Source organism: Dreissena polymorpha, chromosome 14 (assembly GCF_020536995.1).
Source record: "Dreissena polymorpha isolate Duluth1 chromosome 14, UMN_Dpol_1.0, whole genome shotgun sequence".
Lineage (NCBI taxonomy): Eukaryota > Metazoa > Mollusca > Bivalvia > Myida > Dreissenidae > Dreissena > Dreissena polymorpha.
The window spans coordinates 30,917,508-31,061,686 of record NC_068368.1 but is presented as its reverse complement, the minus strand read 5'-3'; the positions used below and the strand labels follow the sequence as shown (position 1 = coordinate 31,061,686).

Genomic DNA, 144,179 nt, shown 5'->3' with positions numbered 1-144,179 from the left:
TCGGAAAAAAACACCGTGCTAAAAACCTTTGCACTACCTAAACTAATTTATACACTAACAGTTCTCCAAAACCCATCATACGAAATTATAAATGATATAAAATCAGAAATATTGAATTTCATATGGGATGGTAAACCTGATAAAATTCAGCGAGCTCAATTAATTTAATCAGTAGAATATGGGGGTATCCGACTAACAGACATAGACTCATTCCTGAATGCAATCAAATGCAGTTGGGTAAAAAGATATTTGGATAATACCAATACAAGTAAATGGAAATTATTCTACCAAAAAATTCTAAACAAATTTGGTGATTCCTTACTTTTTTGATTGTAATATTAGCAATAATATTCTAGATGAAATTTCAAAGAAAAACTTATTTCTATATAGTGTCCTATCGGCATGGTGTAAAGTTACTCATAATTTAGAAACCAAAATAAACAGTAAAACCATTTTGTGGAACAATAAAGGCATATCTACCAACAATAAGACTTTTTTCTGTAAACATTGGTTTGAACGAAACATAAAATATGTAAACAATTGTATGACTACAGGATAAACGACTTCTACTCATTTGATAATATATGCTACATCTACGGAATACCTATAAACGATTTCCTGATGTACTACACATTGATCAAAAGTATACCCATACATATTAAAACAATAACCAATCCAAATAACACACCATGTACTCAAACAACATTTGTAGAAAACATAATAATTGCGAAAAATTGCAAAACGAACAAAATATTCAACACACTTCAACCCTACAGAAACCTCCAACACTCAGATCAAATGACAAAACATTCTTGGATATAATTAATTTAATTGGTACCACATATTTACAATGCCATATAAAGCAATTACTGATAGCACACTGAGAAACTTTCAATATAAATACATCCAGAGAATCATAGCCACAAATAAATATCTTTTTAAATGCAACCTATCCAACACAAATCTATGTGATAAATGTAGTGAACATATTTAAACAATAGAACACCTTTTCTGGGAGTGTATACATATTCAATTCTATGAAACCAATTGACAACCTTTCTATAGAAACATCAATTAAACATTAAACTGTCTCTCATAGGCATCAGTCTAGGGGTAAATACCTTCAAAATACCAGAAGTTAATAACGCTGTGAATTACATTATTATATTAAATATGAAATACAGAAAACAAACTCCAACTATGAACTGTTTTATCAATTATTTAAAACTTAAATAACGACACACTTCATATATTTGAACATAAATGGAAACACATCACACTTTCATAATTCAGTCCAGTAGTTTTCTACCCACCTTTTTCAATTGACAAAACTTATTTATTTATTTATTTAAGCGCCTATCACAAACAACCAAAGAAAAACAAATACACATGGATAATTTGTAAATATTAAAAAAAATCACAAGGTCAACAACATGTATATATTAGCATATTTTGTACAACATGTTTGAACAGCGTTGCTGCCGAATGTTAATAACCTTGTTTTTGTGATCATATACATTGTATGTTTTATATTTAATTAAAAAAAATGTTAAAAAACAAACACACAAAAAAACACATCAATAAATAAATACAGTTTCAACAGTTCCCAAGTAAATTACTCGTGAATAAAATCACATTTTAACTATATATTGCCTAGGCTTTTTTAAGCCTAACATTGATACTTGACCAATGGCCGAGTAAACATACAATAAGTTATTTGAGTCATAAAAATATTGCATTTGCAATATAAACATAGCCTATAATTATTCATTTTACAACTACTAAGTAAAAATACAAGATGAGATATATATTAGAAATTATTATATGTTTAGAGTTATGGCTAGAGTTATGTTACAACTAACTTGTTACAGTACATGTCACATACATTGTATCAATACTTACACATCTCAACGACATAAGCGATGTACAAAAAGCGTTAACGACTTGTTTTTAATTAAGAGAAAAATTGTACTCCTTTTTATAAAGCACTGCCAACTTTCTAACCACAAGTAAAGCTCTCATCGTTCTCTGTGCTACGCAGCACAGACTATCGACATTAGATGCTACCCCCTCCCCCCTGCTGCCCCTCTCCCCCCCCCCAGCTGCTAAACCCTCCGAAAACCCTTTAAATTGCCCATATGTTATACAATATATCAAAGCAAAAAATGTAAGATTTTTTTCTGATATATATTTTGATATACATATATTAAAAATAGAAAGGTAGAAAGGTAGAAATATATTGTTATTAATTTTCATCAATTTACAATAAAAAGAAGCGATACACTGATTGTTTTTTTTTCTTCAAAGATTGAGCAATATTCTAGCATAATATTACAGCGCCAATTATTAAATGACACTAATGATACGGAAATTAAATATCAATGTTTAATTTATTTATAATTGCATGAAGGCAACATTTATGCTGGTAATGACACCTTTTAATGTATATTGTCTTTCATTAACATACAAAGATTAAAATATATCAAAATATACTTATATTTCAGATCCAAACTTGGAAATGTATGTGATTTTTATTAATAAAATTGTATTTTAGAAAAATAACAAATATATTTAATGACTATACTGTCTCATTACCGTTTGTCTGGAAAATAATGTAACCATTAACGTTACAATATAATTTTATTTTAATTGGAACAAGGAAGAGCACCATTGCAGCGGCCATTGGTGGTTTGAGTGAACCATCTGAACAAAATACATAAACATCCGTCTTTGAATTGATTCACAAAACTCTTTAATGTCATTCGACGTATGATATAATACAATCAAATTATAATTATGTCTTTAAAAGTAGACCATGTAACGAAATCCTTAATAAAACAAAACCTTCGTCACAGACAAATATAAGTCGATTTCCGGGTTTAAACAGACTCTGCATACATTTCATGCGTTTTCATAAGTTTTACTTGTCCATTAATTACGTAACCGTTGTAAAAACAATTTTATCTAAAGAAAAAACTGAAATACGTGCATATTAACCATATGGTAATCTTTCTTTATATAACGAGTTTCATACTTCTACCTTACGTACTTTTTTACGTTTCGCAGATTGAAGAGTTAAGTTGTATCTTATCTTTAAAACGTTTCGAGATATCGCAGAATCGATATTTTTCGAGAAGACAAAACTGAAATAACGTGCATATTTCACATGTGGACCTTTGTCTTAATACCAAGTTTTATCAACTGATCAGTTATATCTTATCTTAAAAACAATACGAGATATCACAGAATCGATATTGTTCGAGAAAACAAACAGACGGACGTGAAGACAGAACTGAAATAACGTGCAAATTCCACATGCGGACCTCAGTCTTAATACCGATTTTCAGTAAATGATCAGCCGGGTTTTCCCTTATTTATGCAACCGCAGCTACTAGGATTTTAAACTGACACAAATAACACCATAAACAACATGCATATTTTCCATATGACCCTCTGTCCATGTACTGAGTTTCGTTAACGTAGCTTAAGCACTTTTTGTTGTTTTTTTAAGTATGTAAACAATCGAAATGACACACGGGCGGCCGGACAGACGGTAAAAACTGAAAAGGTGCAAATTCCCCATATGGTCCTATATGCAGAAACAAAGGCTCTACAAAAAAAATTTGTCTGACGAAAGAATCGGAAATAATGTGCATATTTCTCATATGGCCCTTTGTCCACAAACCAAGTTCAATCATACTATATACAATACGTTTTGAGTAAGCACAGGATTGAGTTTTGGAATGACAGACAGACCAACGGACGAGCCCGGGAAAAAACTGTAGTTCCTTTCGGTGAGGGACTAAAATGGGTCATAAACTAAACACATTTCAATGCGGTGCAAAGTAAGATGTATCATTCCTTTCTCCACGCAAAGTTGTCGTTCCATGCTCTCACATACAATCTCTGCCAACACAAGACAATCCTATCAGATTTGGGAGGATTTGTTTATAAGTATTATATTATGAAAAGTAGTATCATTTTACTTTGTATTTTGAAAAAAATTTATACGTTAAGCTTCATAATTAAAAAAATGACCAAAAAAGGGTAAAAATAACAACGGGGAAAAACCGCGAATATTAAAAGTTGAGCATCATCCTAAACTGTATTTAAATTTATGTCCTGGGATCAATCCTGGACTTGCCCCCATGCACCTCTGAACTTAAACGAGTATATTTATGCGTCATTTCAGGAAAAAAATATGACAGCTTGGTTAGCTATTAATGTATAAATGTAATCACACACACACTTAAATAATGATCGATGTCTTCAGATGTGCTTATAACAACGTTTCCTGTTCAATATAAAGACTATATGAGCACGTTTTTTGTCCTCCTCACTTTTGGATACATCACCAATAATTATCTGAATGTTAAAATATCTTTTCTAGAGTGAAGTATGTAATACAAAATGTGACAAAGAAAGAATATTACTTGCCCTACTTATAAAACATCAAAGCCTGTGTTTATTGCAAACCTAAAGCAAGAAAAAAAACATATTGAAGTTGAGGTTTTGGACATTTTGGATGGCTTTAGAGAAAGAGGGATAAAATTCATGTTCATAAAAATTAAATTTGAAATCCTAAGAAATGCGTCAATCTTTAAATGTTTGTCCAGAGGCTCACTCTTTAAGACTGAGACATACAATTCGTCATTTTCACATATTATTTCAAATAAAATACATTTTAGGCTCTCATATGCCTATGGAAGCAAGATTTTCTGACTAACAGATATGGCGTCGATCTGTGTATGGGTGCTGCAAAAGATGGAGGAAAATAATTAATCTGTAATAAAGAAAAAGTTGATTTAATTTTTTAATTTACTAGACATTAAGCACAATGGTAACACTTGGTACAAAGCAACTTTTGATTGCCATTTCAAATATAAATATGTAAATTCGTAATCAATATTGAATATTTCCGACACAAGTAATCTCAATTGGAAAGTGCTTTATATTCTACGTTAAAGTGTTGCTCAATATGTTTAACAGTATCGTGTAATCTATTAATTATTAAATCAGAAAATTATCGACAGATTAATCATATGAACGTAAATAAGACAAACACAATATACCTGCTTGGTAGTTAACCTTTGTTAAATGTATATCTGACTAGTTTTATGCCATGCAAACAAATATATTGGCATCGCTCTTTGCAAATGGGTTTAATGGATGTGCGTAAAGTGTCGCCCCAGACTAGCCTGTGCAGTACGCACAGACTAATCAGGATAGACTATTCCGGGTAAACTGGATTTTATGCTAAAAAAATACTTTCTTTAAACGAAAAATATCACACAAGCCGAAGTGTCTTCCCTGATTAGCCTGTGCAAACTGCACATGCTGATCTGGGACGACACTTTACGCACATGTATTAAATCCTTTTTTCACAGAGCACGGTCCACACGGTTACAAAGCGATAGAAATATATCTGAGTAATGAAACTCCCCAAAACGTTACCAGATGAATTCATGATTCCATCCGATGGATTTTAATAAAGGTGCCCATGCGACAATTCAGGAAAAAGACACAACACCGCACAACACATAGCACTGATTCTAGCTGTTATTGATAATAGTCTTTACCCAGCATTTGGGGTTTTACTCATTTGTAAAGCATGTACTTACACCCATCAACATTTATAGACACATTATTAAACAAATATGTCAATATATAACATCACTTCGGATACAATGATCGAAAAGCAAATAAAATCAACCCATTTTGAAGACGAGGAAGAATTTCGAAGCCTAAAATACGAATCTATACAGACCGTATAGACCCTTGATGCATTAATTTGCAAATCCGACGGAGGACAGTTATCATGTATGTTTCTAAAGTGCGATATGTTAAGCATGTTCGGATCATTTGATTTCAAACCAATACAGCCGCTAAACGTAAGTTGATTCATTTTGGCGTTTGAAATTCCGGCGTTTTTCATGTCTGTAAACGACAGCTGAACACTCGGACATTCGTGAATAGGTATTGCCAAACCGGCCGCAAAATATACCTTATCACAACCCTTAACAATCGGCTTGCCTTGAGGTTCGTACATGGCTACGTTGGCAAACACAGGCAGGGTTATCAGACGTCCGCTGATGGTCACATTAAGATATGTCAGCATCGTCGACATCTCCCTCGCAATGTGTTTTAGAGTTTCCATGGGGCACGTGGAACTTACCGCTAAAAGCATCGGTAGGGAGCGCAAATCTTTTCGAGTTTCGCGACAGATTTCGCAGGAAATTCCGTATGTCGTTTGGACGTACTCTTCAAGAATCAACGCACACTTATTTAAGTCACTTGACTTCAGCATGCCTAATTCGACGTACGTAAATTCTTGTGGAAATGTAAACACAATTGCCATACCAGTCATTCTAACTGAGTTTACACATTGACCATCGATCGCCATTGATCCTCGTGGACAAATTAGCGTTCGGCATTTTTTCTGAAAATACAAGAAATTTATCATTTTATGCTACTTAAATTTGAATTTTAAATCACCATATAAAACCATGAAATAAAAGCAAAAGTGCACCCTGCTTATGGTGAAATTATTATGGTATGTGCTGTCACATAAAATTAAACTTATATTTGTCTGATATATTTCCTTTTATAAGTTATACAGGCAAACAAAACAAAACAAACATATTTGCAATGTATATCTGTGCAACAAAATCAATATGCCCTTTAATTGTTTTTGTTAAAATAAAAGCTTTTTATATTGTTGCTGGTGTGAATTTTAAGACAGTTCGTAATAGGCAAATATATCGTTAGTAATGCAATTTTTTCTCTGGCGTGTGATTATCTACAACCGCCACGATTGGCCAGACGTAACTGACAAAGACATTTCTCTACACTTATAGACTTTTCCAACGCAACACTTTTCAAACTTGAAAATCTAAGTTGTAAGTCGAGATTTCGATTAAAAATTTTACATGTGATCATTTAACTACATTCTGAGCAAGATAACGATACAATCATTAATCAATGACGATCGGAGGCTTTAGCACTTAGGGCATGTATGGTTTCATATTTTTGCACGTGAATTGGTGAAACGCAATATTATTCCAGCTATGCTGGTTCCAGTCAAATCTCTGGTTCAACCGGTCAAAATGTGTCAACGATTAATACTGAATGCAAGATATTACAATACGTGTACAATTGTGGCGCCTATCGCGTTAGTAGGAACGTAGCATACTTGTAACTAAAGTGACCATTCTAAAAAAAAAAATGGCGATGCACAAATCCACTGGATAAATTTCATGCAAAAATTACCATACAAAATGTGTTTAGTTTTTATAAAGACCATACAAACCGTAATGGAGTCATAGACGTCTGTCACATTACACATCATACCATCCATCTTCACGTGTGTGTTCATTGATTTCTGGTAACCAATAAGTGTGTATAATACAAAGTTGTTTAAAAATCCCATATTCTTGAGTTCATTTTTTTTGCATAATTTATCTTCATAGCCATTTCCATACATGGGATTATTACAAAGGAAACAATCCGCGTTTGCATATGCACGCAGGCTTCTATACGACTGTCTATATATTATTATGTTATTTTTGGTATCATGACAAGCGCCTATTTGGGCAGAATCTGATTCAATTGTTTTTGCGCATGTCCGGGTTGGGCTAAGCACGCATTGATTTATTTGCTCTTGTGGTGGAATAGCCAGTGCCAAACATTGGTTAAGTACATACTCGTCGCGGTCCTCCAAAGTGTCGAATGTTTGGAAAAACAGACCATCACACTTAAGTACACGTATATCCCACCTTGTAAACGCGGTTACTCCATGACACAGCGCGCATTCCTCGTTACGGTACACTCGCCCTTTGGAATCGGAAACAACATTGTCAAGGGATCGCGATGTCTTTTGGCACAGCTCAGTGCTTTTGTGAAAGACATTTCGAGGTGGGCATGAAGATATGACTCTGAAGCCGTACGGAGAAGGGTTGTCGAGGTTTGAATTTATGCCGTAAATATTGTACCAGGGTAAACATCGGATAACTAACGATTTGTCTGTGGCGTTAAAAGTGACCGCATCGGGGCAACAATTTTGAAACGAGTAACAGTCAGCTTCACAGGAACACTCCTCGCAACACGAGGTCAGATGCGGGTTTGTATTCACCTGAAAGTGATACAACTATAAGGTCATTACATATGAAAACATTTAACTGGTTAAACGAAAAATTGTATTCTAATGATTTTTGAATCACATATTTAAAAGTATGTTTAAATCGTTCTAACAAGAATATGCAAAAACGAAGTTCACAATATATACAAAACGAAACTTTACGGAGAGCAATCTTCTAAGAGAGATCCTTTATGTATGTTAAGGAACCATCAATGGAGCAAACACAGCCAAACATACCTCGTATAATTATTCTGCAAACTGTACCAGAGGAACCAATATAACATTTGAACAAAAACTGTACACCCGTTTAGAAGGTGCTAATTGCAAACAAACATAAAGTGCACATTGCTTGTAATCTAATACCTTTCAATAATACCCGAAAGGGTAGTAAGACAGTATATATATAGAGAGAGAAAGATAGATCTAGTATGTCTTATCATTACATGGATGTGTTAACATTGCTAGTCATCAGTTATAGAACGTTGCTAGTCATCAGTTATAGAACGTGGCGTCAAAAAATGTAGTGCTTAAGTGCAAGGGGTATAGTAAAAAACGTATTCAAAAATATATAACACCGATGGAATTTTGATTTCTTTGAACTCCATCAACAATCATGATTAAACTGGAGATAAACGCCCCAAAACAAGTTCTGTTTTCCCGTCTCTAAAAAAAATTAACTCGTGAAAACAGACTTATTTTGTGTTTCCCCGGATTAATTTTTGTTGGAGACGGGAAAACAGAACTTGTGTTTTCCCCGACTTCTTTTTTTTGAGCGGTGATGTCACCTTATTGCCACCGTGCAATTGGGTATTGAAGTCGTTTTTTCGAAATGAGGTGCCGAAACTGTTTGCAGACCGTGCCTCAATTTACAATACTTAACTCACTATAAAGTTTCTTAGCATGATAATTTGAACTTAATTTACCGTGACGAATTGATTGCTTAAGTCTCCGGATGATTGGATAAAGTATTTGGGGAATCCTAAAACGTCGTCTAAAGAAGCGGAACGTTTATTCTGTGAATGTTGTATGCTTAGTTACGTATATAATTGAGCTCATATTGATTATTTACTTTAATACCTCTCGTATCAAAGACAAACCAAAGAAAGACTCACCTTTGATGCATTTTCATGGCAGAGATTGTTGTATGGGCACACTTCTTGAAATGTTTGGATATATTTTTCCGACTGTATCCCGCACACACACAACAGAACGCTCTGTACAATGAGAACTGTCAAAATCCCTTTCATTCTGTAGCTTGTTCTTCCATTAGTTGACATAAATATTTACTATATAACGTATTTGGCGAAATGATTAAAGACGAATCGCATATAATATACATCGAGTTAGATCAAGCTAGTAAAGTCTATCCAACGTAATTCACTAATCTGCCGCTTAACCCTTTGAATGCTGGGAAATTTGTCGTCTGCTAAAATGTCGTCTGCTGAATTTTTAAAATTAGCATTTTCTTCATTTTTTTCAAAGAATACTATCATAATAGCAAACAGTTTGGATCCTGATGAGACGCCACGTTCTGTGGCGTCTCATCTGGATCCAAACTGTTTGCAAAGGCCTTCAAAATTCGGTTCCAGCACTGAAAGAGTTAATACTTTATGGTTTTTCTAAAATAAACTGTTTTAATGTGCAAGTAAACAGAGCATGAAAACACGTCCATTAAATAAGAATGACAATTAGAAAAACTTCAAGCATGCCTCAATAGTGAAAAATAATCAGCACTTTAAGCGTTTATAACACCACTTAACATATAAAATAGCATTCCAATGAAAATAAAACGTCTTAAACAGGTGCACGCTTGGAAGTGAAATTTTTCCATTAAAGAGATAGAGTATATACGAGTTCCCCATTTGTCCAATACTGGTTTATATATGCTACATTTACAACAAATTGGAAACTAATTGGGCACAACCACGTCTGTATCAACACCTCTCTTCTACTTCAAACCAATAGCATTCTTATATAAGACACATTTTGTTAATTAATATTTCAAGGTATGGTTTCATCATGTTTGCACATGGAAGTATTGCACATCTTCACTTGCACTGACTGGTCTGCAACTTGCCAACGCGGTTGCGGTTCTGAATAGTCATACGAACCATTGTTTTTAATGTTATGTTTTTCTTGTGTAAGAACACTTTCAAAATGATAACATTGAAATTACATCATTAAATTACATTATAATTATATCGCATGACACCATTTCCACGTGCAAAAATATGATACCATACCTACACCACGTCAAAGCGTCTCATCTTCACGGGTATTAGGTATGTCATTTAGTGACAAAAATGAAATTAATTAATTTTGTATATGGTCGAATCAAACACAAAACAATAAGTTCGGTCACAAGGACAAGTAATCTATAATGGACTTTCCATACTAATATGATGGCATGTAAATGATAACAATTGGATATGATGTATGCATTTAAGTGGTAGAAACATACTGTTAATAGAGTCGTGACTTTCCATAAATGAAAATGGATAGGACACAACCCACTGATGTGTTCATACTTAGTGCAGTAAACTACCACTATGGTACAGCGCCAATCATTCCGTGACACCGGTGTTGGTTATGAAACCTGTGTATTTTATTTCATTCACATACAAACATTTTAAAAGCATTTTACAATTTGTTTTCTAGAAAGGTCATTGTAGGAGTCATATATTGGATCCAAATTGTGCAACTGTCATTTTAATGAGCAGATATCGTATTATTAAGGAATAATTAAGCATGTTGGCATTACTTTGTCTGTTTGTCGTTGTTTATCTGTCATATAAAGCAGCAATGTTCATTAAAATATACAATCATTTTAACTTACACGAGTAATTCGTCGTTGATGTTTTAATGATGCATTAAAAAACAAAACAAATAATTATCCGTCTTTGCATCGTTCCAGGAAACTCACTTATGTCATAAAACAATCATATTATACAAATGTCGTTAAAAATTGTTTTCCAAACAATGTAACGAACAATATAACAAGAGCTTTGTAATAGAAAAAACGATAGGTCCCACCGAATAAAAAAAACGTCCACAAAAGAATCGGTTTTCCGAAAGTTTCATTAGCTTTATGTAACCGTAGTGCTCGTAACCACAATTTTTGCCTAACGAAACAACTGAAATAAAGTGCATGTTACATAGATCTATTGAGATTCCGATAATATTTCGAGAATGGAAGCAAATATTGTATTTTCACGCGCTGGGTATTTTATTTAATTATAGTTATATAATATTTGATTGGTTGTCGACCATTGTTCTCAGTGTCAATTATTATTTAATATGTACAGTTTTATTTAGCAAATACATTGAAGTTAATTTATATAAGGCACATTTTATATTAAAATATTATTGGGTAATTTTACAAACCGGCACTCATCCCGTCTTTTTGGTATGTCATTCGTTGTATCGCGTTTCTATTACATGCTATATGCAAATAATTTAAAAAAAGAAAACTCTGAGCCAGGATCGAGCAAAAGGTCATTAAAAAAGAACTCCTAAGATTCCGACCTTAAGCCGACAACTTTAGAAAAGGTAGACGTCATGTAGGAATACGGGCATGGTCACCATGAGAACGCCATAAACATAGACGAAACGTAGAGCAAAAACCAAGGTCGCAGGAGAGTTGTAAAAAAACGCTAAAAGTATTAAGGTCCCCTTGACGTCGCAAAGTATCGATTTATCTATTATATTTTATTTGAAAATCACCAATGCATAAACGTTAATGTATCAACGTTCTTGTCAAGTGCTCGCCCAAGAAGTCATCTTTACTGTTATACTTTTACAAACCTTCGTTGTTCTGTTCTGTCCGGTCTGATTGCTCCTGACAAGCTCTGCTTTATGCATCGATTTCGGATATTGGGATGTCTTATACTGCCAGTAGAGTGTGTCTTCGACAATTTGCATTTCTCAGAAAATGGCGCCGATGTCCTGACTACTCCATTCCGACCAAGACCAATATTCTTGAGCAGCGACATAGATGCAGTGAATCGAAACATTTATAAAATACATGAAGTGCGGACGCTGTAAGGTCGTAGTACATTTTCAGTGCACACTTCAAGATTGCAGTAGAGATGTTGAAGGCCGAGGAATTGCAGCGTAAGTGCAGTACTAACGCTTTATAGTACAATCCCTGGGGATATGTGTGTGACTTTTTTGTCCAGAGCATTTTTTGGTCTCATTGGGTAGGGGAATGACTGAAGTTCAATTTTAGTCAGGGTGGACGGTTCAAGTCATGGTCGTTTCCATGGAAACCAAGATGGCGGCCATGAGAATGTAATTTTCAGTGATTCATTTTGAAATCTACATCAATGAGTCCCTGGGACTCGCATATTTTGAATCAATGGGTCCAAACTGAAAACAATGGGTCCCAGATTGTGTCTTTGTAAATTCGTTACAAATAATCTACTTAACATGATACACCTTAGCCAGGGTCTCTTTTATGCAAGTTTACAGCTAAAAACAAAAATAGGTTTATAGCAAGTAAAATCTTTATTTGTTTTACTTTTAATAACAAACAGTGAAACATATAACATCTTAAACAGAGAACTTTTTACATCTTTAACAGTTTTGACTGACTAGACTTTTAATAAATTGGATGACTAGAGTTATAATTTTTTGGTCAAAATTAGCCCTTCCAAACAGTGTGACAAAATACAATTTCTCCTTTGGTCAAAAGGTTTACAACCTCAATACAGATTTAGTGTAACAACACTCATACTGTATTTAAGGTGTATAGCCTTCTTGCCTTGTTTTTTCTCCAGACAGGGAGAGCTTTTTCCACAAATTCATTCTGGGCAAAATTGCACAACTGCACTCTCATGAGTTTGTCTTGTTTCCCTACAGTAAACCTGTTCATGAATTTGGTCAAGACCTTAGTCTGTAAAGAAAACCCCCCTATCACATCCTGCAGTATAAACAGCAGATGTTTGTGTTGTTATATGTACTTACATTCTACGTAACATCGGACGGCATACTGTACGATCTGTATCACTATTATGTATGTACCGTATAAAAATAATGCTATTTATTTAAGAAATTGCAAGTTTTAAATGTCACTTTAGAAAAAACAACACTGCTCAATTAATCCAGAAAAGTATAATAACATCGCTTTACTATATAAATAATAACTGTCTGCGCTCACAACAGACGAACGCAAACTGTGTTTTCCGCCGTTTATTCTTCATATTTAAACCACATGGTTTACATCGAGGATGTGTTATCGATAAATATCTACACAGCGAGTTTAAAATGTTGAGGATCAATTTCGAAAACCTTTTTCGGTCGCATTTTCTTTGTTTACCATCCGGGACAGCCAATTAATCGTCCAACAAACTTTTAATAAAACGCCGTAACTGATTGGATAATTGATATATTTCAACCAATCAAAATACGCGTACTACATTCCCAATGTAGTAATGTGACTTCCGTTCTACTTTTTCAAAACGGTGGTGAAATGTTTTTTGCTTATATCCACGAATCGTATTCGGTATCATGTACAACTTTGACGATGTTGAAAATCGGAGTTTTTAAACAATTCGTCTCGAAAACGCACATGTTTGAGAATGATGCGTCCCCAGAAAAAAACGTGCGTCTGGCACGCGGGACGCACGGAAAATGAATCACTGAATTTTTAAGGAACCGTTGTGGTCCAAATCTTTAGTTTTACTAGTTTTATATGCCTGCATATTTTAAATTAAATTCCTCTGACGTTTCAATCATTCATATTTGGCTTTCAGATTTACTGTTTATTGAGGTCAAGAAAGGTCATGGTCAAGGTCGTTTAAAGGTCAAACTGTAGAAAATGCTACAAAATTATGGTTTCTATCCCATACCAATATTTATTATATAAACAATTTAATCGATATATGCTCAAATAGTGTTTTTAAATATAGTGCCGTCAGTGTAAAGAAGAACAAAATTCATTTCAAGGCCATAACTTAAATGCTCATTAAATACAAAGGCATTGTGTAACACCACCAACTACGTAATTTTCTTAGAAACTTGAATGTAGGAATAGTTGTTTGTTTAACTAAATGATGTACTTATGCTTGTTCAACTAATTACATATTGAGTTCAAAGACTGAATAAAATACTGACGTTAATTATGATATAGGGCCTTGCCAGTTGATTTTTCAAAAGTGTAATCGATATATGAAAGTGTAATGGTCTTCAGATAAAAATATTCGGATAATTGTATCATTTGTTCTGGCTCATTATAGAACATCGTGATATTTTTAAACTAAAGAAAAAACAATTTGTAGGTCACCGCATTCACATTTTTGAAAGTGTTATATATTTCGGATACAACAATTCGGATATAATTATAATTGTACTTTATTTTCTTTTAAAGTTTCTTTGTTTAATGTTCTTGAGTATGTTCAAAGGGTAAATGCTGTATAAGTATATTTTACTGTATTTTTTTCAAATATACAGTTTTATTAATACATTTTGAAACAGAACGGTTTAATCAGGTGGAATTTATTCTAAGTGCCACTTAAAGTTTTAGTTCAATACATAGTTTACTACTTTGGTACATGCAGCCATCTTCTTCGGTTCCTATACAAAGATCAGAGTTAGTTAAGGTCAATAGCAAGTGTATGCTTTGAAGAAAATACAACACGTTTTTTTTTTAATATTTCCAATTTATTTATTGAATTGTGTTATGTTTCAAACATATTCTGTCAATATACCAACATACACAATTTTCAAAATTAACTTTCAATAATCATGTTTATTTCATTATATATGTTAAAAGATTTCAGTACTAGATATAGCATTGTTAAAATTATAATCCGCTCCATAACAATAGCACAACATGATAAACGGTAAACATGAAGATTGATATAACTCTAAAAATGACATGCATGTTATGCATGTGTTTATACAAACAAAATATGTGTATATATGAAATTGTGGATAAAAAAACCTGCCAATAAAAAAACAATATAGATCTAGGGATAAATCATACTTATAACAGAGTATTTTTATTTCGACTTATTCATGTATAAAATAGTGCATTGTAGTTTCATCAATACTGACACAATTAAAAACATCATAAGAATATTACAACATGTTAATCTAGTCAAAATGTGATTTGATAGTCATCAGCACTAAATGTTACACTTTCAGCTGTGTGTAAACAAACGTAGAATTAACATTTATCACATAAATACAAAACATGAAATAAACATGTTTTAAACTGTATACAAATCACGTAGCTTAATAAACACAAATATGACATCGTAAATGTGAAACTTGTTATTTTTACCGACAATTTACACTAGAATTAAATTGCAGAAACAAAATGTATATTGATCTGAGTCTGCATTATACGCGACTCATAAAATGTTCTCGTCTATATTCCTCAAAGATAGACACAGAACTTGTTAGACATGCTAATGCTTACATTAAAGAATACCTCTGTTAATTAATTTCTATGACATGTTCTATAACATTTTTTCCCTTTTTATTTATCAACCTGTACAGGGACAGAAAGTTGAAGATTTTGGGTTTTTACAAACATTGCCTTGGCCATTGCTACTGCATTTACAATACTTGCAGCATGAAACTCCACCCTTTCTACACAGAACTCTCAATGTGGAACATTCTTTTCACGCGCAAGTCACGGCAATTGTGTCTGGAACACTCTTATACGCACGTGTTGGTACAATATGCCCATTTTCACCAGTTGTAATTCCGTACATTTGAGGATCAATGTTACTTGTTTGTTTTTCGTGCGTACAATGTACTTGAAGGAGTGTAAGATACAGACATCTTAAGATATGGTCCTTAATTGAATGACTTGTTGGTGGAAGACTTTGTATATCCGCTGCATTTCCTGTATGGTGCAGATCATATCGGAGACTATCAATTGTTTTACATTTACTGTTTGGCTTAATTACTTGAACCAGGTATTCCTATGCTTTCATTAGTACATCTTCGGGAGTGTCGCTTAAATTCTGACCAAAGTTCATCCGAAATTCCTCTGGATGCGCCTTTAGTGCAGAAAGTTTGGTCCCTATTTTGCTAATATTGTCACAGCCAGTTAGAATGTGTGCAGCGGGTAGTACATGACAAAGATTATTGTTCTTCTCAGTTATCAGATGAAGAGGAATATAACGAAGTGTATTTCCTATTCCAGCCCTCATCCACAGCTCTTCTAAGCCATTTGTAGACAATATGCTCCAAAAATGAAGTCCTAAAACCGTCACGTCTGTGTCATTGGAAAGCAGTACAATTCTTTTATAGTCATGTTTTGCGGTATTGATTGCATGGGGCACAATGCGTACGTCAGCTTCTTCTACAAGCAGCTTCAATGACTCGATACAGTTTTCATTGCCATTATAAACAGCAATACAGTCAGTTGCTATTCCGTCTTTTACAGTGCTGCTTAATACTTGTGAGCCAGATGCCCAGAAAGTATCCATATTTACCGGCAACGGTGTGTCTTCATTGAACATAATGACTTCAATAGGCCTGTATCTTGACCGCCGGAATCTCTCGTTGTCTTTTATAGAACCTTCAATGTATGAATCAAATACAAAGTCTAGACTCTTGGCTGTCATGCTCAAAGCATATATATATATATATATATATATATATATATATATATATATATATATATATGGCAAATGCGGCACATATGTCATTGAATGTTCTCAACCCTGAAATCCTTACTTTCCTGATGTTGGCCATTACATCCACTATGTATGCAGTTTGTGTTTCTTTCCATGATGCGGGCGATGCTTCACTTTCAACAGGCTCCAGCGTCTTTTCCATTTCATGCACCAACATATATTTGGCAGGTTTTGTCATCAAACCTCTGTCATCAAAAAGATATTTTGTGGTGACTAGGTCATATTGAAACAAGTTGTTTAGAGTCATACCCTCTTGCTTGACAAATGTCTAATAATCTATAGCCTGCAGCAGAATCGTTCAACTTTCGTTTGGACTTCATACTTTGCTTTATCTGAGAGTCATTGATTGACTGGAAGGTTTTAATATTGTGCCTGTGTATCGTGTCGAACAAGCTCTTGTTCTTCTGGATAAGTCTTTCCATTAGAAACTCTAGATATAATTCCCGTCCTTTGATTTCAACTTGAAGGATACTCTTTTGTATTTCTTTCGTCAATTTGTTGATTGATGATATTGTGCAGCGTTACTTCTTCGGATTGTGTTTCAAACGGATTCTCGTATGATTGAATATATTTTACCATATCTGTGATATTTGCCTCCCTGGCACTTGTTTCAGAGTTTTTAAATTCATGGTTTACAGTCAGTTCGTGGCAGAATGGCTTTGATCCACTTTTCTCTCTGTGAAGTGTGTCGACTGCCATCGTTTCATTGTACATTATTTCCCATTTGGCCACGTAGTTCTTCTTTCTTGTACTGCCTATTATCCATCCACTGCTTTTTGGGGAACGGTTTATAGTTTGTTCCTGACAAAGATCTGCAGCAACGGCTTTAAATTAACCTGGCGTTCTTTTGACAACAAACTTCCCTTTCAAAAACGACTCGTGTATCTCCGGAGCAGTATCTGGTAGTTGCTTCATATCTTCTAAATATACAAATCACCATCGGAAATAATTCACACAGTCAAAGGCTGCAAAGTATGGCATGATTTCTATAACCGTTGGTAGATGCAGATTCCAATTTCCTTCTCTGTCCGCTCTCATAATATTCCTTAACAGGTGTACAAGCTTGATAAAACCATACCAGTACTTGAATGTTTCATTTTGGCTTCATTTCTGGGATACGAACGCTTGAAAATCTGGAAGTAGCTCTGTTGCCTTTCTTTTGAAGTCCACAAGCAGCATCTTACTTTTGTCCCTTTGCTTGAGTGCAACGGCATCTTGAAGTTTCAGCAAAACTTTCAAATCTTGATCGTACTTCATACAGTCCGAAATTTTCAAGAATTCTACCCACAGTAGTCTCTCTAGTGCTTCTCCCAAGAGCATGAAACCTTTGACGGATCGGACGTAATTTCCACCTGTCAGGACAGAATGAACAACATTCGGTCCGAATACAGCATTTTCCACAAATATGGTTTCTGCGCCGCTATTGCGGATAAACTTCCCAATACACCCAAGGAAGATTTTCGTAAAATGGAAAGTTCCAAGCATAATCACCACATCTTTTAATTCATCTGGTCTGGACATGGTAATTTCCCTAAAAATGTGGTAGACACTTTCATCGCATGCAATAGCTAGTTTTGTCTGTTTGAGATTTACCAGAATTGTTTGGAAGTTCTTGAAAGCAGTATATACCGTTCTGTGTTCTGTAACAGGATATGCAAGAATCGGCAGAAAACCTACAATAATTTATCCAATGGTTTCATCCGTTGTAAGAGAACTTAAGGCACTCCGATATGGAATCTTCTGTGAGTCCTCAGCTGGGATATCCCTCCAGAGTCGATATTGGATATATCTAGCCTTGCCAGGGACCATGCAGTATCTTTAAGTAAAATATCTTGTTTTAAGCATCTTGGTATTCCATGCAGTTACTATAAGTTGTTTGGAGAAGTGGTCTCTTAAGAGGTTGTGTATACTCTAGAATTTCTTGACATTCAAAATTATCTTGTAAAACAGTAGTTTCAGAAATGTTTGGCTTCTTCTTGGTTATTGATGGCTTTTCTTGGAATAATACGGTGTCATGACTACCTCCTATACCACTAAGTACTGCTTCCTCGTGATCGAAGTTGTCAAAGGCTGCCATTCTCGGTATCAAACATACTAGGAATTGGTGCTTTCCCATTACAACTGTCAACAATCAAGCCTGCCATGTCATCATGGTATCTTTGCATTTCATTGTACGAGACGGACAAACCATAATGATTCATACTAGTTTTCAATTCGCAACCCTGGCATTTGTCATGTTTAACTTGGGAGTTCATTAAATGAAGTGGTGTTCGTCTGGATCCGTTGTGAATATTGTAATAAAGGATTTGGAAAAAAGCCGCCATCTTCATTTTTTTAAACTTGTATACTGTTACCTTTTCTGTTTGGATAATCATTATCTCCATCTGTTTCCTCACCTTGTTCTTCGTAATAGAATTTTGAGTCAAAATTAAAAACCTTACCAAGAAACCTTAGCAATAATTCCGGTATTTTTGTATTCTCCCAAGACTCTTTTAAATCAACTGCATCACAGAACTTTTCATTTAGTTCAAAATCACAATTCTTCAACTCCGTCTGTATTATCTCGGCACATCGGTCAATACAAACTTTATCCTTTTGAGAACTTGTACAGTCAGAGATCTGTTTTTTACCTTCCATGTAAAATACTGTTGATGCAGATCCTTTCGACTCTAAGAAAATAAGACATAGGCCATAATGATTGATCAGCCGCAGTCTGATTTCTTTGTTAGTGAATGGTGAATCAGATGTCGCTATGTACCCATTTGCTTTGACTCTCAGATCACTTATAACCAATGTCTCACCTGACAACACTTTAACATCAATGTCTTTGATAATCTCAGCGAAAGCCTCTCTTTTCCTAGATTTACACGGTATTTCCATCTTACATTTTTCAAATTCATACTGTCGCAAATATCTACGCTATCAGTTAGTGTGATAAAACAATTCTGCCCCAAACACTGAATATTCGTCTTGCAAGTCACACACCCTAGTTCATACTTCATCTTGAAGAAACATTGCTGATTCTAGAAATGTTCTTGCCCTGTCACATTCAGATATTCTGTATTTCTTAGTATCACCTTTGATTTTTACCTAAACACATACAATACATAGTTTTGTACTGGGATTTTCATCAGGAGTATTTATGGTAATCCTTGGCTTTAAAACAGATCTACGTTGTTGAACAGATAAAGAGACATTTTTGTTTTGATCTACTGCTATCTGGAGTTGATCAGCATTATATTTACAAGAGCTACTGGCTATTTTACCTAAATAGTTCTTATGGGTATATGATTTATTACACGTTTTTGACATATGGCTACACAAAGAAATCAGATTCAAGTCTAAGTAAACGTTCATTGACACAGTCATTTCTGATACTTGCGGTTTCTTTCACTTTCGATCTTCCATTTTCTGTACTCGTTGTAAACTGGTCTGTATCTTGTTGACAGATGATACACTTCAAAATGTCTGGTCCGGATAGAAATAGCCTTGATCTCTTGCTAGGAATGGGAGCATCCTCCTCCATGCCTGAATGACTGAGCCTGTATTAAATTGAAGCACAACAAATAGACTTAACAGTGTTAATATTATTACCTACTATTTATTGAATTTGATATTGATTTTTGCTTTGTTTGAATATCGAAAGTTTTCAACTTTGTTTCTAAGAGTAACATGACAACTTGGAAATGTGGAAGAGGTAGTGGGTTTTACCAATATTGTTCTTTAAATAACTGTTTAAAATAAGTAGACAAGAACAAACTGAGCCTGCAATTCAAGTAGGGTTTTCAGCGCTTTTGAAATTTGATCTTGCATTAAAACTATTAAAATATGCAATTTATCGAAACTACCAGTCGTACCTTGTGTTAAGTGAAATCTGCACAAATCCAACCACAACAATGAATAGTTTCCAGTAATGTGCTGTACGCAATACCATCACAATCAAGTGGCCAATACAACACCAGAATCTAGAAAAAGAATGATAAATTATAACACCAAAGCTATATAATTACGCCGAATGAATTAGATTATAAAATGTACTTTGGTAGTTTAGGTTTTAAAATAAATATAATGATTATCACTACATTGGCATTTATTTGGTGAGTAATATTTAGAAAGGTGTCATGAACATCATTAGTACATGTAGATTTACCACTGTAGTCAACATCTTCACAGAAATAGACAGGAATATAATGTTGTCAATAAATGGCATCTGAAATTATATGAAATGCAGGGTTGTTAAATACGTGAGCAGTGGATATATACGGAAGCAAATACTGTAAGTTTGAATTGGTTGAAATAAGTTTGAAGTTTTAACACAACCTCCACCGCTACAATACTCCAGAAGTCTTCTGAATGGATATATGAAAGAAACCAAAAATTAATTTATCTAAAATATACTTATCTGAAATAAACAACACTTTAAAAATGTGATAACCAAGCCTTTCCCTGGCATATTCATTTTTTTTCTTTTCACTTCAAACTTAATCAAAATGTGCTGTAATAGGCAAATAAAAATAATATCCGAAAATATGTTTATCCGAAGACTATAACACTTAGAAAAAAAATGAACAGGACTCTCCCTCTTAGTAACTTTTTATTTTAATTTATAAACAAATAAAAGCAAAAATTAATAATACGGGCAAAAGCCCGCGAAGCGGGCGTTGACCGTTCATACATATGGAAATTTAGACATAAAATTACATAAGAATACCACATATGGAAGCGTCTCAAAAAAATTACCACGCGACATATATTTTCGCGATGCTATTTATGACCTTGAACAAATAAAAAACACTTTGACATATGCTAAATTACATATAAATACATAACTCAGGAAAAATTATATCAATGACATCATAATTGTGTAGCGAATCGCACTAAATATTCTCGCATTATTTGTTTTTCTTCGCAACCGTTCCAGAATTAAGACATTACTCAATTATCTCCCCTGAATACTCTTCTTCAGTGGGTATAAGCCGAAGACTGGTTCACAACATATAGTGACAGTCTTTACCAAACACAATTTACGTGAACATAACCCGTCTTAAATATATTGCCGAATATCAGATTTCTCTCGAATTTATTTGCTTTGATCTTTTCGATATCTTATTGTTATTATTATCCTGACAAAGCACAAACGCTTGTTAAAAAATATTTGTTTTAAACGTTATAGTTGGCATCTCTATTCTTCCAGTATAATCGCGGTATTTCAATAACGACACCCTACTGTTTATTTGTCAGAATTTGTGACGCATTTTCCATTCGCTCTCAGAAAGAAGTTGCACGTGTGATCATGAGCAATATTCTGGTAAGTTGTCGTTGTTATCCATTAGAAACACATTTATTAACAAAATTTAAAGATATTCCGATCTAACGTTTAAGTCTTTAAGCTTTAATTTTTAATGTATTTACACCTCGTCTGCTCGCACTTTACCGATATCCCGAAAGGTTACATATCACTATAATAAGTTTAGGACTAAAACCAAAAAATCCGATACCTTTGGATTTCTTATCACAATTTTACGTAAAAAATCTTCCAGAATCGAAGTCAACAAAAAACAAGACATTTATAAATTGTCTGCATTATTGATCAGATTTTAAGATATTTGTTGGTTTTCCGTCTTTAGAAGCTGTTTTGCCAAGGCAAAAGCTGGGCTTCACACAAGCCATTCTATCCAGCAAAACTGACAGTGTTGGTTTACAGAAATCAACAAAGGAGGGATTCCTGAACTATCAAAGTTTCCAAGCTATACACACAGTTATTATCTGTGGTGATCTTTATTGGTTCTGTTGGTTTACTTGGATGGAACATGTGTGAACTTTTATAGAACTTTGAAAAGTCTATATCTCTCTATCTATAAACAAAAATCAGCTATGGTATAATAAGATCAGATGTGCAAACAATGTCAAAGGGTTGTTAAATTAACAATTTGAAGGCAATTATGCTGAAAAAATATGAAAGTTCCTATGCAAATTTAGTCTGTATATCGACAAGTGTCTGCCAATAAATGTCAAACTAGTAATACAAAACTTACCACAAGTATGTAAAAGCACTTAGTACCTGCTGTGATCATTTTTAGTAAGATAGTGTAATTCTATACAGTAGCAAATAGCTTGTTTAGTAAATGCATAATGCAATTAATATGATTTCCTTCATATTGTGTTATTAATAAATTGGTTGTTACTTGTTAATCCATGATAAATGTTTTATGGCTAGTACAAAACCAGCATTGTTAATTTTGTAAAAGGTAATAAAATAACAACACTTTGTAATTTCATATACGTAAATATTCGTGTACAGTAGGTTGATGACAGTGTTTTAGTAATACTTATTTTGTAACTATTATTTTATGTGCAAATAAATGATGTGAAGTGTTTTGTATCTCCACACAATACCACATACCTTTTTATATATGTACAGTGTTATGTGTTATTTGAATGTTTAAATTAAAAATTATGGATGATATAACATGATGCAGTCTAACATTTGCATTCAAATTGTAACTATAGAGCTAAGTGTATGCAGTTTAGACTGTGATTTAAGAATTGCTACAAAATGGCTAGTTTTTTAGTGGCGACAAAATTTAAACTATTCAACAATAGTTTGCGAAAGAAAATTAGAATCCTTCCAGATACCTGTATTTATTAAATATTTTAATTGCGAAACAAGTATGCTGTTATGCTGTTACACATAATTATACATTGATAATAAATAAGAAGACAATTAGCGGTGTTAACGTTTCCCAACAGTAGAAATCATTCTTCTGATGAAGTCAGTGGTATACAGACGAAAGCTCCAGGTATGGCTTTCAATACGTATTGTGTGTTTTTTGACAGTCTAAAACTAATTGGATTAAAAAAATCCTGTCAAATTTGTCAATCGAAATTGATTTGACACATCACATGATTTTGATTATGTCAAATCAGTGTACTGTATGCTAAATGCAACTGCTTTAGCAAGCTGTCAAGTTGATTTAGACATTTGATGAAACAAACTGTTGCCGGGGTAGGACCAGTACTTAGTGTCTGTACATGTATGGCGTATCATGACGTCGAAAGTCTACAAGACCTACTAGGTAGAACGAGAAATGTACTTTGACGTACAATTTTCACCGACCCTTGAGTGTTAGCAAATCAGAAGATACCTTACATCTAATGCTTTTAGAGATATTTGACATTGAACATTATTATTATTATTATTTATACCAAATTATGCGACTATCGACCGCTTACTCATAGATATTGTGCGTATTTATTGACCTGGCGTGGCGGAAGTAACCTCTGACTTATGCAAGTTATGGTTATTACAAAATACGACCAACGGGGAGGTTATTATACATTATTTATCCCGTTAATGTTTGGTAACTGTTTGGTTACCGTTGGGAATTTCCTTCACAGTAATGCGCTGGACGGTCATGATACTCTGCACCGCATGAATAAATACTCACAATATGCTGAATAATTTTAATTTTAAAAAGGCAACAATTGAATTTACTTCAAATTTGTATTTAATCTTTTTCAATGGCTTAAATACTTGAAACTTTTATGCGTTGTTTTTTCAATTCTGATATTTTTATTAATTTTGTCCTTAATTAAAAAAAAGATTTTAAACATTTATTAGGAATAAATCAGAAGAAAAAGCGGCTCAATAGACAAGTGTTTTGATTGGCTGTTAAGAAAATGTATACGTCAAAGTACAAACATGTATGTCGAAGTACAAATTGTACTTTGACGTACAAACATATACTTTGAAGTATATTTTATATTTGTATTCGACGTACAATTATTGTACTTCGACGTACATTTCTCTTTTTACCTAGTAGGTCTTCTTGACTTTCAACCCAAATGGTACGCCATAGTATGTCTTTAGGGTTATCTAAAGAATGCTCCTACTTAAGGGATCAATACAGAGACCTCCCAGTGACTAAGCCAGTTAGCAGACACCCCATCCATTATACCACAGCCATCGAACCAGCTTTAAATTCCTGTTGCTTGAAAACAAAAAAATTATAAGATGCTAGATCTTTAAGCTAGGAACATGTAACTCGTTTTATTTTTCGTTTTAAGATTGATCTTTTAAGATGCATTACTTAATTATTGCAACAATTAAATTTTTTTGAACACAATCATGTCCATATATTTATTAAAAATACATGGTTATCAAAAAACTTAAAAAGCGTTTACCCGTAAATTAGGTAGCACCTATAATCATATTATAAATAACACTTATATACAATAAGGCGCTGAACGGTTGAAAAATCTTCATTTTGCTGTTTGAACAAAGCATCTGTTGCAGACGACACAAGTTTGCCGCAAATGGCGTGTCTCTATCAAAGGGAGGTAATTTTCTGTGTACAGAATATATTAATTGTGCATTACAGTATACAATCTCTTGCACGACGGTTACATTACATTCACCTTTGTGTTGGGCTCAGAACGGACTATTATTATGAAAGCGTCTCATTCATGTCATGATCATTCCAAACGTTCATCATTGAGGTTACAGTATACTAAACAATCTCTTGCACGACGGTTACATTGCATTCACTGGATTAAAGAAAACGATCTCATACCATGATATCTTAAATCAGTCTTAATTCATTATTATAAAATTGATATGGTTTTTTTATTTTAAGAAACCAATATACATACACACGTCGAAGCAATTCCTAACTTCACTCAATAAAAATTATGTCCATTTTGTATACATTTGTGAAGTGTGCGAAATTATTCCGCCTGCGTAAATGGGCAAAATATAGTTCCAAGGATGCATTAATACTACCAAGTTTTTGCCGGATTTATCGTAACTTTTAAAGTCATATTTCTTAATTTATTGCATGCGACCATAAATATTCAATCAAATGTACATTGAATGCGTTTGTTCGGTTTTACCCAAATAACAGGCAAAATGGCAAGCTGAGCCTTTCGCAGAGTTGTATGTGAGAGCAAGGAACGACAACTCTGCGTGGAGATTGTAAAGTATAATGGCTAATTCTAGTGTGCATATAAAACTAGTGCTTTACAGATTGGATGTTTGATTTTATTGTCTATAGGGCAAACAATATATGCATGAGGACTTCAAATGACCTTGACCTTTAAACCACGTGACCTTTACCTTAAATGACCTTTAAATAATATGATATTATCAAAAGAAAAGGTACTGACATTAAAATATATTATATATCATTTGCAGGTAATTTCCCTGTTATGAATGTGTGTATATTATGCACACATTTGTAGCATATGACAATGTGTTAAGCAAAACCAGTTTAACTATAATATCAGTTTCTGAACAAAATTACGTATTTTAATTGTGCCACGTAATGACTTATAATTCGAAAACTATTTAAGTTATGACCTTAAAATAAATTGTGTCTTTCTCAGTACATACTTCACTTTGTTTAAAAGCACTATTTGAGCATATATCGATTAAATTGTTCATATAATAAACATTGGTTTTGGGTAGAAACCATAATTGTGTAGCATTTTTTACAGTTTGACCTTTAGATGACCGTGACCTTTCTTGACCTCAATGAACAGTAAATCTGAAAGCTTAATATAAATACTTAAAACATCAGAGGAATTTAATTCAAAATATGTAGGCATATAAATCTAATAAAACTAAAGATTTGGACAGGTATGATCCCTTTGCAAATAACATTATAATGGCCACCATCTTGGTTTCCATGTAAACGACCATGATTTGAACCGTCCACCCTGACTAAAATTGAACTTCGATCATTCCCCTATACAATGAGACCAAGAAATGCTCTGGACAAAAAATTCACGCAAATATTCCCAGGGACTAGACTATTAGGACGTGATTGGACGTGCACGCGAAAGAATAAAAAGACAGCGGGATCAATGTGCGATGGTTGACGGTATGTGTTTTTGTTAGAAATAGATATTGGCGTTTTTATTGTTACTTTTTTTTCCAAAACTGAATATTAATGTCGTTTGGAAGACGCAAGTGCGATGTGACGGAATTTTAACCGAAAACGCCGTTCTGGAATGAGAAAATACCAGCGCGTTATTTGCCTTGTATATCCAAAACAATATGCGGTGCTATTGAAAGACTTGCTCAATTCACGTAAAATTATTTGTGATATCAAGGTTTCTTTTTTAACAATATTTTTTTTACTGAGTAAATGTTAGTTTTTTGCACTTGATTTGAGTTACCCGTACCACAAGGTTGTGTCAAATACTTCATTGATTTGAAAGTTCGTCACCGGTTATTTTGAAGTATGCATTGGATGAATGCTACATGTGAAGTTAATGATTGCTTTATAAAATTGCTCGGACCATAAACGGTTTTGCGTAAGCCGTTTCATTTATATAACACAATGAAATTATGGCATTCTTGTTGTATGATTGTTAAAAGCTTATACAGCGAACGCTATTTTAACGAAAACAAAAATAAATATAATTTACTTGTGCATTAATTAAACTTTATTTTCGGCTTTATGGAAATATTTTCTCCAGCCGATTACATTTTTCCAAAGACGCGTATTGATTTTGAGATCAATTTTTTCAAAACCATTTATGCCTAGTGGACTCTCCCATCCTTCTTAATTAGACCAATTTATTTCCAAAATTAGAGATGTTTAGTAAATTTATTTCTATATTTAGAATATTTTTTACAAAAATTCCTTTAAGCAAACAGCGCAGACCCTGATGAGACGCCGCATCATGCAGCGTCTCATCTGGGTCTACGCAGATTGCCAAGGCCTTTTTCTAGACGCTAGGCATCAATGGGAAGTCAGCAACCAAACATAATGCGCACAGTGAGTCTGTTATTGTAAAAAGCGGACGGTTGAACATATTTAGTGAAAGTATGGTCGAGTGCAAGTTTCGGCTACCCCTGACGACTGACGATTATTGGACTCCTACTCGTCGCTTTATGAACACATTAATACGCCATGACTAAAACAGGTAGGCAAACATTTTGATCTTGATTCAAATACTATATATTTTATTTTTGGTTTAATATTAAAGGGATCTTTTCACGCTTTGGTAAATTGACAAAATTGAAAAAAGTTGTTTCAGATTCGCAAATTTTCGTTTTAGTTATGATATTTGTGAGGAAACAGTAATACTGAACATTTACCATGGCCTAATAGAGCCATTATATGCATCTTTTGACGATTTTAAAACCTAAAAATTATAAAGCGTTGCAACGCGAAACGATTGAATAATTTGGAGAGTTCTGTTTTTGTCGTTAAATTTTGTGAAACTACGAAGATTGCTTATATAAGGTATAAAATACGTTCAGTTTGTGTACTCGGCGGATTAGCTCAGTAGGCTAGAGCGTTTTTACTTCAGGACTCTGGCAGGACTCCAGGGGTCACAGGTTCGAAACCTGGTCCGGGCAATGCTCTTTTCCTTTTTTAAATTTTATTCTTGATTTTTTACTGGAGCTTTTACGATCCAATGTTTACATGTATCGATATAAAGCATTTAATGAATAAGTTAAAAAAATGCCAAAATCTGTGAAAAGGCCCCTTTAATGTGCAAAGGTATATGCCTTCATGATACAGAAAAAAAGTTTAAAGATATAATGTATTTGTCCGGCGCTTTTGACTGATTTGTATCCGTTATTCCGTCATATTCCCATTCGAATACAGTTTTTTTCCCAAATCCAGCATCAGAGTTCTATTACTTTTGATGATGGGACACTAAGATGTTTGGAAATTCCCAAATTTACAGTATAATTCATATTCCCAAATTGCTTGGAAAAAGCCCTGTTTCTTTAGATAATTATTTTTTATGACCAGATGATATGTAGTATACAATTCATATTGTTCCTCAGTGAAAGGTCATGGTCATATTCTAAGGTTAAATGTCCTTAAATTTCTATTGTGAAACGTGTAATGCCAAATATTTTGAATGTAGGATTTAAAAATTATGTTCAATTAGTATTGCCAAAATGACCGTAAAATATAAGTCAATGCATGGTCATTGGTTGAAGGATCAAGTCACAGGTCAAGGTCAAAGTTAAAAATTTATCAATACCACTCTCTTATTTTGACATACCTGTAAGAGTTGTAAAAAATTGTGGTGAAATCATTACCCACGGCCAGATAATTGGACCGTGTGTAACTCCCCTGTTTCTCTATTGAACGCTTGAGGTCACAATCAAAGGTCAAAATTAAGATGAATAGTTTCTGCTCTTTAACTTTTTAATGTACATGAGGATTTTAATATTACTTAAAATTATAAGTCTTCATTACAAAATAGGGGATGTTCTTCGAAAACCGCGTATGTCAAGATTAGCTTTGAAAATGCGTTATGCTTTATCGGAACAGTGGTTGCACTACACATTTTCTGCAGCATTCTGCAACTCAAGACAAATAGTCATTAACTTTCTTTCTTTTTTTAATGCCTATCAGGAATTTAATATTATTTTGAACGACCTGTCCCATCATTCCAAAAAGATTTCTCATGTAGAGTTCTTTTGCTGATAAGTGAATGGTCAAGTTTACAATTCAAGGTTAAAGTGAGATTATGGGCATTTTTCACTGTTGAATTGAGCTTAAAAGAATTAACAGGTATAAAGAGTTATAGCGGGATCATATGGTGCTTGTATTCAGTGGAATTGTTCACTTTTTGATAAAAGCAACAAACTTGGCACATTTGTAGATAAAAGTATTTTATTCAATTTTAGCTATGGACCCATCTCCAATTTTCAAGATGGCCGCCATTTTCAAGATGGCCGCCAAGATGGCCGCCAAATTTTAGGAAATTACATGTTACTGCCATATTTGATTAAAATATTCTGTTTTTGGCATTGAAATTAGCTGTTTTATGTTATCAGTTTATTAAAATATGTTTCTACGTGAAAAACAATGAATTAAATATTGCATATAATTCAAAATGGCTTCCAAAATGGCCGCCTAAAGTACAAACAAATAGGATTTTCCTACTCAAATCTATAATTTCAATACTCATTGAAAGTATTTATATAAGCAAGTGTTTTTCTCTTTTTTGAATTTACAGATACATTCATTTGTATAATATTCTCAACATATTGTGTCAGTCCTTAAATAAAGAAATAACTGCATTCAACGAGTTCACACTTCCAGACCTTAAAGCTGTCTTAAAATCTAACCGCGGTCACATCCTCCACAACATATGGTGCTTGTATTCAGTGGAATTGTTCACTTTTTGATAAAAGCAACACACTTTGCTCATTGGTAGTTTAAAGTATTTAAGACAAAATAGGCTATGGACCCAATTCATATTTTTCAAAATGGCCGCCATTTTCAAAATGGCGATCTTTTACAAATCAAATGAAATATTACAATACTTTATTATTAATTATGCTGATAATCAAAAATCTTTGCAAGAAAAACATGTATTATAAGTATTTTGTTAATTTTGTACTTTTTGTAAGGTCAAAAGGTCATTTTTTGGGGAAAAAATATGCTTTTTTGGCAAATATTCATTTACTTTTATAATAAATAAATCCATAAAACAGATTATCATGGTCCGAGAGCCAACTGGTGTTTATTGCAAGTTTTGAGGCCAAGCATTTATGTGTATATTTGAAAAGAGATCTTTATATCCTTCCAGAAAAACCATTTCTTAAGTGTCACAGCCGTGCATATCTATGTTTTTTTTTTGTGGGTAAAATCACTCAAAATCGAAAGTTTTCCCTTTGATTTCTGGAATAATTAAATAAATGACATTTTCAGTCATGGGAATTCAACCAGGGTTTCAGTTTTGGGGTATTAAAAAAGTATCAGAAACTTTCTTATAATTCAGAAAGAAAAAAATTTCCATGTATGTTTTTCAAGGGAAAAACCACCAAATTTCGCATTTATTATTGCAAATTTGTCTATTTTTCACATTTTAATTCCGCGAATTCTTTTACCAAGTTAACAATTTCCAAAATATTTGTCTAATTAGTGTTTTAAAACACACATGGCCACCTTGTTTCATTCCAACAACGTCTTTTTTATCAACATCTATATGTGATGTTGGGTGGAAATGAATAAATGCACACACAAAACTGCTGATTCCTGGAATACTTTGATTTAATTAGATTTATAAGACATGGGATCATTATAATAAACAAATATTGTTCGCATATATACAATTACATATAAGATCACTCTAAACAAACCATGCATATAAGATCACTCTAAACAAAAAATTAAATGACCGCAGTGTTATTATCGGTCAAAACCACTATTTGTTACAGTTTATGTAGGTTCAAAACCACTAACCTTTAACTATTTTAGCTATTTAGTCCATTTTTCAGATTTTAGTTCCTCGAATTTTTACTCAACTGAAATAATTTTCAAAATAGTAGACTAAATATTGTATTAAAACACACAAAAGGGTCTCCTGATTTAATTGAAACATGAAAATTTTTGAATGACGACTTTTAGTGAGATTTCAGGAACAATGTACGAAATCAAACACAAAACTGCTGATTTCTGGAATAATTTGATATAGTTAGATTTATAAAACATGTTATCACGATAATAATAAAATCTGTTCGTCTTAGTACATATGAGGATAACATAGCTAAAAAACAAAACATTCCAATGAGTACAGTGTACTTGTAGGTTTAAAACCACTAACTTTTTTACATTTTCTTGCTTGTTGAGTCATTTCACCTGATTTATTTGTGCGGTTTTCATACAACATTTGCAAATGTCGATATCTATCTGCTAACATTTAAAATGATCCAACATAAAAAAGGGCCACAGACTAAAAATTGACAGACTGACTGACAGATAGAGCGCAAACCATAAGTTCCATTTAGTTTCACCGGTAGGGACAATAATTGTTTGATTTTCATGTGAAATGTTGTTTAAAAAATTAATATTTATTGAAAGTATACGTAGTTTAATTATTGTTTCATGTTGATAAGAATTGTGCGTGATAAATGCTAGTAGATGTGTGTACATATAAAACAGTACATGTATCAACTATAATAATTTATCATGTATATAAAGTATGTTTAATGTCTAGATGAAATTAAATAACTGTTTGAATTTCATGCCAAATGTTGTAACATGTAACAGCTGTGTGACATAAAATGTTGTTTTGTTTATAATGATACTGTAAAAGTGTAAAATATAGTACAGATTTTTGCGTTCCGTTACAAAGAATTGTAATAAATCAAGAAAGTTGTTAAAATGACCAAGTTGCCCTTTTTCAACCTATATTTTAACACTAATATCAATACATTAATTTATTTTTAAATTAAAAATGTTATAGGGCAAAATTTAGCAATGTTGGACCATTTTTAATGTTAGCAGATAGATATCGACATTTGCAATTGTTGTATGAAAACCGCACAAATAAATGAGGTGAAATGACTCAAAAAGCAAGAAAATGTAAAAAAAAGTAAGTGGATTTAAACCTACAAGTACACTGTTCTCATTGGAATGTTTTGTTTTGAGCTGTGTTATACGCATATGTACAAAGACGAACCGTTTTTATTATTATCGTGATCACATGTGTTATAAATCTAACTATATCAAATTATTCCAGAAATCAGCAGTTTTGTGTTTGATTTCGTATTTTGTTCCTGAAATCTCACTAAAAGTCGTCATTCAAAAATGTTCATGTTTCAATTAAATCAGGAGACCCTTTTGTGTGTTTTAATACAAAAGTTAGTCTACTATTTTGAAAATTATTTCAGTTGAGTAAAAATTCGAGGAACTAAAACCTGAAAATGGACTAAAACAGCTAAAATAGTTAAAATTTAGTGGTTTTTAACCTACATAAACTGTAACAAATAGTGGTTTTGAGTCTTTTGACTTATAATAACACTGCGGTCATTTCATTGTTTGTTTAGAGTGATCTTATTTGCATTGTTTGTTTAGAGTGATCTTATATGCAATTGTATATATGCGAACAATATTTGATTATTATAATGATCACATGTCTTATAAATCTTATTAAATCAAAGTATTCCAGAAATCAGCAGTTTTGCGTGTGATTTTATTCATTTCCACCCAAAATCACTAATAGATGTTGATAAAAAAGTAGTTGTTGGAATGAAACAAGGAGGCCATATGTGTGTTTTTAAAACACTGATTATACAAATATGTTGGAAATTGTTAACTTGGTAAAAGAATTCGCAGAATTAAAATGTGAAAAATGGGCAAATTTGCAAAAATAAAATGCGAAATTTGGTGGGTTTTCCCTTAAAAAAAATATATGGAATTTTTTTTTACTGAATTATCAGAAAGGTTTCTGATACCTATTTAATACCCCAAAACTGAAACCATGGTTGAATTCCCATGACTGAAAATGTCTATTTATTTAATATTTCAGAAATCAGAGGGAAAACTTTCGATTTTGAGTGATTTTACCCAAACAAATCATAGATTATGCACGGCTGTGACACTTAAGAAATGGGTTTTCTGGAAGGATATAAAATTCTCTTTGCAAATATACACAAGCATTCTTGGCCTCAAAACTTGCAATAAACACCAGTTAGCTCTCGGACCATGATAATCTGCTTTATGGATTCATTTATTATTAAAGTAAATGAATATTTGCCAAAAAAGCATAATTCCCCCCCCCCAAAAAAAAAAATAATTACCTTTTGACCTTACAAAAAGTACAAAATTAACAAAATACTTATAATACATGTTTTTCTTGCAAAGACTTGTTATTATCAGCATAATTAGTAATAAAGTATTGTCATATTTCATTTGATTTGTAAAAGATCGCAACAAAAAATCAGCACCTCGATATTTTCTCCGTTTTTGAGGTTTTAGGTTGGCGGCCATTTTGAAAAATATGAATTGGGTCCATAGCCTATTTTGACTTAAATACTTTAAACTATCAATGAGCAAAGTGTGTTGCTTTTATCAAAAAGTGAACAATTTCACTGAATACAAGCACCATATGTGGTGGAGGATGTGACCGCGGTTAGATTTTAAGGCAGCTTTAAGGTCTGGAAGTGTGAACTCGTTGAATGCAGTTATTTCTTTATTTAAGGACTGACACAATATGTTGATAATATTATACAAATGAGATATCTGTAAATACAAAAATAAGAAAAACACTTGCTTACATAGCATACGTTCAATGAGTTTTGAAATTATAGATTTGAGTAGGAAAATCCTATTTTTTTGTACTTTAGTGGGCCATTTTGGAAGCCATTTTGACTTTTATGCAATATTTGATTCATTTTTTTTTTCATGTAGTAACATACGTTAATTAATTAATAACATAAAACACCTAATTTCAATGCCAAAAACAGAATATTTTAATCAAATATGGCAGTAACATGTAATTTTCTAAATTTTGGCGGCCATCGTGGCGGCCATCTTGAAAATGGCGGCCATCTTGAAAATTGGAGATGGGTCCATAGCTTAAATTGAATAAAATACTTAAATCTACAAATGTGCCAAGTTTGTTGCTTTTATCAAAAAGTGAACAATCATTTCACCATATGACCCACTATTAGTGAAAATGTGGTTACTGACTAATTATGTATAACTTATCGTGCAACCAGTTGTTTATAAAAAATATATATTATATTCGATATGTTACATGACTGTCCCAATCCTCTAAGCCGAAATGATCCGTAAAACAAAATTGTGTCTTGGTGTCGTATGAACGAATCTGCACTAAAACTAAATTTAGATTCACATCGTACATTGAATAATTTCTGTTGTCAGTTGTCAAAACGAAAGTACGGTTGATATGCAAATGCATTATGTTTCTCTTTCCGGAATATTGTTTTAGTTTGTTGATGCTGCATTATCAAATATAAGTGTATATGAAGTGAAAACACAAAAAAATAAACAGCGGTTGCGATAGACACCTATAAACATAGCATATACTGTTAGATGCGCATAATATCACTTTAAAGTGATATTATGGCAATTTTTCACTGTTGAATTAAGCTAAAAAGAATTAACAGGTCAAAATAGTTAGTTAAAATAAGGTAACTGACCAATTATCTACAGCACATCTTGCTACCAGTTGTTTATAAAAACAATATATTATATTGGATATTTTACATGACTCACCCAGTCCTCTAAGCCGAAATGATCCGTAAAACAAAATTGTGTCTTGGTGTCGTATGAACGAATCTGCATGAAAACTACATTTAGACTCACATCGTACATCGAATAATTTCTGCCGTCAGTTGTCAAAACGAAAGTACGGTTGATATTCAAATGCATTCTTTTTCTATTTCCGGAATATTAATTTAGTATGTTGATGCTGCATCAACAAATATAAGTGTATATGAAGTGAAAACACCAAAAATAAACAAGGGTTGCGATAGACACCTATAAACATAGCATATACTGTTAGATGCCCAGAATATCACTTTAATGGCAGTGATTTTGTTTATGCCACCAGTATTGTAGCTAATAGCAGTCGCACAGTCCGACAGTCTGTCTTTTCGTCTTACTGTCCGTCTGTCCTGCAGGCTTTTTCCCGGAAGTTTGTAACCAACATTTTCAGATGTTTAGCTTATAGTTGGTGAGTCTACCTACTTGACTTATAAATTTTTGATTTTTGGCGATAGAATGGGCCTTGGACATTTGTTCTATAAGAACGGTCTTCCGGACGTTTTTATTTACAAAACGCTTTCATTTATTGGGCTGCCTTTTGGTATGTGAGTCAACATACATGACCTACAGATGAAGTGTGAACTTCGTTCCGGTTCATCGATTTTGGGCGAAGTTATAGGCCTTTGACTTAGAAATGTTCTCTATAAGAACAGTTTTCCGGACGTTTCTACGAAACGCTTACAAATATTAAGCTTATTTTTGGTGAGGCTACCTACATGACCTACAGATAGTGTGAGTTTCGTTTTGGTTAATTGGTTTTTGACGAAGAAATGTGCCATGGAATTAAAAAAATTCTATAAAATAACCGTTTTCCAGAGGTTTTCTACGAAACGCTTTCAGATATTTAGCTTCTTTTTATGCCCCCAGTAGAGTGGCATATAGCAGTCGCACGGTCTGTCCTTCTATCAGTCTGTCTGCCTGTCTGTCCGTCCGTCCGGCATTCCATTTAGTATATTAGTCTATCTAAATGACTTACAGATGAAGTGTGTGTTTCAATCCGGTCCATTGGTTTTCGGAGGATTAATGGGTCTTGGACTAAAATAATTATTTCCCGCAGTTTTTTCACAAAACGCTTTAAAATATTTAGCTGCTTTTTATGCACCCGGTAGGGTGGCATATAGCAGTCGCACTGTCCGTCCGTCTATCAATCCGTCCGTCTGTCTGTTTGTCCGTCCGGCATTCCGTTTACCGGGATTTTTTACGTAACACATTAAGATATTGAGATGATTTTTGGTGTGAGTCTTCCTTCATGACTTACAGATGTAGTGTACAATTCTGTCCGGTCCATCGATTTTTGACGTAGTTTTGGTTTAGACTTCCACATTTTCTCTATCATAACAGTTTTCAGAAAATAAAATGCAAAACGATTTCAGATATTTAGCTATTTGTTAGTATGTGAGTCTTCCTGCATGAATTACAGATGAAGTGTGAGTTTCGTTCCGGTCCATGTTTTTTGTTGTGAATTTGTGCACCTTGGACTTAGAAATTCTCTCTATATCCATTATTCCCATAGAAATTCTCTCTATATCCATTATTCCCATAGAAATTCTCTCTATATCCATTATTCCCATAGAAATTCTCTCTATATCCATTATTCCCATAGTATCGACCCTCCTCATCGTATCGTGCCTTTGACGAAAACACCTCAAAAAGTTCTAAACAGTACATGTTTTTTCCATTTTTAGAAGTTTTAATTTATTTGCTATTTTAATGACTATTGCGACGATCTTTCTCATGATTTCCGGTTTTCATTTGAAAGTAGGTCATGTGTATTCCAGGCCGATATTATGATTACACATAATAGTGTTAGTTTGTTTTTAATTTATTAGTAGGTTAATCAAATTTTGTATAAGCCGTTCATTTGTGAAAAAATATCAAATAATTTAAGAGAAACATGAAGCAGGGTTTCATTTTTTACAATAAGTAACTATTAATAGACAAACAACATGCGCATGGTAACAAAACTTAGCAACCAAGTAGAAGGGCCGATACTATGGGAAACGGTATACATGATACTGGTTACTACGTTCATGGGGCTTAGTCTCGCCAGTATTTTGTAAACATATAACCGATTTTAATGCAGTTTTTGTTGTTATATCCAAGAATACGCAATAACATAGATTGGCGTATTAAACATACATTTTAGGTATGTTAAGTTACCCACGTGACAGGTGAACTGTGCGCATTTCGGTTCATTGATTTTTGGCGACGTTATGGGCCTTGGATATATTTATTTTTTTCTAAATTAGACTCTACTCAGTTTGCCCCATTTATGCTAATGCACTTAAAAGTAACCCCAAACCAAGGGTCTCGAGTAGTATACCTCTAAGCTGCATTTTATCAAGTGAGTGTTCAAGGATCTCAAGCGACCTATTGTCTTTATGTACAAGAATTTCATCTTAAAATGTCTTCTGACTATGGCTGCATTTTTTATACCACAAATGTACAAAACTGTCTGTAGAATGATTCTGTCGCACTTGGATACATAAGAGAAAGATGTATTTTAGTTTATTATGCGTGATACCTTTTGTAACGTATAGGTACTTTGAATAATACTGTACGAATTCGGGAACAAATACAAAGGACTATTTGGTTTCCGGCAAGTAGGACACGTGCATGTACTTTTTAAGCATTTCATAAAGTCGCAGGCTTGAAAATAACCGAGCTGTTCACAGATAACGAACTGTCAATGATGTGTAATTCAATCACAAACTAAACGTGGTTTTGATAGAGCGCAATAACACTAAATATACTGCATTTAAATATAAATATATTTTGTCATTGGCGACATATTGAAAATTTTTGATAAGCCCATTCGAAAAAGCTGCTGTATTATGTAAACATCCGAGCAGACGGTTAGACATCGGGATGTGTTCGTCTGGAGCCTTTATTTGAGCCTTGTTCTGAGAAAACTGGGCATAATGCACGTGCGTTAAGTGTCATCCCAGATTAGGCTAGTATTCCATCTATCCGCATCTGTATCCGCAAAATCATTATACGGACGCTATACTAGTATTCCATTTATCAGCATACGTCGAACGTATCTTTCTTTTTTGGAAAAAATATAACTGAAAATTATAATTGAGATACTTATTATGAAGGACAAGCGTGAAATAAAGTAGATATAAGGTACAAATCATCATTCTATCTGTAAAAGAAAACATAACTGAAACATCTTCTTTTATTGCCTTGGCTATGCTTATCCAAACATTTGAAGTGAAATCAGAGTCCCGATATGCAGAACTGCGTTGGTTGTGTAATTCCGGGTAACTTTCCACGAATATGATTAGTTGTTCAGTTGATTTTTTAGATGACAGCTTCCCTCATGGTGCTAAATGCCGTCCGTATCTTGCCCGCATCCGCATTAGAATGCTCACTTGAGCGTTATTTTGCGGACGCCTATTGCGCGTGCCGATATGCGGATGCGGATGAATGGAATAAGCGCAGTGCATTTCAATTGGTTCAATTTTTTTTCGGATTCGCATATGCGGATGCGGATACGGACAGATGGAATAGTTGCCTAAGCCTGTGCAATCCGATAATCAGGGACGGCACTTTCTGCCTTAACTTGATTTTTGGTAAGGAGGAACTTCCTTGAAACTAAAAATACAATAAAGCGGAAAGTTTCGTCCCTGATAAACCTGTGCAGACTGCACAGGCTACTCTAGGACAACACTTTACGCACATGCACTATGCCCCGTTTTCTCAGAACGCAACTCATTTGTTTCATCCTGGATGGGTTTTCATATAATTTAAAATTAGTGATCAGCATGAAGGAATTGGATATTGTGCGAAATAACCAGGCATATGGTTGCAAGTGAAATGTCAAGTCGATGCGAGTACTCAAATTTAAGAAAAAAATATATGCATTTTGCTCTGAGAATAATATGTCATATAGCATTGGTGTAATTTTCAATTAACTTGACAACAATCATGAGCATGATACATGGTATGGAATGTCCTGCATAAGACCCAGACACTATACTATGTAAAAAAGATGATAGTTAGGAATTTGTTTATTGACACTGCCCAGAGTAACTTGACTTAGCATTTTTATATTTCTCAGCATGCTGTGCTCATGGTGAGCTACTGTGGTTATCCTCATCGTCGGATACCCACGACTAATTCATTCCGTTACTCTCCAGCATTAGCGATAAATGGAGAGTAACGGAATGGGTCTTACGTGGGTATCCGACGATGGGTTATCCTATGTCCCTAGTCGTCTATTGTGTTTTGTACTTCGTCAACATTTAGCTTTTTAAAATTATCGAGGCCACATTTTGGATTCTATCTTGATGAAACTTCATAAGACTAAAAGTCTTCTACACCGGAAGCAGCGACCCAAGTGCCTCTAGGAGATTGCACAGTTCCACAATGCAGAGGATCTAAATTTGTAGAAAAAACAACAATTATTTGAAAACTATGCCATTAAACTTCAGAAAAAATGATGACTGTAAGTTATTCACAGGCTGTTCTGGTTTTATGATGTTTGCACACAGCCATTTTCACTTTGCTTCTGAGTGGGACAGGGTTAATCATACAGAAACACTGTCTGGTCTAGTAATCAATCATCATAGTAATTAAAACATTTTATAAACATTAGTGAATTAGAGTACTATCAGATATGAGAAATTGGAGCATCCGAAACTTGTAGTAGTGCAGTTCTCCAACGATGCACTCTGTTTGAAAAGCAGAAACTATCATTTTATTCAATAAATGTGCTTTATTCATAAATAAAAAAACGTCCAACAGATCACATACCAGAAAAAAAGAAAATAATTTTAAAAATTATAATAATAGACATGTACCACATATATTTACATAATAGTGTAAAACAAGGTGAAAATTACTGAAATATTAATTAGCAAATTGTATAATTTTTAGTTATAACAACCATCAACAGCATAGTACAATAATGGCATGCATGAAATTGCATGTTTTAAACATGTTAAATACATGTCACCTACAGCGAAAATGTTGAAATGTACAAAACATGTATTGCACAAATTATGCTCCTCATGATGGTTAAATAATGACCATTTGTCTAACGTATAAACACTGACTATACAGATTTTATCATTTCTATATTATTTAATGCAAAAAGCAAAACATTATTTTCACTTCAAAATTACACTATAATAATGATAACATTATAATATTATTATAAATAATATTTTTTCAATAAAACACACTCTACAACAATTGTATAGACATTTAATAAATAGAAGTAAATTAATAAGAAATAAATAACAAACATTAACAAAAAATGTGTCAACGAAAAATAAAACACAATAAGTGTCAAAGCTAAAAATAATTGTATATTGCAGATGTAAAATGCACCCTGTTAAAAAACTCTTACTGATTACCGGTCAAAAAATTTGCTCGAAATCCACTTAGTCTAAAATTGAACACACAGCAATAAGCTCATGAGTGAACATAACTTCTTGGTAGATACATGTATAAAGGTATACAGTTTTAAAAATCACTTTAAGAGTGTGTCATGGCTAAAACCCTAGAAAGCAATTGTGGTTTGATTGAGATGGAATATATTGTTGTTTAACCCTTTACGACTTAGATACGTACTTTTACGCATTAATAGTCCCATAAAAAGTAAAATTTAATTAAAGACCTTTCTAACTAGATTCAAGTTTTAAAGGCTTCAATTCCAACCGTTAGATACTGATGAGCAGTAAACAGCATAAAACCTGAACAGTCTGCGAGTTACTTGCAGGCTGTTCTGTTTTTATGCTGTTTGCACATAGCCATTTTCGTTTCTGAGAGGGAAAGGGTAAATACAGTCATTAATAAGATTATAAATGATGGATTCAGTTGGCTGATCAGTAATTGCAGTTTAAAAAATGGGGCTGTCTGCACCCTGCAGCTCTGTCACGCCTCCTCATCTCAATGTGTTTTGTTGTGGATATAAAAAATAAACACACTTTTAATTATGTTGACTACTGGTAGTTAGCTGAAAAAAGTATTTCTTAATGTGTTTTGTTGTGGAATTAAAAAATGAACACACTTTAAATATGTTGACTACTGGTAGTTAGCTGAAAAAAGTATTTCTCAGTGTGTTTTGTTGTGGATTTAAAAAATGAACACACTTATTGTTATGTTGACTAGTTAGCTGAAAAAAGAAGCTCAATGTGTTTTGTTGTGTATTTAATAAATAAACACACTTATTGTTATGTTGACTAGTTAGCTGAAAAAAGTATCTCAATGTGTTTTGTTGTGGATTTAAAAAATAAACACACTCATTGTTATGTTGACTAGTTAGCTGAAAAAAGTATCTCAATGTGTTTTGTTGTGGATTTAAAAAATAAACACACTTATTGGTTATGTTAACCAGTTAGCTGAAAAAAGTAATAAAAGTATATTCAGGTAACCCGACAAATGTATCTTTCCTGAGATGATATATTCTATGGCTTCAAGTATTTTCATTAGTGCCTGCTGAAATTGTCTCCCTTTCTAGTGAGGAAATGGTATAATCACACATAAAACCCACACATGCTTTTTTTATTCATTGCTTACCACTGTGTATTGTATATTTTAACAAGATATGTGTTTGTCAGAAACACTATGTCCCTTTTGCGCCACTTAGAAGCTATATAATTGACCTTTGACCTTGAAGGATGACCTTGACCTTTTACCACTCAAAATGTGCAGCTTTATGAGATACACACGCATGCCAAATATCAAATTGCTATCTTCAATATTGCAAAAGTTATTGCAAAATGTTAAATTTTGACCAAACCAACCAACCAACCAACAAACCAACAGACAGGGCAAAAACAATATGTCCCCCACTATAGTGGTGGGGGAAAGACATTTCAGCACGGTAACTTGTGCAATTATTTTCGTCACTGGAATGTGTCAATATTTCATAATTGAACATCAATTTAAATGTTATATTTTAATAACTGTTCACCAGCAATTATTCTAATGAACAAGATTTGTAAAGGGGCTTTTACACATTTTGGTAAATTGACAAAATTTAAAAAGTTGTTTCAGATTCGCAAATTTTTGTTTAAGCTATGATATTTGCGAGGAAACAGTTATGCTGAACATTTACCATGCTCTGAAGTACCATGCTCTGAAGTATCCAATATATGCATCTTTTGACGATTTAAAAACCTGAAAATTATAAAGCGTTGCAACACGAAACGATTGAATAATTAAGAGAGTTCTGTTGTTGTTGTTATATTTTGTGATACTATGAGAGTATGAGGATTGCTTAAATAAAGTATAAAATACATTCCTCAATGTATGGGCACAGATGGCCCATTGGTCTAAGCGGAAGATTTTTTCTCCAGGACCCCTGGGGTCAGTGGTTCAAGCCCAGTTGAGGGTTTCTTTTTTTTCTTTTTTTTTTAAATTGTATTACTGTGTTTTTTACAGGAGCTTTTTATACCCAATGTTTACATTTATAATATAAAGCATTTAGGTGCAATGAGTCATCCCTGGTTAGCCTGTGCAGACTGCACAGTCTATTAAGTGACAACACTATACAAATATTATACATTAAGCCCTGTTTTCAAAAAGGGCAGCTCACACTTATAACTTGAACTTACAACAATAATGCATAAGTTTACAAATACAATTAATTGCCTTGCAGAATGCACTATGTTAGTCCTGCATACTGTATACTCTCTAATAATTACTATTGGGAGTTATATTTGTATTATAAAAGAGCATACATTCAATTTACCCTTTGCATGCTGGGAAAATGTTGTCTGCTGAATTTCTAAAATTTGCATTTTCTTTGACTTTTTTCAAAGAATACTATCAGGAAAGCAAACAGTTTGGATCCTGATGAGACGCAACGTTCTGTGGCGTCTCATCTGGAACCAAACTGTTTGCAAAGGCTTTCAAAATTCGGTTCCAGCACTGAAAGGATTATGTATAGAGTCCAATCTGTCACATTTTGTTACATGTAACAGTATATAGAAAAAAACTGACAATTTGACATTTAAATTTCTCTACACACAAGTATCACAACCTGTGTAAAATACAGGGGTGTGTGGGGGCAGCGTATTTAGCAAGGAGGCATTTATTAGGAAATTTACAGTAGGTGTACATGACTTACCGGAAACCTGCAAGACACTGTTACATTTTGCAACTTAATGTGCTTTGGAATGTTAAATATAAGTTTTTGTTGTGGCATAGTCATAAAAGTTGCTTCTCCATATATAATTCACATATTTGATCCGCATTCTGGGACAACAGGGCTTAATAAATGTGCGTAAAGTGTCATCAAGGAATTAGCCTGTGCAGTCTGCATAGCCTGATCAGGGACGACACCTTCTGCTTATAAGGAAAAAGTGTCATCAAGGAATTAGCCTGTGCAGTCTGCATAGCCTGATCAGGGACGACACCTTCTGCTTATAAGGAAATTTTCGTTTAAAGGAGGACTTTTCTAAACACAAATAGGCAGTGAGTGTTCCTGATAAGCCCATGCTGACTGCGCAGGCTAATTTTTGCCGACACTTTATGCACATGCAGTAAGCCCACTTTTCCCACAACAAGGCTCATCTGATCCAGTTTAGCTCAACTGGTTACCCGCTAGGTCCTGGTACTGTGGTTATATCCACTATCCAATGAAGTGCTGGATCCCTTTCTGTTTGTTGAAGTAAGGGTACCAGTAGATGAGGAATGGTGACTGACCAATGAGGACGAAGGAAACAGCTTGTACCAGCCAATCACAATGTTCGACAGATCCAGCTGGCCAAGCATGATTTGAGCCACACCCATGAAGACTTTCCTGTCCATGCGACCGTAATCCCCCCATACTGTGAGCTGTAATGTGCGCTAAAATGGTTAAGTTGCAGTATGAGTAGTTTTAAAGCAAGAAAACATTGTATGGTTTGGGAGTTTTTAGGATGTAATCATGAAAATGACTGGCTGTCTTAGTACACACTAGTCCCAATTATTCAGGTTAAAGATTTTATCCTATTGTCACGGTCTGAACTTGGTCACGTAAGGGGAGAAGTTGTGTCGCAGTCCGGTTAGCTCAGTCGGGAGAGCATTCACCTTGTAAGCGAGGTGTCCCATGTTTGAGGACTGGCCGCACAATTTCTCACCCTGTGACATTTGGCGCCCAACGTGGGACCGTGACGTTACCTGGGTATACTCCTACGGAGGCCCATGGTTAATCATATATCACCACGAATCCCTGTATTTGAGGACGAATACATATTCAAGTGGGGGTTTATGTCACGGTCTGAACTTGGTCATGTAAGGGGAGAAGTTGTGTGGCGGCCCTGTTAGCTCAGTCGAGAGAATATTCGCCCTATAAGCGAGGTGTCCCGGGTTCAAGTCCCAGACTGGCCGCACAATTTTCTCACCCTGTGACACTATTTTGTATTTAATTCTTTGATAAATACACATTTTATAGGGCTATTGGCATTAATATACTGTTACAAAATGCTCTTACTTGTATTATGCTTAATTATGTCACAAAAATCAAATTTAACACTCATTTTGATTTTGTAATTGAACTTTGCAAAACTTGTCAGTTATATCCACCAAGAGGAACAAGCATAAAAAAGCACATCATTTTAGTAATTACATAAGCACACAGTGCAATCAGCTGGGAGTACATAAAGGTTTGGGTAAGGACATATGACCTGTGTAAAAATGGATCTAATGTCATATGCTGCAAGTGTAGCTCCAGACCAGCCTTTACACATGGTAACCATGGCAACCATGGCAGGTCCTGTCCACACTGCCATTTCATATGGCCGTATATGGCATAGGACCTGTTTTTGCAGTACGTTACTCATACAATGTGGACATTTGGAAGATTTTGTCAATATCTTGCGTCAAATTTATATGGATTTTTTTTAATTAGATCCAGAAACTAGTGCGCAAATAGCAACAGTGGTGTCCAGGCAACAGGCTGATCAGAAACAAGCTTAACCAATAAATACCTTGACTCATTAAATGAAATATCAACCGTATCAAACGCTGTAGTAATTTGAAGACAATTTTCGTAACATTCTTATGTGTATTCACATACCTGTACTACTTTGTCTGTGTAGGGCTCCGTGAAGACTAGTTGCTGTTGGTAGAGCGGGTCCAGTGTGCGCCTGGCGACTGTTGTCTTCTGCTTCTCAATGCAATGCTTGCCCTCAATAATGTATACTTTCACATACGGAGCTGGCAGAAAACGAAAGATATTGCTAAATCATTATTATTTTAGGGACATAATTTTTTGTTTATTTTACGGTTTGACCGATCCACAAATTTACAAAAGCTGTCTCCATGAAAAGACTGTTATATGCCCCCAAAAAACACTTTTTTCGAAACCTAAACGCAGATTTCGAAAACCTTAACGCGGACCCTAAGTTCAAGGACAAGGTCAAAGGGGTCAAAATTTGTGTGTGTATGGAAAGGCCTTGTCCATATACACATGCATACCAAATATGAAGGTTACATCTGAAGCGACATAGAAGTAATAAGCATTTTTCGAGCAAAAACTCAAAAATTAATTTTTTCAAGGGACGTAACTCAGAAGTGCCTGGGTAAATTTGGCTGATTATCAAAATAAACCTAGATTATATTGTCTAACAAATTTTTTTGAAGTTTGGTTTAGCTCCGATGACAATTGCTTGAGTATAATAGAGCGGAAACGGAAAAAAAAATCAATTTTTGATGATTCAAGGGCCATAACTCAGGAGTGTCTTGGTCAATTTGGCTGATCATCGAACTTTACCTTGATTTTATGAATTAACACATTTTCATGAAGTGTGGCGAAGATCCTATGACATTTGCTCGAGTTATATCTTGAACCGAAACGAAAATAACCAACAATTTTACGATGATTCAACGGCCGTAACTCAGGAGTGTCTGGGTCTATTGGCCGATTATAAAACTTGACCTATATGTTATTGCCTTACACAATTTCATGAAGTTTGGTGAAGATCTGATGACAATTGCCTGAGTTATTGAGAGTTAACAAGAAAAAAAACAATTTTACGATGATTCAAGGGCCGTAAATCAGGAGTGTCTGGGTCAATTGGGCCGATTATAAAACTTGACCTATATGTTATTGCCTTACACAATTTCATGAAGTTTGGTAAAGATCTGATGACAATTGCTTGACTTATTAAGCGGAAACTAATGCGGACGGACGGACTAACATTGCGATTTTAATATGCCCCCAGAACCTATGTTCTGGGGGCATAAAAACAAACGTATAATGATCAGAGCAAATTCTATAAGAAATCTGCCTACAACTAAGATACATATTTGTATGCATTTTTTGTCCTTAAAGGCCTTTCATACTTAATTTAAGTTTAAATGCTACATTTCCAAACCTTAGATACTGATGAGCAGCAAACAGTATAAGACCTGAACAGACTACGAGTAACTCGCAGGCTGTTCTGGTTTTATGCTGGTTGCAAAAGCCATGTTCAATTTGCTTCTTATGGGGGAAAGTGTTAATTAATAGGTATGACCTACAATTGATAGGTCCGGCACATGCATATCATTATAGCATAATATTATGTATAAACTATACATGTAGTAGATTTCCAAGAAGGGTAATACTGACTACAGCTTCTTATAAGAGATTGCTTTAAACAAACAGTCACTAGACATGTGTCTATAGGAAACAAATTCACTGTATTTTACTTGTGTCTGGAAACTCCACAATCAAACATGAATATTGTAAAAGTAGCCACCTAGTGCTAATTCGAGACATCATCTCCTAAAGTTTGTACAAGAGTATATTCAACTAAAAAGATTCACGATAGAAAAACCAACAGACAAACATGATTCTTTAGAATTAAGCATGTAAGCATTTAATTGGTTGTATTGGTGAAGTATTAAATATAAGGGAAATTAAAAATTTATAAATTGTGTAGTGGAGGGGCATCAGGTCCTCAGAAGAGGAGTTAATAGTTAAGCTCACTATTTTTTTACCTCAATATATAAAAATAAAGTTAAATTAACATTATAAATTACAAATATACTACACAGCGCAAGGGTTCTTGGATGTCTTGAAGACTAACCAATCAATTTGCAACGCCCTGTGTAGAAAATACGTGATACCAATAAAACAGCTTTGTTTTTGTCTCAGTCAAACACATGTTCTTTAAATAACTTAAAACTTAGCATAAAGGGATATTTTTTTTATTATAAACCTATCATTGTTAGTTGCTGAACACCAGTACAGTAAAAATGTACACTTTTGTAATAAATATGAGTTGACCTCTGAGAAAACAGAGTTCAATGCATGTGCGTATAGTTTCTTCTCAGTTTACCCTATTCAGTCTGAACTTGCTAATCAAAGACGACACATACTTTTTGCCCATTCTGGATCTTTGCATGACTTCCTTCAAACAAAACATAAAATCCAAAAAGTGTCATCCCTGATAAGGCTGTGCATACTGCACATGCTATAAATCTGGGAAGACACTTTACTCACATGCATTCAGCCTCGTTTTCCCAGAGCGAAATTAGACAGATTCTGACTGTCCATACAATGTCCCCATACCTGGCAATATCTTTGCCCCCGGTTTGGCCATTAGTCCCCGGGCCCGTATGACCTCGACCTCTAGATGACCTTTGCGGTCGTACAGACTGAGCTGGATCTCTCCCAGGCAGGCTGACCCCAGCACCTGCCGCCCAACCAGCTGACCCGGGCCAAGCCCCTCCACGAACTCCCCAAATGCCCCGTCCGCGCCCATTCGCATCCCCGGGGGTAACCAGAGACTGAAATGAGGAAGGGTGGGCCTATGAGAAAACACTTGGCATCCCATGTTGATTTTGTTTGTAAGCATAAAATGTGTATGAGACATATAATAATTTCTGATTTTTGAACGCATACAATTGAAACATCATTGCAATAACAGTCTCATTTACATGTAGATCATAACTTTTAAAGACAAAATAACTAAATGCTAAGAATTTAATATATATTTATATATATAATGTGTATGTCAGAAGGCACCTTGTAAATAGGACCACTCTGTTGTGGTCTAGCGGATGTAATTTACATCATAATGTAAGGCGTATGTGGCTACATGTTTTATTCAGTCATACCCAAGCTACATGTGTACAACAAACTGTGAAGCATAATCCTATAAATACAAGATTAACAGTAGAGACAACTCTTATGGATCTATTGTTCAGTATAACACAGTAATATCCCTTTAACTATTCCTTGACAATATGTAAAGCACATTCCTGACGTATCCTTTACTGGGTAAATGTAATTAAAATGAATACTGAGTTTGGCCAATGATCTAAAAGCTCTTTTATCTTAACCCTTTCCAACTAACTTGTTTTGGGAAAATTACCATCTTCTTTTCATTTATACAAAGTATGTTATCAAAAACATCTGACCCATTTGACCATTTCATTGTGGAAGAACTTTTTCAATAAGCTGGCGAAAATCTCAATAACAAATAACACAATCTGTGAAAATTTTGTTTCACAAACTAGGCCACAACAAATTGATTACATGTTCAATGGATTTCCCGCACCTAAAAATCTTAAAACAAAATATAAATATTTTTATTTTTATTTTGCGCCCACAGCAACAATTTGTGCTCCGCACATATTCGTTCAATGATTTAGTTTAATTTAGCCTACGTATTTTACGATATAGACTGTTATAACGCTTTCCGATATTGATTGGTTTATGGTAAAAGTCCGTCTGCCTTGTTGTTTCAGCGAAAGATGTTAACGGAAACGTATTTTTTCCGCCAGTTACAATAAATCATCGCATTGCTGATGGTTTTCGTGCTTTGTTTATCGCAGCAGCATCTGCATCTGGATGCGAAATATCACCAGAATGCGTCAATGCGGTAAAAATTTGTGGTAAACTAGGCGGTAGTGATAAAATAAAAATGTCGAACATTAACATGCAACTTAGTGTCGCAGTGGAATTGGACAAAAAAGTTGTCGAGTTTTCTATAAACAATGAGCGCCTTCCTAATCCTAGCATTAACAGTGAGCCCAATGCTTTCAAATATATGATGATGAAGTCCAAGGTTTATATTAAGAATGATGAATGCCAAATGGCATTGTACACCATTGGATAATAACGGAGTTATGGCCCTTTATATCTTGAAAAAATGTGTGTGTGTGTGTGTGTGTCCTGAGCCATATCTTGGAAGTGCTTTGACGGATTTCATTGAAACTTGGTATGAGTATATATGTGGATAAGAGGATGATGCACGTTGGCGTTGTCCATCCGTCCAGAAAACTTGTGTGTCCAGAAGAATATTGGCGGGGGATATCAATGCAACAGATTTGCTTGTTTAAATTGATTTGATTCCCTGTACTGCTATTGTTATAAATATATACAATAGTACTTGTCATTATACTAAAATGTATACTAGTCTTTTTTGCACTCAAATTAGAGCAATATATGTGCTATGTTAAAATATAGTATCAATTTATATAAACAATATAAAAAAAATATTTTGCGCTTTTCGCTCGCCTGCGATTTAAAAAAATGGAATAAAAATTAATTTATTCTTATTTCACACGCTTGCTCCATTTCTGGTTGGCTGAAATCCATAGATCACATCATCAATTTGTTGTGGCCTTATGGTAAGAAAATCAAAGCTTATGTAAAATCCAATACTTCTACATTTTTACACTTACACACAGCAACATGAAAATGTGTTGTTTTTCACAAACTATGGTGTGTTTTTTTAAGACAAACTTGTGTCAATTCCAATATATCAGCCTTGTTCTGAGAAAACTGGGCTTAATGCATGTGAGAAGAGTGTCATCCCAGATGAGCCTGTGCAGTCCACACAGGCTAATCAGGGACGATACGTTCTGCCTAAACTTGATTTTCGGTAAGTAGGGACTTCCTTGAAACTAAACATGCATATAAACGGAAAGTGTTGTCCCTATTTAGCTTGTGCGGACTGCACAGGCTAATCTGGGATGACACTTTATGCACATGCATTAAGCCCAGTTTTCTCAGAACGCGACTCATATCTTCATTTCTACACTTACACGCTGCCCGAGTCTGAACTGACGCTTCCATCCGTGGACTCGCGACTTCCCTGCTTGTAGATGTGAGTGGAGTCTCCTGTGGGTAACACCTCTTCACTTCGCTGGAATGAGCTGCGTTTGGGACCATCTGTTGGCAGAGTAGAAAGATAATGATACTGGTTACACTGCAACTCCAACATATCACGGTCAGTTATATCGCGTTGTCCAATATATCGCTTATCGGCTATGGCTCCCAATATATCGCGGTTGCGATCTTTGGACCCCTTCAGCCGCGATATATTGGAGTTGTAGTGTACAAATGTTTTACTTTCATCTGCCATTATCAATCAATTGGTCATTGTTTGCTCAAGTACTTCTTAGAAGCATCCGGGTACAGAAAATATATTAAAAAGTACCCCAGATTATTGCCTGGTGCCTTTAAGACATTGTAGTATATATGCACTTAAGAATACCTGGGTTTCTTTGAAGAAGTATCTCAGCCGTTAACAACCAATTTACCACAATTATCCATCTAAGTTTTTCTCAATGTTTGAGGTTTAAAGAAGGAATTGATGGACAAGAATACTGGTTAAAGAGTTTTGCAACATAGCTTTTTGCCATACATGCCTTATGAAGAAAAAGAGAATAAAATTGGGCAATGCTCTGAGAAAAAGGAATTTAATACATGTGTGTAACTTTCCGCCTAACTTTGATTTTTGCTAATAAGAGTTGCTTATTAGAGACTTTCTTTAAACCAAAAATATCCTAAAAGCAGAAAGTGTTGTACCTGATTAGCCTCTGTAGACTAGATCTTTTCACAGAGCGCAGCTCAATTTCAAACACAACAATCCCTCTAGATCTTTTCACAGAGCACAGCTCAATTTCAAACACAACAATCCCTCTAGATCTTTTCACAGAGCGCAGCTCAATTTCAAACACAACAATCCCTCTGATATTTTCATAATGCTGACTATGATATTATTTTAAGCAAAGTCAAGAACACAGCTCACGCATTAGTTACAAAGTTGTCTTCCCTTGAAATCTGATGCTGCTTACTAAAACTGATTCTTACAAAGTTGTCTTGCCTTGAAATCTGATGCTGCTTACTAAAACTGATTCTTACAAAGTTGTCTTGCCTTGAAATCTGATGCTGCTTACTAAAACTGATTCTTCTACAAGTCATTGAGCCTCTGTCTTGGAAAACTGGGATGAAGTCATGGGTTTCAAGCGTAGTCCCAGATTAGCCTATGCAGACAACACAGGCTTATCTGGGACGACACTTTCCCCTTTTATGGATTTGTTTTCCAAAGACGTTTCATTTTAATTAAAATCCCGTATAGTTGGAAAGAGTTGTCCCTCATTAGCCTGAGTGCACTGCACAGGCTAATCTAGGACTACAGTTACCACCAGTGACTTAAGACACATTTTCCCGGAACACAACTAAACTTTCCAGTACCTAGTTGAGTTGCACTGCTGCTACGTCGACGGAGACCCACAAAGGTTGCCATCTTGTGACTAATGCTTGGCCTTCTTTTACTTCGCCCCTCGGTGATGCTATTGGAAACCGCGGAATCTGATTGGCTGCCATCATTCTGCTCCATGACAGAGCTCTCATTGCTGGTGCTGCGGGGCGGGGCTCGTCTAGCAGGCATTGGGGTACCACGGCTCTCCATACAGGATTTGAACTCACTGAAAACGAATCATTACACTTCTATTCTAAGTCTTGACTCTAACAAAACTCACTGAAAACGTATTATTTGATTTCTTTGTAAGTTTGAACTCCTGGGATTGAATGTCCAAGACTCTACCAACCAGCCTCGTCAATAATGATATTGCTAAAATAACACATTAAGGTCTGATGTTGCTACACCACTGCATTTTAATCCTTTCTGTACTTCTGTTGACACCTCAGTTTTCTGTGTCATTCTGACTGTGTTGACCTGACACTCACCTCAGTTTTCTGGGTCATTCTGACTGTGTTGACCTGATACTCACCTCAGTTTTCTGAGTCATTCTGACTGTGTTGACCTGACACCTCAGTTTTCTGTGTTATTCTGACTGTAATGACCTGACACTCAGTTTTCTGGGTCATTCTGACTGTCTTGACCTGACACTCACTTCAGTTTTCTGGGTCATTCTGACTGTGTTGACCTGACACCTCAGTTTTCTGGGTCATTCTGACTGTGTTGACCTGACACTCACCTCAGTTTTCTGGGTCATTCTGACTGTGTTGACCTAACACTCACCTCAGTTTTCTGGGTCATTCTGACTGTTGACCTGACACTCACCTCAGTTTTCTGGGTCATTCTGACTGTGTTGACCTGACACTCACCTCAGTTTTCTGGGTCATTCTGACTGTGTTGACGTGACACTCACCTCAGTTTTCTGGGTCATTCTGACTGTGTTGACCTGACACTCACCTCATTTTTCTGGGTCATTCTGACTGTGTTGACGTGACACTCATCTCAATTTTCTGGGTCATTCTGACTGTGTTTACCTGACACTCAACTCAGTTTTCTGGGTCATTCTGACTGTGTTGACCTGACATTCATCTCAGTTTTCTGGGTCATTCTGACTGCTCTTTTTTCTGGGTCATTCTGACTGTGTTGACTTGACACTCAACTCAGTTTTCTGGGTCATTCTGACTGTGTTGACCTGACACTCACCTCAGTTTCCTGGGTCATTCTGACTGTGTTGACCTGACACTCATCTCAGTTTTCTGGGTCATTCTGACTGTGTTGACCAAACACTCACCTCAGTTTTCTGGGTCATTCTGACTGTTGACCTGACACTCACCTCAGTTTTCTGGGTCATTCTGACTGTGTTGACCTGACACTCACCTCATTTTTCTGGGTCATTCTGACTGTGTTGACGTGACACTCATCTCAATTTTCTGGATCATTCTGACTGTGTTTACCTGACACTCAACTCAGTTTTCTGGGTCATTCTGACTGTTGACCTGACATTCATCTCAGTTTTCCGGGTCATTCTGACTGCTCTGTTTTCTGGGTCATTCTGACTGTGTTGACTTGACACTCAACTCAGTTTTCTGGGTCATTCTGACTGTGTTGACCTGACACCTCAGTTTTCTGGGTCATTCTGACTGTGTTGACCTGACACCTCAGTTTCCTGGGTCATTCTTACTGTGTTGACCTGACACTCATCTCAGTTTTCTGGGTCATTTTGACTGTGTTGACCTAACACTCACCTCAGTTTTCTGGGTCATTCTTACTGTGTTGACCTAATACTCATCTCGGTTTTCTGGGTCATTCTGACTGTTGACCTGACACTCACCTCAGTTTTCTGGGTCATTCTTACTGTGTTAATCTGATACTCACCTCAGTTTTCTGGGTCATTCTGACTGTGTTGACCTGACACCTCAGTTTTCTGGGTCATTCTGACTGTGTTGACCTGACACTCACCTCAGTTTTCTGGGTCATTCTGACTGTGTGGACCTGACACTCACCTCAGTTTTCTGGGTTATTCTGACTGTGTTGACCTGACACTCACCTCACTTTTCTGGGTCATTCTGACTATGTTGACCTGACACTCACCTCAGTTTTCTGGGTCGTTCCGACTGTGTTGACCTGACACTCAGTGTGCTGACCTTGGACACCTCTGACATGTCACTCGTTTCCGACGCGTCACTCTGCACTTCGTCTTCTCCAAATTCTGCAACAAACATTCACAACTCACTTCGAGATGTTATTCTAGAGACTGTTGGAAAAAATTATATGTGATTTATATTGAATAGTTGTTTTAAAGATGTGTTGATATTGGTTTATATGTGATTTAGATTGAATAGCTGTTTAAAAGATGTATTGATATTGGTTCCAGCATGTCTCCACAATTACAAGTAAATTATGTGTGTGTTGTTTTATTTTTTTTATTTGCTCTAAATCTGGTGTTATTTCTGTAGTCAAAAAATATGTTTATGATTAGTTTTTAATTTAATTACTTTAGTTATAACCTACTGTAAAATGTTGTGTATTGTAACCCACAGTTTTGCAAAATTCACATCTAATTAATTTAGCCCAATTGCATTAAAAGCCAAGACTTATTAAAACAATCTCCAGGTTGTCTTATGCGAAGAACCAGTACTTGATGTTTCAACCCATTTATGCCTAGTGGACTCTCCCAGCCTTCTAAATTGGATCAATTTATATCCAAAATTAGGGGTGTCTAGTATATTTATTTCTATATTTAGAATATTTCTTACAGAAATTCATTTAAGCAAACAGCGCAGACCCTGATGAGACGCCACATTATGCGGCGTCTCATCTGGGTCTACGCTGTTTGCCAAGGCCTTTTGTCTAGATACTAGGCATAAATGGGTTAAGGCAATTGAGAATACTTCCAGAGCAGGGACATAGCCCGAGACTTCATGATTACTAGGAGACACCATATCCACCATGCCACTAGGAGACACCATATCCACCATGCCACTAGGAGACACCATATCCACCATGCCACTAGGAGACACCATGTCCACCATGCCACTAGGAGACACCATATCCACCATGCCACTAGGAGACACCATATCCACCATGCCACTAGGAGACACCATATCCACCATGCCACTAGGAGACACCATATCCACCATGCCACTAGGAGACACCATATCCACCATGCCACTAGGAGACCCACCATGCCACTAGGAGACACCATATCCACCATGCCACTAGGAGACACCATATCCACCATGCCACTAGGAGACACCATATCCACCATGCCACTAGAAGACACCATATCCACCATGCCACTAGGAGACACCATATCCACCATGCCACTAGGAGACACCATATCCACCATGCCACTAGGAGACACCATATCCACCATGCCACTAGGAGACACCATATCCACCATGCCACTAGGAGAACCATATCCACCATGCCACTAGGAGACACCATATCCACCATGCCACTAGGAAGACACCATATCCACCATGCCACAAGGAGACACCCTATCCACCATGCCACTAGGAGACACCATATCCACCATGCCACTAGGAGACACCATATCCACCATGCCACTAGGAGACACCATATCCACCATGCCACTAGGAGACACCATATCCACCATGCCACTAAGAGACACCATATCCACCATGCCACTAGGAGAACCATATCCACCATGCCGCTAGGAGAACCATATCCACCATGCCACTAGGAGACACCATATCCACCATGCCACTAGGAGACACCATATCCACCATGCCACTAGGAGACACCATATCCACCATGCCACTAGGAGACACCATATCCACCATGCCACTAGGAGACACCATATCCACCATGCCACTAGGAGACAACATATCCACCATGCCACAAGGAGACACCATATCCACCATGCCACTAGGAGACACCATATCCACCATGCCACTAGGAGACACCATATCCACCATGCCACTAGGAGACACCATATCCACCATGCCACTAGGAGACACCATATCCACCATGCCACTAGGAGACACCATATCCACCATGCCACTAGGAGACACCATATCCACCATGCCACTAGGAGACACCATATCCACCATGCCACTAGGAGACACCATATCCACCATGCCACTAGGAGACACCATATCCACCATGCCACTAGGAGACACCATATCCACCATGCCACACGAAGACACCATATCCACCATGCCACACGAAGACAACATATCCACCATGCCACTAGGAGACACCATATCCACCATGCCACTAGGAGACACCATATCCACCATGCCACTAGGAGACACCATATCCACCATGCCACTAGGAGACACCATATCCACCATGCCACTAGGAGACACCATATCCACCATGCCACTAGGAGACACCATATCCACCATGCCACTAGGAGACACCATATCCACCATGCCACTAGGAGACACCATATCCACCATGCCACTAGGAGACACCATATCCATCATGCCACAAGGAGAAACCATATCCACCATGCCACTAGGAGACACCATATCCACCATGCCACTAGGAGACACCATATCCACCATGCCACTAGGAGACACCATATCCACCATGCCACTAGAAGACACCATATCCACCATGCCACTAGGAGACACCATATCCACCATGCCACTAGGAGACACCATATCCACCATGCCACTAGGAGACACCATATCCACCATGCCACTAGGAGACACCATATCCACCATGCCACTAGAAGACACCATATCCACCATGCCACTAGGAGACACCATATCCACCATGCCACTAGGAGACACCATATCCACCATGCCACTAGGAGACACCATATCCACCATGCCACACGAAGACACCATATCCACCATGCCACTAGGAGACACCATATCCACCATGCAACTAGGAGACACCATATCCACCATGCAACTAGGAGACACCATATCTACCATGCCACTAGGAGACACCATATCCACCATGCCACTAGGAGACACCATATCCACCATGCCACTAGGAGACACCATATCGACCATGCCACTAGGAGACACCATATCCACCATGCCACTAGGAGACACCATATCCACCATGCCACTAGGAGACACCATATCCACCATGCCACTAGGAGACACCATATCCACCATGCCACTAGGAGACACCATATCCACTATGCCATTAGGAGACACCATATCCACCATGCCACTAGGAGACACCATATCCACCATGCCACTAGGAGACACCATATCCACCATGCCACTAGGAGACACCATATCCACCATGCCACTAGGAGACACCATATCCACCATGCCACTAGGAGACACCATATCCACCATGCCACTAGGAGACACCATATCCACCATGCCACTAGGAGACACCATATCCACCATGCCACTAGGAGACACCATATCCACCATGCCACACGAAGACACCATATCCACCATGCCACACGAAGACACCATATCCACCATGCCACTAGGAGACACCATATCCACCATGCAACTAGGAGACACCATATCCACCATGCCACTAGGAGACACCATATCCACCATGCCACTAGGAGACACCATATCCACCATGCCACTAGGAGACACCATATCCACCATGCCACTAGGAGACACCATATCCACCATGCCACTAGGAGACACCATATCCACCATGCCACTAGGAGACACCATATCCACCATGCCACTAGGAGACACCATATCCACAATGCCACTAGGAGACACCATATCCACCATGCCACTAGGAGACACCATATCCACCATGCCACTAGGAGACACCATATCCACCATGCCATTAGGAGACACCATATCCACCATGCCACTAGGAGACACCATATCCACCATGCCACTAGGAGACACCATATCCACCATGCCACTAGGAGAACCATATCCACCATGCCACTAGGAGACACCATATCCACCATGCCACTAGGAGACACCATATCCACCATGCCACTAGGAGACACCATATCCACCATGCCACTAGGAGACACCATATCCACCATGCCACTAGGAGACACCATATCCACCATGCCAACAGACCATGTTTGTAATAACAGGCCAAACAAGTCAATTAATTCAAACTGAGCCTCGCTCTGCGAAAAGAGGGTTTAATGCATGTGCATAATCATAGTGTTGTTCCAGGTTAGCATGTGAAATCTGCACAGGCTAATCAGGGACAACACTTTTTGCTTTCATGATATTTTTCATTTAAAGAAAGTCTATTCTTAGCAAAAATCTAGTTTAGGCAAAATGTGTCGTCCAAAATCTGGGATGACACTTAACGCACGTGCATAAAGCCCTGTATCTGGGATGACACTTTACGCACGTGCATAAAGCCCTCTTTCCACAGAGCAAGAATCATCTACATGTTTTATCCACCTTTGCGTCTTCGGTTGAGGTAACCTCGTTCAAAACCTCGATCAAGTCGAAAGTCGTATTCCCGCTCAAAATTTCGATCACGTGACCGTGACCGGCTGTCTCGCATTCGTCGGTTCCCTTCACTATCCGAGTGCGGCATGCTGGTTCCCTCTTTCTGTTGCATAACAATCCTCTTTCGCATCATGCGAGTTCGCTCCTCAAGCTCTTGTGTTACTATAGCAATAATTTACGAAAGTGTTAAATAAAGATCAAGAAACGGCATATCATTGCAGGCATAAAAATAAATGAGTATGAATCTTGTCTGGTGTAAAAATAGTTCTTGTTAACCCATTAATGCCTAGTGGACTCTCCCATCCTTCTAAGTTGGATCAATTTATTTCCAAAATTAGGGATGTCCAGTTTATTAATTTCTATATTTAGACAATTCTTACAGAAATTCCTTTAAGCAAACAGCGTACACCCAGATGAGACGCCGCATCATGCGGCGTCTCATTTGGGTTTACGCTGTTTGCAATGTCCTTTTTTCAGGACGCTAGGCATGAATGGGTTAATCATCAGATCAACTTTATCTTATTCAGCACACAGTACATATACACTCACCTACTATTCTATACATCCTATTAAACCTTGCTTGTTCTACGCAGCGTAAGAAATGTCAAAATGCACAAAATATCTTTCATTCTCAGTATCAGCAGGGTTTTTTGTAATCTTATACAAAGCACATCATTGATAATTTAAAATATTAATTGTGGTCATTTTCATGACGTCATTTGAAGCTGTAAATAAAACAGATACCTGTTTTATTTACAGCTTCAAATGACGTCATGAAAATGAACAGAGTGACGTCATTATCGTTAACTGCACATGCTGCATTCAACAAGGTTGAAATACCCATTTATCAGATGGTGAGTTATTAATCTAATGAGGGTATGATAAGGAGATAAAACATGTTACAATGTAGTGTGTCACCTCTGTCCCTGCTTGCCCACTGAGCCTCTGCAGGTATGGCGGGAAGCTGCCGCTTCTTTGGTGACGGCGTGCTGGTTGGCGACATTCCTTGCAGACGTACAGGAGTACTGCTGGTGGAATGGCGACTGAGAGAGCATACAAATACATATGTGTCTTGTTCTGAGAAAACTGAGCTTAATGCATGTCCGTGAAGTGTCGTCCTAGATTAGCCTGTGCAGTCCGCACAGGCTAATCAGGGACAACACTTTCCGCCTAAACTTGATTTTCGGTAAGGAGGGACTTCCTTGAAACTAAAAATACCATTAAAGCGTAAAGTGTTGTCCCAGATTAGCCTGTGCGGACTGCACAGGCTAATCTGGGACGACAACTTACGCACATGAATTAAGCCCAGTTTTCTCAGAACAAGACACATATAAATGAGGCTCATTCTGGGAAAACGGGGCTTAAAGGTTGTGTGTAGTGTTGCAGTCTGCACAGGCTAATCTGGGACAACACTTTTCTGCTTAGAAAGGATTTTCGTTTAGAAGAGACTTTCTTGCACCAAAACATTCCATGAACCCAATAGTATCATCCCTGATTAGCCTGTGCTGACTGCACATCCCTGAACACACATGATATCCCTTTCCCCCATAAGAAGCAAAGTGTAACTAGTTGCTCTATAATTATAGTTTGCTGGTTTCTAAAAAGTCACAGAAAATGAAACAGATCGTCAACAATTCCATACTCTCAATTTTTTAATTGCATAATTATTTTCATGTAACGAAATAATAACAGCTAAATTTTCCATTAAATCCTTTTTCAATGTAAACAAAGTGGACATGTTTCAATCAATCTTGAGATGTAGGAAATAAATGTTTTCACTCTGAATCCACTTAATTCACATAAAAAATCCGCTAAAACAAATATTCTCTCTTGAATGTTTTTCGTTTAGCATTTAAAATGATATTTTTAGTTCTCATTCTTACCTGCTGAGATCAGTGGGTGACAATGAGCGGGCAACTGAGTCAGGCACAGGTTGGTGACTTGCCGAGGACCTTGACCTCTGATGACCCCGCTCCGACTTTGGTGACCTTGACCTTTGAGTCCTGTCCCTATCTGGTGCAGGTGACCTTGACCTTGGAATCCTCTCCTCTTGCGGTGAACTTGACCTTTGGTCATGACCTCTATCTGGAGCAGGTGATCGTGACCTTGGGTCCTTTTCTACTCGATTAGGTGCTGGTGACCTTGATCTGTTCCTTGTTTGACCCTGTGAGTCAGGCACTGGGGATTTTGACCTTTGACTTCTATCTGGTATGTCAAGCTTCTCCACACTGGATCCTGCGCTCTCTTTCCTTCGAGTGCTTGCTTGTGATGGAGTATCTCTCCTAGTACTAGTGCCAGGGGCTACAAAGACAAGAATATGTTTGGGTAATAAAATATTAACGTTAACAAGAGCATCGCACAACGGGTGCCGACGCTCAGCTGCTGATGCAGTTTTGAACAAGACTATTGTCAAGCAATATAAGTCCCCTACGGGCTCCACCATTGTCATAAATTCCACCATTTTCAGATTTTTTAAAAATATATTTGTTGCCATAGCAACCAGAATTTTTGACGTAGGAACAAAAAGAAATGACGTGCATAATGTCCATATTGTCATCTATCCATGTTTCAAGTTTCATGAAAAAATATTAAGAACTTTGAAAGTTATCGCAGGATCCAGAAAACCACCATTTCAGCAGTATTTCTAGTCTATTTGTTGCCATAGCAACCAGATTTTTTGACATAGGAACAAAATGAAATGACGTGCATAATATCCATATTGACATCTATCCATATTCCAAGTTTCATGAAAAAATATTAAGAACATTTAAAGTTATCGCAGAATCCAGAAAAGTGTGACAGACAGACTGACTGACAGACTGACAGACGGAGCGCAAACCATAAGTCCCCTCCGGTAAAACCGGTGCGGGACTTATAAATGAAATCTTGTCAAAATTATTTTTTTTTTTAGAGGTCACAGTGACCTTCACCTTTGACCTAGTGACCCAAAAATGAGTGTGGCATGTAGAACTCATCAAGGTGCATCTACATATGAAGTTTCAAAGTTTTAGGTGGAAGCACTTTGATTTTAGAGCCAATGTTAAGATTTTATCACGGCGGACGGTGGACGGTAGGCGCCGGACGGCGGACGACGAGCTGGCTATGACAATACCTCGGGTTTTCTCCAAAAAATGGCCGAGCTAAAAATATAAATAAAATGAGTAGTATTTCATCTGAAAAGCTAATCTCTTACTTCAGCTCTTTGAATTAACAGATCATGAAACAAGGTTAAAAATATTTCAAAAATATTGCATTATTATTCAAATAATTAATACCCCCAAGATCTCACTTAACCCTTTGCATGCTGGGAAATTTGTCGTCTGCTAAAATGTCGTCTGCAGAATTTCTAAAATTAGCATTTTGTTCGATTTTTTTCAAAGAATACCATCAGAAAAGCAAACAGTTTGGATCCTGGTGAGACGCCACGTTCTGTGGCGTCTCATCTGGATCTAAACTGTTTGCAAAGGCCTTCAAAATCCGGTTCCCGCACTGTAAGGGTTAAATGCTGCACATGCAACATTTTGACGCAAAGAAACAATTATTTTTGTTAAAGTGTGCCCAATCTATAACAAACCATGTTATGCTATGTCCAACATCCATACCTTGGTCTTAACAATTTGCATGCTGGGAAATTTGTCGTCTGCAAAAATGTCGTCTGCTGAATTTCTAAAATTAGCATTTTCTTCGATTTTTTTTCAAAGAATACTATCAGAATAGCAAACAGTTTGGATCCAGATGAGACGCCACGTTCTGTGGCGTCTCATCTGGATCCAAACTGTTTGCAAAGGCCTTCACAACTCGGTTCCCGCACTGTAAGGGTTAAAGTAAAAGGATATTTCAACTGAAGGAAGCTGAATGACCAAGCCATACCATTGATGTTGTGAAGTTTGTTCAGAACTGTCACTTAAAAGGTCTATCTATTCACCAAATGTTCTCATACTTGGGACGCGATGAAAATGAATGTTGTAGAAACTATTCTGTTCTTAAAATGTTTCAACTTGTACTTGTAATTGAACAACACTAATTTTAAAGCGCCAATTGTTTTGTTATTACAGAGAATTTAATAATAACAAAATATTGCATATTGAAAAATGTTAAAATATTATTTACTTTTAACAGCGTTTTATTACTTTGACCTTGATCACATTATAAGCATAAGGTTTATTTAGACTCTTAAGTCCATTTTCAAGGACAAACCAGTTCTTAGTGATTGAATATCATCCCATGTAACTCTTAATATATTTATGGATCAAATGATTAGTTGCTGCTTGCTTTTATGTAATTAACACTGAAATATGTCATAATAAGCACCTTCACTTGCAAGAAATCCATTATAAAGGACAAGTCGGGGGGAAACCAATAAAGCATAAAACAGGAAAAAGCTCCATTATGGCGTCATTTGGAGAAACAGCAATTTTTGTTACTAAATACTGTGGATTCATTGAATTTCTTAGGCATTGAATTTCATTTATTTATAAAATTGTGCATATTTGTTGCCTCTTTTGTTTTGTCTGAAATGATTATTAAGACTAAAATATTGCACACTTTATGTTTTTTTATTGAGCAGACCCAAACAAAGCCACCAAGTAGTGTAGTGTCCGACGAATAATAATTTAACTCTTATAATAGAAACCAAGTATTATAATTAACTGTTGAATTGACGGTTCAGTGTAAAACTATTGTATCTAACATAGAAATATGAGGGAGATACAACAGTTAATTGCTTAACCCTTGACATAATTATGACTGGTTTAATGCATGTGCATTAAGGGTCATCCAAGGTTAGCACTCCGCTCAGGCTAATCAGGGACAACAATATCTGCCTAAACTGGATTTTTTGCTAAAAAGATAATTTCTTCAAACAAAAAATGCCATAAAAATGAAAGTGACATCCCTGATTAGCCTGTGTGGAATGCACAGGCTAATCAAGGACAACACCGTACATGCATTAAACCTTCACAGAGCGCCTCATATCCATGTATATTCCCCCTACCTTCTACAGCCCCAATGGAATCTTCACAAATGTCAAACTCAGACATATCACTGTCACCGCCAACCCTGCCACCCCGGGGTGGAGCAGGCTTGTTGTAGCGGACATCATATGGGTCCTTGCTGGTCTTCTGAAAACATAAGTACAAGGATTAAGTGGGACATTCTCAACAGAACCAGGGATCAAAATCATGTGCAGCCTTTCCCACTCAGAAGCAAAATGAAAATGTGCAAACAGCATAAAACCAGAACAGCCTGCGAGTAACTCGCAGTCTGTTCAGGTTTTCTGCTATTTGCTGCTCATCAGTATCTAAGGGTTGGAAATGAAGCATTTAAAACTTGAATCTAGTAAGAAAGTTCTTTAATTAAATTTAACTTTCTAAGGGACTAACATTCGTAAACATGAGTGGAAAAGGGTTAACTGTAAAATCAGGTATATTTGTTGGGATAAAAGTACATGCTTTAACCAAAATGATAATGGACATCTTGTGCATTTCTGATGTTTGAAAAAACAAGAGCTGTCTCCATAGGATGACATATGCCCCCAATAAACGCTTTGATAGAAGTTATTGAAATGCACGAAGTCACCCCGTGACCTAGTTTTTGACCCGGCATGACCCATATTCGAACTTGACCTAGATATTGTCTAGATACAACTTCTGACCAAGATTGGTAAAGATCGGATGAAAACTATTTGAATTTGTATCTCTATGAATCAGAAAGCATCAAAAGGATTTATTGATCAACAGTTTGGTATATCTAAATACAGGTCTTTAATCAATATGGCCAAAATAAGTTTCTATAAATTATAATAATGGACATAAATGTAAGATCATTTTATTGTAAAAGTTTAAGCGAGATCCACTCAGGAGTTAAAGATCAATTGTCAATTAAGCACTTGGTATTATAGAAGTGAAATTCTTAATGCCCCACAATCTATTGGGTCATAAAAATAATAATAAAATCAGGTGCAGAAACATAACTATAATAATACACTTTTATGTTTTATTGTGAATGCATGATTTTCTTAGTGTCTCCAACAACCATAAAGTTATATCTGATACAAGTGTGGCTCAGTCTCATTGCAAACAATTCAAACCCTTTTAAACTACTGTGAATTTTTGGTTTCTACGCCCTGGAATAAATGACAATACCATGCATTTCATCGCAGTGTTCTTCAATCAATGGCAAAATCCTGCTATTAATGGCAATGCCCTGCTATGCCCTGCAGTATGAGACAAAGCCTCTAAATTTGTTTCAAAGACCTGCAATCAATGGTGATATACTGCTATGCGCCACAATAAGTGACAAAGCCCCTGAATTTGAGACAAAGCCCTGCAAATAATGGAAATTCCCTGCTATGCCCTACAATAATTGACAGAGCCCCAAAATTTGTGACAAAGCCCTGCAATCAATGGCAATGCCCTGCTATGCCCTTCAATAAGTGACAGAGCCCCAAAATGTGTGACAAAGCCCTGCAATCAATGGAAATGCCCATGAAAAATTGATTTCAGATTTAGAATATTCCTGAATACACGCCATGATGTGGACTGACTTACGTTTCTAGGGGAGGAGCTAGGCAGGGGCAGGCTGGTGTTATCATGGTTACTGAGCTGGTACCAGTAGGGCTCATCCGTGAGGCACGCAGAGGTGAGGTCTATCAACACCTGCAACAGAACAAGGATTACATTGTCAACTTGAGAATCATCACCGGACGGCAAGAAGTTAAGTGATTTTGAACTTCTTATTTTTATTTTATACAACTGCTCCTTTATAGCTTAAATTATTGTCATGTATTTAAACATGCCAATAGGAGAATTTTATTTTAGCAATAAATTTATCAGAAAATCAGTTATTATTGCGCCAAACAGACAAAAAACTATATATTAATTAAAAAAAAGTCAACAAATGCAGAAAAAAAAACTATTTTTCCTTGGCACTAAATATACGTCATAGTAATCAAACAAAAGCTGCAGTGGGAAAAATTACTTACCTCCTCTAGGAAATCACTGCTTAACTAGCTTAGCATATAACTGTTGACCCCCCCCCCCCCCCCAAAACCCCTAACAATAAACTGCTTAACACTCCGTTAATAATTACCTGTGTTACTATCTAAGAATTCACTTCTTACCTCCCCTAGGCATTCACTGCTTACCTTCCCCAGTAATTTACTGCTTAACTACCCAAGGAATGCATTGCTTACCTTCCTTAGAAATTCACTGCTTGCCTTCCCTAGGAATTGAATGCTTACCTACCCTAGAAATGCACTGCTTACCTTCCCTAAAAGTTCACTGCTTGCCTCCACTTAAAATTCACTGTTTACCTCCCCTAAGGGAATGCACTGCTTACCTTCACTAGCAATTCACTGCTTGCCTCCCCCAAATAATTCACTGCTTACCTCCCATATGCATTCACTGCTTGCCTCCCCTACACATTCACTGCTTGCCTCCTCAAGGAATTCACTGCTTACCTCCTGCAGGCATTCACTGCTTCCTTTCCCTAGGAATTCACTGCTTACCTCCTGTAGGAATTTCACTTCTCGCCTCCCTTAGAAATTCACTGCTTGCCTCCCCTTGGAATTCACTGCTTACCTCTCATAGGAATTCACTGCTTACCTCTCCGAGGAATTCACTGGCGCCTATCCTGTCATAGTCCCAGACTGTTATTTCAATCATCCGTTCAGCAAAGTCCTCGGGTTTAACAGGACTGTATATGAACATCTGGTTCCAATTGGGCTCATTGGTCTTCTGTTCTGTGCGCGTCCTACGTTTGCTTTTTTCACTACAGAATATAAACAAGAGCTGTAAGAAATACAATAAATACTTGCCTAGGTTAAACATGTTGTTGTTGTTTTTAAATAATTATTGAATAAGATTGGATGGAGTTAGGCAGAAGTTACAGCTCAGATTTCAATTTCAGATAATTCAAAGCCTCCTTAGGATCATTTTGTTGGGTTATTTAAGTTGACCTAGCAAATTTGAAACTAGGAGAAGAATGGACATTTTGGAATCCAATAAAAAAAAAGAATAAAATTTGACAAAAGTGTCTTATAAACATTCCCACCAATATTAATTTAGTAAACCTTTACACCAACAAATGGGGCTTGAGGTGGGAAGAGGCTTAGTAAAAATCAATAAAAAAAGACTTCAATATATAATTTTTACTGTAGAGCTATGGTTTTGTATAATTTTTACTCCTGAACTTTGTCTTTATTCAATTATCTGCGTAAACAAACTATCTAAGAACAAGACTATTGCCAAGCAATATAGTCCCCTACCGGCTCCACCATTTTCAGAAATTCCACCATTGTCAGAATTTTTGTTGTTGCCATAGCAACCAGAATTTTTGACGTAGGAACAAAATGAAATGATGTGCATAATATCCATATTGCCATCTATCCATGTTTCAAGTTTCATGAAAAAATATTAAGAACTTTTAAAGTTATCGCAGGATCCAGAAAACCACCATTTTCAGCAGTAATTCTAGTCTATTTGTTGCCATAGCAACCAGAATTTTTGACATAGGAACAAAATGCAATGAAGTGCATAATGTCCATATTGCCATCTATCTATGTTTCAAGTTTCATGAAAAAATATTAAGGGTCCAGAAAAGTGTGACTGACTGACTGACTGACTGACTGACTGACTGACTGACTGACTGACTGACTGACTGACTGACTGACTGACTGACTGACTGACTGACTGACTGACTGACTGTCAGATTGACAGACTGACAGACTGACAGACAGAGCGCAAACCATAAGTCCCCTCCGGTGAAACCGGTAGGGGACAATAATCATATAATCAAGGATCGATTGTGAACTAACCTCCTGTCCGGGAGCAAGTATACCTAGCAGTAGAGGTTTAATGGAATTTGATGAATGTGCTTAAGTGTCGTTCCAGATTAGCCTGTGCAGTCTGCACAGGCTAATCAGGGACAACACTTTCCGTTTAAAATGGATTTTCTACAATAAGAAACTTCCTTTAAACAAAAATACCATAAAAGTGGAAAATGTAGTACCTGATTAGCCTGTGCAGACTGCACAGGCTAATCTTGGATGACACTTTATGCACATGACTAGCCCTGAATTTTCACAGTACTTGGCTGAAAATACCTTCTGTCAGGGAGCAGATATATCTTGCTGTAGGGGTTGCGTGACGTCCCCTCCTTGGTGGCGGGAAGATCAATGGCATTGATGATGCTGATGATCAGCTCGAAGCTTCGCTTGTCGTACCACAGCTTCACCTGAAACCATGGCAACATTGGCATCATGTATGCAGAATGAATGCAAGTCAAATAATTGATGTTCTGTGAAAAATGCCTCACTTATAAATAGCTTTCCCTCACGCCACCTTCACAACCACAACCTTGTTTCAGAATAGAACCAAAAGAAAACTACCCATTTCCATGTTATTGTATTTTCTACAAAACCTCAACGAAAATGCATTTGCTTTAAGTACTGTGTATAATTTAACAAATAAAGGAAACCTTTTTGAACATCATAGAAGTGTTTTCTAACTGTGCCAACAGGTTTCACTATTATGTACTTCCTATATAATATAGTAACAAATATGTGAAACCAAGCAGGGGAGAAGTATTTAAGGGAGCCCCCCCCCCCCCCCCCCCCCCCCACCTTTCAGAATTAGAAAAGCACCCAAGGATATTTTAATATTTTATTACAAAAATATATAGTGCTTGTATTATGTGCTATGAACTAGTACATTTTTTACTTCTGTTCAAGTGTTTCGACAAGCACTTTGAAATGTCATGCAGGTGGTAGTATTTTCAAGTGTGGAGAAAATTTAGGCAGATGGTTACTTAGAATAAAAGGCTTGCATACATTCATGACCTCTTCTCTAGCAGCAATATATAGACAGATATATAACCCTCCGTACCCATAACTCATCAGTTCTGAGACTGCTGTCTAATAGCTCTTCTTGTAAAGTACAGTCGAGTTACCAAAAGCAGAAATTCCTCAATAGCTTATCTTCCCCAGAAAGGTTACCGCCTCCTTATTCAACAAAAATGATTATGTAATTGTGTTGACCTATTATCAGAACTTTAAAAAGAAAGGCAATAAGATAATTCTTCAACAATCCTTTTGTATCCATAAATGTTTGAATCACATGTTCAAGCATTCCATTGTAAACCATGATTTGCAAATGCTTCACCAGCGTGCTTGGCGATAATGACATAGTTATACAAAAGCATCTATGTTTAATAAAATATTGCCTGTAAGTATGATCAATAGAAAAATAATGTATTTGTGTACAACCATGAGGATAAGTGTTTCCTTGTTGAATAAGACTTTTAAGTATTGTTGAAAATGGCCCCCAAAGTTAAAGATATATTTTTAAACAAAGTGCAGCTGAATTTATAAAAATGTGAAAAAGCAAGAAAAATTGTTCATATTCCTGCCAGTGATCAACTCAAAGAAGTTTGCTTCATCAATAAATTGGACGAAAAGAATTAAGTGTTCTGTTATTGGCAAACCTGACTGTGAATACCAACACTTGCATAAATCACATGGGAAAAATGCCAAATATGCAATAAATTATGAAACACATGACATTTAATAGACGCAGTATGACTACACCATGCAACAAGATGTTTTTGTGAAACACTATGTCCCCATCATATAATTATTTGACGTTTGACCTTGAAGGATGACCTTGACCTTTCACCACTCAAAATGTGCAGCTCCATGAGATACACATGATTGCCAAATATCAAGTTGCTATCTTCAATATTGCAAAAGTTATGGCCAATGTTAACCCATTTATGCCTAGCGGACTCTCCCATCCTTCTCAATTGGATCAATTTATTTCCAAAATTAGGGACGTCTAGTATATTTATTTCTATATTTAGAATATTTAATACAGAAATTCCTTTAAACAAACAGTGCAGATCCTGATGAGACGCTGCATCATGTGGCGTCTCATCTGGGTCTACGCTGTTTGCCAATGCCTTTTTTCTAGACTCTAGGCATAAATGGGTTAATGTTTGACGCAAACAAACTAACAAACCAACAAACAGACAGGGCAAAAACAATATGTCCCCCAGTATAGACCGGGGGACATAAAAATGGGTCTTATTCCATATGCAGGCAGCATCGTGCTACATCAGCCTGCACAGGAGCTACCCTGTCTGCTAATAAGACCACAAACCGTGCCTGATTATAGCAGACAGGGTAAATCCTGACCTGACTGCTTGGTTGCTCAGACTGGTCGGGAGCTAGGCTGCCAGCAGATGCCATAAGACCCATTTTCACATGATGTGGATCAAACAGTCTTGAAAATAACTCTTAAAAGTCAAATCTGATATCTATTTAAGCTGCTGTTCTTCTTGGAAGTGGAAACAAATGCAAATAGATGTTAGATTCCAGCTATCTTTCATTAAATAATGTGATGTTTTGTTATTTTAGAAGTCATTACATTAACTCTTTCAGTGCGGGAACCGAATTTTGAAGGCCTTTGCAAACAGTTTGAATCCAGATGAGACGCCACAGAACATGGCGTCTCATCAGGATCCAAACTGTTTGCTATTCTGATAATATTCTTTGAAAAAAATGGAAGAAAATGCTAATTTTAGAAATTCAGCAGACGACATTTTAGCAGATGACAAATTTCCCAGCTTGCAAAGTGTTAATTGTCTGCTGAATGCAAATCACTCAAATTCACCACATAAAGTGCGCTTTTAAAGCTTCAACAAAATAAGGCATTTTTAAATATATATCTTTTTTACCTGAATTCTTCCCGATATTTGTGCTGCATTTTGGTTTTGAGTTTTGGGTTGCCTAGGTGACTCGGGTGAAGTGACCTTCAAGCTTGGACGGTTTAATCTTGTGGTTCCTACAACATCCTTGATGTGTCCAAAGTCTGGAACACAAATGGGTTTCTTGTTTTATTATTTAAAGTACATCATTAGATAGAAAACGTGAACTAAACTTATAAAAGATCCAGTGCAGTTGTTATTTTCCATAAAATTTCACTATAATTGCTCTAAAAATATATAGTCTTAACTTAATTAGATACTAATATAATAATCATCTTTGACTCAATTCCATATAAATATTTATTCTTTATGTACAAAACACAGCTGTCTTTAATTTGAATATGTTTCTATGTAATGCTTTAAACTTCCTTAGTAACTTGTATTAGATTTGAATTTGAAACTACTAATTTGAAAATAATTGAAGATAAACTGCTTATTTTTTTATTTTTTTTTAATCCATGCATGCTCGATATAATGAAGTTTTAAAATAATTGCATAATAAAGCTGTAATCATAGTATACTATAACTCACAATATTTAACTAAAAGGGATTTTTACTTCTTACATGGTTCTAGCAGATCTTAAAAGCTTTTCGTACATAAGATATGGAAAGTAAGTATAGGAATTACTGATATATATTGTTTAACAAAATAACATTTCTGCCATGTTTTCCATGATAGTTATAACAAACATTGGATGCAATCAACATCATCAAACTTCACCTAAATGACCACATTAGGATTTTTATAGAAAAAACAACAGGAAATAAGACTTAAAATAAATGTTCATAGATATATAATGATATAACTTTTGTCTTTTGTACAAACAGAAAGAATCTTCATTTTTATTTTCTATTCTTATATATCGTCGCTGTCGTTCTCAAACCTCGTAGTTACAAAATGCCAACTTTTCAGGAGAGAGAAAAAACCGCCACATTGTTTTATAACAATGTATGAGAAATTGAAATTTTGTTAAAATACCAAACAAATGAAGCTGCAAAATATGGTATTAGTCGTAGACGCATAAGTCATACTGATAAATCAGAAATGGCAGCTACGTTATTTCGTCACCACAGTTTTGTCATTTTTATGATGTACGACAATTCATCCTAATAGGACACTCATATGAAACAGTTTGCTTCACTCCATTTTACACCACGAATTAATTAATTGTCTCCCTTGAAAAGAGTGTGGAACCAAATTCGGACACAAAAAGCCTTTCGGGCTTTTAGAGCTCTTAGCTCTTGGTTTTAAGTATCACAAGGTGCTGTCAAGACTGATGATGTTGAATGGGGAAAGAAGAACACACACAATGAAGCGTAAATAAGTTAAACAAAGAATACTGTTATTAAGTAACTTTATTACAAATTTGTGAACGTTACAATTTAACTTAAAGCGTTTTCATTGCTGAACAATATAAAAAACAATATAAACAATTGGAATGCTATTAACAATTGTTATTGCTGACACCAATTAAGATACTTTAAAATGTATTTAAATAACCCAAACACATATAAGCCAGTAGGATTAAAAAAAAACACCAAATGTTTTTGGATGAAAAAAAATGACATCAGAATTATGCGTAAAGTTACACGTAAGCAATCTGTAATGAGATTGTATCTAGATTAAAACTCCAGTCATAAAATATAGAATTTATAATCAAAGTGTTGTAATTTCAACAATAACTGAAAACTGAACATCAAATGCACGAACTCGGAAACAGTTATAACTAGAAGCCTTTTTGTACCTAAACATACGTCTCCCTGAATGTAGTTTCATTAAAATTGGACCATTGGATTAGAAGATATTGAGCGGAAAGCACAACTAGACTTAAAAACCAAAGGTTCAGGAGATATGGAGTGGACAAGACACTTGAGGCAGACATATAATAACAATACACTTAAGGCAAACATATAATATCGGGAAACATAATTACATGTCAGTGAATAATAATTTTGTAATTTAACTGGTTACCTGACTATTTCGTTTCATAATCATACAACTTTATAGCTCGTCAACTGCTCCATCAACTCTAAGCACAATACAACATGAAAAATAGAAGTGATGCTATTTTGCATTTCACAATATTTTTCAGATTTATAATGAATTTTGAACTCATAGATTGATAGGTAATATTCAAAAATATTCACACTTAATTTTAAAATGTACGTGGATATAACAATTTGCATAACTAGTCTGCTTACACCAGAAACTAATAATTACCTACCTGTTAACAGAGTGATTACGGAATCACATCTAATATTTTAAGTTTAACAGACAGGAAGATCATCATAGAACTTGTGATAATCTATGGGAAGAACGTTCTTGATCTCTTGTAGGTGGTCATATTTGGTCCGTTTGAGTGGCAATTTCCCAGAATACAACCGAGGCGGTTTATCTTGCAAACCATGTTTGTTTGTCTTTCTTGCAGGAAGTAATTCAAACTCATCTTCATAATCTATTTTGTATGAAATACCGCCATCTACAAAGTACAGTAGTACCCGTATATCATTTACTGTTTTTGACCCGACTCCTATTCCTGGACGTATCGACTTGTACTCGTTTAGTTCACTATAATCAGAAAAAAACGTGTAGTCAAGGTACTTCACAGTATATGGCACAGTTTTACGTGCTGACCGTATAAGGATTACATAATCACAGGGAACATGGATGTCTCTATGTCGTATTTGTCTTTCTATGACACTGTGCATTGAGTCACATTCCATGTGGGTGTGCCCCTTTTCTAGGTATTTGTGTGTTATAACGACCTTTTTACGTTTTGCGAAAGCTGATAGTGCATTAGAAAGTGTAGCATTTCTATTCTGGTATCCACATCCTTCTGTATATATTATAACCTTTTCAGTTACTGATAGCACATGGTATTCAAGGTAGTCGATTAGGCACGAAGTAAAATTATTTGTCGTAAGTTCTCCGACTACCTCATGCCAGAAATAACAGACAGCAGCTCGTGATACCAAATCAAATATTGTATAATTATGGCATGATAATTGAGTTTTGTAAGAGAGGCAACTTGCATTAAGTTTAGGACAGAGAAGTAGACTTTGTAAGTCTGCTGTGATTATTAATATTTTACCATCACTTTCAGATGCTGCTTTCTTGTCCGACTCTTTAGACAGGTTGGCATCGTTTTTCTTTTTTAAATGTTCGTCATAGTCACAATCAGTAAAAGTTCCTGCAGTATGATCAGCACAGGTATCACACAGATCCTTTTTATGTTAATAAACGCTAAGGTTCATACTGTTTACAAAGTCAGTGAACACTGTTCGACTCAAAGCTTCTTTTGACTCAACTGTACATACGCGTAAATATTCTCTATACAAATCTGCAAAACAGGTAAATGTCGTTTCAATGTATTCTCTACTAGTTGATGCCCGACAATAATGTGAAGGGACTTTTGGCAAAGAGTCTAAGAATTGTCTATCGAATTCCTTGACCTCCCTTTTTGCGTTAAGTTCGTTTTTGTTTTCAATTGTCTCTTGATGGGAAGGGCATACCATTATCAGCATTCTTAATCCATTCATACATCATTTTTTTGCCAATTCCTAGTGTAGCTAGCAACATTTCTTTGCAAACTGTTAACCTACTTTCACCAATTCTAAGAAAATACTTATACAAGTACTCTCTCCTCTTACTGCCATCATGTGTTCTTACGCGTTCAACCAAATTCACCACATATACCTTTTTTACCTGTCTACCTCTGTAACATCCATACATTTGCGCCCTTCTTTATAATTACGACATTTTTTACCACATTTACTTTCAGTCAAAATTCTATCAGGCTTTTCAACAACGTATTCTTTTCTCCCACTTTCAGTTTTCTTTTGGCCTACGTATTTATAACCATGTTCTCGTAGATGTATGTTTCTCTGCTTTGTTGATTTGATAGATTGAATGTTGTTTCGCAGATGTAATTTTCCATTTGATTCTACTATCTCCTCATGGTCAGTTTGATGTGGACTAACTCTGTTTGTTACTTGTGCATCATGTTCTGTCACATTTGCACATGTACTATTACATTTGCAACATGTTCTATTACATTTACATCATGTTCTGTTTTATTTGCATCATGTTCTGATACATTTTCACCATGTTCTTTTACCTTTGCACCATGTTCTTTTACATTTGAATCATGTTCTGTTACATTTTTATTCGATTCTGAGCCTATCATAATATCACTAAAATGTCTTACACTTTTTGTCGGAATCAAGTCTTCATCATTTCCTGATAGTGTTGCATTTAACATCGAATGTGCCTTAACTTTATCTTAATCTTGTACTTTAGTAGCAATAAATGTTTGACAGGTTTCTGTGTCCGAGGTGGAATCACTGGAGTATGAATCCGACATAGTGTCATCTATTTTCAAAAACTCACCACTCACAATACTTTGAAAACTGAACTTTCTCTTTTTTTTAATAGGCACATAATCAGGATCATGTACATCATCATCGTGATCGGATTCTGAGTTGTTGTTTACATCAACTGGTTCATGCAATGTTGCTTCGCTGTCTGCAATTTTACCGTTATCATTGTTTATGTTTACACCTGAGACATTTAAGTCTTGTTCCAATTTTTTCTCTAATGCAAGTTTTACTAAACGTTTTCCTTGCAAGAACATTTTTATCGCCTTATATTAATTGTAATTTGACAATCAAGCCATATTTCTTTCAATTGGTCCATAGAAGTCACAGTTTCGTTTGGTTCGAAGGATACTTGAATATAGTACATGTACGGGTTTATAACTTTATCACACTGTTCTACGGTTATATGAATTCCCGACAAATCAAAAACCATCAACTCCAGTGCTGAACCAATTTCGACTACAGTTGATGCAGTACAACTTGTATATGAGAGATACAGTTGGTCAAGTGTTTTTACCTCAGCAATAACTCGGAAGTCACTGTCGACAAGGTTAACACACTCTGATACATTCAAAATTTCAAGACTAGGCAAGTATTGTAAAAAACACAGCGTAGATATCTTGCTTGTGCTAACATCCAACCAGTACAAATATTTAGTGTTACATAGATTTGTTGTAAACAAGAAGTAAAGTTCGTCACTCCGACATGAAAGTTCTGCGAATGGTAACAATAATGTTCTGAACCCAAACGAGTGCTTAAGAATTCGCTTGAGGGTCCCACTGTCGCCACACAACGGAAAGTCAAGACTTATGTCTTTCCAATGCGCGTTATTGTGCTCAATTACATTATTTAAATGCTTACAAGATCTGTTTACATATAGCTGCAGGTCAGGTATAGGTATATGTGAAAGTATTTTAATTAGTATATGCTCTGGTAATCGTAGCAAAGCTGGTAGAGAAGAATCCATGTGTTAGCCGAAACCTCGTAGCTGCAAATATAAAAACGTTTTTGTCAATTTTATCCAAACGAAATGACGTACCTACAGGTGAAATGAGGTAGCAATAACAGCCGCGTCACAATTTGTCAGTATGAAATGACGTAGCTTTGAAACATGCTTGATTTTATTGTTATTTCATCATTTTAAAGAAAAACATAGCTTTCTAAGTAAATGATTTAATAGAGTACGCATAATGCATCATTATTAATCATAAATTCCATCAATTAATAGTAATAGCTTAAAAATAATGAGTACTGTTTACAAACAAAAACATGTGTTTTATTTCTCATAATTAGTATTGTCTTTAATTGCAACATAATAGTAACATTCATAATGTAGGATAACAATGAACATTGTTTAACTACTTACAATTAACGGTATGTCCTTTAACTTCCATGTAACACACTTTGTTAATGTTTATTCGCGACTTCACTATTTCATGTTTTTCTACAATCGCTACAACTTTTCACCTGACAAAAAAAGCCACCAATCAAGCTATAGCATTTCGTCACGTGGCTTTTTCATGGGCTCTGATTGGCATAGAGCTACGAGATATAGCACAAAACACGCGCCAGACTTAATATATTCGGAAACCCAAAAAAAATTGAAAATTTTGGAGCTACGAGGTTTGAGAACGACAGCGACGATATGTAATTAAATAAAAAAGAGCTGGTGATACTTTTAAACAAGAGGGCCATGGTGGCCCTGCATCGCTCCACTGTTTTTTCTTTGCGAAAAAAACGTGTAATGCGCATGGGTTGAAATGTACTCAAGCAAATTGTGACTTTCTCTTTCTATCCCTCGTCCCACTGGGCGCTTAAAGTTGGAAGGATGAGCATTTTTATATATGGAAAAAGTTACTACCGTGTTAACTAAACAGACAAAAAAGCCTGGGAATTGTTGCACAGGTCCTTTGCTTATAACGTAGGTACATTTATCTCTCCAAAATATATTGTCGTTCTTTCTATTTCACATATTTTTAGATGCTGAAGATCAAATCTACGCATTTGATTTGAAACAGATTCACAAGACCCATAGGAATCAAAATTCCTTAACCCTTTACCAAACAACACATTTTGGACTTTCCCAATTTGAAAGAGGTTGCAGACGTCAATTGAATTAAAATGGAATATGAAGGAAATGATCAGGTAGGGTAGAAATAATTGTGATAAAAGGAGAAATTGCTCATCAACCCACACATCCCTAAGACCAACAAGCCTGAGAATATTATTATAATCTAAAGATTATTTCTTTATATTTATAAATGTATTTAATATAGTAATACATTTGACTTCTAAGATCAATTCATAACTTGTATTAAGAAAATTATAAAATGGTCAGAAATATATTTGGATTGTTGAGCAATTGACAATCATTTCAACAATTCATGAGATCAGTCACGATTCACAAATGGAACAATGAATCATTAGTTATTAAAAAGCAGCATATACGATAGTTAAGACATTGCACTTCATTAATTTCCACACCTTCCTTTCGATACAAAGTTTGAGTTTACCGTGCAGTATCATATATTGACTTTCCTTGAAATAATTATGTTCATGGAAGCTGTGTTTTTAAAATCAATAATATATTATTAAACTGGTTTTAACACTATAAAAAAGACATGAAATTAACATGTCATCCAAAATATTTTCATCCGGATATATGGTCACTTTCGACATATTTAAATAAAACCCGACTTTTTTCAGTTTATAAGAAAAACATTCATAACACATGTTCTTACTTCAATGCCTTTGTAAGCAGTCACCATCTGACCTAAAATGGCACTCAATGACAGGGTTTTATCTCATGTTTACAAGATGTTGATGTTGTTGTTGGTCACAGCCAAACAGCCGCAGTAATCTCCACTGGTAAACGTCATATGTTCAGTTTTGTGACCCCCGGGGCCGGGTCAAATTTGAGCCCAGGGGAATAATTTGAACAAATTTGGTAGAGGACTATAAGATATCACTACATACCAAATTTAGTAGCCCTAAGCTCTATAATTAAGAACAAGAAGATTTTAAAAGTTTGCACAAAAAAGGCCTTATTTAAGCATTATGTTCATTTTTGTGACCCCTTGGACAAGGTCAAATTTGTTCCTAGGGGCATAATTTTAACAAGCTAAGTAGAGAACTATTAGATGTCACTACCTACCGAATTTGGTAGAAATAGGCCCAATGGTTATGGACAAGAAGATTTTTATAGTTTGCACAAAATGGGCCTTATATAAGCATATGTTAAATTTTGTGACCCCTGGGGAACGGTCAAATTTGATCCCAGGGGCTTAATTTGAACAAACTTGGTAGAGGACTATAAGATGTCAGTACATACCAAATTTGGTAGCCCTATGTCATACGGTTATGGACAAGAAGATTTTTAAAGTTAGCACAAAAAAGGCCTTATATAAGCAAATTTTTGATTTTTTGACCCCCCAGGGCAGGGTCAAATTTGACCCCAGGGGCATAATTTGAACAAACTTGGTAGAGGACTATTAGATGCCACTAAATACCAAATTTGGTAGCCCTAGGCCCAATGGTAATGGACGAGAAGATTTTTAAAGTTTGCACAAAATAGGCCTTATATAAGCAAATGTTCAATTTTTTGACCCCCGGGGCAGGGTCAAATTTGACCCCAGGGGCATAATTTGAACAAACTTGATATAGGACTATAAGATGTCACTACATACAAAATTTGGTAGCCCTAGGCCCAATGGTTATGGACAAGAAGATTTTTAAAGTTTGCACAAAATAGGCCTTATATAAGCAAATTTTCAATTTTTTAAACCCCCGGGGCAGGGTCAAATTTGACCCCAGGGGCATAATTTGAACAAACTTGGTAGAGGACTATAAGATGTCACTATATAGCAAATTTGGTAGCCCTAGGTCAATTGGTTATTGACAAGAAGATTTTTAAAGTTTGCACAAAATAGGCCTTATTTAAGCAAATTTTCAATTTTTTAACCCCCCCGGGGCAGGGTCAAATTTACCCCCAGGGGCATAATTTGAACAAACTTGGTAGAGGACTATAAGATGTCACTACATGGCAAATTTGGTAGCCCTAGACCCAATGGTAATGGACAAGAAGATTTTTAAAGTTTGCAGAAAATAGGCCTTACATAAGCAAATTTTCAATTTTTTAACCCCCTGGGGCAGGGTCAAATTTGACCCCAGGGGCATAATTTGAACAAACTTGGTAGAGGACAATAAGATGTCACTACATACCAAATTTGGTAGCCCTATGCCATACGGTTATGGACAAGAAGATTTTTAAAGTTTGCACAAAATAGACCTTATATAAGCAAATTTTCAATGTTTTGACCCCCCAGGGCAGGGTCAAATTAAACCCCAGGGGCATAAATTGAACAAACTTGGTAGAGGACTATAAGATGTCACTACATAGCAAATTTGGTAGCCCTTGGCCCAATGGTTACAGACAAGAAGATTTTTAAAGTTTGCACAAAATAGGCCTTATATAAGCAAATTTTCAATTTTTTGACCCCCCGGGGCAGGGTCAAATTTGACCCCAGGGGCATAATTTGAACAAACTTGGTAGAGGACTATAAGATGTCACTACATACCAAATTGGGTAGCCCTTGGCCCAATGGTTATGGACAAGAAGATTTTTAAAGTTTGCACAAAAAAGGCCTTATATAAGCAAATTTTCAATTTTTTGACCCCCCCCCCCCCCCGGGGCAGGGTCAAATTTGACCCCAGGGGCATAATTTGAACAAACTTGGTAGAGGACTATAAGATGTCAATACATACCAAATTTGGTAGCCCTAGGCCTAATGGTTATGGACAAGAAGATTTATAAAGTTTGCACAAAATAGGCCTTATATAAGCAAATTTTCAATTTTTTGAATCCCGGGGCAGGGTCAAATTTGACCCCAGGGGCATAATTTGAACAAATTTGAAAGAGGTTCACCACAGGAACATTCCTGAGAAATTTCATCAGATTTGGACCAGTAGTTTAGGAGAAGAAGATGTTTAAAGAAAAAGTTAACGCACGCACGCACGGACGCACGCACTGACGCACACACGACGGACACAGGACCATGACATAAGCCCCGCTGGCCTTTGGCCAGTGGAGCTAAAAATGAAGAAATGTGTATCAGGGCCACAAGAGTGGTTGCTATGGCAACATTTACCTTTGGTAACGTCATACTGGCTGTTTGCTCCTGGAGGTACCTCTCCAGTGCTGAAATATACATGATGGACTGTTTTGGAAATATCTAACTGGAAAAAAGCCCAAAAAGGTGAGAAAGTATCATTTTTCACGCACAGAAAACCCCATAAAGATTGACAAAGTTATTTCTACACATTTTACACATAAAATCACAAATACAATAGGTCGACATAGTTATTTTGAGCAAGTTATGTTTACAACTTAGCAAAACTAATTTAATATCCTGTACATAATTTTAAAATACTTTTTATTACCACTGGAATTAAATGAAAGTCATTAATTTATTATAACATGAGGAAGCCTGTATCATAACTGGAAAAAGAGAAAGTTCATAAAAATTGTTGCACATTGTATTATTAAACAGATCTTAGATATTTTAAATCTGTTAAGATGCCTCACATTCAATGTAGTATTAATTAAATACTAGGAGAAACAAATGTTGTATTATTTCTAACATTTAGCATACACTCGTTTTAGCACCATTGTACATTTGGAATTTACACTTTAGTGTATAATACACAAAAGTGTAACTAAACATCCCAATACAAACAATAATTGCCTCACTTTCTAATTTTCTGATACCACAAAATGACAATATCAAAAAACATCATACAAAAAACAATAAAAAACATCCTTTAATCCTTTCCCACTCAGAAGTAAAGTGAAAATGGCTATGTGCAAACAGCATAAAACCAGAACAGCCTGCGAATAACTCACAGTCTGTTCAGGTGTTATGCTGTTTACTGTTCATCAGTATCTAAGGGTTGCAAATGAAGCCTAAAAAACTTGAATCTAGTTAAAAAGGCCTTCATTGAAATTTATCTTTCTAAGGGACTACAAATGCTTCCAAATACATATCTAATTGGTAAAGGGTTAAATAACTATAACATTTTGTACCTTATATGCCTATGCACAATAAGCTCCACTTGTGCCTCCTGTTTTGATTCTAAGATGATATCTGCCACCTCTTCGAAGGTTGCCCCTTGCAGAGATCTGCCATTCCACTCGACTACCTCGTCACCTACCAGTCGCAAACAGAATGCACGTAAATAAAATCCACTCCATTACCTTGTCACCTACCAGTCACAAACAGAATGCATGTACATTACAAATGAACCTTGCTCTGAACAAGCGGGCCACTACCTCATCACCTACCAGTCACAAACAGAATGCACGTAAATTACAATCCACTCCATTACCTCATCACCTACCAGTCACAAACAGAATGCACGTAAATTACAATCCACTCCACTACCTCATCACCTACCAGTCACAAACAGAATACATGTAAATTACAATCCACTCCATTACCTCATCACCTACCAGTCACAAACAGAATGCAGATTTGTAAATTACAATCCACTCCATTACCTCATCACCTACCAGTCACAAACAGAATGCACGTAAATTACAATCCACTCCATAACCTCATCACCTACCAGTCACAAACAGAATGCACGTAAATTACAATCCACTCCATTACCTCATCACCTACCAGTCACAAACAGAATGCAGATTTGTAAATAACAATCCACTCCATTACCTCATCACCTACCAGTCACAAACAGAATGCAGATTTGTAAATTACAATCCACTCCATTACCTCATCACCTACCAGTCACAAACAGAATGCAGATTTGTAAATTACAATCCACTCCATTACCTCATCACCTACCAGTCACAAACAGAATGCACGTAAATTACAATCCACTCCATAACCTCATCACCTACCAGTCACAAACAGAATGCACGTAAATTACAATCCACTCCATTACCTCATCACCTACCAGTCACAAACAGAATGCACGTAAATTACAATCCACTCCATTACCTCATCACCTACCAGTCACAAACATAATACATGTAAATTACAATCCACTCCATTACCTCATCACCTACCAGTCACAAACAGAATGCAGATTTGTAAATTGCAATCCACTCCATTACCTCATCACCTACCAGTCACAAACAGAATGCACGTAAATTACAATCCACTCCATTACCTCATCACCTACCAGTCACAAACAGAATACATGTAAATTACAATCCAGTCCATTACCTCATCACCTACCAGTCACAAACAGAATACATGTAAATTACAATCCACTCCATTACCTCATCACCTACCAGTCACAAACAGAATGCAGATTTGTAAATTACAATCCACTCCATTACCTCATCACCTACCAGTCACAAACAGAATACATGTAAATTACAATCCACTCCATTACCTCATCACCTACCAGTCACAAACAGAATGCACGTAAATTACAATCCACTCCATTACCTCATCACCTACCAGTCACAAACAGAATGCCCGTAAATTACAATCCACTCCATTACCTCATCACCTACCAGTCACAAACAGAATGCACGTAAATTACAATCCACTCCATTACCTCATCACCTACCAGTCACAAACAGAATGCACGTAAATTACAATCCACTCCATTACCTCATCACCTACCAGTCACAAACAGAATACATGTAAATAACAATCCACTCCATTACCTCATCACCTACCAGTCACAAACAGAATGCAGATTTGTAAATTACAATCCACTCCATTACCTCATCGCCTACCAGTCACAAACAGAATGCACGTAAATTACAATCCACTCCATTACCTCATCACCTACCAGTCACAAACAGAATACATGTAAATTACAATCCACTCCATTACCTCATCACCTACCAGTCACAAACAGAATACATGTAAATTACAATCCACTCCATTACCTCATCACCTACCAGTCACAAACAGAATGCAGATTTGTAAATTACAATCCACTCCATTACCTCATCACCTACCAGTCACAAACAGAATACATGTAAATTACAATCCACTCCATTACCTCATCACCTACCAGTCACAAACAGAATACATGTAAATTACAATCCACTCCATTACCTCATCACCTACCAGTCACAAACAGAATGCACGTAAATTACAATCCACTCCATTACCTCATCACCTACCAGTCACAAACAGAATGCACGTAAATTACAATCCACTCCATTACCTCATCACCTACCAGTCACAAACAGAATGCACGTAAATTACAATCCACTCCATTACCTCATCACCTACCAGTCACAAACAGAATGCACGTAAATTACAATCCACTCCATTACCTCATCACCTACCAGTCACAAACAGAATGCACGTAAATTACAATCCACTCCATTACCTCATCACCTACCAGTCACAAACAGAATACATGTAAATTACAATCCACTCCATTACCTCATCACCTACCAGTCACAAACAGAATACATGTAAATTACAATCCACTCCACTACCTCATCACCTACCAGTCACATACAGAATGCATGTAAATTACAATCCACTCCATTACCTCATCACCTACCAGTCACAAACAGAAAGCACGTAAATTACAATCAACTCCATTACCTCATCACCTAACAGTCACAAACAGAATGCACGTAAATTACAATCCACTCCATTACCTCATCACCTACCAGTCACAAACAGAATGCATGTAAATTACAAATGAACCTTGCTCTGAACAATCGGGGCATCTACCTCATCACCTACCATTCACAAACAGAATGCACGTACATTACAAATGATCCTTCCTCTGAACAATCGGGGCCACTACCTCATCACCTACCAGTCACAAACAGAATGCAGATTTTTAAATTACAAATGAGCCTAGCTTTGAACAATCTGGGCTTAATGCATCTTCCTAAAGTGTCATCCCAGATTAGCCTGTGCAGGCCACACAGGCTAATCAGGCAGCACAGGCTAATCCGGGACAAAATATTCCCCTTTTTTGTATTTTATGTTCAAGTCTAAGAGGAAAATGTCATCCCTGTGCAAACTGCACAGGTTTACATGTATCTGGGTCAACACTTCATGCAAATGCATTTAGCCCCACTTTCCCAGAGCCCAGCGCAAATAGAATGCATGTAAAAGCAGAACAATGGTAAGAAGGGCTAGATACAGTAGCTTGTGTTACCTGGGACGACACTTTACACACACGCATTAAACCCCCTTTTCACAGAGCATGGCCCATATACAGTGGAAACCTCTAAACCGGATCCTCTCTATACCGGAATCCTCTCTAAACCGGACAAATTGTCTGGTCCCATTTTTCCCCTATAAAACCATGCGTAAAATATCTCCTCAAGACCGGAATCCTCTCAATTCCGAATACCGGTCATTCTTTGGATCAAAATTGGGTCATTCCATATGTAATTGCACCTCTCTAAACCGCTCAGGGCCGGTTTATTGCACCTTAGACCTAGTGTCAAAAAGTTGTGAATAGCGGATTAAAGATTCGTGAAATTAATAAAGGTAGTCGAAAAAATTGCTAACTGTAAAAATCGCAGAACAATTTAAAGATACTTGTCCTTTGATGTACATATCGATCAATGGAGGTGATAATACTGATTATAATTACTGATAACGAGCATAGAGTTCTTTAGTGTGTTTTGTTTTTGATGTAGGAAGCCGTGCTAAATTTTAATAATCTTAATGCTATTTAATTTTGTGTTGTTTATCACAATTGCTAATTAAGTGTCATATGAAATGGTGATTTGCAGAGTTATTGAAGCAGTTGCATCAAGATATTCATTTAGATTTTCAAACTGTTAATTAAGATAACTAAGATTAAAAATGTCCGAACCTCCTTCTAAGCGAATGCAAGTGGATTGTCCCTACAAGACAAAATTAAATTGATCAAAGAGTCAGAGATGTTTCCTAAACCTACACTAAAGATGCTGTCAGAGAAATATGGGGTAGGAAAATCGACGATCGGGGATATCGTGCGAAAAAAAGTAAATTCACATAACAAATGCATACATGTATAAAATAGTTTGTTGTACAGGGTGCACTGTTTGATATATGTTGTGACAGATATTGCTGATATATGTAAATAAACTATTAAAATTTGCTGAAAGTGTTTTTTCCACATTAGGCTATGTAATTGACTTTCTCAAAGTAAAATAGTCAATGTCCCCTCTAAACCGGAATCCTCTCTAAACCGGAATTTCCTGTCGGTCCCGGGGTTGTCCGGTTTAAAGGGGTTCCACTGTATAAACATATCCCTCTTTATAAACCAGATTGTCATTTGGTATGGAGACAGGCAACAACCATTTGTCTGGGACTTGTTTGTTTCATGTTATCTCCATGCTACTGAAAGATCAAAAACTAAACCTTACCTGTTACCTTAATTTGTGTCCTTGACCTTGGATCAAAATGCCACCTTTTATGTACAAGCTATTCCCAGATATAATTACATGCCTTCACTATACTATATACATTTCAATTTAAGTGTTAACAGATTCATTAAATCTTTATTGCAACAACACACTTTTGAATCACATTCCCAGTAAGAACCAGTACCTTAAAGGCACTTGTGAATGCGCCCTTAATGTGTATTAAAACCCAGCACATCCCATGGCAACACCCACCCTAACCAAGATTGCAACATAGACCATATTCACCACACCGATCCCATCTTAATATGATTTTACTAAGATTGGTGACATTTTTCTTTTAAATTACCAACACTTTTATTTTGATTGGTAAAATGATTATTTGCAACATTAACACATGGTTACATTTTTATTCAGAATGTTAACACATTTATGCCCAGCCTCTAGAAAAAAGGCCTTGGCAAACAGCGTAGACCCAGATGAGACGCTGCATGATGCGGCGTCTCATTAGGGTCTGCGCTGTTTGCTTAAAGGAATTTCTGTGAGAAATATACTAAATATAGAAATAAATATACTAGACATCCCTAATTTTGGAAATAAATTGATCCAATTTAGAAGGATGGGAGAGTCCACTAGGCATAAATGGTAATATTGTTACCGACCAACCTGCACGTAGATGCCCTACTGAGTCAGCAATGGAACCCTTCTTTACTTGGGTGATGTAGGCTGCATAGCTTCCCTCATCAGTCATTCGACCGCCTACAATCTTGAGACCTGAAATTTGTTAAACTTTAGTGATTATCTGTTTTAACTTACAAGAATATATTGTCACCTTGGTGCAAAAAGGTACCATGTGACATTGAAATTAGAAGGCACATGGTTCCTTTTAGCATAAATTACTACAATAGTACCTTGTTATTTTGAAGCTGCCATTGCTGAAAATTATTGTTTTTAATATTGATTATTCAAATTAAACATATCAATGTAAGCTTAATAAATATGATAGTTTTAAAGAAAGCAATTGTAAATATAAAAATTTGTTAGACTAACAAACTTTTTATACAGTGCATTTGGATGTTTTAAATGTCTAAATATTAAGCATATTTTATTTTATTTATAAAGTTAATTGAATTACTGAATTGTGATAGCAATAAAATTCCACATGTTTGACCTTAAAAAAAAGATGTTGAAGATTTTTAATTTGCAAGCAATTTCTAACTACACTTTAATAAAACAAGAGGGCCAAGATGGCCCTAGTTCGCTAAACTAAGAGAGGAATCGGTTCATTCAATCTTTGTCAAAACAAGGGCTGTTTGTTAAACATGCATGCCCCCATATGGGCTGTCAGTTGTAGTGGCAGCCATTGTGTGAATACGGTTTTTGTCATTGTGACCTTGACCTTTGACCTAGTGACTTAAAAATCAATAGGGGTCATCTGCCAGTGATGGTCAATGTACCTATGAAGTTTCATGATCCTAGGTCTAATTATTCTTGAGTTATCATCAGGAGACTATTTTACTGTTTTTAGTCACTGTGACCTTGACCTTTGACCTAGTGACCTGAAAATCAATAGGGGTCATCTGCCAGTCATGATCAATGTACCTATGAAGTTTCATGATCCTAGGTGTAAGCATTCTTGAGTTATCATCCGGAAACCATTTTACTGTTTCAAGACGCTGTGACCTTGACCTTTGACCTAGTGACCTGAAAATCAATAGGGGTCATCTGCCAGTCATGATCAATGTTCCTATGAAGTTTCATGATCCTAGGCGTAAGCATTCTTGAGTTATCATTCGGAAACCATTCTACTGTTTCGAGTCACTGTGACCTTGACCTTTGACCTAGTGACCTGAAAATCAATCTGCCAGTCATGATCAATGTACCTATAAAGTTTCATGATCCTAAGCGTTAGCATTCTTGAGTTATGATCCGGAAACCATTTTACTATTTTGAGTCACTGTGACCTTACCCTTTGACCTAGTGACCTGAAAATCAATAGGGGTCATCTGCCAGTCATGATCAATCTACCTATGTAGTTTCATGATCCTAGGCCTAAGCGTTCTTGAGTTATCATACGGAAACCATTTTACTATTTCGAGTCACTGTGGCCTTGACATTTGACCTAGTGACCTGAAAATCAATAGGGATCATTTGCCAGTCATGATCAATGTACCTATGAAGTTTCATGATCCTAGGCCTAAGCGTTCTTGAGTTTTTCATCCGGAAACCATTTTACTATTTCGAGTCACGGTGAAATTGACCTTCGACCTAGTGACCTGAAAATCAATAGGGGTCATTTGCTAGTCATGATCAATGTACCTATGAAGTTTCATGATCCTAGACCTAAGTGTTCTTGAGTTATCATCTGGAAACCATCTGGTGGACGGACGGACAGACCGACGGACCGACCAACGGACCGACATGAGCAAAACAATATACCTCCTCTTCTTCGAAGGGGGGCATGAATATGACCTACTGATCAAGTGTTTGAGCCAGATGAGTCAGATACGATTATTACTTTGATTTGCATCAAGAAAATCATTCTCTTAAAATACTCAAGTATTAGGTGAATAAGCTGTGTTTGTGAAACACTATGTCCCAAATACATTTGACCTTTGACCTTGAAAGATGACCTTGACCTTTCACCACTCAAAATGTTCAGCTATATGAGATACACATGTATGCACAATATCAAGTTGCTATCTTCAATATTGCAAAAGTGATTGCCAATGTTAAAGTTTGACGCAAACTAACAAACCAACCAACAGACAGGGCAAAAACAATACGTCCCCCAGTATAGACTGGGGGACATAAAAATACAGCTTCTAAAGCTTCTGAGTTGATAAAGGACAGTTATAGTTGATAGACAATTGGACAGATGGAAAAAAGAAATGGCATGAAATGTGACTTCTACAGTGTTTACAAGGTTGTTTTGTTTTTTTTACCTATTGACCTAGTTTTTGACCCAGCATGACCCAGTTTCGAACTGGATCGAGGTATCATTGGGACAAATCTTCTGACCAAGTTTCATTTAATCAGACAAGAAATGTGGCCTCTAGAGTGTTTACAAGGTTTCTCTATAGCCAAAAAAGGAAAACTAACCCGCCCACTGGTGGCCATGTTTTTCAACAGACCGGAACCACTTTTGAACTCAACCAACATACCATTAAGACAACATACAAAGTTATATGAAGATTGGGCATGTAATGTGACTTCTACAGTGTTTAAAAGGTTTTTCTTTTTTTTTACCTAGTGACCTAGTTTTTTACCCATCATGACCAAGTTTCAAACTCGATCGAGGTATCATTGGGACAAATCTTCTAACCAATTTTCATGAAGATCAGACAAGAAATGTGGCCTCTAGAGTGTTTACAAGGTTTCTCTATAGCCAAATTAGGAAAACTGCCCTGCCCACTGGTGGCCATGTTTTTCAATAGACCGGAACCACTTTTAAACTCAACCAACATATCATAAAGACTGGCATTTTGACAAAGTTACATGAAGATTGGGCATGAAATGTGACTTCTACAGTGTTTACAAGGTTTTTTCTTTGTTTTTTACCTAGTGACCTAGTTTTTGACCCATATAACCAAGTTTCAAACTCCATCGAGGTATCATTGGGACAAAGCCTTTGACCAAGTTTCATGAAAAGCGGACAAGAAATGTGGCCTCTAGATTGTTTACAAACCAAATGTGGACGACAGACGGACGGACAACAGACAAAAACCGATCCCAAAAGCTCACCTGAGCAATCAGGTGAGCTAAGAACAAACTTGTGAATTTAGAAGGCTTAAGAAAGTTATTGTTTGTAATAGGTGTGAACAAGATATGTGTATGTCAGAAACTTTATGTCCCCTACTGCGCCACTTTAAAGCTATATATTTGACCTTTGGCCTTAATAGATGACCTTGACCTTTCACCACTCAAAATGTGCAGCTCCATGAGATACACATGCATTCCAAATATGAAGTTGCTATCGTCAATATTGCAAAAGTTATGGCAAAATGTTAAAGTTGGAGCAAACAAACAAACAAACCAACCAACCAACAGACAGGACAAAAACAATATGTCTATACCATAGTGGTGGGGGACATAAAAAATACTTCGAACTCTAAGAATAGCACTTATAATTATCAATTAATAAATTTGGTGGTAAAAAAGAGCATCGTATATAAAAATTACTTAAAGCATTACAAGATTGCAAATGGTCCTTGGTTGCACACCTCAGACGCCTAGAAATTATACGGGTCACAAGGTTTCATAAAAGGAAAACTGCCCCATCATGTTCTAACAATGCTTTTGAACAAACCAAGATTATTTTAAAAATCAATCCAAATATCATAACAACACTATGTGTTAATGCCCTGGGCAAATTCAATGAATGGGTAAAAAATATTACTTATAAAATGTTCAAATGGTTTCACTACAGCCACATAAAAGACACAGCCAATCTTCATAGTGACTATAGTTTTTCAATGGACCAGATCAAATTTTCTCACATATGAAAATTTTCTTTCCTTGATGACTCAGTGACCTAGTTTTGGGTCCCACTTGATCCATTTTGAACTTGGTTGAGATACTGTTCAGACAAATGTTCTGACTAAGTATTGGGAAATAAATGTGGCATCTAGAGTGTTCAAAAGCTTTTAATCTTAATTTAATCTAGATTTCAACCCCACGTGACCCAGTTTCAAACATGGCAAAAATTTGTTGAGACAAATGTTCTGATTAAGTTTCATGAAGATTAACTCTTTGAGTGCTGGAACCGAATTTTGAAGACCTTTGCAAACAGTTTGGATCCAGATGAGACGCCACAGAACGTGGTGTCTCATCAGGATCAAAACTGTTTGCTATTCTGATAGTATTCTTTAAAAAAAATAAAAGAAAATGCTAATTTTAGAAATTCAGCAGACGACATTTTAGCACACTACAAATTTCCCAGCATGCAAAGGGTTAAGCATTATATATGATCTCTTGTATGTTCACAAGCTTTCTTTTTAGTTGATCTTGTGACCTTGTTTTTAAATGTCATGACCCAGTTTTGTACTCTGCCTAGATTTTATGTGGCCTCAAGAGAGTTCACACGGCTGCTGTTGACAGACAACAAATGGAGGAAAAAAGCAATATCAAAAGCTTATAATGAACAAGTTCTCCAAAAGAATTATTCAAAATTTGAAACAGCAGAGTATTAATTAAAATTATTAGACTTATAAAATTAAACAGGAAAAAAAGAAAAAAGAAACCAAAATATGCTTCAAAAGAATGGAAAATTTAAATTTCATTGCTTGCAAAACCTTGAAGGAGATTGCTCTGCAAGCAAATACAAGATTCAAACATTTATTTTGTACTCACTGCCCAACATAGGGACTCCAATATATCCCCTAGATACTTTAATATGAATAAAGGTTAGTGTAAGGTAAATCTTTGTCAGCGCTACCCACCAAGTACTGCGCCCGAGTCTGGTGGTCGGCCTGTACCGTCTAATACTGCTTTCTTTAGTATCATGTGACCCACCCAATGTTGGCCATCAGCAGAGGGCTGCCAGGCAACGGGATGCTATAATAAAGTAACCATAGTAACCACCATGTGATAGGAACGTTATTGTACTAATACAAACTGCAAAATAAATGTTGGTTTTGTATAAATAAAACATATACCTTATAACTTAAATATTTTAATGATTCTGTAATAGGTTACAAATTGTGTTTCCGTAAAATACTAACAATAAAGTTCATATGTTGACACCAGTTAAAAAAAGGACTTCAATCTAAAATGAATACAATTATTACAAAAAAAGTTTAATGTTTCATTTTTGTATACAGTAATTTATTCAAAATCCTTGAGTTCATACAAACATTGAAACATACTTTACAATATAATAATACAATAAAATTGTATTCCAGATAGTTGATTTAATTTAAAAACATCATTAATAAAATAAAGAACAAAACATGCTAAAACAAGCAAATCTACAAGTTAAAAATAGCATTTAACATACTACCAAGCATCTCGTTATTGTTTGTTTAACGAGTCTTTCTCTGGGAACACCGGGCTGAAAGTGTCACACTCCACACTGGCTAATCAGGGAGAGTCACCAGGCTGAAAGTGTCACACTCCACACTGGCTAATCAGGGAGAGTTACCAGGCTGAAAGTGTCACACTCCACACTGGCTAATCAGGGAGAGTTACCAGGCTGAAAGTGTCACACTCCACACTGGCTAATCAGGGAGAGTTACCAGGCTGAAAGTGTCACACTCCACACTGGCTTATCAGGAAGAGTTACCAGGCTGAAAGTGTCACACTCCACACTGGCTAATCAGGGAGAGTTACCAGGCTGAAAGTGTCACACTCCACACTGGCTAATCAGGGAGAGTTACCAGGCTGAAAGTGTCACACTCCACACTGGCTTATCAGGGAGAGTTACCAGGCTGAAAGTGTCACACTCCACACTGGCTTATCAGGGAGAGTTACCAGGCTGAAAGTGTCACACTCCACACTGGCTTATCAAGAGAGTTACCAGGCTGAAAGTGTCACACTCCACACTGGCTTATCAAGGAGAGTTACCAGGCTGAAAGTGTCACACTCCACACTGGCTAATCAGGGAGAGTCACCAGGCTGAAAGTGTCACACTCCACACTGGCTAATCAGGGAGAGTTACCAGGCTGAAAGTGTCACACTCCACACTGGCTAATCAGGGAGAGTTACCAGGCTGAAAGTGTCACACTCCACACTGGCTAATCAGGGAGAGTTACCAGGCTGAAAGTGTCACACTCCACACTGGCTTATCAGGGAGAGTTACCAGGCTGAAAGTGTCACACCCCACACTGGCTTATCAGGGAGAGTTACCAGGCTGAAAGTGTCACACTCCACACTGGCTTATCAAGGAGAGTTACCAGGCTGAACGTGTCACACTCCACACTGGCTAATCAGGAGAGTTACCAGGCTGAAAGTGTCACACTCCACACTGGCTAATCAGGGAGAGTTACCAGGCTGAAAGTGTCACACTCCACACTGGTTAATAAGGGAGAGTACCAGGCTGAAAGTGTCACACTCCACACTGGCTAATCAGGGAGAGTCACCAGGCTGAAAGTGTCACACTCCACACTGGTTAATAAGGGAGAGTTACCAGGCTGAAAGTGTCACACTCCACACTGGCTAATCAGGGAAAGTCACCAGGCTGAAAGTGTCACACTCCACACTGACTAATCAGGGAGAGTTACCAGGCTGAAAGTGTCACACTCCACACTGGCTAATCAGGGAGAGTCACCAGGCTGAAAGTGTCACACTCCACACTGGCTTATCAGGGAGAGTTACCAGGCTGAAAGTGTCACACTCCACACTGGCTTATCAGGGAGAGTTACCAGGCTGAAAGTGTCACACACCACACTGGCTAATCAGGGAGAGTTACCAGGCTGAAAGTGTCACACTCCACACTGGCTAATCAGGGAGAGTTACCAGGCTGAAAGTGTCACACTCCACACTGGCTAATCAGGGAGAGTTACCAGGCTGAAAGTGTCACACTCCACACTGGCTAATCAGGGAGAGTTACCAGGCTGAAAGTGTTACACTCTGCACTGGCTAATCAGGGAGAGTTACCAGGCTGAAAGTGTCACACTCCACACTGGCTAATCAGGGAGAGTCACCAGGCCGAAAGTGTCACACTCCACACTGGCTTATCAGCGAGATTTTATTTATTTTTATTATTTCCACTTTTACACCAGCATATGAGGTATGACACTTTAGACACATGCATTAAGCCCTGTTTTCCCAATGCAGGACTCACTTCTATTGCTATATAATAATGGTCAAACTGATGTCCAAGCCTTAAAAAACTGCGGTAAAATAATATTTTTATCAGAATAATACAATGCTAATTGAATTATTTCAAAATCATTATTTGTAAAAGATGACCATTCACTGAAGAGAACATTACACAGTGTTGTTATAATTATACTGAATATTTAACTGAACACTACAACTCAAAGTGTTGCTTTAATTACATGGGCAATGTATGCATACATGGAAACCTCTTCATCTGTATATTATTGCATTGCATAATTTAAGCATGTGTACAAAAAAATACATTTGAAAACCTTTGCATATGTAACATTTTATTAGAAAACCTGTGCCTCTGTAAACATAGAATTGGAGAACCTTTGGATGTGTATGCCTTGCATCAGAAAACCTTTGTTACTAAAATCATTAGAAAACCTTTGTACCTGTATGCCTTGCATTTGAAAAACTGTGCATCTATACATTGTGCAATTGGAAACCTTTGCATCTGTCTTCCTTGCATTCGAAAAACTTTGCATCTATACAACTTTCATGCGAAAACCTTTGCATCTGTCTGCTTTGCATTTGAAAAACTATGCATCTATACATTGTGCAATTGGAAACCTTTGTATCTGTCTTCCTTGCATTCGAAAAACTTTGCATCTATACAACTTTCATTCGAAAACCTTTGCATCTAATTGCCTTAAGTGAAAAACCTTTCCATTGGCATGACTTTTATGGTAAACCTTTGAATTACTGTGCGTCTTCTGCATCTCTATGACTTGAACAGGAAAACCTACATATCCACATGCCTTAAATGGAAAGTCTTTGCGTTTGTATTCCTTAAAAGAAAAAAATACATTTAAATGCCTTGTTCTGGAAATTTTTTGTATCTGCAGGCCTTCAATGAAAAATGCTTGCATCTGTATCAATAAAATGGAAAATATTTGCATATCTGCATGTCTTGCATTAGAAACTATTTGCATCTTTATGTGTTGCATCAGAAAACCTTGACATATGTCTACCTGAAATGGAAAATGTTTGCAACAGTGTACATTAAATGGAAAACCTTTGCAAGCCAAGCAGTTAAAACATTTCAAACCTGCAAGCATTGCAATTGAAAACCTTTGAATATGCAAACTTTGAATTGCGAAACCTTTGGATCTGCAAACCTTGAATAGGAAAACCATTTGCTTTTCAAGCCTTGCATAGAAAAAAATGCATCTGAAAGCATTGAAGTGGAAAACCTTTGCATCTGCAAGCCAAGCAATTAAAAAACAAAATAAACCTGCAAGCATTGCAATGGAAAACCTTTGAATCTGCAAACTTTGAATTGCGAAACCTTTGGAACTGCAAACCTTGCATAGAAAAAGCCTTGCTTTGGAAAAAATTGCATCTGAAAATGTTGAATTGGAAAACCTTTGCATCTATAAGCCTTGCATTAAAAAACACTTGCTTCTGCATTCCTAAACCTTTCACTCTATATCTCTAATAAATGGGAAACCTTTGGAACTGTATGAATGACATAGGATCATTTTCAACTGTATGACTTAAAGGAAATCCTTTGCAATTTCATGACTTAAATTGGAGACTTTTGCAACAGTATACCTAACAAGGGACACCTTTGCAACTCGTTCAATTATAAATCAAATACTTTTCCATCTGTATGCTTTATATGAAAACCAATTGCAGTATGCCCTAAAACTGAACCTATGGACCTATATGAGTCGTGTTCTGAGAAAACTGGGCTTAATGCATGTGCATAAAGTGTCCTCCCAGATTAGCCTGTGCAATCCACACAGGCTAATCAGGGACGACACTTTCCGCTTTTATGGTATTTTTAGTTTCAATGAAGTTTCTCACAGGCTAATCTGGGATGACACTTTAAGCACATTCATTAAGCCCAGTTTTCTCAGAACACAACTCATATTATGACTTTGAGAACCTTTGAATCTTCCTCACTTTTCATGGGGAACCGTTGCAACTCTTATACAGATTTGCCATGAGGCTTTATAAACATCAGTTGCCTGTAATTGATTTTAAGAACATCATAGTATAAATCATAATTATACAAACATTAAGCATGAATTTGACAGGTTTACCAATGTAGTAAATACAGCAGAGTCTTCATGCATTTGTATTAAAAGTACCAAAAAAGCTATAATTCATGCATAATTCACGTAACTACCAAATCAGGTGAAGAAATTTGCATCAATATCATCTAAGGGTGAATATGACGTCAATAAAACTATTTTAAGTCACACAAACTACAATGATAGCAACACATCTGTAAACCGACACAGATAGAAACATTCAATGTATTGTGAAGACCAGCTTTTATTTCAATCTCAGCATACACAGGTTTTCTGCTCTTTTAGGTCAGGTTTCAATAAAACTGATCTAAATCCAGGGCATTGTGTATTGTCATTGCAATCAGATTGAATTCAAATCTTGGGTCACAATGCATTAGTATTCATGTGACACACATTTATGAACCAGTAAAAAATTGCTTGTAACTTTGCATTGGTTTAGTTCTGAATTATAATAGTCTATTCAGCTTCCAGTGTATGCATACATATACAAACATAAATGATAACCGGTAATTTACCATTTACAAAAATAGCAAGCATACCAAAAATGACATTACTAAGTTGTCAAAACATGCAATTCACATAATCATATAATATAACAGTACACAAAACAGACAATATCTACTACAGAGGTTCCTGAAATCAGGGGCCTGTCTTATTACATATCATACACTAATTGCTAACTAACAAGTATAAATCAGTTAATCTGTTAATTTCACATGTTTACACATTTGAGACGCATACTACATGTAATCATGTGAACTGTTTGTTGTAAACTAAAAATTCAGTTGAAAATTAAATGTGGCGTTGCTTCCTTGGTAAGACAGGTCCCCAAATAATCTTAGGCTGGAAAGTATTGCAAGTTTCAATAATAAAGTCTTATTTTCCAAATAACATACAAATCTTTTGTGTTCGTTGGCATGAAATTTTGTGATTTAAAAAAAAATGACTTTTTTAATGGACACTTAAATTCGTGGATTTGTGATTTTGAAGTACCTGTATGTCCATAACAGGTCAAACAGTTCTCTAAATTTATGATATAACAAATAATAGCTGACTGTATAATATTTCAATAGTATTTCAAATGTTTACATCATATTAAGTGTTAGCATTTTGAGAGATTCATACTTAAGTTTTGTATCTGTTTTCGTTTTGTGATAATATTTATAACAGTTATACACTCATATACGATTGTTGCTATTTCTTGGAACATTTAAATTTGGTGCATCCTCAAAAACTTTTTTTTGTCTTTTTTTTGGTAAAGGTAAATTAATTTGTCATAAGGGCATTGAAGGACAAATTATACGATATACTGTCTTTAGTAAAACAGAACATAAAGTTACTAAAAATAATGCCCATTTTTGACATGTTTGGGTTCTTTCTTTACAGTTAAAAGAGAAAATGACAAATGACATAACTGATTCATTTTTTAACCAAATTGAAGAATAGAAATAAAAGTATCATTAACAAGAGCACCGGCATAACGGGTGCCACGCTCAGCTACGGGTGCACTTTTGATTAAATGAAAGGTTGTCAGAAATTTTTAGATTTTTTTATATTTTTTTGACCTTGACCTTTGACATGGCGACCCAAAAATGGGTGTGGCATGTAGAACTCATCATGGTGCAGCTACATATGAAGTTTCAATGTTGTAGGTTGAAGCACTTTGATTTTAGAGCCAATTTTCAAAACCTTAACAAAATGTTAAGGTTTTAGCACGACAGGGAACGCGGACACGATGACGGACAAGGCACGACATGACACGACGAGCTGGCTATGACAATACCTCGGGTTTTCTCCGAAAACAGCCGAGCAAAAAATGATTTTTGTGTATGATCAAATTAATATTTCTATATTATTTAATGTTTAATATTTCTTTACGTGCATGCAGGTGTACAAATGGGGATTATAAAGACAATGACTTTCATTAGGGAAGAAAGGAGCAACATCAACTTGACATTTCACTTTGACATTCAAAATAAATCAAATGCTCATAATGGGAACTTTTAGCTAAAAAATTAACGTGAGCTTGGCTCTGGGAATACAAGGCCTAATGCATGTGCATAACTCTTTCAGTGCTGGAACCGTATTTTAAGGCCTTTGCTAACAGTTTGGATCCAGATGAGACGCCACAGAACGTGGTGTCTCATCAGGATCCAAACTGTTTGCTATTCTGATAGTATTCTTTGAAAAAAATCGAAGAAAATGCTAATTTTAGAAATTCTGCAGACGACATTTTAGCAGACGACAAATTTCCCAGCATGCAAAGGGTTAAAGTATCCTCTATCAGATAAGCCTTGGCGGGCTGCATGCACTCATCTGGGACAAAGCTTTACGCACATGCAGCAAGCCCAGTTTTTCCACAGCGTGGGTCATATATATGTTATCCAATGACTTTTTTCAGCTTCATGGTTAGTTTCTTACTCATGTTGGTTCAAATTAAAAGACTGATTTGCAAGTTGTTGTTGTTTGTAGGAAAATTATATGAGCAAAAATTATAAAATTTATTTTAACCATTTCTTTCTTTAATTCAGGCGTATATGCATTATTAGGTAAGGTATTGCTTTGCGCAGTTTTGACCGAATAAAAACATCAATTGTGCAGCTGAGCCAATAAGAAAAATATGAAGAAAAGTCAAACACATAGGCACAAGACAAGATAGGAAACCAGTGGGAGGATACGAACAGACTGTCACTATATTAAGTGCTGACTAAGCAAAATTATTGACAAAGTGCACATAGAAAGACTCTAGGCTTGGTAGTCAACAAGAATTTAGATATGGCAAAAATATAACTCACATAAGCTAACGCTTAAGATTGCAGAACAAAACAACTTGCAGGATATTAATGAAGGAAGTGCATGGAAATGTCAGTTCTTAAAGCAGAAAACAGAAATATGGCTGACAATGATGGGAACTTCAAGCAAAGAAACATTAATATATCCCCTTTGATCTCTGTACACCAATGCAATATAGAAATACTTTGAATGAAACAGGGGAAAGCACTGCATTCCAGTATATTACCAAGAAAATATGAACATCTGATTATTAAAGTTCGATCAATAAAAATATAGATACAAAAGTTGAAATAACGCATGTTACTTGTCAAATTTACTTAAAAGGGGTGTAGAATGCTTATTGATTGATAATAGAAGAATGAACTCAGTTATACCTTTGATTTTAATATCTCTTCACTGAGTGTTTGACAACTTGATGATAAGCATGTATCTATCCCAGAGTCCTTCACCGTGTCGCGTGATTGGACGGTGTGAACTCGTGTACATCCCTGTGAACCCGTGTACACGACTCCAGAATACGGGTAAAAGTCTATTGAATCTTTTTTAGCCCCGCTTGTTTGCGGTTTCTTTTGAGCATTTTGTTTGTCACTTGCAATACTTTCCAATTCACCTGTGTGGAAAAACATGAAATTTGAACAGAAACATGTTATGAAACTGAATGTGGGAGTAAAAGGAAAAGGAAGTCTTAAAGGTTGTCTTGAATTACAGGTGTCAATGTTTGTATAATTTTCACTGTTTTTGTCGATTTTCAATACATGTTTTCCTAAAGTTTAAGTATTTCAGTTTTCTAATGAGAAAATTTCAAACAACATAGATTGGGGTAAGAGATGTTGACATAAATGGTGGCAAGTAGTGTTGGCATAGATGGTGACAAGTGGTGTTGGCATAGTTTGTTGAAAGTAGTGTTGACATAGACTATGACAAAAAGTGTTGACATAGATGGTGGCAAATGGTTTTAAAATAGATGGTGGCAGTAGAGTTGACATAGATGGTGGCAAGTGGTTTAAAAATAGATGGTGGCAAGTGATGTTTCCATAGATTGTAGCAAGTGGTGTTGACAAAGATGGTGGCAGTAGAATTGGCACAGAAAGTGGCAAGTGATTTTGCCATAGATGGTGGCAAGTGGTGTTTCCATAGATGGTGGCAAGTGATGTTGACAAAGATGGGGGCAAGTTATGTTGAAATAGATGGTGGCAAGAAATGCTGGCATAGATGGTGGCAAGTCGTGTTGACATATGGTGGCAAGTGGTGTTGACATAGATGGTGACAAGTGGTATTGGCATTGATAGTGGCAAGAAGTATTGACATAGATAGTGAAAGGTGGTGTTGACATAGATGGTGAAAAGTGTTGTTGACATAGATGGAAGCAAGTGGTGTTGACATAGATAGTGGCAAGTGATGTTGAAATTGATAGTGTCAATGAGTGTGGGCATAGATTGGGCATGAAGTGTTGACATAGATGGTGACAACTAGTGTTGACATAGATGGTAGTAAGTGGTGTTGACAGAGATATTGGAAAGCAGTGTTGGCATAGATGTTGGTAAGTGGATATGACATAGACAGCTGCAAAAGGTGTTGACATAGATTGTGGATAGTGGTGTTGACATAAATTGTGGCAAAAGGTGTTGACCTAGATAGTGGTAAGTAGTGTTGACATAGGTAGTGGCAAGTGGTGTTGACATAGATACTGAAATGTGGTTTTGACATACAGTCAAACCTGAAAACAGCGGTCAGTCAAGGGGAAGGACCAAAAATGGCCGTCGTCCACAGGTGCCCGTTGTTTCTGAATCACAATTTTAAGATGGTTGGTCAGTTGGTAGTATTGCAACGTCGTTACCCCACCCAGTCGTTTGCATACAGTGTGAAACAACTGCTCATTGCCGATAACTAAGCATAATAACATAATTAACTTACATTTAATAATACAGAATAATATCTTATAAATTGATTTAATTTCATATTGTTAAACTAAAGCAATGATTTTATCAATGCTAGTATAATTGTTTACTCATGCATCTCGTTCATTCGTAAGTAAAGCTTGTCACGTGCCATTGACGTCACGACCGAACAAGTCTAAAAAGCAGATTCGCTGTCATAAACTGATGGTATGTTCATTCAGTAAATCTGACAGTTCGTATTAAATTCATTTGAATGTATTTTTAAATAAAGATTGTCGCGTGTCATTGACGTCATGTCCGAACAATTATAAAAGCGGATTTGCTGTAATAAACCGACAGTATGGTATAACCGTATCGTTCCAATTCAAAGAAAAACAAGCCAAAATCTTGTTAAAAATATTTAGTTTGTTATAAAAGTTGCAATTCAGTGTACATTTTTCCTGAATAGACGATCACTAATCCTTTTATCGCCTTCTTATAACAACACTCGCCAGCTAAGTGCTGTTTTTAACACCTTATCAGCTATAAAGATTTATTGACTTCGTCACGTGCTCATGCTTTGTTGTTATAAAATGCAGCCGATAATTGCTACTTATACATATTTTAATTGTTACGTGCACCTGTTTCTTTTTTGTTCTTAATTTTCGCAACTCGAAACGACTGACACGTGATCGTTGTTTGCAGTTCAAACATGACTTTCGGTCATAGAACTATCACAGGCAAAAACCACTAAAGATGATTTATTACCCCATTATTTGTTTACTCGCAGCGGGCCGCTTTTATAATATAAAAGGCAATTACGGTTATCAGACGCTTCACCCGCAAAATAGACGGACAAATGATGTGCTATGTTTTTAATTTTCAGGACTCGAGACGACTGATGCGTGACCGTTGTATTCAGTTAAAACATGAATTTCAAAGTGGAATACATTTCAACACCGTTATTTCGAAGTCGTCAGGAACGTTAAAAAAACTTCGGATTAACGATAATTCGAAATAAACATTTGCAGACGACTTCTTTGATTCTGTAAAAAATAAAATGTTGTGGAATTCACATGCTTTGGCCACACTGTACTTTTAATAATTGTTTTACTTAAAACGCAAACTAGTCAGATAGCAATAGATTTCTACTTGTAACAAACGGAGGAATAAAACGATTCTTTTTTTTCTTTTTCTCTAAAAACAGAACATATAAAATATCATGAGTACCACATCATACAAGTAAATACATATGAATACATTTTTGGAAATGAATTAACTTTTTTTTTTTAAATAAGACGTGATGTCTCTCTGAACACCGGCCTTAGCAGCACTAAACTGGACGCGTGTAACATATTTCTCCAATTTGTCAATGACATTGAAGAACTCACCTCTGCCCGTGTTTCGCCCGCAGAACAACCTAACGTCGTTGAGGCATATGGTCACACGTTGATTAGATATCATGTTCATTCTTGTGTTGTCGGCCTCGTTGTCAGCTTTTGACCACATTATAAAATTAACATGCTAGGAGCAGACGACATAGGTGTTATTATCGGTTTTTGACGCGCAACGCGCAGACGACACAGGCGTGAAATTACGCTCAGTGTTTTGCAGTTTTGACTTCGGATTAAAAATTGATAATAAGGTGCGAATTATAGTGTTGGGACCGACAGAATCTATTCGAATTAACGATTTCTTTGGTTTAACGAAGTTCGGATTAACAATGAAAATTTACTTTGAACAAAGAAGAACCACAATCGGGACCCGAAAAATACTTCGAAATAACGGTGACTTCGGATTATCGGTGTTCGAAATAACGGTGTTGAAGTGTATAGTGGCCGTTGGCCGTTATGGACAGGTGACCGTTATTCTCCAGTTTAATATAGAGTGATTTTCGACAGGAGGAATCCAGTCACTGACCGTTGCCTGCAGGTGACCGTTATTCTTAGGTGGCCATTAGGTCAGTTTTTACTGCATATAACAATAAGTGATGTTTACATATATAGTGTGGATTGGTTTTTAAATAGAGGTGGCAATTATTGTTAACAGATGGTGTAAAGTGGTCTTAACATAGACTGTGGCAAGAGATTTTAACACAAATGAAGGCAAGTGGTGTTGACATAGATGGTGGAAAGTAGGGTTGACATAGATGGTGGCAAGTGATGTTGACATTGAAAGTGTCAAGTTGTGTTAACATTGATGGTGGCAAGTATTTTTAAGATAGATCAGGTGGCAAGTGATGTTTACCTACATAGTGACAAGTGATTTTGACATAGATGGTGGCAAGAAGTGTTGACATAGATGGTGGCAAGTGGTGTTAACATAGAAGGGGGCAAGTGATGTTTAACTACATAGAGACAAGTGGTGTTGACATATATAGTGGCAACTGGTGTTGACATAGATGGTGGCAAGTGGTTTTAACATAGATGGTGGCAAGTGGTGTTAACATAGATGGTGGCAAGTGGTGTTGGCATAGATTGTGGCAAGAAGTGTTGGCATACATGGTGGCACATTTTGTTGACATAGATGGTGGCAAATGGTGTTGACATAGAAAGTGGCAAGTGGTGTTGACATAGATGGTGCAAGTATTTTTAATATAGATGGTGACAAGTGGTGTTGACAAAGATGGTTATAAGTATGTTAGCAAAGATGGTGGAAAGTAGTGTTGACATAGATTGTGGCAAGTGCTGTTGACGTAGATGGTGGCAAGCGGTGTTGAAATAGATGGTGTTAAGTGGTGTTGACATATATAGTGGCAACTGGTGTTGACATAGATGGAGGAAAGTGTTGTTGACATAGATGGTGGCAAGTGGTGTTGACATAGATGGTAACAAGTGCTGTTGACATACATAGTGGCAAGTGGTGTTGACATAGATGGTGGCAAGTGGTGTTGACATAGATGGTAACAAGTGCTGTTGACATAGATAATGGCAAGTGGTGTTGACATAGATGGTGGCATGTCGTGTTGACATAGAAAGTGGCAAGTGCCGTTGACATAGATAGTGGCAAGTAGCTTTAACATATATGGTGGCATGTGGGATTGACATATATATGCAAATGGTGTTTATGTAGTTTGTGGCAAATGGTGCTGATGTAGATAGTGGCAAGTGATGTTGACATAGATGGTGGCATGTCGTGTTGACATAGAAAGTGGCAAGTGCTGTTGACATAGATAGTGGCAAGTAGCTTTAACATATATGGTGGCATGTGGGATTGACATATATACGCAAATGGTGTTTATGTAGTTTGTGGCAAATGGTGCTGATGTAGATAGTGGCAAGTGATGTTGACATAAATAATGGTAATTGGTATTGACATAGATGGTGGAAAGTACTTTTAACATAGATAGTGGCAAGTGTTGTTGACATAGATGGTTGCATGTGGTGTTGACATAGATGTTGGCAAGTGACCTTGACATAGATAATGACATAAATAGATTGACCAAGAGATGTTAGGGCCCTGTAATTTACAATACAATCAAATAAGGCTTCCTTTTGTAAATGACAAAAACATATATAACTTGGACAGCATTCAGCTGATGACATGATTTATTTACCAAGAGAACCTAGAGGTTTAATAACATCACTTTGGCAATTAGGAATGATTTGAACAATGTGTTGTCTTTTCAAAATTACTTAAATTTTTCAATATAAGTTTTATTTAACACAAAATATATAATCATTTGAAAACATGATTTGAGTTTTCTAATTACATAATTCTGAAAAATGCATGAAATGTTTTACTGCAGAAACACTGGTGTCCAAGTTAATCTTATTGTCCCTATATTAGTCAGAATTTCTGAGTGTCAACAGCTGTTCATGCTGTATATTAATTTTACTGAATTTTGTTTTGCATATAAACATACAAAAATACAAAGCTAATATTTGAAATGTATCTCATGTCAAGCTCAAAGACATGAGAAATTTTTTGCATAGATTTTTAAATACTATGTCAGCACAAATTAATGCGAAAAACTGACTAATATTCTCTCTGAAAACAAAAACAAAACAAACAAGTTAACACACAACATAAAAAACACTCGCTTGTTATTCTGATACATTTTGGGAGTGAAAAACTCACCGATAAGAACTTTTTGATTTTTGCTTCGAGAATTTCCTTCTGTTTCCAACGCTCATCCACAATAGGGGGATTATAAAGATACTCACCCCCTGTGTCAAGGTATCAAAAATATAGAGAGGACACTGACAAAGATTCTTGTGCAAGTGGATATTGATACATTTTCTTTCGTTTGTAGATGTTTTATCAGTAAAGAAACTGTAAGTTCTGATACAAAAGAACTTAAAATAAGAGATTTATATATAATGTTATTAGTTTTTCATTTTGCATTTTTGCATAATTATGCCTTTTTTCGTGTTATTATCTGTTGTTGTTTTTTACTATTACATGTTTATTAGTGTTATAAACTAATCTGCATAAAAACGACTTTCCACTATTTTCTTATAGCAAGTAGTGGCAAAAATAGTGACTTGGTTCCAATAACATGGCCAAAAACAAGTACAGTACACGTAGAAAGGTTGCCCACACTTTTTTTGTCTTCCAAATTTAACCCTTTTCCAATGAGATACGTATTTTGACGCTTTTGTAGTCATTAAGAAAATTAAATTTTTAGTAAAGACCTTTCTTACTAGATTCAAATTTTAAAGGCTTACATTTCAAACCATTGGATATTGATGAGCAGCAAATAGCATAAAACCTTAACAAACTGCTATGTACTTGCAGGCTGTTCTGGTTTTATGCTGTTTGCTGTTTTCAAAAAATTGTGTGTCTAAATAATGTCTGGCATCAGATCTGACTGTCAACAAAATGTATTGTGTCTGATTGATTAACCCTTTTAAAAGAAGCAAAGTGAAAATGGCTGTGTGCACACAGCATAAAACCAGAACAGCCTGTGAGTAACTCGCAGTCTGTTCAGGTTTTATTCTGTTTGCTGCACATCAGTATCAAAGGGTTTGAAATGAAGCATTTAAAACTTAAATCTAGAAAGAAAGGTCTTTAATTAAATATAACTTTCTATGGCACTACAAATGTGTCAAAATACGTTTCTAAGAGGTAAACGATTAATAAAACTTCCTGGCAAACTACATGACTTTCACTGTTAACTCTGTTAAATCTATTTGTGAATCAAACAGCAGTTAAATGATACCATCTTAAAAGATGATAAATATTCTAAAACAAATTGAAATGTCAAGATGTTCTAAAATTTCATTAATACAGAATTGGGAGAGAACATATTGGTTTACAAAATCATTCCAGCAACGCTATATTTGGAACTGTTGAAAACAAACTGACATATAAGTTATTATTTCAATCTTAACCTGACTCACTTGTCTTAAGTTTTTTTCAAATAATTTGAAGTGAAAATAATATGTGTCAATGACAGGGTATTATAATATATCATTATTAAAACTAAATAAGATGGAGGTGAGAGGATGTAAAATGTATAATTGAGTAAAATTCTTTAGAACAAAGTCAAAACTTTAATTTTGGATGTTTATAACAGAGAACACTTACAGGTACCAGAGTGTTCAGAGTTTGGCAATATGACAATGTTTTAACCCTTTAAGCGCTGTAACCGAATTTTGAAGGCCTTGGCAAACAGTTTGGATCCAGATGAGACGCCACAAAACGTGGCGTCTCATCAGGATCCAAACTGTTTGCTATTCTGATAGTATTCTTTGAAAAAAAATCGAAGAAAATGCTAATTTTAGAAATTCAGCAGAAGACATTTTAGCAGACGACAAATTTCCCAGCATGCAAAGGGTTAAAAAGGAGTGTATGCATTATATTCAAACAAGCCTAAAAACACTCCTAACTAAAAAACATGTTTAACCCTTTGCATGCTGGGAAATTTGTCGTCTGCTAAAATGTCGTCTGCTCAATTTCTAAAATTAGCATTTTCTTCGATTTTTTTCAAAGAATACTATCAGAATAGCAAACAGTTTGGATCCTGATGAGACGCCACGTTCTGTGGCGTCTCATCTGGATCCAAACTGTTTGCAAAGGCCTTCAAAATTCGGTTCCCGCACTGAAAGGGTTAAAATACATTTTCCTATATTGATAATCAAAATGGAAATGGTAAAAATTATAAAGCCATTGTGACGCTTTTCATCAATGATTTAGCAAAAACATTTATAACTGATAAAAACCAGCGCTGTTTAACAGTAACTCGTCAGTTTTTCCTTGTAAAATTTCCAGGTTCAATTTCCAATTAAGTTTTTAATTTTTCCAGTTTTCCTTTTTCTTATAATAATTTTCAATACAAGAACATCAACATATTAAAATTTTGTTTTTTAAGAAATTTGATTACATTTGTCAAAAATACAAAAAATCTGTTTACTAGTCCCTTTAAGCAAAGAGTAAATTTGTTAATGACACAACCTGACACCTACCTTTTTCACTAACACTCTCGCTCTCTATATCTTGTTCCTCACAACTTGAACACTCCGGTGTAGACCGGATTTCGTCATCAGATGACGACACTGAGTGTTGCCGCTGTTTTCGGCCGCGTTTGTGTTTATGAGGTTTAGGGGGTGGCGGTCGAACACAGTCTGAGGGGTCAGAGCTAAGTGAATCATTCCTTAACATAGTTTCAATTTTCCGTCTATTGCTACGCGACGATTTCGTTACAGCAGAATTGGGGTCTAAATGCTGTTTGCTTAGATCTGTGTCTTGCGGGTCCTCATTGGCACTGACTTGAGTGTCACTGGCCTGCTCTATGTGAATGAAATGCCGGTGTTGGGGAGGTCGATCTGACCCAGGGGGTCGAGGGGGCGACCGTCGGTTTTCCCGTCTTGAGCCAGAACGTGAGACATTATCAGTACTGGATCGATGGGAGCTTGTTTTATCGCCCATTCTGTCTCGGTCACGTTCCCTATCCTGCATATGGCCTTTGCTTCCGCTGGTTTTATGGTCGTCCCGTTTTTTGTCTGCATAGTCATGTGACCTGTCGTGAGGTCGGTTGCTAAGGTTACTAAAGTTATCAGGGCCTGATTGTCGGTACCGGTCCTGCGGCTCTTTCCGACGCTCTCTGTCGTCGCCGACGGATTTCTCGTCCAGCGAGTGCCTTGGACTTGAAACGTCCTTCATTGACCTTAAAATACAACAGGGTATTCATTGACCTTAAAATACAACAGGGTATTCATTGACCTTAAAATACAACAGGGTAGTAACTGCATCTATATTACAACCTGAAATACTGGTAGACTGGCTAATCTAATATGTGCTTTAAAAGACAGTCCTTGTCACTAGGCGCTTATTAAAATTGGCAGTTTGCCCGAAAAAAACCTGAATTCTAATATGAAGATTAAAGAACAAAAATAAGGCTTGGCTTGATAAAACTTATTAGTGAGCTGTCAAGTATCAACATTTAACTGCAAGGCATGCAGATATGTGCTTCTTTACATCAATGATTCAGTGTTATGCTACGATGGCGAGTTAAAAAAAAACTGGGCATGACCGATGGAATTGGGCCATGATCTGTGAAAAAGGGGTTTAATGCATGTGCAAAAAGTGTCATCCCAGATTAGCCTGTGCAGTGTGTCTAAACTGGATTTGTGCTTTCTTGAAACAAAAAATATCATAAAGAGGAAAATGTCATCTCTGATAAGCCTGTGCAGACTGCACAGGCTAATCTGGGACGACACTTTACGCACTTGCATTAAACCTCTTTTTTCACAGAGCAAGGTCCAATTGTTAACATACAGAAATGTCTCAACATCTGCTCTGTAAATTATAAGAAGTGTTCGAGTTCTTGAAATACTTCATTATCAGATAATTTATAAAACATAAGATGGTCACATATGAAAAAGGTTCATCTGCTGAACACTTATAAACCACTTAAAACTTGATTTAAATAATGAAAATTTCAGTACAGAACTTGTTCATGATACACAAAATAGATAAAATGTCTTATGTTTAATATAACAACCAGTGAGGGTAATATTATGATACCAAAAGAATCATTAACAAGAAAAAGAAATACAAGAATTAGAAAACAGAGATATAGAATTATTTTTTTTTGTAATCCATTATTTATCAATAAATATTTTAAATAAATATACAGATTTAAACTTCAATTCATGGCATATTTGACAATCTTTGTATAAAGAACAGAATGGTGTAGTATAGGAACTGATGGTAGAGAACAAATATTAAGTACCGGGCTTTAATGAGGGCTTACACAAAACATTATCTTAGAAATCAAAACTTATTAAATGACTCCTTATTAGACACATTATTTAAGTCTTGTTTTGATGAACTCTCAATAAAACATATGTTATTATAATTACATAAAATTGTCTGTGGGACCCTTTACAAAAGCGTGGGAAATTGGTTGAATTTGGTAAAGAATAAAATGTCAAGCACAGATGCAATATTCAATTAGAATTTAAGTTAGCAATTTTGTTTGAGTTTAAATCCAACATAAATTGTGTAATCTAGGATTTTTTTGTTGTATGTGATTTTTTAAACAATATTATCATTTTATTATTGTTTATAATTAATTTCAGTATGATAAAAATTATGTGTGAAAAGTGTGACTATACATTTTTAATACAGATCTTCATTTGGGAGCAATAGCATTGATATGCCACGTTAAAAAAAAATAAAAATAAACAGACTTACCATGAAGCTGAAATGATGATCACCAAGAAGAATCAATTTAGATAAGCAATACAATTCTCATTTTAAGGCCTACTGATTAAATAAATAGTGAATATTGCATTGCATTTAAAAAAAGTTCTAACAGCATTGGTATATAAAGACAATGCCATGTTTGCTAGTAATTTACGGAACTCTATTGGCTTTAATAACAGGCCTACACAATCAAATCTCCATCTACTGTGTTAAATCAAGTTTTGCAATCTGACATCACATTCCTATCGTTCTGTCAACTTGGGTTTGTACTCAAAATAGCACAGAAATGGTATTGCTTAAGAAGCGTTTGTGAATTTTAATGAAGGCAAGTTAAAGCCCCATTAACACTCGAAATCAACAAATATTAAGCAAAATAGTCTAAAAAACAAGAAACCGTCGGAGACGGGTGATGCTCCCCAAAGGTTTTTTTGTCACAATATTGCACTATAATATTCAGAAAAAAGGAAAGAATTTTTTTAAATAAAATTTCAAAGGGCCATAACTCTGTGAAAAATCATCCGACCAGAACCCGCTGATAATATGCACATCTCCTCTTGGTAGTGAAGCTTCCCATAAAGTTTCATTGAATTCTGGTCATTAGTTGCTGAGAAATAGCCCGGACAAAAATTGTGCACGGACGGACGCACGCACTGACAGACGAAGCGGCGACTATAATGCTCCCCCAAAATTTTTTTGGGGGAACACAATAAAGTTAACACATTAAAATTCAGTGTTCCTTTCAGCAACAGCCAAAATTTCAACGCTAGATGAGGTCTCAGGTAACAATAGATTTAACGAGATACAAAATGTTTGTTTTTATTTTTTTGTAACAATATATTCCATGTGAATTTCCTGCAACGATATCCTAACATTTACAAATCGTAAAAGGCGTTTGAATTAGGATATTGCTACAAGAAACACTGATTTTTTATGGATTAGGCCAATATTTTTCAATAGCATGATTTTTTGACCCGCTAACGCCTATTTTTAACGAAACCCAAAAAAAATTGAATCAAGAGAGTCATAGGTCATAACTGAATTCACTATCATGATAATTGTTCTCAGCTAGAGAATCATAGGTCATAATTGAATTCACTATCATGATAATTGTTCTCACAGCTAGAGAATTATAGGTCATAACTAAATTTACTATCATGGATGTACCATGGTACAACCATGGATGATTCATCATTGATGAACATGACTGAATTCTAAATCATGACAACTACCGTGAGTATCACCATGGATGAAATTGACTGTATTCTAAATCATGACAACTATAGTATCACCATGGATGAACATGACTGTATTCTAAATCATGACAACTACAGTATCACCATTGATGAACATGACTGAATTCTAAATCATTACAACTATAGTATCGCCATGGATGAACATGACTGAATTATAAATCATGACAACTACAGTATCATCATTGATAAACATGACTTAATTATAAAACATGACAACTACAGTATCACTATGGATGAACATGACTGAATTCTTAATCATGACAACTATAGTATCACCATGGATGAACATGACTGAATTATAAATCATGACAACTATAGTATCACCAAATTGGATGAACATGACTGAATTCTAAATCATGACAACTACAGTATCATCATTGATTAACATGACTTAATTATAAAACATGACAACTATAGCATCACCATGGGTGAACATGACTGAATTCTAAATCATAACAACTATAGTATCACCAAATTGGATGAACATGACTGAATTCTAAATCATGACAACTACAGTATCATCATTGATTAACATGACTGTATTCTAAATCATGACAGCTACAGTATCACCATGGATAAACATGACTGAATTATAAATCATGACAACTATAGTATAACCATGGATGAACATGACTGAATTCTAAATCATGACAGCTTAAGTACAACCAGGCAGTGTTTTTTTTTCACCCTTTGGATTGGGAAAATTTGCGGTGTTTTGAGTAAAATTGGGAAATTAGTGTTGTTGTTTTTTTGCTAAACAAATGTTTCAAAATTGATAATAAAATTGTTTTCAGTAATATATTTACTAAGGTTGAACTTATATGGATAGGAGATTAACAAAATATTGAGATCTAAAACAATAAAAAAAATGTTTATTGTTGCTATTTTTTGAAAACTTCCATTGGGAAATTTTATCTCCCATTTGGGAGAAATATATACTTTTTTCCATTGTGAATCGGGCCGTTTACCGGACCCGATTTTCAATAGGATGAAAATACTACCATGAGTGAACATTTTAAATCATGGCAACTTTAGTATCAACATGGATGAACATGACTGAATTCTAAATCATGAAAGCTGTAGTATCACCATGGGATACCATGACTGAATTCTAAATCATGACAACTAAAGTATCACCAAGGATGAACATGACTGAATTCTAAATCATGACAACTACAGTATCACCATGGATGAACATGACAGAATTCTTAATCATGACATCTATAGTATCACCATGGATGAACATGACTGAATTCTAAATCATGACAACAACAATATCACCATGGATGAACATGACTGAATTCTAAATCATTACAACTATAGTATCACCATGGATGAACATGACTTAATTCTCAAACATGACAACTATAGTATCACCATGGATGAACATGACTGAATTATTAATCATGACAACTACAGTATCATCATGGATGAACATGACTGAATTCTAAAACATGACAACTATAGTATCATCATTGATGAACATGACTTAATTATAAAACATGACAACTACAGTATCACCATGGGTGAACATGACTGAATTCTAAATAATGATAACTACAGTATCATCATGGATGAACATGACTGAATTATTAATCATGACAACTATGGTATCACCAATTTAGTACATGACTGAATTCTTTGTCATAACAACTCTAGTATTATCAAGGAAAAACATGACTATGTACTTTGTCATGACAACTCTAGTATACCCAAGGAAAAACATGACTAAGTACTTTCCATGACAACTCTAGTATTACCAAGGAAAGACATGACTATGTATTTTGTCATGACAACTCTAGTATTACCAAGGAAATACATAACTGTGTACCTTGTCATGACAACTCAAGTATTACCAAGGAAAGACATGATTTTTTTCCTTTGTTATGACAACTCTATTATTACCAAGGAAAGACAGACTATGTACTTGGTCATGGCAACTTTAGTACTTTAAAAATCAGATGTGCTGCAAAATTTACCATGCATTAACAAAAAACAAGAGGGCCTGAAAGGCCCAAAGTCGCTCACCTGAGATAACAACATATTATTGGGACAAATCTTCTGACCAAGTTTCATGAAGATTGGAAAATAAATGTGGCCCTAGAGTGTTAACAAGGTTTTACTATAGCCATATAAGGAAAAATGTTCCGCCCCCTGGCAGCCATGTTTTTTAACCAACCAGCATCATTTTTTAACTTGTCCAAGATATTATTGGGATGAATCTTCTGACCAAGTTTCATGAAGATCAGACAGTAAATGTGGCCTGTAGAGTGTTAACAAGATTTTACTATAGCCATGTAAGGAAAAATGCCCCGCCCCTTGGAAGCCAAATTTTATACTATGTATACTAAACCTGTTGGGGAAATTTGCAAAAAACATGGACTCGGGCATCGCTTCTACGCCGATGGCTCGCAGCTCTACCTTTCCTTTGAACCCAGCGATGGAGCAGCCCAAGACGAAACACTAAATCGAGTTAAAAAGTGCCTCCACGATATCATCTCATGGATGAATACAAATATGCTCAAATTTAACACCGACAAAACCGAGGTCATAGTATTTTCAAGTCAAAACAACGCCAAGTACGTAGATGGGTTAACTATTAAAATAGGGGACTCGACAATTAAACCATCGCAATACGTTCGAAATCTCGGTGCTTGGTTTGATTCAAGAATGAACATGGAACACCATATTAATGCTATAAGTAGATCATGTTTCGGTAAGATTAGGCAAATAGGTCACATCAGGCAATATCTTACACCAAATGCCACAAAATCATTGGTCAATTCACTTGTCATGTCTCGGCTAGACTATTGCAATGCACTGCTGTATGGAACACAAACATCAGCTATCAAGAAACTACAAAATGTTCAAAACACTGCGGCGTGTGTTATCACAAGAACATCCCGCTATAGTCACATAACACCGATCCTAAAAGAATTACACTGGCTCCCATAAGAAAAAAGAATCCACTTCAAAATACTTACTAATGCGTTCAAAGCCTTAAATGGACAATCGCCTGTATATCTGAAAAACCTACTTGAAGTCTACAAACCAAGGCGAAATTTAAGATCAAAGAACGAAGCGACTTCATTAGTGATTGCAACGAAGGTTAAATTCGTATCATACGGGGAGCGAAGTTTCATGTACGCTGCTCCCAAACTCTGGAACTCACTTCCATCAAACATTTGAGGTTCTTTAACACTGAATTCATTCAAAAAGGCACTGAAAACTCACCTCTTCCTCCAATCTTATGCAATATAAGCAGTGGTTTATTCAATTCATTATATAAAATCTCAATCATCATGAACTTGAATTAACCCTTTTAAAGGAAGCATACTTAATCCTTTGAGGGTTTGTGGACTCGTGGTAATGGTATCCTGACTTTACCCTTGTCTCAATCAGCATGAACTTGAATTTACCCTTTTAAAGGAAGCATAATTATTCCTTCGAGGGTTTGTGGACTCGTGGTAATGGTATCCTGACGTTATCCTTGTCTCTGTCTCTGTTTTGTCTCTGGTTTGTCTTGCCGATCTTTCAAATCTATGGTTACTGTGCATGTTGTTTTTTTTGGTTTTTTCGAAGTACTTATTGTTTAAGTTTTAGATTTTAAAGTTTCATTAATTGTCTTAAAGCTATACACATAGGGTAGTTTTATAGTGTCTTGTTGATCTTTCTAATCTATGGTTACTGTGCATGTTTTTACGTAGTACTTATAGTATAATTGAGTAGTTTTGATTGATTTCTTTTGAAACAGTGTTGCAAAATGTATTCATATCTGCGATACATCAAATGTTCTTATGTAAAGCGCCTTTGAACGTGCACTCTTGCATGAAAAGGGCGCTATATAAATCCGGTATAATAATAATAATAATAAAAGCCATGTTTTTTAAGCAAACATAATTATTTTCCAACTCATCCAAGATATCATTCAGACCAATCTTCTGACCAAATTTCATGAAGACTGGACAATAAATGTGGCCTCTAGAGTGTTAACAAGGTTTTACAGTCGAGGTATCAATGGGACAAATGTCCTGACCAAGTTTCATAAAGATCGGACAACAAATGTGGCCTCTAGAGTGTTCACAAGGCAAAATGTTGATGACGGACGACAGAAAAAGGCGATCACAAAAGCTCCCCGTGAGCACGTTGTGCTCAGGTGAGCTAATAATAATACAGTTTTTTGGCATATATATTTCAAATCTATGGTTTGGGAAATCCAACAAACATCTGATTGATTTGTTGAAACCTAATTGTTAAACTAAATTCTTGGTTGACAAGAACAAAATGCTCAATGCTCACCTTAACTTCTGACATCATTCCTTTATCTATAACTTATGTCTTCCATATATTCATTTCAACTAACCTAGTTCTTGGAGTAGTCTCCCTTTTGATGATGTCCCTTTCAGCATGGAGCCTCTCCTGTCCCCTTCTGGCTTCCCTTTCATCTCCATGGCGACCCTTATTATCCCTATTATCCCCCAACCTGGGCCCCAGTGTCTCCCTAGGGCTACGACCCCCAATCCGCTCCCCCTCCCCACGTTCGTAAGCAATGAACCGTTTATCTGTCTCTGACAATCGAGATTCAGAATGATGTCTGTGCCGGGCTGGAGATTTGTCTCTCGCCCGCCCTCTCTCGTTATTTATAGCATTATTTCCCCTTTCTTTGAGCCTATCGGATCCAGCAGGGGTTGTATTCTCCCCGTTTTTACCCCTTTGAGCATCTAATGAATATTGTCTTTTCAACTGAGAGCCTTGGCGAGTTATTTGACCATGTTCTGATTTGTCCGACCTCTCCACATTCTCCTTTTCAGAACTTGTATGTCCACTCCCACTTTGGTCAATGTATTTTTGGCGCTTGTCACTCTGTTGGGTCAAGCTAGACTCTGACCTCGTTAGGTCGGCCAGGCTCCCAGAGGTCGAGTCGATGACTTCACCGATCCCGACCGGTCGGGCCATACCCCCGTGGTACCACTGACCAGTTTTGGCCAGAATCTCTTGTTTCTTCTTACACAGGTTACACGCCCATGTGGTCTGAAACAAAAAGCAAAATTGTTTGAACTATATTATAAAGTGTAAAAAAAATAATTAAATTTACGTTTAACTCTTACGTATTCTAGTGTAAGATACTGGTTCACAAACAATTAAGATAAATGTTTCTTTTCTGCAACACTCCCGCTGATCTACGTTACAATGAGAGGTGCGTCTGTACGACAAATCGATACGGCGTCAGAACTACAAAGGTTACTGCGTCTTTCCACAGTTTGTTAACGATACGGGACATTGTTAAAATAAATTATAAATAACGGTAATTTTCAATAGCTTTTGTATGTGTAAGCAAATATTTATTTAAATACGGATATTGTGTTCCTCTTTCATAGCTTGCCATGTAATTTATTCCTATGTTATCGATAAAATGGCAGCTTTACAGACCTGTATAGATAACTCATAAAATCATTGGAATATAATTCAAAGTCTGACATTAAACATAATAAAATGCAAACAAACGTAAGCAAGAAAGAATATTGAATCAATCTTATCAAGATCTGTCTCAAAATTAACTGCATGTAAGTGTAACGAGATAAAGTTTGATGAATAAAAATGTTACGGCGTTCTTACAGAGAGTGTTACAGTGCATTTACTACAACATATTTAAGGTTACGGTATCTACGTACTAGAGGTTTCGGCAAATAACAAATTTGGTAAATAGTATTTATATAGTAAATGTTGTGGAGGTTTCGGTAAAATGGATCTTTATAGAGGTATACCTACAATGAGGTGTTAATGACACCTATTATTCTATTACATCCGGGGCATATATTTGCAAACTAGTGATTAATTTTTAATTGATTAATTAATGCAATGCCTACAGTAAAGAATTAAGGGGCAAGAATAAGCTACCACTGAACTTTTTAAAAAGAATAATTGTAGGTACCAAACCAAAAAATTTAGATTGAATTTAACATGTAACTTTATTGAACGTAAATGTATGATTTAAATAAATCAATACTAACATTTTTAAAGATTTGGTGCATTTCTTTTAAAAACATAATAATTCTTTACATTATTTACAGTAATTGAGGTAATTAGTAACTGAGTAATTATGTTAATGACTTTCTCAAATTACTTGAAGGAATGCACTTTTTACAAATTGTGCATGAAAGAAAATAAACGTATGATATGTTTTATTCTTGTATTTAATTTTTATTCCAATATATATACATTTACATAATTTACAACATGCAATATATAACAGTGAAGAAATATTTCAATAATATCAGTCAGTTTTTAATCTTTTATTTAATTTTTATACATATATACATTTACATAATTTACAACATGCAATATACAACAGTGAATAAACATTTCAGTAACATAACAATATTTTAAATTTAATAGAATATTTGCATTTTATAAACATTTACATAATTGTAAACATACATTTAGCACAATACAAGCAGATTTTAAACATACCAGTACATTAAAAAACTTATCACATTATTCACTGTCACACAGAGTCCAGTTCAATATCATTTAACAGTTCATTTGTTGTCGTCAAACATATGGTGCACCGCAGTTGATGGTCCCAGGGCCTTGATGTGACTGATGGTCCTCATTAGGTCTGCTGTCGACCGTTTTTCCACTTCATAATCGTCCCAGGCTTTGTTAAGTCTCCCCTGTATTTCCACAAATTTTTCCCTTCTGATCTTAAAGATTGCCCATAGAGTTTGTATTATACGATCAACTGGGGCATGAGAACATGAGATCTACCTTCTGTTTTGTGGCAATAGGCGTCAATGTACACGGTCCAGGTACTCCCTCAGGCACTTAGTTGTTGTTGCAATCAATGACGACCTCCATAACCTCGTCCAAACGTTACTATCGTGGAACGAAATCTCCATGGTTGTAAATTTGACTTCCTGCAGGCACTGTAATGCTGTAAAGAAGACACCGTAACATGTCTTAGTCGTAAGAGAAGATACCTTAACATGTACACGGAGTTAAAATGCTACAAGTATTTTGCAAAATCGGATAGAAATTACCAATACACATGGGCATCACATGTTCGTAAAAGAGTGAACTTTATTGAAAATCATTGAAAATAATCATCGTGACAGAAACTGCAAGCCAGAAACAACGAATTAATTGGATTGTCTATGCTTTGAGCTTGAACTTCTTTCTTTTATCATGATTGCAAGCTATAAAATGTCTCGATAGCTTAGGTCGCGAGTAAAGAAACATTAAAAGATGAAAATGAATTCCTTATCCCGTTATACGTGTAAGCTTAAACAAAGAATTTACCTGTGTTAACGCGTGTGTATGCCTATAACTATCAAGACGCTGTAACCGTTGTCGTTATGACGCTGTATCGCGTTGTCGTACAGACGCACCTCTCATTGTAACGTAGTTCAGCGGGAGTGTGCATAGACACAACTTTATAACGGCCAATTTAAGTTTCATGGGAAATTGTGTATGAGAGCTCCGTGGCTTCTTCTTATGCAGAAGACAGACTATACATTGTGACATGTCAGGGTTCAGTCAAGAATAGGACAGTGCATCTGTCCCAGCTACTGTACAAGATTAATTTCCAAAATTAAATTTAGAAGATCACAAACATTTACCAATTCAGCCCAAAAAAGTACAAATTGGAATTATAATAATACTCACAAAGGAAAATATCCAGAGTTCATTTAATGTCCACTAATTACACTTAACGTGAATAAACGTCAATTAAAAAGCAACGTCAATCCAGTGTCTTATTAAGCTCATCTACAGCGATATTTTTCAACTTCCTATTGATATAAAATGTGCTCCCAGAGTTGAATACAAAGTCATGTTACCAGTTAAAGATCACTAATAGTACTGAACAACAGAAAGCCGTAAAAACTAAGTTCCGCCCACAATACTGCATGCAATGGCACAATAACCCGTCCTGTATTATGTTGCAATAAAACAAACAGCTTCTTAATAATGCATGCCACCTACAACGACAGGTTATTTATTGCTTGTCAGGATGAAAACATAAATTGCTTTAGTTTATGTATGTTTTATGTTTGTTTAAGTGAGCTTGGACAGAAAATTGTCGATGTTATTTCATGGAATTATGACCCAATATTACAATAACGGTCTACATCCTTCAAATAATAGTTTTACAACTTATAGATGTTGAAACGCAACATATTCATTTTTAACCCATTTATGCCTAGCGTCTAGAAAAAAGGCCTTGGCAAACAGTGTAGACTCAGATGAGACGCCGCATAATGCGGCATCTCATCAGGGTCTGCGCTGTTTGCTTAAAGGAATTTCTGTAAGAAATATTCTAATAGAAATAAGTATATTAGACATCCCTAATTTTGGAAATAAATTGATCCAATTTAGAAGGATGGGAGAGTCCACTAGGCATGAATGGGTTAACAGCAGGAGGCTGGTGTGGACTGACCATGAGACTTTTTATTAACTTGTTTTATTTATTTATTTATTTGTATTATTTTTTTATTTTTTCGGGGGGGGGGGCCCTCAGATTAACTCTTCACCACTTAGAAACGTATTTTCACGCATTTGTAGTCCCTTAAAAAGTTATATTTAATTTAAGACCTTTCTTACTACATTCAAGTTTTTTAGGCTTCATCTCCAAACCTTAGATACTGATGAGCAGCAAACAACATAAAACCTGAACAAACTGCGAGTTACTCGCAGGCTGTTCTGGTTTTTGCTGTTTGCACATAGCTATTTTAACTTTGCCTCTCATTGGGCAAGGGTTTATGACCCAATGGTCATCAATTGCCAGGTTCTGAAATTCCCGCCATCTGTTTTCCATGACTGAGAATCATTTTAAGTGCTGCAGGGAATAACTTTCAGTCTTCAATCCTGTGTTTACTGCATCTCCCCCTAACCACTTAGGTGATACAATAGGTGCTAAATAATAATCATGTCCCTATAAAAAGTTATGCTGTTCATTAAGCATACGGGAAGGGGACAACGACAACGAGCAAGGCATGGTATTGTAATGCGCATGGGGAGGGGGAGGGTTAGAGGGTAAGGGGTAGGGTTAGAGTTAGGGGTCGGGTTTGGGTTAGGGTAAGCCTTAACCCATACCTTAACCCTAACCCGACCCCTAATCCTAACCCTAACCTAACCATAACCCAGGGTTATGTCCCCTATACCATTGCCTCGCTCGTTGTAATTGTCCCTTTCTCGTTAATTTCATCAGGTGTAGAAAGTAAAAATTACATGAACAAAAAGTAAAAATTCAACAAACAAATATTAACAAACACAAATCTCTGTCAGCTTTAGGCACATCACCCCGGACCATCTAAAATGGTAATGTCAGGTGAAACTAAGTTCAAGGTCAAACTGAGGTTGGGTGATGCAGAAGTTTTCAGGGTTCAAGTTAATAGTGAGGTACATTATACAAAGGGATTGGACTTTCAAGATCAAAGTAAAGTTGCTGATACAGGGGGATTGGATATTCAAGGTCAAAGTGAAGTTGCTGATACAGGGGGATTGGGTTTCCAAGGTCAAAGTGAAGTCGCTGATACAAGTGGAATGGGTATTCAAGGTCAAATTGAAGTTGCTGATACAGGGGGAGTTAATATTCAAGGTCAAAGTAAAGTTGCTGATACAGGTGGATTGGATATTTAAGGTCAAAGTAAAGTTGCTGATACAGGGGGAGTGGGTATTCAAGGTCAAAGAGAAGTTGCTGATACAAGGGGACTGGGTATTCAAGGTCAAAGGGAAGTTGCTGATACATGGGGAGTGGATATTTAAGGTCAAATTGAAGTTGCTGATACAGGGGGGTGGATATTCAAGGTCATATTGAAGTTGCTGATACAGGGGGGGGGATATTCAATGTCAAAGAAAAGTTGCTGATACAGGGGGGGTGGATATTCAAGGTCAAATTGAAGTTGCTGATACAGGGGGAGTGGGTATTCAAGGTTGAAGAGAAGTTGCTGATACAGGTGGAGTGGATATTCAAGGTCAAAGTGATTGCTAATACAGGGGGAGTGGGTATTCAAGGTCAAGATGAAGTTGCTGAAATAAGGGGAGTGGGTATTCAAGGTCAAAGTGAAGTTGCTGATTCAGGGGGAGTGGGTATTCAAGGTCAAAGAGAAGTTGCTGATACAAGGGGAGTGGGTATTCAAGGTCAAAGTGAAGTTGCTGATACAGGGGAGTGGGTATTGAAGGTCAAGATGAAGTTGATGATACAGGGGGAGTGGGTATTCAAGGTTGAAGAGAAGTTGCTGATAAAAGTGGAGTGGGTATTGAAGGTCAAAGTGAAGTTGCTGATACAGGGGGAGTGGGTATTGAAGGTCAAAGTGAAGTTGCTGATAAAGGGGGAGAGCATATTCAAGGTCAAAGTGATGTTGGGTTATTACAGGAATATTAAATTCAATGTCAAAAGTGGTTGAGGATAGAGGAATATTTGGGGTTCAAGTTCAAAACATGGTTGGAAATGCATGAGGTTTGGGTGTGCAAGGTAAAAGTGAAGTTGGACAATAAGGAAAGGTCATACGCAGCAACTGTCCCAGTATGCTAATGTTGTTGTAAGATGTGTTCTGGTTAAGTGTAAATGAAAGAGTTAGAAGCTTTTATCACTATGCAAACAGATAGACACAAGGGCCAATCCCTAAATGCTATGGGGAGTGATGTTGTAGAAATGAAAAGATTGGATTTCAAATCAAGTGCAACTGATAAAAAACTACAGCTGGCACGTTCATATAAGAAACATTAACATTCTCACATCTGATCGACAAAACTGAATAAATGAGTATTGATTATCTAATGTAACATGGTCTCTATCCCGCTCCCTGTATCTCTCCAGTATTTGCCTGTTTCTACTCGGGACCGTCAATTTAACCCTTTGCATGCTGGGAAATTTGTCATCTGCTAAAATGTTGTCTGCTGAATTTCTGAAATTAGCATTTTCTTCGATTTTTTTTTCAAAGAATACTATCAGAATTACAAACAGTTTGGATCCTGATGAGAAGCCACATTCTGCGGCATCTCATCTGGATCCAAACTGTTTGCAAAGGCCTTCAAAATTCGGTTCCAGCACTGGAAGAGTTAATGTGCCCCACTCCAATATTAGTCAATTTCTGTGCCTGGAATCGTTGCATGAAAAGTTGAGAGTTTGTGACTCGACGATGACTTGGCGATATTTAATTTCACTGACGGTACCGGTCATTGTGAACAAGGGGTGAGACAGAACTGATACATAATCATTAACTTACAATAAGAGCCATCTTAGTAGATAGCCGGTGATCATTTAAACAGAATGTTGTGCATTTAATTTAGGAAATTATACAAGAATAGAGCTGATAAATTAAAGTAGACCAGTCTAAAATAATGACCAAAAAAACTTCATCTATGGCGTATTTCAAGAGGGTGCAAAACTTGAGCATTGGTATAATTTATCTCACAATTATGTCATATTGTGATCAAAGAATATATATATTTTCACTTGTGGCTGTGCCACTTGTGAAAACATTATTTTCTATGATCACTTGTGAATTTAAAAATTGATATTCCACCATTCCAATTTATATCCTCTATATATTTTCATTATATCCCAAAAGTAAGACCATAATAAAGTATACATTTATGCCAAAGATTATCTATAATTGTACACATTTATACACATTTATTTATTTCCCGATGCAGATATTAATAATAAAAGACTATTCTCAAACAAAAATTATTGACAATGGACTTGGTAAAAGAAAATATTTTTTGAAATGCTCATCCAATTTCGCCATTAAGCTAAAGCTGGGTTCCCACTGCCGATCAGATCAACTCAATCAAGCCCGACCAAGCGGTCGGGTACTGGTCTGGTTCAGTCGGCATGAGTGGTCAGGGGCGGTCGGGTAGGTCAGCATTGGTTGGGCTTCCTTCCTGACTATTTTTTTACATGTAGGAAATGGATCGAGAAGCACTCGGGAAGTGGTCGTGTATTAGTCCAGTAGAAGATCGAGTTGATCGTGAAGCAATTGTGTGGCGATCGGATTGACATCTTTTACATGATCTGTACCCGATCCGCTCGACCTCTACCCGAGTTATTTTAGATCGCAACACGATTCCACTCGACCCGTCTATTCAATTTGATGTACAGATATACTAGACTGCTACCCGACGGCTACTGGACCGTACACGATCACTTCCTGATTGCTAGTCGACCATACACGAGCTCTATACCCAATCCGTTCAACTTCTACCCGAGTTATTTTAGATCACTTTGTACGACTGTAGTACGACCATCAGGATCTGGTCGTGTGAAGATCTGGTGGCGATCGAGCTGAGGTCTACTTGGTCGAGCTGAGATCGTATAGGGCTCGTGTATATGTCGAGATGATCGAGCGGAAACCGGAAAGATGGTTAAGTGGACGTCGTAAATGAGTCGTGTGGGGGTCGGTTGTTATCGACAAGAGGTCGAGAAGAAGTTGTGTATACCCTTTTTAGTTGAGCTTGGTCGGGTTTGATCTGGAAATTTAGGTGATCAGGATGATCGAGTTGATCGGAACGGCAGTGGGAACCCACATTTAAGTGAATCAACCATGATCATTCCTTGTTATGTCTGACTAAGGCTGGAGATAGGAGCTCATGTCCAGCCTTATCAGTCAACAGAGAAAGAAGAAAAATTAATGCATTATCAAACAAAGAAAAATACAAAATAATTTAAGCAAACATTAAACAGACAAATTACAGTCAAATAAACGCTTAACTCTTTGCATGCTGGGAAATTTGTTGCCTGCTAAAATGTGGTCTGCTGAATTTCTAAAATTAGCATTTTCTTTTATGTTTTTCAAAGAATACTATCAGAACAGCAAACAGTTTGGATCCTGATGAGACGCCATGTGGATCCTGATGAGACGCCACGTTTTGTGGTGTCTCATCTGGATCCAAACTGTTTGCAAAGGTATTTAAAATTCAGTTCCAGCGCTGAAAGGGTTAAGAACAATCCCAAATTAAGATATATGGAATAAGATTTCATGGCTAAATGCTTTGTCATACAAGAGATGTGTTTGTCAGAAACACAATGCCCCCTACTGCGCCGCTTTGAAGCCATATATTTGACCTTTGACCTTGAAGGATGACCGTGATCTTTCACCACTCAAAACATGCAGCTCCAATTATTGAGATACACATGCATGCCAAATATCAAGTTGCTATCTTCAATAGTTTGAGTTTGGGACAGACACACACATACAATGACAGACAGACAGGCCTAAAACAATATACCCTCGATCATTCGTTCGATACCGGGTCATACAAACTTAAACAAGAGCACCGCATAACGGGTGCCACGCTCGGCTGCGGGTGCAGTTTTGAATAAATGAAAGCTTGACAGAATTTTTTTATTTTTTATTTTATTTTTTTAGAGGTCACAGTGACCTTGACCTTAATGACCTTGTGACCCAAAAATGGGTGTGGCATGTAGAACTCATCAAGGTGCATCTACATATGAAGTTTCAAAGTTTTAGGTTGAAGCACTTTGATTTTAGAGCCAATGTTCAAAACCTTAACAAACCTTGACACGGACGGCGGACACGACGAGCTGGCTATGACAATACCTCGGGTTTTCTCCGAAAACAGCCCAGCTAAAAAGTAAGTTTCTTACTTTAGGCCAATGATCATAGGTGGGCTAAAATAACCAGACATAGACCTGCAAATTCTCAAGACTCTGACTTTGCAAGGAAATAAATATTCATTAAATGTGCAGGCAGCTTCCTCAAGACATTTTGGTCAATAATGCTGACTGCAAACAACAGGCATGCCACATTGACAACAGGGAGGGTATTTATGACGCGAGTAATGAACACCATTAGCACTCCACTTGCCAAATATGTTCAAAGCTTTCGTTTCTTCTAGTGGGAACCAAGGGCCACTTTAGACGGGTTAGAATCAGTGTAGGGCCCCTTCTAAAATTCTGATTTCTACACCTCACAGTTACTAAAACATGTGCACATTGTTTCAAGTACTTTACTTAATTTCTTTCAATGGATTTTTTGCACTTTTCACTTTTTCAACGGTGGATTAGTCATATTATGGGAGGGGTGGGGGGCAGTTTATCCACGGGTTATAACTTCCCTACTTGAGTCAGAGGTATCCAACCCTATATTTGTTGCTATCTGAGCTACATGGCCCTGTTTTTGTTGCCAATAACGTATTCTTCAAATAATTTATTGCAACAATATTTACTACTGTTATTTTTATGCTCCCCCAAAATTTATTTCGGGGGGAGCAAATAGTCGCCGCTTTGTCTGTCCGTCTGTGTGTCCGTCCCCCCGTGCACATTTTTTTGTCCGTGCTTTTTCTCAGCAACTAATGACCGTAATTCAATGAAACTTTATGAAAAGCTTCACTACCAAGAGGAGATGTGCATGTTATCAGCGGGTTCTGGTCGGATTATTTTTGCAGAGTTATGGCCCTTTAAAATTTTCCATTAACTGTACATATAGTGCAATTCTTGTCCGGGCTATTTCTCAGCAACTAATGACCGGAATTCAATGAAACTTTATGGGAAGCTTCAATACCAAGAGATGTGCATATTATCAGCGGGTTCTGGTCGAATGATTTTTACAGAGTAATGGCCCTTTGAAATTTTCTATAAAAAAATTATTGTCCCACCAACTACTGTGCCCTCAAGACGTTCCTTTTATCTGAATATATAGTGCAATATTGTGGGAAAAAAAAACTTTGGGGAGCATCACCTGTCTCTGACGGTTTCTTGTGTTTTTTTTGTTATAATGATATTTACATAATTCCAACTTACAGACCCTTACATGACTAATTGCAGGTATTGACTGATAATATGTCCTATTTTCCTAAAATAGGCTCAAATCATGATGCGCTAAGTATGGTTTTCTTCTTTGTTTATATTCAGGTTTCATATGTATTGTTAGAAAAGCAGAAAAGCAAATAAATCACAGAAAGTTGTAACTATCATCCATAAGTTGTCACAATTTTTGAAGAGTATACAAAACAATTATGCAAGCTTACTGGGAAATACCAGTGATCATCATGAAATGCGAATTTGGTGCTTAACCACTTCATAAACTTGAAAACACAAACACCAGACACAAGCACATGCTGTAACATGCGTAAAAACACAGAACACTTACTGTTGGTTTGATAGTGGGGTCTAGTGGTTTGGGATCGTTAGGCTGAATATATAGGAAAACTAGATTAATACATGAGCAGTGTACAAAGACACGCAGTTGAGCAAGAAACGGTTGTACCTGCTAAAGATATGAGCCAGGTTCTCGGAGAACTGGGCTTAATGCATATACCTTAACCCTTTGCATGCTGGGAAATTTGTCGTCTGCTAAAATGTCGTCTACTGAATTGCTAAAATTAGCATTTTCTTCCTTTTTTTTCAAAGAATACTATCAGAATAGCAAACAGTTTGGATCCTGATGAGACGTCACGTTCTGTGGCGTCTCATCTGGATCCAAACTGTTTGCAAAGGCCTTTAAAATTCGGTTCCCGCACTGAAAGGGTTAAGTGTTGTCTCAGATAAGCATGTGCAGTCCAAACAGGCTCATCAGGGACAACACTTTCCGCTTCAACTGGATTTTTCTGACAAGTCCTATAAATGAAAAAATCCTTTAAAGCAGAAAGTGCCGTTTCTGATCAGCCTGTACAGACTGCACAGGCTAATCTGGGATAACACTTTATCCCATCATCAGACGTGCATTGTCGAAATAAACCACTGTGGAATAAATTTTCCTCTATTTAGGCAGTGCTGAAATATAGCTGTCATGTGCGGCGGAGAATGGTCATATTACTCAGAATCAAATATAAAGTCATCATGTTTAGTAAAATCGAATCAGATTCAACAAAACAAACAATTTGATACCAAGATGTAATATATTTTTAATACATAATGCAACTCAAAAAGCAAATAAACATTATTTACAAATATTAAGTACGCGTACTCGTGACGTCATTATTAACACGTCATACGACACAATGCATTGTCTTTCACGCTAAAGCTGCAGTTGTTTAGTGTGTTTTTTCATTATTTCTAAAAAATCCGGGACGTAGAGGTATGATAAACAGAAAAACAGGTTAGTTACTGATTTTTTTGTAATGTATTTGGCTCAACACAATTAAAATAATGAAACAATGTTTGCTTAAAATAACTTTGGGATTTTCCGTGTAGTTCGATTTTCCTATTCTATTTTGAAAGAAATAATTGACGACTAAGAAAATTGAAGGGATAAATCGAATACTAGGTCGGTGCCGAATAAAGCAAAGTTTAGTTTTCTCGGCACGAAAATCTAAACAACTTGCCAAGGTTCGTGGTTCAGATTTTCTACGCCTCGCAAAATAAACTTTGCTTTATTCGGCACCGACCTAGTATTCTCTATTAACACACATGCATTAAACCCTATTTTACCAGAATGTAGCTCATATCTTTGTCAGTAGGAATAGACCTAGAGAAATAGGAAATGTCCTTGTGTTTGAGTCCATTATCAGAATATGACACTACCTTTGTACATAACTGTTTGTAGCAGCACTCTGCCTCTTTTGTGGACCTAGATTTATCCCGCTGTCTCTTATACAATTGTTTCACATTCTACATTCATTAATAAAGTTTAATAAAAAGGTTTATTATAGAGAGCTGGTGGTCTGACACATACAATACATACAATTTTTATACCTCACTTTTATTCACAATGCTTAACTCCCATAAGCCATCGTGACATAGAAATACAGTCAGACCCAGCAGGAAAAAATTTACTGTCATAAATTAATACTGTTGCCCGCTACCTTAGCAATCACGTGCGGAATGGTAAAAAATTGTACTGTCCCATTCCCAGGAGTATATATACGCAGTTTTACATTTCCGTTGTAAACAGACATGGTTCGTATAAATTGTTCATGTTTGAATAGTTTTTTCCCTATAATAAAATAAATATTGCATGTCTGACAGGGTGACAGTAAATTTGTCAACTTTCTGAAAAATACTGTCAGTATTTCCTCAAGTTGACAAATTTACTGTCACCCTGTCAGACATGTAATATTTAGATACTGATATCGATCTGTATTCATTTGTCCGTGTCAAGTAACAAGCTGTTGTGAAATTGAACATTTCAAATTAGTTCAAAAAGAAATATTACAATAAATATAAAAGTGCACTAATGTAATGAACTCAACTGAAAATACAGAAATTATTTAAAAATCATAAACATAAATAAATGTGAAACTTTTAGGTAAAACAAGAGCTGTCTCCATAGGATGACATATGCCCCCGATAAACGCTTTGATAGAAGTTATGATCATTTTTCGAAACCTAAACGAATTTTTCTAAACCTAAACGCGGACACTAAGTTCAAGGTCAAGGTCAAAATGTGTATGCGTATGGAAAGGCCTTGTCCATATACACATGCAAACCAAATATGAATGTTACATCTGAAGTGACATCGAAGTTATGAGCATTTTTTAAAACCTAAACGCATAGTGTGATGGACGGACAGAGGGACAGTGCGATCACTATATGCCCTCCTTCGAGGACATAAAAAAATGTGCGCTATAATACATTATCAAATACGTTATGTTAATTCAAATTGATAATTGTTGTCAGATAAAATCAATAAAACAAATGATGACTAAACATCCACTAGGCTGCAGTAATTGTTTCAATAATCAATGAAACACCTGGGCATTCCACAGCTCTTTGCTGTGGAGGAATAAAATAAGAGCTTTATGCCTTAATTTTATTTAAATTGTATGCAAGTGTTGTTGTTGTAATTTTTTCACTGCCTGGTTGCTGTAAAGGGACTAAATTCCTCAAAATCACATACTTTTTTCCAAGTTAGAGCAATTGGCCCTTCATTTTAGTGTTACAATCATCTCTACCATACCACTTTTCTTTCCTTTTTTAATAAGATAAATAAATTAAAATTTTGACAATGACCAGTAAACCTTAAACTCCAATTCTGCCAATTTAGAGAGGACATTTCCTTTTAAGCAACATTTAAAGCAAAATTGAAACCTGGTCAGTGGTTTAACTGTATAACATTAGATAAATGCATTTTGACATTATTACATTATTTCAGTATGTTTATGTATTAACATCCACGTGACAATCACAGGCCAACATTTCTGGTTGAGTGACTTAATGTTTCTGTCCCCCTGTAACACAATCTCAAAAGCCTGTCACTTGACTAGACCTAAAATAACGAAATTCACATTTGTAGGCGGTAGTCTGAATTACGATTGAAATTATTAAGTACAGGAAATTAATGGTAAACCAGAAATGCAAACCACGAGTGCAAAGATTTTTGAATATATTAAAATTTTCTTAAGTTGTTATTATATATACCGTAGGTTTCCACATATAGCGCGCACCCGTGTATAGCGCGCAGGCTGTTTTTTAAATGCAAAAATGGAGAAAAAAATATTTTAAGACAATAAAACCACCTAATCGGACTGAAAATGGCCGCCATTTTACTATTGCACAATATCCAATAATCAGGGGCATTGGAAAGCTTAATTAAGCATTCAAAATAGGAAGCGTCATTATGATTAGGAGCATGGGTTGCATAGCACTATACTTTTTTTTACAATTTTGTAATTTTCTAGCAAAAGATTAACAGTCCACGTGCATTTCGTGAAAACGTGAGAAAATAAGAATAGTGTACATTGTGTGATTTTTCCTCGGGGGAAAGCATGGGCATTACCGGTAAATTTGAATGTGGCATGGGAGACGGGGATACAGTTGTTGAGGTACACCACTGTTCAACATTCAATATTTATACACACAAAATGCATTTGCATATCTTCATGTTCTCAAGTGTCAATTAGTGTCTCAAATGTCAATTAGCGTCTTAACAAGTCATGGCACATATTACTCAATAACATCTGCCAATTACGAAGTGAAAAATGACCCCCTTTCACACCTACCGTACATGCAAAAAGACCTCGTTCGCACCTACCCTTGCCTGCTCTCCGGAATGTCGACAACAATCCCCATCGGAATTCATCCATTAAGAAGTGTAAACACAAACAAAGAAATGTCCGCAAGTTTATTCAAACATATTTATTTTTTACCAAAACTTCTTCTACCGCATTCATATCTACCAGTTGTTTCGACAATGGCCCCTCAGTCTGTACGATTATAGGGTGGTAGTTTTCTGGGAAAAAACATGGCGGCTATTTTGATTATTTACGATTACATATTTTTTACCAATCTAGCAGCCAGGATGGCGTTGTATCAATGTATAGCGCGCACCAGCTTTTTAATTTGAATTTTGGAGGTAAAACACTGCGCGCTATACGTGGAAACCTACGGTAAATTACAATATATTTAATATAGTTGTTATTGTATGAATATACACTTTTTATTAACTTAAATATATGATTTGTAAATGACAATAAACAGTTGATTAAAGTAGAATAATAACATGACACATAATAATTAAAAGTTGTTTTTTTTACTATTCTTTTAGTTCGATAGTTTGATACTGGATTGACTGCCATTCTTATTTTCAGATTTTTTTTAAGATCAGTTGCCTTCTAAATGGCTCAGGTTCTCTCCCAAGTTATTTGATTTAAAACCAATTATTGAAAGGCAATTTAAGAATAAATCTTTAGATTAAAATCTTTTCATTTGCGCCCAGTTTCAGAACCCTTATTGTTTGACTCATTTGACAACAAATTGCCTCCTTCATTGGAATTATATTATATAATTATATTATATAATATTATATAATATAATCCTCATATTGCAATTCTTGGGGGTTAAATGTGAACTCTGCAAAAACAAATAATAATGGTATTTTGGAAGAGATTAAAAGAAAACGAAAATGGGTATATAATGGTAATGTTATTGAAGTTGTTGATAACTTTAACTATTTAGGCACAGTTTTTAATTATACTGAAGTTTTAAACTAAACCAGGAGCATTTGGTTGGTAAAGCCCTTAAGGCCATGAATACATTATTATCTAAATGCAATGAATTTGACATAAAACCAAAAATATTTTGCCGGTTGTTTGACTCTTTTGTGGGTTCGATATTAAATTATGCTTCAGAAGTATGGGGTTTCACGAAGTCCGATGATTTAGAACGAATACATTTGAAATTTTGCAAACGCTTGCTACAAGTGAAAATAAATACATGTAATGTTGCTGTTTATGGAGAATTGGGTAGATATCCATTGTATGTAAACAGGTTTGTTAAGATTATTAAATATTGGTTTAAAGTTCTGAACAATGATAATATCATGTTTAAAGTTCTGAACAATGATAATATCATAATGAACACTGTGTACAAACAAGCATTGAGCGACTGTAATAAAGGTTTTACAAACTGGGTCTCAAATGTCAAGAACATGTTAAATAATTTTGGATTTGGTTATGTTTTTGAAAATCCAAACGTTGTACATGTTAATAGTTTTATTAGCGAGTTCAAATGTAGACTTGTTGACAATTTTAAACAAGAATGGTACGGTAAAATTAATAATATTACTGTATTAGATAATTATAAAGTTTTTAAAAACTGTCTGGAATATAAAACATATTTAGATTTACTACCTAGACGACTGCGACTATTTTTTGTAAGATTAAGAGTCTCTGCACATCCTTTTAGAATCCAAACTGGGAGATACACCCAAAATAACATACCACGAAATGAACGTTTTTGTTTAAGTTGTAATGACTTGGATTTAGAAGATGAATACCATTTTATATGTATATGCCGATGTTACACTGATCTTAGGAAAAAATATATAAGCCGTAAATTTAAAATAAATCCAACTGTATATAAATTCCACCAGTCAGTTATTCCAAATGTATGTATATATTTGAAGGAACCTCTTGCTATAAGAAATACAATTCTAAATAATGTTGTTTAAACAAATTCATTACCGCTTTGATGGAATTTACGTATTCTTGCAATTGATTGTGTTTCTTTATTTTTGTATTCGCAAATGACCATTTATGTTATGTTAAGTTTAAAAAAAATTCATTACCGCTTTGATGGAATATACGTATCCTTGCAATTGATTGTGTTTATTTATAAAGACCGTTTGATGGAATGTACATATTTTTACAATTGATAGTATTTATTTACATTTGTATTCGTAAATGACTATTTATGTTATGTTATGTTTAAAAAAATTAATTTCATTACCGCTTTGATGGAATTTACGTATTCTTGTAATTGATTGTGTTTATTTATATTTGTATTCTTAAATGACCATTTATGTTATGTTATGTAATGTAATATTGTTAACCTATTTACGTGACAGAAATCAATGTATATATTTGTGAATGAAGACGATGTACTTATGTATAAGTCTAAATAAACTGTCTGTCTGTCTGTCTGTCTGTCTGTCTGTCTGTCTGTCTGTCTGTCTGTCTGTCTGTCTGTCTGTCTGTCTGTCTGTCTGTCTGTCTGTCTGTCTGTCTGTCTGTCTGTCTGTCTGTCTGTCTGTCTGTCTGTCTGTCTGTCTGTCTGTCTGTCTGTCTGTCTGTCTGTCTGTCTGTCTGTCTGTCTGTCTGTCTGTCTGTCTGTCTGTCTGTCTGTCTGTCTGTCTGTCTGTCTGTCTGTCTGTCTGTCTGTCTGTCTGTCTGTCTGTCTGTCTGTCTGTCTGTCTGGTCTGTCTGTCTGTCTGTCTGTCTGTCTGTCTGTCTGTCTGTCTGTCTGTCTGTCTGTCTGTCTGTCTGTCTGTCTGTCTGTCTGTCTGTCTGTCTGTCTGTCTGTCTGTCTGTCTGTCTGTCTGTCTGTCTGTCTGTCTGTCTGTCTGTCTGTCTGTCTGTCTGTCTGTCTGTCTGTCTGTCTGTCTGTCTGTCTGTCTGTCTGTCTGTCTGTCTGTCTGTCTGTCTGTCTGTCTGTCTGTCTGTCTGTCTGTCTGTCTGTCTGTCTGTCTGTCTGGTCTGTCTGTCTGTCTGTCTGTCTGTCTGTCTGTCTGTCTGTCTGTCTGTCTGTCTGTCTGTCTGTCTGTCTGTCTGTCTGTTGTCTGTGGTTGTCTGTCTGTCTGTCTGTCTGTCTGTCTGTTCGTCTGTCCTGTCTGTCTGTCGTCTGGTCTGTCTGTATGTCTGTCTGTCTGTCTGTCTGTCTCTGTCGTCTGTCTGTCTGTCTGTCTTCAAATTTTTATATCACATGCTACCTTTTTGCACCAATGTAGTGAAATCATCTTTACCATTAAATCCTGACTAGGCCCTTTCCAAAAGCTTTATGTACTTGCACTGCACTGAAATATTGCGCTTGCACGAAAAAAGTAAAATCAATAATTACAATTTGTTCTGTAACTTTACAACAGGCCAATTCTGCTAAATAATTCACAGTATTATTGTCCTCAACAGAGCTGTTTGAATCAGTTCCGGTAATTTTAACCATGGCAGTTTACACCTTATATATCAACTATTGATGAAACTGATTAATTATTTTCTGTGAATATTAAGCATTTATTTTCTTAAATTTTGAGTCACAGTAGATAGCACTGCTCCCTATTTGTCAAAATGTAGGGAAGAAAATTAATTCAGCATATATGATAAAATGTAGCAAAACAGTTATTGAAAACTTACATTAAAACAATAGCATAAATAATTGTCTAGCCAATCAGAAAAAAAACATGAATATCCAGGTATTTACTTGCTCTGAATATACCAAGCTCCCTTTAAATATTTCTGATTTTCCGATTGATTTAGGATGTTTGCAATATTTCACCACTTTTTGTTTTATTTATGTGTACTCATTTTTTTTTTAAATAATTCTTTTTGATAGCCTTTAAGATTTTGATGCAGTTAACTGCATGTTCCTTTAACCCTTTGCATGCTGGGAAATTTGTCGTCTGCTAAAATGTCGTCAGCTGATTTTTTTTCATTAGCATTTTCTTCGATTTTTTCAAAGAATACTATCAGAATAGCAAACAGTTTGGATCCTGATGCTTGCAAAGGCCTTTAAAATTCGGTTCCAGCACTGAAAGAGTTAACATTTACTTCAGCAGAAACTTCCAATGGACTTTCAATGCAGTCTGCGCATCTCGTTTGCTTAAAGGGGCCTTTTCACAGATTTTGGCATGTATTGAAGATTGTCATTAAATGCTTTATATTGATAAATTTAAACATTGGACCTAAAAAATCTCCAGTAAAAAAACAAGAATACAATTAAAAAAAGGAATCCTAAACTGGACTCGAACCACTGACCCCTGGAGTCCAGGAGTAAAAAGTCTCCCACTTAAACCACTCCACCATCCGTGCTCATGCTATGTGCGGATGTATTTTTTTATTTATATAAGCAATCCTCGTAGTTTCCCAAAATATAACGACAACAACAAAACTTTCCAAATTATTCAATCGTTTCGCGTTGCAACGCTTTATAATTTTCAGGTTTTTAAATCGGCAAAAGATGCATATAATGGATATTTTAGAGCATGGTAAATGTTCAGTGTTACTATTTTCTCACAATTATCATAACTGAATGAACAATGAAAATTTGCGAATCTGAAAAAACTTTGTTTAATTTTGTCATTTTACCAAGACGTGAAAAGGCCCCTTTAATGTCTGGTTCCTAGTACTCTAGTAATCAACCAGAAAGCAATCAAGGCTATATTGGAGACTCCTGGCTTGCCCGAGAATCCACCATTCATTTCCCCCTGACATATTTTATCAACCGCCCACAACTCATGTGAAAGCTTCAAGTAATGTTTGAAGATTTCCAATACAGCATTGATTTTATAAATGACCAGGAACAATAACCTCTGTTACTATCTGAAAAAAACAACTTAGTGAATTACAAGTAGAAAAATAAAGTTTCAGGTCAATTTTTCCAACTTAACAATTCCAGAGCTTAAAACTTGGAAAATCAGTGAACTGATAATGTGAATACACTTTTTTTTATTGTGAGAAGGTTCTGCTAAAGCAAAATTACTTGTTTTGAAATGTTAATATTAAATCGTTTTTCAAGCATGTATCAATTTGAAAAAGGGGTTTGCCGCATATTTGGATTGTACAAACCTTAGCTAACGTAAATTGACTAAGTTTTGTTGACCAGAGTAATGTTGAAAACTTTGCACTAACTTATAGGGTAAGTTTGCTAATTTTTATTGACCAGAGTAATGTTGAAAACTTCGCACTAACTTATAACATAAGTTGGCTAATTTTTATTGACCAGAGTAATGTTGAAAACTTCGCACTAACTTATAACGTAAGTTGGCTAATTTTTATTGACCAGAGTAATGTTGAAAACTTCGCACTAACTTATAACGTAAGTTGGCTAATTTTTATTGACCAGAGTAATGTTGAAAACTTTGCACTAACTTATAAGGTAAGTTGGCTAATTTTTATTGACCAGAGTAATGTTGAAAACTTCGCACTAACTTATAACGTAAGTTGGCTAATTTTTATTGACCAGAGTAATGTTGAAAACTTCGCACTAACTTATAACATAAGTTGGCTAATTTTTATTGACCAGAGTAATGTTGAAAACTTCGCACTAACTTATAACGTAAGTTGGCTAATTTTTATTGACCAGAGTAATGTTGAAAACTTCGCACTAACTTATAACGTAAGTTGGCTAATTTTTATTGACCAGAGTAATGTTGAAAACTTCGCACTAACTTATAACGTAAGTTGGCTAATTTTTATTGACCAGAGTAATGTTGAAAACTTCGCACTTCTGCAAGGCTCATTTACAAATGCACATGAAGCTTCCAAGAGAGCAAATGATCAACTCCAACACGACATTATGAAATATCTCATACTGCATCTGATCCAAGTCTGTGAAATCCCCCATACGTAGGCTAGAGCTAGAAAGAGTGGAAATTGTAGACGGGATGAATCAATACCATCCGAGTCTGGATTCCCTATTGGACTATAATCATATGTATATTATATTGATGTTTCTTTCCCAGGCCAATTATTACTATTGCTTAATCACTTACGTTAGTGCAGCAAACACGGCTATTGGCCGCATGCTGATTGATTTTTGCTTCAATTGTTTAAATACTTGGATGCAATTAATACTTTGATATGGGAATCAGAGAGCTTGACATAAACAATGGTGTACATTTGATTGAATACTGCTATTAATGTCATGCATTTTCCCATTTATTTCAGAACTATTTAATAACAAGTTAAATATTAAAAGAGACAATAGGAGGGTTGCATTTACGCTAAAGGACAAACGGCTGCAAGTTCCAACTGCTATAATCCAAGAATATAAAGATGGTGCTAGATCGCTCTCCTGCGCAATGAGGGATAGCCAGTTTTGAACCAAAGGGTATGATTTGAATAATCTTTGAGCAAGACCAAATTCTGATGTCACATTCTAAACTGAAATTCAATTAACATTTTGTTCGCCCACGCCCTGGCAGGGCCAATTTTAACACCAGGGCATGATTTGAACAATATATATAAAAGGATGACTAGATCAATGAAACCTATTACCCTATCAATTTTAAAGCTGAAAGTTTTTTTAAGTTATTTACTGGTTCCATAATAGGGCTACATAAATCATGTAACCAATCGGGTATGGCTTGTTTTGACCCAAGAGGCATAATTTGAACATATTTTGTTCAGGATCTGAGTCTATCTGATGGTAAATACTTAATATCAAAGCTCTGGGCCTTCACAGAAGAAATGCTTGCTAGTTAATAACCATGTAAGACTATATAATTATCATGTGACCCCTGTGGCATGGCTAGTTTTTACCCCTGGCTCTTAAAGTTTCCACTAGTTATTCACCATGCAAGACTATATATATATATCATGTGGCCCCTGGGGCATGGCTAGTGTTACCCCTGGCCCTTAAAGGTTCCACTTTTAAAGTCTATTTTTAACTCTGGAGACCTACATGTGCTGCAGACTGGAACCATTTGAACTACGTTGAAAGATGATCACATCTGTGGATTATGGAAATCCACCTAGCATTCAGTTTCAACCTATTTAATTTAGATTGATCGTATCAAAAGCCTCAGGCTTACAGAAACGCTCTCGCTTCCGTTTCCTGGGCCTATTACCAGTATTTGGTGTCTATGGGAAAGATGTAGAGAACGAAGTGGGTATTTAACCAGTGATCGCTTGGCCCATTACGCCACAGTAAACTTTAACCTAGCATTTGAGAACGAGATGTCGTTTGAAGCAAATTGTTGATGTCACAAATTGATATACGATACGTTAACATACAACTGCCACTCCAGTTCGCCACCAACTTCAAAATCTCAACATGAGCACTTCCTTTTCAGGTGAGCTAAACAATTCTATTGAAGGGGCCTTTTACAGATTTTGGCGTATATTGAAACTTGTCATTAAATGCTTATAATTGTTAAATTTACACATTGGACCTAAAAATCTTCAGTAAAAAAAAACAAGAATACAATTAAAAAAAAGAACAAAAAAAGTAACCCTCAACTCAGGGCTCAAACCACTGACCCCTGGTGTCCTCCGCTTTGACCACTCAACCATCCGTGCTCTTGCTATGAGCGGATGTATTTTTCACTCATATAAGCAATCGATCCTAGTAGTTTTCCAAAATATAATGACAACAACAGAACTTTCCAAATTATTCAATCGTTTCGGGTTGCAAGACTTTATAATTTTCAGGACGTTCAAATCGTCAAAAGATGCATATAATGGATATTAAAGAGCATGGTAAATGTTCAGTATTACTTTTTCCTCACAAATATCATAACTAAAATGAAAATTTGCGAATATGAAACAATTTTTTTAATTTTGTCAATTTACCAAAGCGTGAAAAGGCCCCGTTAATTATTATATAAAAGCAAATAAAAGTAGGTTTTTCATGATTTTTCATTTTCATGATTCAACAAACATCAACAGATATTGTGTGATTAATAAAAGCAATTTACTTGCACAGAATTGTAATTAAAAATTCATATCAGTACACATACTATTAGCTTAATAAAGAGACATTTGATTCCAACTGTATTAAATGTAAATAATTTAAGATGTTCTCCAGAAAGAAAAAAAAATAGAGTGGTTGCTTTTGCTTACCAAAGTTTAAAGAATACAGAATTAAACAAGAATATCAGTAAAACTGATGGATGCTCCCCGATGATGCGCTTAGTCAATCTATGTGTTTATAACCACCTAAAAAAATCTATTATCAGCCTCGGTGACCTTGACCCCAGTGACCTCAAACCTCATCAAAAGGTAGAGGTTTATGCAAGGTACGTACATGCCAAATATGTAAGAGATCGGTAAAATAGTGAATGCGCTATGAGAAACTGTAACAAAAGTGTGACTGAAAAATGTATAATTAGCCTCGGTGACCTTGACCCCAGTGACCTAAAACCTCATCAAAAGGTAGAGGTCCATGCAAGGTACCTACATGCCAAATATGAAAGAGATTGGTTAAGAATTGAAGGCGCTATGAGAAACGGTAGCAAAAGTGTGACAGAAGTAAGGAAGTAAGTAAGTAAGTAAGGAAGGACAAACTGGCAACTATATGCTTCGCCGAAATTTATTTCGGGGAGCATGAAAACAAAACAGTCTTCAAACCTTCCTGACATGCCTCAAGTGTTGACCACACATATAAACTTACCATAAAGAATTGGATGAACACATAAATGTGAATTACATTCTAATAAAAGGAAATTATAAATCAAAAGAAAGTAAGTATATTTAAGTTGTATACATGTATAACAATTTCAACTGTATTAGGCAGCTATGAGCAATACATTAAGATATTCATCAATAAAATATTGGGAAAAAACTGGAAGGGGTCAAGTTAATACCTGCATCATTCAACAATATAGTTGTCAGTATGAGCAATACTGTTAACATACAAATATTAATCTATAAAATATCAGGAAAAACGGAAATGTCAGTTAAATTCCACAGTGCAACTTAAATTCTTATAAGTTAAAAACAATTATTTGGTTGATTTTAACTTCTTTTGAGATCTTACAGAAGATTATCTTCCATCTTATTTTTACACATCAACTGAATAAAGATATATTTTGGGTTAAAGTACCTTGGCTTTGACGGTCACCCTTCCCCCACAACGGGCGCAAGACTTGAGGTTGCAGTAAGTACACTTGTGACCTACACCATCAGCAAATTTGGTTTTCCTACATATATCACACACAGCACCCGTGTCAGCGTTTTCCGACCTTTTGACCTCCTCTCCAACTTTCTCCACAGTTTGACGGTACGTATCAAACTCCATCTGCATTTGCCTGAAGTAGAAACATGAAAGTGTGCGTAAAATCTCCTATTGCATTTGCCTCAATGAGAAACAAGAAAGTGTGAGTAAAATCTCCATTTGCATTTATCTGATGGAGAAACAAGAAAGTGTGTGTGAATTCTCCATTTGTATTTGTCTGAAGGAGACACAAGAAAGTGTGTGTGAATTCTCCATTTGTATTTGTCTGAAGGAGACACAACAAAGTGTGTGTGAAATCTCCATTTGCATTTATCTGAAGGAGTAACAAGAACCTATATGTATAAAACTCCATCTGAATTTGCCTGAAGGAAAAACATGAAAAGGTGTGTGTGTAACTCTATTGTATAATTATATGCCTGAAGTATAATATATACTAAAATGGCATTATGTATCAAACTCCATCCGCATTTTTCAGAAGAAAAACATTTCCCATCAGTAACTTAAGTAACTAATATTGACGTATGTGACAAACACCATCATCATTCAGGGGCAGATCCAGGATTTCTGGTATGGGGAGGGGGGGGATATTGAAAGATTTGCTGTGGGTCCAGGGGGCAGCTAGGGCCCCTGGTAGGTGCAGGGCAAAGCCTAGCTAGGGTGTCCAAGGGGGGAGCCCCCTGGGAGCTCCATGATTTCAGTGATTTTGAAGGCTTTGACAACCACTTTTCGAGCATGTGAAAAAGAATGTCTGCATGTACATGATGTTGAAACAAAATGGAATGACTTATTCCTTTCCCTGCCATAAGCAAAGTGAAAATGGCTATGTGCAAACAGCATAAAACCAGAACAGCCTTTGAGTAACGCACACACTGTTCAGGTTTTATGCTGTTTGCTGCTCATCAGTATCTAAGGGTTGGAATGGACTAAGCCTTTAAAACTTGATCTAATAAGAAAGGTCTTTAAAGGTGCTTTTTCACAGATTTTGGCATGTTTTGAAGTTTGTCATTAAATGCTTTATTTTGATAAAAGTAAACATCAAATGTTAAACAGTAAAAAATCAAAAAATAAAATTTATAAAGGAAAAAAAAAGTAGCCAGCAGCAGGGCTCGAACCAGTGATCCCCGGAATCCTGAAGTAAAAACGCATTAGCCAACTGAGCTATCCTGCCAAGCATACATAAGTGGCGTATTTTATACCTTATATAAGCAATCTTCATAGTTTCACAAATTTAAATGACAACAACAGAACTCTCCAAATTATTCAATTGTTTCGCGTTGCAACGCTTTATAATTTTCAGGTTTTTTAAATCGTCAAAAGATGCATATAATAGCTATATTAGACCATGGCAATTTACCAAACCGTGAAAAGATCCCTTTAATAAAATTTAATTTTCTAAAGGACTACAATTCATAAAAATACGTATGTACCGTAATTACTCTATGTTTTCGGACACATAAAAATAATTTATTTTTTTTGTGTCCGAAAACTTAGATACGAAAAATATTCACAAAATAAAGGTGTCCAAAAACTTAGAGACCAACACTGAAGTGTCCGAAAATAGCGTCAATTGTATCAACGACTACCAGTAATAGCACGCGCTTGTAAAATACCATGCTGTATAGTACAAATTACAGTTATATATGTTTGCACTGCATTTTAAATAATTTTAAATGCTTAATTTATTTGACAGAAAGCTACTACAAGGTTGTACTTTGACCAACGAGTTCAAAGATGAGCATGTGATGTACCGATACTCGCTAGTATGAACCTGTAATTAAGGAAATAAAAAAGCAAACTATTAATTATTTGTTTGTTCATTTCTGATAGTTGTTGTCGAACACCTTCCATTGTTCGTAAAACTTGCAATAGGGTGCATCACACTTTGAAGCGTTTAGTATTTGCCACAGTTATTTTACTGAGAAGGGGGAGTATCAATGCAGTAGATAATTGAACTGTTCATTGGCACTACCCCCCGTAATTGTCATAACGCTTATGCTATCGGGCGAAACCATTGTTTAATACCGGTTTACAAGGTTATTTACCCAATAACCCAAATGTAATGGTCCATTGCCCTCAGGCATGCACCTGCCATGTTTTATGATGTTAATCTGGTTGTAAGATCCCATGATCGAAGTGTCATGAGTTATCGAATACAAGACCGAAATTTGGTAAAATAGCGCTGTAAAATTTACTGTCCGAAAACTTAGAGACATTAATTATGGACGAAAGCTCGTGTGTCCGAAAATTATGAGTCACGAAAAATAATTATTTTTGCTAAAAAAAGGGGTGTCCGAAAACTTAGAGTGTCCGAAAACATAGAGTAATTACGGTTAGTGGTAAAGACTTCAACTCTGAATCTCAGAGGAAGAATTGTTCTTGTCAATATCAAACAGTATTTGACTTAATTTCAAACAATGAGGTTGAGTTAAGTGTCATCTATGGGAGTCTAAATTACAAATAAGGCAATACCTGTTCAAGTAACAAATAAGACATGATGATTCAAATACTATCTGTATTTACCTGAAATATAAACCAAACATTGTGCGACCAATATCACCGTTAAAACTGTGGGTGTGAAACTGCAAAGTAGCAGCAAAACTTTGAACATGTCTCTTTAAGTTATGCATTTAATGTACACATGTATTTTATTACAGTAGCAACAGTTCATGTCATAACAATCTAAATTTGATGCATACACTGAATTACCTACACAGCCATGTATTATTATCTAAAAGATTTAAGAAAGTGTTTATTTATAACATAAAATTTAACACTACATTCAACAAAAGGATCATAGTGTGCCAAATTAATGTAAAGAGCATTAAGTAAACAACATTCAGTAATTATAGCTTGTGTGTTCCACTGAATGAACAAGATCTAATTCAGAAAATAAATTAAATGTTTTAAAATCATCTGATGAGCTTTACATACGATATGCTAACTGATATAGTTGTTAATGAATTCAGCACTAAATCATAGTGTACTGACTTATGTTAATAAATTCATCACTAAATCATAGTGTACTGACTTATGATAATGAATTCAGCACTAACGCATAATGTACTGACTTATGTTAATGAATTCAGCACTAAATCATAGTGTACTCACTTATGTTAATGAATTCAGCACTAAATCATGGTGTACTGACATATGTTTATGAATTCAGCACTAAATCATAGTGTACTCACTTATGTTAATGAATTCAGCACTAAATCATAGTGTACTGACTACAAATTCAGCACTAAATCTTAGTGTACTGACTAATGATAATGAATTTAGCACTAACTCATAGTGTACTGACTTATGTTAATGAATTCAGCACTAAATCATAGTGTACTGACTTATGTTAATGAATTCAACACTAAATCATAGTGTACTGACTTATGATAATAAATTCAGCACTAACTCATAGTGTACTCACTTATGTTAATGAATTCAGCACTAAATCTGTACTCACTTATGTCAATGAATTCAGCACTAACTCATAATGTACTCACTTATGTTAATGAATTCAGCACTAAATCATAGTGTACTCACTTATGTTAATGAATTCAGCACTAAATCATAGTGTACTGACTACAAATTCAGCACTAAATCTTAGTGTACTGACTAATGATAATGAATTTAGCACTAACTCATAGTGTACTGACTTATGTTAATGAATTCAGCACTAAATCATAGTGTACTGACTTATGTTAATGAATTCAACACTAAATCATAGTGTACTGACTTATGATAATAAATTCAGCACTAACTCATAGTGTACTCACTTATGTTAATGAATTCAGCACTAAATCTGTACTCACTTATGTCAATGAATTCAGCACTAACTCATAATGTACTCACTTATGTTAATGAATTCAGCACTAAATCATAGTGTACTCACTTATGTTAATGAATTCAGCACTAAATCATAGTGTACTCACTTATGTTAATGAATTCAGCACTAAATCATAGTGTACTCACTTATGTTAATGAATTCAGCACTAAATCATAGTGTACTAACTTATGTTAATGAATTCAGCACTAAATCATAGTGTACTCACTTATGTTAATGAATTCAGCACTGAATCATAGTGTACTCACTTATGTTATGAATTCAGCACTCTCATAATGTACTCACTTATGTTAATGAATTTAGCACTTAATCATAGTGTACTTACTTATGTTATGAATTCAGCACTGAATCATAGTGAACTGACTTATGGTAATGGATGTTTTTCAAATTGCCTTTAATAAAAAAAATACAATCATGAAGATGGATTCAAGTCACTTCATATTTCCAAGCTTCAGTACCAAACCTGAAACTGAATATATTCAGAAAACGTTCATTTCCAGTGATTGTTTGTCAACCGTTTCCCCAATTTAAATTACCAGTATATGTTCTCATATACTGTATAGTAAGTAATCTAGAATCCCAAATGCATACATGTATTGGAATGTGAATCTATTTATGGGACGGAACTGTATGAATCATGAAATGACTGATCAGTAAGGCTAGGTCTTTGTTCCATCATTCAAACATTGAGGTCAGTTACGACAGTACAGTACTCATTAATCATCATTTCTTTCATAAATAGTTCCCTTTCCCATGAAATCACCCCCATCCCACGTCTTAGACCTTATCGTACTGGCATCAGGCCCAATGTTCAAAACTATTCAGTGGGTCGCTAGAAATAACGGAATATACTGGAATCGGATGTCCACTGGAATCTACCAAAATCGATCGAAATAACACCCAAATCCATTATTAAAATTTACATATAATTAATAGTACAATAACCTACAGCTCCCCCATGGCGCGCCTCATTGCGCACAATATGGCGCCCATAGTCATACTGTGATCAAATCCATACCGTATCATATCTTGCTCCTTCTCCTCTTCTTCCTTCTGCCTCCGGAGCACATCCTCGATGATTTTCCTCTCCTCTTCCTTCAGATGAGACAGGTCAGGCATCGGAGGAAGCGAGGGGCGCCGGGCGGAAGACATGGTGTCAGGAAAATATACTAATTTCGTGATCGCCCCCGCCGAAAAGCGGCTATTTTCACGAGCTTCTATCGTATCGTACCGTGCGATTACTTCCCCATCTCATTTTCATAAGTTAAAACACATTAATTATCCGTTCCTACTCCAAAAACCGCGCTCCATAAAACGGACAAACTCACTAATCCTATGTACTATAATTCCATTTCCTTTAATATTCAAGCCCACTATTTGTCATATTTACACTAAACATAAACCTGTACCACATATCCTCCAATAGCGACCTTGACACTCCAGCTTCCATTCAGTTCGACATCGCGAGGGCTGTTACATTGACCATTTACAGAATAGTTTTCCAATAGCGCTCGCGACAGAGAGATACTTTCGCCCACAGCTGTCTCCATCCAATACGCATGCGCAGTTCATTCAGAACGAAGCCAACCAATGAACGCATGCGCATTTGTCATTACAAATTGCTCGAGCTTTTACTTGAGTATACAATTCAAACAATATATATGTTTACTTTTTATTTTGTAAGAGTATATCATTTAAATAAAAATGTTGTATTAATTAATAGGTTAGGAATTCAACATCGTTTGATACCGACGAGTAATCATTCCTTTACACGGGAGAAGAGCGGAATGTGTCGATCGTGGGTAACCAACAATCGGAATTCAGTAAAATATAATGAAATGAATGCGTATTTGCTAATTATTGCTAGTCGTGATTAATTCAATCATTTATTTGAGAAAATTTAACTTGTACTATATTATATGGCTAAATATAGACATATGCAACCAAGCATTGTAATTTGGCCATTTACAACATTTTTGCTACTTCTTCCAGCATTGCACGACGATTATCTGAATTTGACTATGTGATGCTATGTATCAATATGATGCGCTTTTAGTGCACTGGACTGTACATTCTCTTCTATTGTTAATGTATCCAATAAATAAATACATTTACAAGTATGTTAAATTAAAATCAAATACTCCGAGATTCACCTTGTTGAAAAAAACACATAACTGAGTATGCAAAAGGTTAGCAAAAACGCAAGGAACATATTTATTGTATTTATTTGAAGTATGGCATACATGTATATGAAACAAGTTGTGGAACTTCGATAATTTAATTTAAAAAATCTTATCAATGTCATGATGAATTAACTGATGTTGATGTCAGGAAGTTGTTCACCTTCGAAAGTGTGTAGCAAGGCTTTGACCAAGTATCGACCGAATATTTCATATTTCATAAATAATAATTGTTCCAATAAAACCCGCGATAGACTCTCATTGCGGAGAGAAGACAGGTGTGGTCGCACTTTCCATAACAATGTCAGGTTTTTACAAATCATCGATAACCAATTAAACTGCCGATATTGTTATGCCATAATCGAGCATGTCGTTAAGACTTCAACTGTCGCTAACTGTTGCTATACTTGACTCTCGAAACAAAGACCACACGGGAAACGGTACACTTGTTTGAAAAGGACATGATAGAGTTACGTTTACGTTTTATATAACGTATACCATGCATTGATACTAATTGTATGAGCATGGAACGCCGAGTGATCTCAGCGATAGACTTTCACTCCAAGGGCAGTGGTTCGAGCCCAGTTGAGGGTTACCTGTTTTCTTTTTTATGTTATTCTTATTCTATGTTTTTACTGGAGCTTTTTAGATCCAATGTTTACATTTATCAATATAAAGCATTTAAAGACAAAATTCAATACATGCCAAAATCGTTGGAAAGGCCCCTTTTGGTTTTGCGAACATGATTTCGACTCTAAAATTATCAGGTTGTGGAAATATTATTTTGACTCTCGCAAACATTTATTATGTTGACATTATTATGCATCTTTTATGATCTGATTTTGCGAAGTTCGATTATTACATGATGTAGTCATGCGAACAGTACTTCGATTATTACATTTTCTTATTATGGGAAAAGATTTTCGATTATTACATTATTTTGTTATGCTAACATATATTTTATATTATTGCATCATATGATTATGCGAACTTTATTTTGACTTATACAATATCTTATCATTCAACAATATTTTTACTCTAACATGATCTTATTATGCGAACATTACTTTTTACCCTTACATTATCTGATTGTGCGGACATAAGTGTCACTCTTACCTTAGACGATACAGTTGTTATAGCTGGTTGTGAACGAAGTTTTTAAGATCGTGACTTTCTGTTGTTATTGCTTATTGGGTAGTTTAGGAACAAGTATTTTATTCATTGTACATATATTAGTAAGCATCATACTTGGATATTCTATATATCATGTTATATGGTTATCTATCTGAAATTGAGTCGCGTTCTGAGAAAAATGGGCATAATGCTTGTGCGTAAAGTGTCATCCCAGATTAGCCTGTGCAGTTTGCACAGGCTAATCAGGGACGACACTTTCCGCTTTTATGACATTTTTCGTTTAAATGAAGTATCTTCTTAGCAAAAATCCAATTTAGGCGGAAAGTGTCGTCCCTG

General features: G+C 35.9%; 1 protein-coding gene across 1 annotated transcript; it reads right to left on the bottom strand.

The window, feature by feature from the left end:
* Positions 1 to 43,322: 43,322 nt before the first annotated feature.
* Positions 43,323 to 141,984, bottom strand: LOC127857663 (regulating synaptic membrane exocytosis protein 2-like). The gene is made up of 24 exons (XM_052394253.1): positions 141,548 to 141,984; positions 136,560 to 136,764; positions 123,736 to 123,777; positions 112,983 to 113,650; positions 105,122 to 105,822; positions 102,792 to 102,880; positions 89,617 to 89,731; positions 84,842 to 84,949; positions 79,889 to 80,012; positions 78,954 to 79,003; positions 69,400 to 69,533; positions 66,770 to 66,900; positions 65,271 to 65,436; positions 64,215 to 64,322; positions 62,660 to 62,786; positions 59,550 to 59,967; positions 58,585 to 58,709; positions 57,616 to 57,828; positions 53,366 to 53,483; positions 51,268 to 51,500; positions 49,833 to 49,959; positions 47,350 to 47,567; positions 44,869 to 45,008; positions 43,323 to 43,646 (listed from the first exon to the last, which is right to left on the bottom strand). Exons 1-24 carry the CDS (start codon positions 141,679 to 141,681, stop codon positions 43,413 to 43,415), a joined length of 4,728 nt encoding a protein of 1,575 aa, XP_052250213.1. The 5' UTR covers positions 141,682 to 141,984; the 3' UTR covers positions 43,323 to 43,412.
* Between the last annotated feature and the right edge of the window lie 2,195 nt (positions 141,985 to 144,179).

Excerpts from the sequence above, each read along its gene's own strand:
- LOC127857663 (XM_052394253.1), bottom strand. The coding sequence starts at position 141,681 with ATGTCTTCCGCCCGGCGCCCCTCGCTTCCTCCGATGCCTGACCTGTCT. Across the intron at positions 66,901-69,399 it reads AAATATCGGGAAGAATTCAG|GTGAAGCTGTGGTACGACAA; the intron begins GTAAAAAAGATA and ends CCATGGTTTCAG. Across the intron at positions 57,829-58,584 it reads GTGGGCAAGCAGGGACAGAG|TAACACAAGAGCTTGAGGAG; the intron begins GTGACACACTAC and ends TTATTGCTATAG.